General features: G+C 52.4%; 5 protein-coding genes across 7 annotated transcripts; 2 read left to right on the top strand and 3 right to left on the bottom strand.

The window, feature by feature from the left end:
• Positions 1 to 850: 850 nt before the first annotated feature.
• LARGE2 (LARGE xylosyl- and glucuronyltransferase 2) lies at positions 851 to 6,663 on the bottom strand. The gene is made up of 15 exons (XM_031941301.1): positions 6,290 to 6,663; positions 5,812 to 5,971; positions 5,512 to 5,690; positions 4,870 to 4,952; positions 4,618 to 4,741; positions 3,757 to 3,928; positions 3,423 to 3,527; positions 3,146 to 3,258; positions 2,900 to 3,025; positions 2,670 to 2,825; positions 2,427 to 2,584; positions 2,072 to 2,350; positions 1,503 to 1,649; positions 1,214 to 1,409; positions 851 to 1,067 (listed from the first exon to the last, which is right to left on the bottom strand). The coding sequence occupies exons 2-15, from the start codon at positions 5,915 to 5,917 to the stop codon at positions 870 to 872; spliced, it is 2,142 nt and encodes a 713-aa protein (XP_031797161.1). The 5' UTR covers positions 5,918 to 5,971; positions 6,290 to 6,663; the 3' UTR covers positions 851 to 869.
• Positions 6,664 to 11,922: 5,259 nt separating this feature from the next.
• Positions 11,923 to 25,808, top strand: PEX16 (peroxisomal biogenesis factor 16). Of its 2 annotated transcripts, none has more exons than XR_004230413.1 (11): positions 11,923 to 12,478; positions 13,116 to 13,151; positions 13,353 to 13,429; positions 13,504 to 13,637; positions 13,750 to 13,850; positions 15,269 to 15,349; positions 15,495 to 15,647; positions 15,785 to 15,857; positions 17,018 to 17,137; positions 17,413 to 18,874; positions 22,422 to 22,482. XR_004230413.1 is itself a non-coding variant. In XM_031943957.1 (11 exons), exons 1-11 carry the CDS (start codon positions 12,367 to 12,369, stop codon positions 22,800 to 22,802), a joined length of 1,011 nt encoding a protein of 336 aa, XP_031799817.1. In that variant the 5' UTR covers positions 11,923 to 12,366; the 3' UTR covers positions 22,803 to 25,808. The 2 variants fall into 2 exon arrangements, 1 of the variants encoding a protein (XP_031799817.1); XM_031943957.1 differs by lacking the exon at positions 17,413 to 18,874 and adding an exon at positions 22,744 to 25,808 and having other exon boundaries at positions 22,422 to 22,486.
• A 983-nt stretch (positions 25,809 to 26,791) lies between these two features.
• C6H11orf94 (chromosome 6 C11orf94 homolog) lies at positions 26,792 to 28,759 on the top strand. The gene is made up of 3 exons (XM_003773714.3): positions 26,792 to 28,109; positions 28,343 to 28,407; positions 28,608 to 28,759. The coding sequence occupies exons 1-3, from the start codon at positions 27,796 to 27,798 to the stop codon at positions 28,727 to 28,729; spliced, it is 501 nt and encodes a 166-aa protein (XP_003773762.2). The 5' UTR covers positions 26,792 to 27,795; the 3' UTR covers positions 28,730 to 28,759.
• A 23,700-nt stretch (positions 28,760 to 52,459) lies between these two features.
• On the bottom strand, positions 52,460 to 72,203 carry CRY2 (cryptochrome circadian regulator 2). Its single transcript, XM_031944003.1, has 12 exons — positions 71,907 to 72,203; positions 65,340 to 65,448; positions 64,164 to 64,306; positions 63,264 to 63,448; positions 62,951 to 63,039; positions 61,940 to 62,080; positions 60,819 to 61,130; positions 60,494 to 60,645; positions 60,107 to 60,309; positions 59,791 to 59,880; positions 59,425 to 59,610; positions 52,460 to 54,242 (listed from the first exon to the last, which is right to left on the bottom strand). The coding sequence occupies exons 1-11, from the start codon at positions 72,137 to 72,139 to the stop codon at positions 59,468 to 59,470; spliced, it is 1,800 nt and encodes a 599-aa protein (XP_031799863.1). The 5' UTR covers positions 72,140 to 72,203; the 3' UTR covers positions 52,460 to 54,242; positions 59,425 to 59,467.
• A 23,872-nt stretch (positions 72,204 to 96,075) lies between these two features.
• On the bottom strand, positions 96,076 to 102,257 carry SLC35C1 (solute carrier family 35 member C1). Of its 2 annotated transcripts, XM_031941380.1 has the most exons (3): positions 102,136 to 102,257; positions 100,421 to 100,947; positions 96,076 to 98,018 (listed from the first exon to the last, which is right to left on the bottom strand). In XM_031941380.1, exons 2-3 carry the CDS (start codon positions 100,914 to 100,916, stop codon positions 97,459 to 97,461), a joined length of 1,056 nt encoding a protein of 351 aa, XP_031797240.1. In that variant the 5' UTR covers positions 100,917 to 100,947; positions 102,136 to 102,257; the 3' UTR covers positions 96,076 to 97,458. The 2 variants fall into 2 exon arrangements, with proteins under 2 accessions (XP_031797240.1, XP_003773761.2); XM_003773713.4 differs by lacking the exon at positions 102,136 to 102,257 and having other exon boundaries at positions 100,421 to 101,813.
• Positions 102,258 to 121,896: the final 19,639 nt, after the last annotated feature.

Genomic DNA, 121,896 nt, shown 5'->3' with positions numbered 1-121,896 from the left:
GGACGTTCCGAATCGGACTTTGGGGCGGAGGCGGGGGCGTGACTCGGGGTCCGTTCCGCGGCCCCTTCTCTGACTTAGGAGCCCTTGTGATTTCAGTCTCTGTAGAGCCCCCGTGTAGGGTTTTAGGTTCAAAGTGTTTTGTTGGGGGTTGGGGTTTTTGTGGAGGGAGGGGGGAGGGCGGAAGGCAGCTGATAAATTTGTATTTATTTTTACACTTTACTAAATAAAACAAAATGAAGTCTGGTGTCGGCCTCCCTGTGTTGGGGTTTGGGGCTCAGAAGCCTCCGTCCTCCTCTGGCTCTTGCCTGGTCGGGGCCACTCGGCCCCTGTGGGCAGCAGGATGGGGGGAGGGGGGGCTGGGCCAGTCTGGCCTTGTATCCAAGGGCTGCAGAAGAAGGCCCTGGAGGAGCTTCAGGAGGACGGTGTTGGGGGGGGGGGGGGGGGCCAGGATTGGACCAGGCTTCATTTGGCCCCAGAGGGCAGAGTGAGGGTCCCAGCTTGGGCAACCTAAGAGGCCATGGGGTCCAAGTCCCCCATTTCACAGGAACCAGGAAACCAGAAGAGAAGGGGAAAAGAATAAAAAAGCTGCTTTAATTACAAAAGTCCAGGACGGAGTGGGGACGCCGGCCCCGTTGTGGCTGATGGCGATGAGGCCGGACACCATGGCGGCGAGAGCCGGCCCGGGCTCCTCCCCCTTTGTCCGAGGGCTACAACTCCCCCCTCGCCCCGGCCTCGGAGCCACCCAGAGCGTCATAAATAACTTAGAGACGCTGGGCCCCAGGGTCGCAGTCAGTGTCTGTGTGGAAGTGTCTTGGGGGTCTGACTCCCCCCCCCCGAGGGGAAGCCCCCCCCCCCCGGCCCGAGACCCCTCAGAGCTGCCGCTGGGCCGTGAGGTACTTGAGGGCAGCCGCACCGTAGCGGCGGGAGAGGTCCTGGTGGAATTCCTCCTTGAGGGCCTGGAGGCAACGCCGATAAGTGGGGCTGGATCGGAACCTGGAGATGTCGAGGCTGGGAGCGTGGGGTAAGTGGATGGCGAAGGCTTCGGGCAGAACCAAGAACTCATACTCCTGCAAGGAGGGGCCGAGACCCCGCGGGGAGTGAGCCGGGAGCCCCCCCTCCCTCTGCACCCACCCCTGGGGGCTCCTCTGTAACGGGGCCCTTGTTCCAAGGGGCCCGAGGCCTGGGGGGGGGGGGCGGCCCCCGGGGGACCCACCTGTGCGTCCAGCTCCATGATGTGCGCCACCTTGTTCCAGCCGAAGCCCACAAAGCGGGGGTCGTAGCGGGGGCAATCCCGGGGGACCACCACGTAGGGCTCGTAGTCGGCCGCCCACTCCACACGGTAGGGGGCCCGGGCCTCGCGCCAACGGGCGTAGTCGGTGGGCTCGTGCCCTCGGGGCCACACGTGGTACCTGCAGGCCCAGGAGATGCCTGAGTGGCCCTCGGGGGTCCGACACGGGGAGGGGAGGGGGACGGAGGAGAGAAGGGAGGGGGAGGGCTCTCACCTGAAGGTGTAGAGGGAGCCGTCATCCAGCAGGGACAGCAGCTCCGCCTTGGACGTGGGGAAGCTCAGGCGGTAGCGGAGGGTCTCGAAGGCCGGCACCACCAGGGCGGCCTTGCGGGCGGCCAGGCCCAGCTCCTCGATGGAGGTCCTGAGGGAGGGAGGGCGTGAGAGGGGCCCTCCTCCCAGGAGAGAGTGGCCCCGGCAGCGGCAAAGGGAGGGATGGGCCGGGGGGACACAGACGGGGACGGGGGCCCAAGGCCTCCACGGACGGGCCGGCCCGGGGGGACAGAGATGGGGACGGGGGCGCGAGCCCGCCACGGACGAGCCGGCCCAGGGGGACAGAGGCAGGAGCCCTCCACGGGCGGGCCGGCCCGGGGGGACAGAGATGGGGACGGGGGCGCGAGCCCGCCACGGACGGGCCGGCCCAGGATGAACGGCCGGGCCCGAAAGCAGGGTTCTGAGCGGCCGAGCGCTCGCTGGCTGTGACTGTGGCCCCCGGCCCCGGCCCGGCAGAAAACGGGCCTCGGGGTCGCGCCTGGAACGCTCTGGATGCCCCCCCCCCCGGCCCACCTGAGGTAGTGGTAGAGCGAGCGGGCCGGCAGAAAGTCGATGTCGCTGAGGAAGACGTAGGGGGTGCGGGCCTGGCCCAGGGCCACGTTCCGGAGCAGGTTGACGGGGTACAGGGGCCCCTCCCGGTACACGATGTGGAAGGCCACGTCCCGCCGGGCGGCCAGCACCGAGGAGGCCTGCGCGAAGCGCAGGAACTGCTGAGCCTCCGCGTCCGACAGGTACAGGGCCAGGCTCATGGGGCCGGCCCAGTGGCGGCAGAGCGCCTCCAGCATCTGCAGCCTTGGGAGAGGGGGGTGTGAGCCGCTGCCCCCGCCCCCAGCCTCGCCCCTCGCCCCCCGCCCCCCACCCCCCTTACCGGTCCATGGAGAGCTGGGCCACCAGGGTGACATCATGCGGATGGGGGGCGGGGGGCTCGTAGGGCAGGAAGGTCAGGTGCACCCGGTGCACGGCGAGCTGCTGCTGGCGGAATTCCTCGCAGCCGTCCTCCTCGGGCTCCCCCGGGGCTCGCCTTGGCTGGGGGCGGCGAGGGGTCAGTGCGGGGGGGAGAGGGGGAGGGTCCCTGCCTGCGCCCCTCCCCCAGCCCCGTGCCCCCGCTCACCTGCTCTGGCTCGCTCGGGGCGGTGCCGGTGCAGCCAAACAGCTCCCTGCGCAGCAGGTTCCCATCGTACTCCAAGAAGGTCAGGTAGAGGTTGCGGAAGAACTCCACATGCTTGTTCTTCACCCCAAGTTTCTTGGGTGAGTTCCAGTGAATCACCTGGGGGGGGGGGGGGTGTGAAACCCCAGCCCCCCCCTTCGCCATCCAGGGGCGCCCCCCCCCCCCGGTCCCACCTTGAGGTCGGACCCCTCCAAATAGCACTGCTCGGCCCGCGTATGGTCCGAGAGCTGCACGTTCCAGGAGCAGGGCAGCGGGTGCACCAGCCACGGGTGCTGCTTGATCACGGCATTGAAGACGTCCTGAAAGGAACAGCCGGGGACCCCTTTGCCCTCAGAGCCTGGCCCCCCATCCTTGCCCAAACTCTGGGCCCCCCCATCCCTACCTGGGCCCCGCCCCCCCGGCCGGGGGACCCTCCCCACCTGGTCCGCCAGGGAAGTGGCCAGCATGGTCAGCAGCTCCCGCTCGGCCGTCAGCCTCCACATCTGCTCCCAGCCTGCCTGCCTCAGGCGCTCCAGGTGCAGGAGAATCACCCCTGCGGAAGTCACGGCTGCTGGGGACTCCCGGGGTCTGAATCCCCCCGGCGGCCCCCGCAGCAAGGGCAGCTCCCATGGCACAGGAAGTGGGGAAGGGGAAGAACCATCAGACCCCATGAGGAGACTGAGGCTGGGAGAGAAGAGGGGCTTCTCACGGCCTCACCTGTGTTGAAGCCCCGGCCCAAGGCAGGCCAGGGACGGTGGTTCTTCCAGAGGTTCCCCAAGTACCAGTCACTCTGGTTCTCCACCAACCCAATCACCTGCTTGTCTGGGAGGGAACGAAGGGAGACAGGAAATGGGGGAGGGGGGACCGAACCCCAATGCTGCCAGGCCCGGCTGTGGGGACGCTCCCCCGCTTGAAGGCAGGTCCCCAACCCCCCCTTTAGAACTGGGTTCCCGGGGGTCCAGTGTTACATGGTGGGGGAGGAAGGGGGTGTCCGGGGCCCCTTGTCTGAGAGCCCGGACAGTTGGGGGGGCGCAGGGTCCCTGGCCCCCACCTGAGAACCGGGCAAAGACAGCCCACAGCTCGGCGATGTCCGAAGCAAAGGTGATATCGGTGTCCAGGACGATGACCCGGGGCAGGCTGGGGGGCAGGGCCCGGGGCAGGGTCAGCTTCAGGAGGCCATAGATGCCCGAGTAGTGCTTGTTGGGGATCCAGGCGACCTCGGGCTGCAGGGGAGAGGGTGCGTGAGCCAGGACCCCCCACCCGCCCGCAGGCCGGAGCTTGTTCCATCCGGAAGGGCCCAAAGGGCCGCCGTCTCCCAGCTGGGGACCGGAAGCTCAGGGAGGGGAATCACAGCGATGGAGCTGAGGAAGGTGGGGGCGGGGGGCAGCACCCGACAAGGAGCCGGGACCAGGCTTCCGGCCTGTGACTGGGGACCAGACGCTTTCCTGAGAACCCCCGAAGGTAAAGGACGTGGGGTCACCCGTGGGGTCTGAATTACGTCACTGCCCCATCACCAAGGCCGGCCCAAGGAAGAGGGCCTGGGGGCAGTGGCCTCCCTCCACCAGGGAGGTCGTCACCCTGTTCTGGCTTCTGTGCAAGGCAGTGGGTTTTAGGGACTGAAATGTCTGAGGCTGGATTTGAACTCGGGTCCTGCTGACTCTGGGGCCGGTGCCCCGCCACTGCCCCGTCCGGCCCCTCGGCGCTCCCTTCCCCAGCTGTGGTCAGAGGTCAGGCCTGGGAGTGCTCGTGGGGAGCCCGGCCGCGATGGGGAGGGAGCGGCCGCCAGAGGGAGGGTCTGACCCCCCCCCCCCCCAGGGCAGGAGCCTTTTCTGTTTCCTCCTCGCTCCCAGCAGGGGAAGGGGCAAACGGGGGAGGAGGGGGGCAGCTACTCCTGGGGGGTCGGCGCCCCCACCTGCAGCTCGTCCGCGTTGTAGAAGCTGACGGACACCGAGGGCACCATCCACGTGTGGAAGAGAGTCTCCAGGATGCCGCGAGCCACGGAGTCTGTCACCAGGTGGAAGTGCAGCGGGTTCTTCCTGGGGGGGAGGGGGGATCTGGGGAGGGGGCCTCGGCCACAGCCCCCGACTTCTGGGAGAAACACTGATTAGCGACCCCGGGCTGCTCCCGCCCCGGCCGGGACTTGGGGGGGAGGCGCGGGCGGTACCTGTGGAAGAGGATGGACTTGACCAGAGTGACCACGTCGCGGCTGGAGTTGTGCCCGGCGCACACAATGGCCACGTGCAGGAGCTGGGGGGCGGAGGGGGGAGGCAGTTGGGGGCCACACCTGGGCTCCCCTCCCACCCGGCGCTCGCAGGGCGGAGGGGCCGCAGGGAGCCCCGACTGGGGAGGAAGGTCGCACGGTCTGGGACTGAGATTCGGCGCCGCTTCTGGGCCCCGGCTGAGCGGGGAGGGGGCGTCGGCAGCTTGGCCGGGCAGAGCCGGGACCCCGGGGCCCAGGGAGTCGTCGGGGCGCCCGAGGGGCGGGATCTCGGAGTCCCAGAAGCCTCCGCTGCGGCGCCTTCCCCCCTCCCCGGGCGGGCTGGCCAAGCGGGGGACTCGGAAGGACGTTCTTAGATGCGGGAAATCGAGTCTGGGACCCCGAGCCCCAGAGAGAGCGAAAAGAGGGGGGGGCTTTTCCCCTCCAAGTCCCCAGACGCTCTGAGACCCCGATGGGGGCCGCCCCGATGGGGGGAGGGGAAGGGGCCCCCGGGCCAGGGATGGGGCGGAGCGAGGAGGAGGGAACGGCCGCGGGGTGGGGAGGGGCTGCGGGCCGCGCTCCCACCGGCCGGTCCGGGGCCCGGCTCACCTCGCACTTGTGGACCGCGGGCTGCTGCGGGCAGGCCGTCCGGCCCCGCGTCTCCCCGCGCCCCGCGCGCCGGAGCGCCTCCCGAAGCTGCCGATTCTCCTCCTCCACGGCCCGGACGTGAGCGTCCAGCCCCGACGGGGCCCCCCCGGAGCAGGGCGCCGGCAGCAGCAGGCGGGCATCTGCGCGGAGACCCGGGTCGGCGTGGGGGTCCCGGCGGGGGAGCCCCGCCCCCCCCCCGGCGCGGCCCCCCCCCCGGGCCCTCCCCCCGGCGCAGACCCCCCCCGCGCGCCCACCACTCACCCGCCAGGTCCCCGCCGAGCAGGTAGAGGCCGGACAGCAGCAGCAGCAGCAGCAGCAGCAGCCCGGCCCCCAGCGCCCGCAGCCGCCCCCTTCCCCGGGGCCGCATGGCCGGCTCAGGGCGGCGCGGCCCGGCCCGCGGCGGCGGGCGGCATCCTGGGCCCTGGGGAGGGAGGGAGGGAGGGAGGCGGGCAGCGGCGGGGCCGGGCCGGGGCCGCGCCGTCGGGGCAGCGCCCTCCCCGCTCACCTGCGCCGCCCGCGCGGAGTCCTCCCCCGGCTCCCGGCCCGTCCGGGCAGGATCCTGCCCCGCCGCCCGCCCGCCCGCCCGCCCCCGGGACTCACGTTTCACCCCGGCTCCGCCGGGCCCGGCAGGGAGGGGGCCCCGCGCCCGGCCCCCCGAGTGTAAGTGGGAAAGGTGCGGGGCCCGAACGCGCCCCTCCCCCGGGAGCCCACCCCGGAGGCCCCTCCCCCTCCCATTTACCTGGTTCCGACTCCGCGCACTTCCCGGCTAAACTTCCCCGCGGCCCCAGCCACGAGCTCCCGGCTCCCGGGCTTCGAGCGGGGCGGGCGGAGGGGCGGGAGGCGAGCGCGCCCAGCCCGGACTCGCGGGCACAAAAGGTCCCGGCCCGGCTCCCGGGCTGTTTCCCGATCCCCCCCAACAGGCGAGGGGGCGGGGCCCGCTGACCCCGGCCCGAGGGATCAAAGGAGGCGGCCTCCGGGGCCGAGGGACCGCCGGACCGGAGCGGAGTTTGCATGTGAAAGGGGGGCGGGGGAGGGCGCGGGGCGGGGGCCGCCGCCGGGCAGGAATGCGGCCTCCGCGGAGCTGGGGCTCCCGCCCGCCGGGGGAGGGGACTGGGGAGGAGGGAGGGACACCTGTTGGGCTGGGAAACCTGGCGGGCCGTGGGGGGAGGGGCGGGGGCGCGGCTGCGCTGGGGAGCGGCTCCTCCCCAGGCCCGCCCTTCGGCGCCCGCTCCGGCGGCGGCTGGGGCTGGGGACGAGGGAAGTGGGGCCGCCGGGGCAGGCTCGGGGGCCGCTCTCAGCTTCCCACTGGGCTCGCACTCGGGGCCTGACGGACTCGGGTCCCTCTGCCCGACGCTGTCTATCCAGGGGACTTCTGCTCTATTCCTGTTCCCCCCAAGCAGACGTGGGGTGAGGAACAGGACCAGAGAATGTGAGCAGGAGGGACTGGGGAGGGGCCCTCAGAACTGGGAATGTCCGAGCTGGGAGGGGCCTTGGACCCTGGAGGGTCAGAAGTGGCGGGGATTGCAGAAAGGAGCATGTCCGAGCTGGGAGGGCCCTTAGAACAGGGAATGTCCGAGCTGGGAGAGATCTTAGAACACAACATCTCCAAAACAGAAATGACTTTGGATCAAAGGAAGTGAACGAAGAACGTTGTACTGAAAGCGACCTTGGAATACAGATCCCTGTAGAGTCACCATTTGTGAACCTTGGAATACAAAAGGCCCGGGCCCCCCTGAGTGGGAGAGCTGGAAGGCCCTAGGAAGGCTTTGGTGCTCAGGTCTGGCCTCCAGGAGGGCTGGGTGCAGATCCCAGCACTGACTCTCCCTCCCTGGGACTCTGGCCCATCACTGGTGTCTCTGAGCCTCAGTTTTGTCTTTAGACCCAATCGGTCACCATCCTTATCTTACAGCTGTGCTGAGGTCAAAGACCAGAACGTAGGAACGGTGCTCCTTGCAGCATCGGGATGGGCTGTTTTTATTACAGCGGTGACAGGAAGCAGCTCAGAACACATGTCAGCTGGGAGAGATGTTTTGTATCTTCCAGGTCCCTTCCCTCCTTGCCCCCATTTTCATGGATAGGGAAACTGAGGTGATGAAGCACAGAAGGCCCCTGAAGCTGGTGAGTGGCCCACAGCTCTGCCTTTCCTACTCCAAGACTGTCTCTAGGGTGCTCCGGGGCTGGGGGAGGGAGATTGCGGAGGGAGAGGGGAAGTAGAAGTAATGGGGCAGGGGCTTCAGACAGACCAGAGCCGGGATTCCATCAGGGTGAGGGGCTCAAGTGTTGGCAACTTCCTCTACCCCCAGGTCGGCATCTCCCTGTTTCCAGGCTTAGAGTTTCCTGAGGCACCAAGGGCTCGGTCTCTTGGGAGGGACTTGAATGTTGGCAGTCTGCCCTGCTCTGCTGGGATTGGGGTGATCGTCCCCTTCTCCAGGTCCCAGAGCTTCAGACCAAAATGTCCCAGTGTGAGGTATTTGGATCTTGGGGAGGGGGAGAGAAAGAGAGAGAGAGAAAAGAGAGGGAGGAGGGAGAGATAGACAGGCAGACAGAGAGACAGAGAGAAACAAAGACAAAGTCAGAGAGACAAGGGGAACAAAGAGAGAAGAAAGTAAGAGAGGGGGAAATGAGAGAGAGAAAGAGAAACAGAGTGAGAGAGGGGGAAATGAGAGAGCGACAGAAAGAGAAACAGAGAGAGACAGAAAAACAGGGAGACTGAGACAGAAAGAGAAAGATAAACAGAGAGACAGAGACAGAGAGAAACAGCGTCAGAGAGACAAGGAGAACAAAGAGAGAAGAGAGACCCACAGAAAGAGAGAGAGAGAAGGAAATGAGAGAGAGACAGAAAGAAACAGAGAGAGACAGACAGACAGAAAAACTGGGAGACTGAGACAGAAATAGAGAGATAGAGAAACAGACAGAAAAGAGAGAGAAACAAAGAAAAAGAGTCAGAAAGAGAGAAACAAAGAAAAAGAGTCAGAAAGAGAAAAACAAAGACTGAGAGTCAGAGAGACAAGGAGAAGAACAAGAGAAGACACACACAGAAACAGAGAGGGAAATGAGACAGAGACAGAAAGAAAGAGAAATAGAGATAGAGAGACAGAAATAGAGAGATAGAGAAACAGAGAGATAGAAAAGAGAGAAACAAAGAAAGAAAAAGAGAGTCAGAGAGACAGAAACTGGGACCAGAGAGGAGAGAGACAGAAATAGAGCCAGAAAGAGAAGGAAATGAGAGAGAAAAACAGAAAGAGAAAGAGACAGAGGTAGGAAAAGAGACAGAGAGAGAAAGAAATAGAAACAAAAACAGAGACAGAGATAGAAAGACAGAGACAGAGTGAGCCCTGGGGGGCTCTTTAGCACTGACCTTACTAAGTTCCTCAGTTTCCTGAGCCATATGTTCCACATATAACTCCCTTCTCTCTAATTCTCACCTGTTGGGGAAACTGAGGCACAGACAGGAACACTAGCGCCTAAGGGAGCTGGCTGGCCCTCTTGTGTTCCTGTGCTGGGAGGGGTGGGGAAGGGCTTCAGCTTTAGGGAAGGAGGCCAGTTTAAGGCCAAAGGCTCAAGGCCAACCCCCTACTCCCCCTTAGCAGAGCTTCAGTGCCAGTTCGGGCCGGAGCCAAGAAGTCGTTGTGCCCGCTCTCTCCGGGCACACAGCTGCTCTTTGTCTCAGAGGCACTTATCTGGCCAGGATCAGGGAGGGGAAACCTGGAGCACCGGCTCCTGGGACTGACTTCCCTGAAAAGGCCTGAGGCTCTCCCTCTACCAGCCCGTGGTTTGCTGGCCCAGGTCCCTAGTACTTCCTGGGAAGGGCCCAGACAGAAGGAGGCCGTCCCTCTGAGCTCAGGCAGGCAGATCCACGTCCCCCTCCTGCCTCCAGGTCAGGAGTTAATTGAGGTCTTGGCTCCTCTGAGCCACCCCTTGGCCAACAGGACACAAAGTATGCTATTTTTTTACATATATGAATTCATATGGTGGAGGGGACTTTGATCTCTGACATTCTCATTAACTGGAAGGATCTTAGTCCAGTGCCTGGTATACAGTAGACACTTAATAAATGCTTTCTTTCTTTCTTTTTATAATACTAACTTTTAATTGACAGAACCCATGCCAGGGTAATTTTTCACAACATTATCCTTTGCACTCACTTCTGTTCCCACTTTTCCCCTCCCTCCCTCCGCCCCCTCCCCCAAATGGCAAGCAGTCTTATACATGTTAAATAGGTTACAGTGTATCCTAGATACAATGTATGTGTGCAGAACCAAACAGTTCTCTTGTTGCACAGGTTGAATTGGATTCAGAAGGTAGAAATAACCCGGGAAGAAAAACAAAAAATTTAACCCTTTTTTTTCTTTTTTGGGGTTTTCTTTTAATTTTAAAAAAAAATTTTTTTTTTTTTTTTTTTTTTGGTGGAAAAAAGGGTTTTTTTTTTGGTTTTTTAAATTTTTTTAAAATTTTGGAAAAAGGGGTTTTAAATTTTTTTTTAAAATTTTTTTTTTTTAAATTTAATTTGGGGTTTTTTTTTTTTTTTTTTTTGGAGAAAAAGGGGAAAAATTTTTTTTGAAATTTTGGCCCGGCTTTTTTTGGGAAAATTTTTTTGAAAAACCTTTTTTGGGGGAAAAACCCCCGGGGTTTTGGCCTTTCCTTTGGGGGAAAATTTTTTTCCCTTTTTCCCCCCCGCCAATTTTCCCCCCCCCCCCCCTTTTTCCCCCCCCCCCCCTTTCCCCCCCTTTTTTTTTTCTTTTTTTCTTCCCTTTCCTTCCCCCTTTTTCCTTTTTTTGCCCTTTTCCCCCTTTCTTTTTTTTTTTTTTCCCCCTTTTTTTCCCCCCTTTGCTTTCCCCACTTTCCCTTCCCCCCCACCCCCTGGCCTTTTTCCTTTCCCCCCTTTTTTTTTTGGGTCCCTTTTGGTTTGGTGGGGGGCCCCCCTTTTTTTTTCCCCCCCCCCCCCGGGGTTTTTTGGGGCCCGGGTTTTGGCCCTTTTTGGTTTCCCCCCCCTTTTTTTTTTGGCCCTTTTTTTTCCTTGGTTTTCCCCTTTTAAAAACCCTTGGCCCCTTGGGGTTTTTTTTTTTTTTTTTTTTTTTTTTTTTTTTTGGGGGCCCCCCCCCGGGGGGGGGGGGCCCCCCCCCCCCTTGGCTTTCCCCTTTTCCCGGGTTTTTTTTTTTTTCCCCTTGGGGTTTGGTTGCTTGGTTCCCCCCCCCCTGCTTTCCCCCCCCCCCCCCCCCCCCCCCCCCTCTTCTTTCCCCCCCCCCCTTTTTTTTTGGGGGGCCCGGGCCGGGTTTCCCCGGGGCCCCTTGGGGCCCCCCCTCCCCCCCGGGGGCCTGGGCCCCGGGGGGGGTTTCCCCCCCCCCCCGGGGGGCCCCCGGGCCCCCTTTGGGGGGTTTTTTATTTCCCCCGGCCCCCCCGGGGGCCCCGTTCCCGGGGGCCCTCCCCCCCGGGGGCCCTTTTTGGGGCCCCCCTTCCCCCCCCCCCCCCCCCCCCCCCCCCCCCCCCCCCGGGGCCTTCCCCCCTTTTTTTTTTTCCCCCCCCTTGGGGGGCCGGGCCCCCGCCCGGGGCCTCCCCCCCCTTTTGGTTTGGGTTCCCCCCCCCGGGGGTTTTCCCCCCGGGCCCCGGGGGGCCCCCCGGGCCCCTTTTCTTCCCCCCCCCTCCTTTTTTTTTCCCCCCCTTTTTTTTCCCCCCCCCCCCTTTGGGGGGCCCCCCCCCCACCCGGGGCCCCCCGGGCCCCCGGGGGCCCCCCTTTTCCCTCCTTCTCCCCCTTTCCCCCCCTTTTGGTTTCCCCCTTTTCCCCTTTCCCCCCCGGGGCCCCGCCCGGGCCCCCCCTTTTGGGGGGCCCCCCTTCCCAAACCTTTTTTCCCCCCCCCCTTTTTGGGTTTCCCCGGGCCTTTGGGCCCGGGTTTTGGGGGCCCCCCGCCCCCCTTTGGGGGTTTTTGTTTGGGGCCCCCCTTTGGTCCTTGGGGCCCCCTCCCCGCCCCGGGCCGGCCCCCCTTTTTCCCCGGTCCCTCCCCCCCAAAAGGGGGGCCCCCCCCCCCCCGGGTTTTTCCCCCCCCCCCCCCCCTTGGGGGGCCCCCCCCCCCCCCCTTTTCCTTTCCCCCCCCCCTTTTCCCGGGCCCGGGGGCCCCCCCCCTTGGGGGGGCCCCGGGCCCCCCCCCGGCCCCGGGGGCCCCCCCCCCCCCCTTTTTCCCCCCCCCCGGGGGCCCCCCCTGGGGTTTCCCCTTGCCCCCCCCCCCCCCCCCCCCTTTTTTTTCTCCCGGGGGTTTTTTGGGGCCCCCCCCCCCCCCCCTTTCCCGGGGGGCCCCCGGGGGTTTTTGGGTTCCCCCCTTTGGGGGGGGCCCGGGGCCCCCGGCCTTTTTTCTTTCCCTTTGGAAACCTGCCAGCCTGGACGCCTCCGGCTCGGCCACGTGGCCCCGGCCGCGGAGCCCTTTAAATCCCCTCCTTCTACTCGACCCTCTCGGCACTCGATTGGCTGAGTCCGCCTGTAAAAAGGGACGAGCTTCGACCTCCAGTCTCTGAAAGCAACTGCCCGGGCTGAACCCGGATCGACGCAGGCGCACGGCCAACTCTGCCAAAAGGCTAAGCTAGAGCAAGGTCTGGCAGCGTCCCGATTGGACGGCCCTGCGGAGCATCGGGGCCAATGAAAGGGCGGGATTGGGAGGGCGTAACCGGGAAGGCCGTTGCCAAGGACGACCTTAAGGGGCGGGAACTTGTTTGGGCGGAAATGGGGCGGGGTCAAGGCCGGATGCAGGAAGCAGACTGCGGGACGCAGGACGCGGCGGCGGCGGCTCCCTGTTCCCTGCCCTGGTCTCCCTCCAGTTCAGAGACGCGATGGAGAAGCTGCGGCTCCTGGGCCTGCGCTACCAGGAGTACGTGACCCGCCACCCGGCCGCCACGGCCCAGCTGGAGACGGCGGTGCGCGGCCTCAGTTACCTGCTGGCAGGTACCGCTCCGACCTCTGACCCCGAAGCGGGGCGTGTGGCCTCTGGGACCGGAGACGGAGACGCCCCTCCCGCTGGGGAGGAGACCGCCCGGGCAGAGGCGGAGGCTCCCCCCGCCCCAGAGGGGGCCTCCCTCCTTCCGCCGCCCGGAGAGACGTCCCAAAGACAGACCCTCGGCCGGCAGACACCCCAGACTGGGAGACTCTGGCCCTGAAACCGGCCCCCGCCTGAGGCCGCCCCAGACTGAGACCCCAAAAGACAGTCTCCCCCGGGGAGAGACAGATCCCTGAGAGAGACCCCCCAGACTAAGCCCCCCCAATATCTCCCGGGGACCGGCAGGCGCCCCCAGGCTGAGAGATGAGGCGTCGCCCCTGCTGAGAGGCAGACCCCCTCACTGAGGCATGGAGACCCCCAGAGCCTGAGCCGTTCCCTGTCAGACTGAGATCGGATCCTGAGGTTGAGGGACAGCCCCCCCCAGACTGACTGAGACCCCCAGAGGCAGAGCCCCCCCCCCCGGGATTCAGAGACCGCCAGGAGCCCTTCCCCTCCCGCGGGAGGCGCGTCCTGCCCCCCTGACTGTGCTGCGGGGGTGACCTCGTGGCCGGGCTCCCCCTCACCCTCCCCTTCTCTCTTTGCCAGGCCGATTCGCCGACTCCCACGAGCTGTCAGAACTGGGTGTGTACCCGGCGCGGGCGGGGGTGGGGGGTCCTGCGGGGGGGGGGGCGGGGGGGGCGCCCCCCGCCGGGCGTGTGGGGCGCAGGAGGTGGAGGAACAGGTTGGTTTCCACACAGATGCCGGGGGGCGGCGGCAGCGCTCGCGCTCTGGGGCGAAGGTGAGGAGAGGGGTTCCTCACTGGCTGCCTCTGGCGCTTCCCAGTGTACTCCGCCTCCAACCTGCTGGTGCTCCTGAACGACGGCATCCTGCGCAAGGAGCTAAGGCAGAGCCTGCCCGTGGTAAGGGCCGGGGGACCCTGGCGGGGGGCCCGCAGCCGGCCGGAGCCCCTCTGACGCCCCTCTCCTCCCGGCAGTCGCTGTCCCAGCAGAAGCTGCTGACATGGCTGAGTGTGCTCGAGTGCGTGGAGGTGTTCATGGAGATGGGGGCCGCCAAGGTGTGGGGGGAAGTGGGCCGCTGGCTCGTCATCGTCCTCATCCAGCTGGCCAAGTACGTTGGAGGGGGGGCGGGGGGGGCCCAGACGCTCCCAAGCCCACGCTCGGGGCCCCTGGGGTAGGTCCTCCGGCCCCCGGCGCGCCCCCCAAGGCTTCTGTCCCCGCAGGGCCGTGCTGCGCATCCTGCTGCTGCTCTGGTACAAGGCTGGCCTCCAGACCTCCCCCCCCATCGTGCCACTCGATCGGGAAGCGCAGCTGCAGCCCCAAGGTGAGCTCCCCGGGGGGGCCGTCCGGCATCATGGGCCCCGCCAGCATCTGGGTCGAGGCCGCCACGTGACGTGGGGCAGATCGCCCTCCCCCGGGGCTGCCGGGCTCGGCACTGCAGCCCAGTCACCGTCGCCTGCAGTCTGAGGCCGTGAACCTTGGCCAGCCGCGGGCGTCCGGGTCTGGCTGTAGCCGCGGCTCTCGGGGCCCGAGAGGGGGCGAGTCCCGGCCCGGCCCGAGCCTCGTTGCTGGAGCTGTGGGCCTGGAAGCTCTAGCTCGCGCGGCCCCGTCGGCCACAGCCGGGGAGAGCTTTTGTTCCCTGATGTTGTAGTTTCCTGCTTTGCTCCTCGGAGACCCCTGGGAGGCCTGGAGCAGCGGGAGTTACAGCATTAACATTTATCGGGCACTTCCTACGTGTTTGTCGTCTCAGTCAGTCTTCACTGTGACTCTGGGAGGGAGGTGCTGTTGTTACTCCCATTTTACAGTTGAGGGAACTGAGGCACGTCGAGGGGAAGGGACTGGCTTAGGCCACACAGCTGGGAAGTGTTTGAGCTCGGATTTGCACTTTCCTGACTGCGAAGCTCCTTCCCCTGCTGCCCTCGCCTCTTGGTGGAAGGTCCACGGGGTTTGTGGTCAGGAGGTGGTGGGACCTTGTCACACCTCCCCCAACCCTTAGCAGAAGAAAAGAGCAGCTCGATGGATGCCCCTGGGATAATTAGTCTGGCAGCGGCGTGGCGGAGCCCGGGGCCCAGCACGGAGCCAGGGTTTGGCACCAGTCAGACAGGGGACCCCGTGGACGGCAGGGGCAAAAGCTGAACCACGCAGCGCGAGCCCTGCTGGGGAGCCCGTGTGCTCAGGTGGCAGCCTTCGGCCTCTGCGGCCTCCTGCTCCGTCTGGAAACCCTTCAGCTTCTCTCTCTCCTTCCCCCGGGCGGTGCCTCCCCCTCCTCTGCCCCCATCCTTCTGAGCCCGCCCCCAGTCTGATCTGCATCAGCTCCCATCTCTCTTGCTTCTCCTTGGATTCCCTGGTTCTGGGAAGTTTGTACCAGGCTCATCTTCCTTGGAGAATTGTAGTCCCGGAGTCCTTAGTGTGGCTGCCCATGGCTGTAGGACAGTGGCAGAGCGGGCATTGGTGTTCCCTCTTGATCCTCACATGTTTGTTAAGGGTCTGCTCCAGACCAGGCCTGCCCTGGGGCAGTGCCCAGGGGGCAGAGGAGGTCAGGGGTCCTGTGGGAGGGCATGTCTGGAGCCTAGAGAAGGGAACCCAGCAGAAAGGGGCTGGAGAAGTAGGAACAGCTGGAAATGCCACAGACAGCTTAGCTGGGAGGTAACAAGGAGTCGCTTGAATAAAGGGGGAGGGGTCCTGATAAAGGCTCTGGGGGACACTAACCACCCTGCCCCCGTGGCCTCTTTCCCTCCCCAGGTGGTGAGCACAGTGTGGGCAGCCAGGACCGGCCCTACGTGGGGAAGCGGTCCAACCGTGTGGTGCGGTCCCTGCAGAGCAGTAAGCAGGGAAGGAGCAGGGCGGGGGGACGTGCCACTTGGGCTTTAGTGCCAGGGATCCCTGCCCAGCACCACCCACCCCAGGCACCCACTTCCCTCTACCCCACCTGGAAGTCCTCCCTTATGGGTGTGACTCTGCGTTCCAGCGCCATCCTTGCACTCGAGGCACTGGGGAGCCCCTCAGCAGCAGGAGGGGCAGCCACACCACCGAGCGGAGGAGCTGGAGGCCGGCCCCACGCCCCTGGGGTTGCAGGAGACCATTGCTGAGTCGGTGTACATTGCCCGGCCCTTGGTGCACCGTATCTGCCGGAACCCAAGCCATGGGCGGGGAGGACAGGCTGTGGTGGGGGTGGGAGGGTGTGCAGGGATGGGAGGGGGTGTGGAGGAGCTGGGGGGGCCACTTTGTCCAAGAGGACCTTGACCCTTTCACTGTCAGTGCTGAGCTTGGGCCTGTGGGGTCAGCGGTCGTGGAAGCCTTGGCTCCTCTCTGCCATCTTGGATGTGACCAGGTAAGTGTGTGCGGCAGGGGCGGCGGCTTCCACAGTGGTGGTACACTGGGTAGAAATCAGGAGGACCTGAATTCCAGTCCAACCTCAGAGACTTCCTCTGTCCCTCTTGGCAAGTTACTTCATCTGCCCGCTTCAGTTTCCTCATCTGCAAAATGGGAGTAGTCACTGTTGCTTCCCAGAGTTAGCGTGAAGATGAAAGGCGATAACAGTTGGCACAGTCTTGGCACACGGTGGCCACCTTTTAGGTGCTTGCTCTTTTCCCTTCCCCCCCCCGCCGTAAGTGCTGGTGGTATTGTAACCTCCGAAGCTGCAGGCTCCTTTCTCCTGTTCTCGATGAGGACCGAGACGTCGGGCAGTGATGCCGGGACACAGAAGTGCACTGGATTGGAAAGAGGGCTCCTGGAGCCAGAGATCAGCAGGGCTGGAGATGGCCCCGGGCAGTGGGAGATCCTGGTCCTTTTAAGCCAAGGTCCTAGTTTGGCCAAGGCCACACAAGCAGTAATAATACACCGGCTCTACCTTGGGACAGCTCTGGCTGTTGGGAAGATTTTCCCTCCTTCCAGCCCAAATCGGCCTCTTTGCAACTTCTTCCCATTGCTTTTTACTCAGCCCTTCGGGCCAGGCTGAACGAGCCCCAGACCCGTCTCGGGAGCCCAGGTGGGCAGGGCAGGCAGAGCCCCCGGGGTCAAGGCCCTAGGGAGTAGGCCACTGTGGCTGAGGTGGCAAAGGAGAGAAAAAGACCTGGGGTCAGAATCCCAGTCTGGGCACTTCCTGTATCCTGGGGCAAGACTCTCAGTGAGCCCTCTGGGACTCGGGTCCATAATCTCCAAGGTTTCTTCAAGCAAGTTCCCTCCTTGTGAATGGGAGTCTTCCAACCCAGGTTCTAGCTTAGGCCCTTAAGATTCTGGCAGTCCTGGGCAAGTCCCTGACGCTTCCTGAGCCTGTCTACTCATTCACAAAGTGGAGTTAATAATACACGCGTTCATTGTCTCGGCTGTGTCCTAGGGTCTGGATTTACTCGGTGCAGGGCCTGCCACACAGTAAGAGCTTAACAAAGGAAGGGAGGAGGGTTTTGACCCCGAGCACGGGGGTTGCCTTTCTGAATGCATGAGTGCCCAGTCTCGAGCATTTCGGCCTGACCCTGCCCCTTGATTCCACAGCCTAAGTCTGCTGAGTGACAAAAAAGGGCTGACTCGGCGGGAGCGACTGGAGCTCCGGCGGCGGACCATCCTGCTGCTCTACTACCTGCTGCGCTCCCCCTTCTACGACCGTTTCTCTGAGTAAGGGATTCCTGGGGTGGCACGGGGTGGGGCCTGGGTGATGGGACCCCCAGAGAGCTGACCCAGCAACCTGGCTTTGTGAAGGATGGAGATGGGGAGGCACACACCACAGTTGTGGAGGAAGGGTCAGGAAGAACCGAGGCGGCCGAGGACTTTGGTTTTTAAGTCCAGTTGGAAAAGAGAAGGGAGGAGGAAAGGGGGAGGGGGGGCTTACTGGGTGCATGAAGCTGATGCCAGAGCCGCTCTGGCCTCATTTCTCTTGCTTTCTCTGCAAGGACAATGACAGGACAAAATAGGGAGCCGACTCTACCTTGGGACAGCTCTGGCTGTTAGGAAGGTTGCTGATGGCAACGAGGAAGCAGCCTCTGGCAGCTCTGATGAAGCAGGTCCTCACCAGGATGGCTTGAGAGCGGTGCTTGTGGCAGCCGGGCTGGGGGGCAGGGGCTGCAGGCTGGAGGCCACGAGCTGGATTCGATAACATTTTAGAGAGACCGGGCAGGGACAAGCGGATCCGGAGAATGCCACCGCCGACCAAACTAAAAGGAGGGACTCTCCCTGCTGTCCTTGTGCCCGCACGGGAGGGATTGCAAGGCTGGGTCCTTAGGGCCGCTGGGTTCCCTTGGAACTGTTTCTTGGCTGCCTTAGACATAGTGGTTAAGGAGACGCTGTCAGCTCTTACCGTGGCCCAGCTGGAAAGGCTCAGGGGGCTTGGTTGCCAAACCTGGCAATGGCCGGGAGCGGGAGCAGCACTTCACCCTCTGGATCTAAAAGCATCTCTAGGCTAGGATGCTGAGGAAGCTAAAGGCCAAGTCTCACAAAGGCAAAATGGCCGGGCAGAGTGTCTCTCTGAAAAAGGTCTTGGGGTTTTCGTGGACTGCAGCCTCTGCGTGGTCCATAGACATCCCACAAAGCTCCCATGGGGCCTCACCAGAGACAGCTGACCTCCAGGCACGAGGCAGCAACAGGCCCACCATAGTCCCACCCAACGAATCCTGTCCCATCTGGGGAGTCATTCAGGTCTCCGCCTCATAGTTCATAGCAGCCGGTCCGGTGAAGGAGCCCATTGCACACGAGGACCAATCGGAGAGGAGACAGGCCTCGGGAAAACCTGCAGCGTCCTCGAGTATCTGGAGGGCCGTCGCCAGGAGGAATTGGCCCTGGAGCAGAAAACCAGGAGTGATGGGTAGAAAGGGCTCAGTGGAAGAAGTCACCTCCTACTCGGGAGAGCCGCCCCAGCGTGGGACGAGTGCCTGGGAGGCACTGGAGGTCTTCCAGGAGGGGATGCACAGCCACTTAGGACCCTTGTAGTGCTAATGCAGGCAAGGTGGCGAGCTCCCTCCTGAGATTCCTACCTTTCCCTCATTTCCTAGCGGCTAAAGCAGGCAGCACGTGGCCAGCTCGGGTTCGGCGAGTGTCCTGTAGAGAACTGTCCAGGGAACTTGGGCAACAGCACAGTGCTCCGGGAAGTCTCCTGGCCTGGGTTCAAGGCCTCGCTCTGAGCTGGGTGTAGCATGGGTGCTTTATTTCTTCTCCCGTTTTTATTGTTATTGCTGTGAGTCTCAGTTTCCTCATCAGCAAACAGAAGAATATTATTACCTGTGCTCCCCATGTTGCCGGGTAGTGGGAAGAATACTTTGCACAGCTCGAGTTCCTATAAGCGTTGCTATTGTCAGTCATTGGTCACACTCCAGTGAGTACGCAACCTAGCCTGGAGGCCCCCGCTGAACCCCGGCCCAGGTAATTCTTTTAATCACACCTGCATCCATTAAGCACAGGTTCTTCATAATGCTCTTGGGGCCGACCCATCTACAGTGGGAGGTGCTGTCTCCACTGGCTTTGGGGCCTTCCTCCCCCCAGTGACCTTGTCTGTGTTTTGTACCTATGTCTGGGTGTGCATGCCGTGTGCCCAGGTAACTTGTAGGATTTTTGAGGGCCGCAGCTGTTTGTATTTGTCCCTGTGCGTTCTCACCACTCAGCACAGTACTTGGCACGTGGTAAGGGCTTACTAAATACTTGTTGCTTGACTACAAATATAAAAGTGAGATAGTTCTTTCAGTTTACTGCAGGACACAAATAAATACAAAGGAGATGCAAAGTGATCTGCCAGGTTAGGAGAAGAGCACTAATGTCAGGGAATCAGGAAAAGCATTGGATAGGAAGCAGGAGAGTCTGGAAGGGAACTAGGAACTCTAACAGTGGAAATGAAGAAGAGGGCATTTCAGGCAGGAGAGACTCCCTGTGCAAAGGTGTGGAGATGGGACATGAACCAGCGAGTCAGAGGAACAGTAAGGGGGCCAGTTTGCCTGGAGGGAGAATAATGGGGAAATATAGACCGGTATGCCAGAACCAGATTGTGAAAGATTTTTCAATGCAAGACAGAAGAATTTGAATTGTATCTTAGAGGCAAGAGGGAGCCACTGAGTCTCCATAGGCAGTCTCAGCATGGTCAGACTTGGGCTTTAAGGAGATCAATTGGCAGCTGAATAGTGGATGCTTGGGAGGGGGCACCAGAGACCAATCAGGAAGCTATTGGCGGGGGTGGGGGGGGGTGTGAAAAAGGCCTGACTTTGGGTGCAGAGAAGGGGATGGATGCAAGAGATGCTGTGGCTGATGACAGAGACAGGTGAAGGAGAGGGAAGAGGCAGGAATGACTCAGAGGTTTAAAACCTACATAATGTCGCAGAAACAGGGAATCTCATGAGGAAAGATAATGAGTTCCATTTTGGACCCGTTGTTTGAGAGCTAGTGGGAGATGCCAGGTGGGCAACCTGCATAGAGATGATCATTGACCCCCTGATGGAGTCACCAAGTTAGAAAGAAAAGAGGGCCCGAAACGGGTCCCAGACATGAGATGTGTATGATGGTCCACCAAAGGAGAATGAGAAAGAAGTCAGATAGGTTGGAGAGCCAGGAAGACCAGAATCCTTGGTCTGCCCCCTCATTTCACAGAGGTTGCATCAGTAATTAATAGCATTTGAACTCAGAACCGCAGACTTTAAATCCAGCACTCATTCTGCTGGCCCACACTTCTCCCCAGAAGTTGGTCAGGAAGGTTGAAGACTGAGAAGAGTTCTTTGGTTTTAGCAATTAAGACATCCTTGGAAACTTTGGAATGAGCACTTTATGCTGAGCAGCACGAGACTTCACAGGGTTAAGGGATGAGTAGGAGTGAGGAAGTGGAAGTGATGAGCACAGGTCACTTCCTCCATTGGCTGTGAAGAGGAGGCGAGAATGCCCAGCCTGATGGCAGTAGTAGAGGAGTGCTTCGCCAATGAGGGAGCTTGGGGCTTATGAGAACGCAGCCGGGAAGAAGCCACCAGATGGAGATCAAGGGTTGTTCAGTAGGAAAATGATGCAGGACAGACTCCCATCTGAGGTGGCAGGGGAGGGGATCCCTGGGCCTTCTGTTCAAGGAACAGCCCTGCTAAATTTGGAGGAGCTTGTCACCTGACTGACCACAGAGCACTGAGTTTTTTGGCTACTGCTGTGATGCTCAAAGACCATCTGTCGGTTCATCAAGGGGGTGCCATCTGCAACAGTGGAGGGTACGCCCACACCAAAAATATCCACGGCTCTTCCGAACACTGGAATGGATTGTGATGAACAATGCTTCACTGTTATTGTTGGATCAGAATCAATTAGGCAGAAGAGGAACCCAGCAAGTTGAGAAGTAGAGGAAAGGACGTAGATAAAGTGGACAGTGCCCAGAGAAAGGCAGCAAGAATGGGCAGGGCCAGGGCCCTGGCAGGATCTGTTAAGAAACTGGGTTTGTCAAGTGTGGAGAAGAGAAGGCTCCCAGGAGGGCTGTTGGGTATAGGGGAGAACAGGTCTGCCCTGTTGGGCTCCAGAGGGCAGACCCAAGAGCTACTGATGGAAGTGACCAAGATGGGAACAAAGCTCAATTTCAGGAGATCGGCTGTCTCAGAGTGGAGTTGGCTGCTCCTCATTTGAGGCCTTGAGGCAGAAGCTGATGAACACTCACGTTTGGAGTAGGAATGACTATGGGGGTTGGGGCTGGGACTCGGAGCCACTTTCCAGAGCTCCTTTCCAGCTCCAAAGTTCTGGGATCCTAAGAGCAAACAAAGTCCAAGTGTCGAACTGCTCTGGCTTGTGGCCATAGTCAGTAGGGATTTCCTAAGTACCTACTGTGCTGTGCACTGTGCCATGATAGGTCAGGAAAAAGATAGGCTGGCCTGTGTCCCAAGGACGTAAGAGTGGAACTTCAGGATGGCTCATGAGCAAGTTTAGGATTGGCCGCCTGCACTGGCCTTCGCCAGCATCCTTCCTCTGGGCTCCCAAGCTTAGTGGTGCATGCTTAGAAACGAGCCCCAGGATACAACGAGAACGTGGTCAGTTGGAATCGCAGCCCTGCTGCTCACGGGCCTGGGGCTGCCGCACAGCTTCTTCATGCGCTGAAATTCACACCCCTTGTGTGCCTCCTTCATAGGGTTCCCTTCAGAGGCCCTTCACAACACTGGCAAGTGTTCTAGTAACCTTACTTCCCGTGTAGCTGGGATGCAAGAGTCCAAACCTCATGGACAATCCTCAATCCCACATTCCCCTCAGAGTTGTGATGGACTTTAGAGCTGCGGGGGGAGAGGCAAGGGGGCCAAAACGGAGCAAGAACAGGCTGGGGGAGGCCTTGGCCCAGGAAGGTGCCGCCTTGGCTGCTTAGTCCAAGCGCACCAAAGACACACCCTGATCCAACTCACCAAGCATTTGTCAATGGCCATTGTGCAGGGCACCATAGGATAGAGACGGCATCAAATGTGAAAATGAGTGTCTGCCTTCAAAGAGCTTATTTTCTACTGGGGAGACACTGAATGAAAAGAAAGAACTGTAGCTGTAGGTATATGGAAATACCCATATATATGTGCATATATATACAGATATACACACATGAGGAAAGAGGCAACTGATGATGGATGGATGTGAGGTGCTTTGAGGTGGAAGCGTCCACAGCCAAGGGGTGTCATCTGGTAGGAAAGCTGAAGGTTTCTAGGAGGTTTTTCCATGCAGAAGAGCATTATTAACTGAGTTTTCAATGGGATTCTATCTGTAACCTTTTACTCTGGCTCTTCTTGCCTGTGCAAGGACACGGCCAGTTTGGCTGGTGGGCTTGTATCCATGCTTTGTTTTGGTTTTTCCTCCCTTCCAAAAAGGAAGTGCCAGACCCGCGGTCCTATTTGGTCAGTTCCCAAAGCCGCGTCTCAGAGACAGGGGCCTCCTTGCATTCTCTCCCACAATCCCCTCCAGCTCCTTCCCTTACTGTCTTTCCAACCAGGGACAGGATCCTCTTCCTGCTGCGGCTGCTGGCCGATTACATTCCTGGTGTTGGTCTGGTCATCCGTAAGTACCAGGACGGCGGGTGGGCAAGGCAGAGGCTAGGACAGCCGGGCTCGGGATCCTTGGGCTCGGACCTGCCAGAGCCCCCCAGGGAGACCCGGAGTAGGTGGGCCCTCGTGTCCGGAGAGGGCAGGGTCACAGACCAGGCCCAGAGCTAGAGCCAGAATGGGGTGGCTGTGGAGGGCAGGGGGAGGAGCCTAGGATGATGTCAGCGCCCTTGAGGCCTTGATCTTCCTAACTCTTACCCTCTCCCCTTTCAGGGCCACTGATGGACTACTTGCCTGCATGGCAGAAAATTTACTTCTACAATTGGGGCTGACGGGCAATCCAGGGCTGAGGAGGAAGGTTGCTGAGAGGGTGGGGGATGTGGGGGGCAGGCTCTGATGCAGGATCAGGCAGCCCAGCCCTTCAGCCCTTCAGCGCCTCTGTCCTCTAATAAAACTGGCCCCGGTGATGCTCCTAAGCGTGTCCCCTCTGTGCCCCCTATTGGGGAGCCCTGAAACCCACACCCAGCCAGCCTTCTGGGGAGCTGGAGCCTCTAAAGTCGCTGCAGCTCCATAAGGACCACCAACTCTACTCAGCACACCCCCTGAGCCTGCCCTTCCACCCCGCAGTGCCGCCTCTTAATGAACCTCCTGGGAAGGAAGCTCCATCATGTGCAGTCGTCTCTGTTAAAAAAACAGGAAGCTTCTAATCCCTGGGAAGTAGAACTGGTCACCTTCCAGCCTTGGGACCAGCCACCTCTGGTCAGGGTTTGCCACTGAAGGTAAAAAGGGAGAACCTCGGTAGAGCTGGGATGTGGTCAGGGGGAGTCCTTAGGGGTCTCCCCTCGTCAGGTCTTTAATCTTTGCTCCCCAGCTCAGAAATAAGATTTCACTTTCATAATGAACACTTTGACTAAAATTGCTAATTGTTGTCAGTGGCTCGGATGGAAGCGTATATGGGAAGCTTACCTCATTTGCAGATGACAAAACTGGGGAGAATGGCTAACCTGCTTATGAGTCAGGATCTGGGGGGTCTCAGAAGCTTGCATGAACTCTAAGGTGACGACCTTAATGAGTTTAAGCAGTTCTGACCCTTGAGTCAGTGCCACAGATGCACTCACCTCAGATCATTTAGTAGGCTTTGGAGTCATGAGCCTGGAGTGGGAAAAGGCCATCTGGGCTAGCGGGAGGGCTTCCATTCTCCCAGGGCACTACCCTGATTAGGGGAAAGCTCCCCCGGCTGGAGCAGCCGCCAACGAGCAGCTGGGCCAAGGGCAAGCAGGGGATCCCTTCAGGTTCTGTCTCCTGTTGACATTGGTGGGGGAAATGGAAGGGTTTGGCATAAAGAGGGTGTGTTCAACCTTTGCCTTGGAGTTTGGCTTAGAAAGGGAAGAGATTGGGATGCGTGGAGATTCTTTGGGGTTTGTTAGGGTAGTCCAGACACGAGCTGGGGGGCCTAAACCCCCCCCTCTCCCAGCAGTGGTGTGTGAGGTGTGAGTATAAGGGCATCGCTGCACGATACGGAGATCAGATGGACAAGACCGAGCCCCTGATTGGAGTTGGGAAAGTAGAGCCCGCCTTTGAGGCTGTGAAGCCTGGAGACTGCAGGGTAGACCTCCCTCCATGGAAACGGGGAAGGAACCCAGGAGTTAAGAATGTTCTGTTTGGGATGTGATTGGAGATGTCTCTGTGTTACTCAGGATATGAATAATGGGCAGTTAAGAGCAGTATGGGGTTAAATTGAAAGGTTGGCTGTAGCATTGGGATATACTGTGGGATACCCAGGGAGTTGCTGAGATCTTTAAGGCTGAGAGTATAGTGAGGAAAGGGCCCAAGGCAGCCCTAGGGGCTAAAAGAGACCCAAGACCTATGATGTTGAAGCTAGACTGAAGCGTGATCAGATGTACAGAGCCAAGAGAGAGCGGCAGGACCGAGCAGAGAGTGCCTGGGAATACAGCAGCAGTGACCCAGAAAGGCCTGGAGATCTTGGGTAGCTTCAAGGAGCAGTTCTGGTATCTGGAAGCAGTCATCAAAGGGTTGGGGAATGAGTGGTTGCAAAGGTACAAGAGACTCTTAGTAGATTCTAGAATTAAATGATACTCTCAAGAAATCTGGCTATGAAAGGGAGGAGAGAAGTCACCTAGGATTTGTTCAGTGCCGAGTACTCTGCTAAGGAAAAGGGGGGGCTGACCGGTGAGACAGGCCCTAGAGGAGCAGGGAAAGGATCCCACTGAAGGAACAAAGCAATGGGACCTTGATTAGTCCCGGAGTGCCCTGTGGAGAGTGTAGCCAGAGGGGGGGGCAGGAGGCCTGGAGGCCTTTCTCCAACTTTTTGCCAGGTCCCACAGCATTGAGTATAGGGGACATGTTTTGTTCAGGTAAGTTCCAGAGAGGCAGCAGGGCACAGCTGGTCCTGCCCACTTGGGTCTCTTCTCCATGTGATAGGGGAAATCAGAAATAACTGAAGAAACGTGAGCTTTTGACCATATCGATATGTTAAGCAACGTGCCGATTGCATAACAAATCGGGATCGGGCCTTGACCCCAAATGAAGGAGGAGACATTTATTTTCATTAAAAGAAAAGAAGCTAGAAATCAGGATACAAGGTAAACATTTTTAATGGGAGGAATGATTAGGGGGTTTCCACGTTGGGAGGGGGTGAACAGGGTCCAATTCCCTGAAATCAGATAAAGCCATCCCACTTCCCTGCCTCCCAAGCATCCGCGAACAAAGGAGCCCGGAAACAGTGATGAACCAGCGCGAAGCTGGATTTCAGGGAAGACACGGGTTGCTCGAGATGTCCAGTTGTGAGAAAAGTCCTGGTGCGGATCTTTGGATCGATGGCAGGGGTCCTGAGCTGGGAGTGTGAGCAGGTGGAGGGGGTCCAGCTTTCTTGCCATGAAGGGCAGGCTCAAACAGTGCAATAAAGGTTTCTCGTCCAGCTTTCCCAAGGAGCGCCTGGTCAACCTCTGCTTGAACTCATCCAGTGCTGGGGAACTCGCTCCTCATCTCTGTGTGGAAGTCCTTTTCAAATAGAGTCTTATCAGGTCTGGAGTCAAGACCCGAGTTTAAATCCAGCCCAGCCGTGTGACCTCAGCTAAGCCACCTTCTTTCTGTCTGCCTCAGTTTCCTCATGTGTGAAAAGGAGATAATTATCCCCTGGTTCCCAGGGTGGTTGTTGGGACCAAAGGAGGTCATTGTGAATGGCTTAGCTCTGCCTGGCACATCCTGGGCCCTCTATTAATGTTGGCTGTTACGGGTTTCCTTTGAGTTCGCTAGGATAGGGCTGTTTGCACCGTCTGCCCTGAGTGTTTTTCACTTTGTCCCTTCACGCGAGTCCTCTGTTCTCTGTGACGCGGTGATTTTCCATTACGCTCACGAACAAGAGTTGTTCACAAAAGGCGCCTCCGCTTAAAACATTTGTCATCTGCCACGTGCCAGGCAGGCCCTGCTGGGCACTGAGGGAGTGAAGGCAGGAGACCGTTCAGCCTGATGGGAAGGAAACGGGCTCTCTCCAGAATGAACGAACAGGGAAGTCACCAGAATTCGGGGGGGGGGGGGAGCTGGAAAGGCTTCCTGTGGAAGGTGGGATCCTAACTGGGCCTGGAGGAAACCAGGAGGCAGGCTGAGGAGGGACAGTATGTCCAGCATGGGGCTGGCCAGTGGGGAATGTGGGTTCAAGGAGGCCAGAGTGGATGCAGTGGATGCTGGAGGACAGGGGAAAGGTTTGGGGGGATGAGGGTAGGTTATGAAGGGCCTTGAAGACCTAATGGGATTTTCCGTTTGATCCTAGAGGTCATGGGACCCACTGGAGCTTATTGGATGGGAGGGAAGAGTGGTGGGGGGCCCGCTGTGGCAGCCAGGGTGACTTGGTCAGACTTGTACTTCCCTGCTGTGGTCACTGGCTTGGTTAACTTGGGGCACAAGCATGCCGCTTCCTGGGATTTGTGGCTCCCGAGAGCTTTTCCTCAGATTGAGCTTGGCATCTGTGCCCGGTGTGAGCACATCATTTTCTCATGCGATCCTACAGTGTTTCCTAGAAAGGCTGAATCAGTGCACTACTCCACCACCAGTGCACCCCATGCTGCTGGGCCCCGCTCTCTCTATGGTTCCTTCCCCCTGGGCTAAGTTCTAGCCTTAGGAGCCTGTTAGGCTCAATAGGAGCCTATTCTGGCAAATATCAGAGAATCTTGGGTTCTCTGCTACTCATTGGCATGACACGTGCGGACTGTACCTTCTGCCAATGGGACAGTAGAGAGCACTTGGAAGATTCGCTTCTGATAAACTGGGGCTCAGAAGGGAAGTGCCCAAGACCATCTCCTGGCAGGGCGAGAGCTCTGGATTCAGTACCTAGTAACGAGCAGGGGGGGGTTCCTAACCTTGAATGGTGTGTATACACGGGGCCTGGGTCTTAAAAAGCTGATGAACACCCCCTGGGTGGATGTTTCGGGGCAAAGGTACCTCCTGGTAGAGATGTGACAAGGAGAGGAAGTTGGGGGATTGTCCAGAGGGATTATTCAGAGTTCCTGCTGAGCAATGACCATCTTTTCACCTGTCTCGGGCCCCTTTGGGCAGAGGAGACATGAGGGGAAGGTAGGATTGGGTTTAGGTCACAAGGTTGGCCCACTGTTGGCTACATTCGGCATCTGGGACTTTGCTGCCCTGGAGATTTCCAGAAGACAGCGCCTCACATCCTGTGCAGGGCAAACAGGCGCCCAAGTCCCTTCAGTAGCATTTGCCTGATTTTGCCACAGGACTTTGGATGAGTCACTATTATCCCAGGGGGATTTCCTTGGGTCCTTCTGCCTGGTGTGTTGGTACCAGCAAGCAATACAGAGCGGGATGCCCTCTTGTTCTTGGCTTAACGGGCAAGGCCTGCGCTCCCTAGGTTGGGGGAGAATCTCGTGTCCCTGGGGGATTTCTCTTTTCTCCAGGGGGGGAGCCTTTCCTCAGTTTCTCTGTAAAATGGATCCGCCATCAAGGTCCAAAGGCGGCAGAAGAAGCCTTCGGTTGCTCATCCTCCTTAGGCAATGACACGGGGTGTGACTTGCCTTGACCATCATACACCCGTTGGGGAAGAAGCTAGTTAATTCTTCAGGGAAGGCCCCGGAAGTTCATGGACAAGAAGGGGCGGAGACTTCCTACAGGCTTCTCCGGCATGGTTGGGACCCCTCTCTCTGCCCCCAGTCCTCCTGATGCTTGGTCCTAAAGCCTGGCCTCCCTCCCTCCGGCCATGGTGGCCAAGTCCTTCCCCGCCCAGCCCGACGTTTAGTTGTGTCCCAACTGCTGTGGCCACAAGGAGGCGCCACCTCCCCCGGACACCAGAGGATGGGCTTGGATGCCCGGCCCTGGGGTGTATTCCCAGGCTGGCATGCGGGCGGGCACACCCTAGTTATAGGCCCAGCCTTAGTGGAAGGGGCTGAGGACCCGAGGGAGCTGGGCCGGGGGCAGGGCCCTAGAACGCGCCCCCTTTGTGAGGCGGCCGAGGGCACGTTCCGTGACTCCTGGGAGGAGGGGCTGCAGGTCGGAGTCCTGGGGAGGCTCGCCGCCATGCTGGGGTCCCCACACCTTCGGACGGGGCTCGGGCTCTTCGCGCTCTCCTTTGTCCTGGTAGCTGCACACCCTCAGCCTGAGCTGCAGAGGTAACCCCGGGCAGGGCAAGGGCGCCCCCAGATCTGGGGTCCTCCGCCCGACAAGGCCCCTGGGATCCGGCCCAGGTCTGACGCCGGGCTGGAGCCTGGTCCTTCCCCCAGGGCCCTGCCTGCCGTGGACTGAAAGGGCAAGGCCGGAGCCCCCTGGGGTGGACCAGGCTCTCGGTTTCCCCGGGGGTTGGCTTTTCTCCAGGCCCGGGCCTTTCCTCCTTCCTCACCCACAGGTATCGGCACGCCTTCGTTCCCGAAGAGCCCGACATCATGGAGCTCCCCAACGGCCTAATGGATGGTAGGTCTCCTGTCTTCTCCCATCAGGCCTTGGGGTGGGGGGGGCCTTTCCAGGGAGAGAGAAGTGTCCCCCAGACTGGTGCAGGTGGCTTGCCTTCCCTGGGGACTCTGAGGGTCTGTCCTCCTTCCCCTAAAAGCCATGATTTCTGCCGAGCCCCCACCCGGTCTCCCCAGCTCCTTTATCTCCCGCTCTCCCTGCAGATTACGGGATCCTTCCCAAGCACCCGAGGCTTCGAGTTGCCCACCCCTTCCTCTCCAGAGCCCAGAAGCGCAAGCGCGACGGGCCAGATTTGTCCGAGTATTACTATGACGCCCACCCGTGATGAGACCCTATAAAGTTCTTGTCTGCACTGGCTCGGGCTCGGGTTTTCTGGCCGGGGGTATCCGCGCGCACGTCCCTGCAGCCGAGACATAACGCAGCCCTACAGGAAATGGCACTTTAATAGTGGTTGCCGGTTGGGAACGGGCTGGGTAGGCCGAAATGCAACTGCAGGAAGGCCCCGGGGGGCCTGGAGGAGACCCCCGTGCCCGCTTCTCCCTGCCCAGAGCCGGGGGCCGAGCTGCCATCCTCCTGCCACCTCGGGCCCCGGGCTCCCCATGCCCCCCAGAGCTTTGGGTGCCCTAACCCTGTCAAGGGACCTGCCTGCCAGGGAGTGGGAGAGGCCACCCCTCGTGCAGAGAGCCCCAGGGGCCTCAGGCAGGCGGCTCCCGCGCCACCTGCCGCTGTTTCTTAATGGAGAAAGTCCTCAATGGGCAAGCCCAGCAAGGCCCTGAGCAAAGGACGGGTACAGAGGTCAGTGGGCACAGGTGGTACTGGCTGAGTAAAGGCAGGGAACCATTAGCCAAGGCCCTGGCAGGGGAAGCGGGGAACCAGAGGTGGGCCAGCCGGTGCTCCCGGGGGAAGGCTGGAGGGTACGGAGGGCAGGGGGGGCCTAGCCCATCGGCCCTGGGCTCCTCCCTCTCCCGCCCCTCCCCCTTCTGAAGCAGCATCTCCTGTGCATTCATAGAATCATCTAATCCTGTATTTTACAATAAACGGCATTTCTCTCCCCGACCCCGCAGCCCGCCCTTCCCCGTGGTCCCCACCTCGGCCAGTCCTCCCCCCTCCCCAATCCTGCCCCAGAGGGCTTCCCCAAGGAGAGGGGGCCCGGGGGCCCCCGGGCCCCGGGATTTCCCCTCCCGGGCCCCAGGGCCGGAGGGGGGGGGGCCCGCCCCGGAGTGCCTCCTGGGGACCCCCTCACCGCGGGAAACCGGAAGCCCCGGGGCAGGGGAAGGCTAAGTGTGCCGGGGGCCTGCTCGGTAGAGGGGGGGGGGGCGGGGCCAAACAATGGCCAGGCCGGGGGGCTCTTTGCCAAAGCGGGGGCGAAGGGGGGGGGGGGAAACCGTTTGGGGGAGGGGGAAGTGGACCTCCCCTCCCCCCCCGGGGCCCACCTTGGTTCTTGGTGATAAGAAAAGAGTTTTAGTTGGAAAGGAAACCTCGGGGGAAAAAGTTTTGCCCCAATTTTGGGGGACAAGGGAGGACCCAAGGGGCTCCCCTAAACTTTCCCGGGGAAGAGGAATTTGGGCCCCCCCCCCAACCCCAAAAAACCCAAAAACCCCCCAAAAAAACCGGGGCAAAGCAACCAAAAGCCCCCCCCACCCTAAAAAGGGAAAGGAAAAAATTCTTCCCTTCCCCCCTCCAAGGCCCCCCAAAAAACCCACCAACGCCCAAAATACAAAACCCAAAAAACCAGGGGGCACCCCTTACCCCCCTTACACAATTTTCCCCCCAAAATTTAAAACAGCTACTTAAATCACCTGAGCGGGGGTTGGCTGTGGGGCGGGCCCATGAGAACGACCCCCCTTTTACCCCCCCCAAAAACCCCCATTTGGGGCCCCCCCCCAAAAAACCCAAAAAAAAAAAAAGGGGGGGGGGGGGGGGGGGCCCCCCCCGGGAAAAAAAAAGGGGTTTTTGGGTAAGATTTTGGGCCGGGGAAAAGGGAAAATTTTGGGAAAGAAAGGGTCCCCCCCTTTTTTTAAAATTGGGGGGGAAAAAAAAAGGGGGGGGGGAGGGGGGCCCCCTTCCCCCCAAAGGGAAAAGGGGGCCCGGGGTTTTTGGGGGGCCCCCCTTTGGGGGGGCCCCCCCCCCCCAAAAAGGGGCCCCTGGGGAATTTGGGCCCCCCGGGGCAAAAAATTTTTTTTTTAAATTTTGGTTTTTTTTGGGTTATTTTTTTTTGTTTTAAAGGGGGAAATTTTTAAATTTTTTTTTTTTTGGGTTTTTAAATTTTATTGTTTTGGGGGTTTTTTTTTTTGGTTTTTTTTTTTTTTCCCACGGAAATTTTTGGGGGGTTTTTTTTTTAGGGGGAAAAAAAAAGGGCAATAATTTCCCCAATTGGGGGAGGGGTTTTGGGTTTTTTGCGTTTGCCCTTTGGGTTTTTTTCCGTTTTTTTTCCAAGGGGAGGGCGTGATGGGGAAAAGGGGGTTAAATTTTGGGCGTAATTTAAATGGGGTTGGGGATGCAAAAAAAGAGTTGGGTTTTTAAAGGGGAAAGTTTGGGGAAAAAATTATTTTTTTCCCTAAGGGGGAAAGGGGAAAGGGGTTTTTTTTTTGGGTTTGGGGTTTATGAATTTTTTTCTAGGATTTCTCCGGGGGTTTGGGTTTTTTTGGGTTTTTTAAAAAATTTGGGGGGGGGGGCCTTTGGGGGTTTTTTTTTGGGAGCTGGTGAAGTGTTTGGGGGGGTTTGGGCTGGGGGGGGGGGTTTTGTAAGGGAGGTTGGGGGGGGGGGGGTTTGGAGGGGGGAGGGGTTGGGGGGTTTTTTGTGGGGGGGGGTTTTGGGGGGGTTGGCGCGGCGGGGGAGGGTTGCTGTTGGGGGGGGGGAAGGGGGGGGGTTTGGGTTTGGGGGATTGGTTGGGGGGTTTAATGCCCGGGGGGGTTTTTTTGGTGTTTTGGGGTTGGTTTTTTTGGTTTTGGGGTTGGATGGGGTTTTTGGTTTTGGGTAGGGGTTTTCCCCTTTTTTGGGGGAGGTGGGGGGATTTTTGGGGAAAGGGGGAAAAAGGAGGAAGGTTTAAGGGGGGTTTTTTGGGGGTGGGGGGGGGTTTTGTTTTGTTTTGGTTTTTGGGGTTGGGGAGGGGGTTTTGGGGTTTTTTGGGGGGGTGAGGGGCCCCCCGGGGGGGGGTGGGTTTTTTGTGGGGTTTGGGAAATTTTTGGGGTTTTTGGGGGGTTTTTTTTGGGCCCCAAAGGGGATTTTTGGGGGTTTTTTTGGGTTTTTTTTTGGGGGGGTTTTTTTTTCTGGGGTTGGGGGGGGTGTTTTTTTGGTTTTTTGGGGTTTTTTTTCTTGTTGGGGGGAAAAAAATTTATTTTCATTTTTGGTTTTTTTTTTTAAAAGGGTTTTTTACCATGCAAGGCTAAAGTTTGGTTTTCTTCCCTTTTTTTTATGGTTTTGGGGGGTTGGGGTTTTTTTTTTTTTGGGTTTTTGTTTTGGGTTTTTAAAGCTTTTTTCTTGTTTTTTTTGGGAAAATTTTTTTTTTTGGGGTTGAAGAGTTGGGTTTTTTTGCTTTTGGGGAGGGGAAGGGATTTTTTTTTGGTTAAAAATTTTATTTTCCCCAAAAAAGTTCAGTTTTCAAAATTTTTAAAAGAAAGGGAAGGGAAATTTTTGGGTTGGGTTTGTTTTGTTTTTTTGGTTTTTTTTTTTATTTTTTTTTTTTTTTAAATTTTTTTTTTTTTTTTTTTTTTTTTTTTTTTCCCTTTTTTAGGTAAAGGAAAGAGGGAATTGGAAAAAAATTTTTTTTTTTTTTTGGGTTTTTTTTGGGGTTTTTTTTGTTTTTGGGTTTTTTTTCTTTTGGGATTTTTCTTTTTTTTTTTTTTTTTTACTTTTTATTTTTCCCCGGGGGGGGGTTTTTTTAAAGGGGGGGGTGGGAAGAAAAGGGGGATTAAAGGGGAAAGATAGGGAAGGGGTTGGGGAGGATGGGCCTTTGGGGAAATTTCAATGGGGGGGGGGGGGGGGGGGGGGGGGGTTTGGGGAAGGGGGGGAAGGAGGGGGGGGGGGGGGAAAGGGGGGTGGGAGGGGGGGGGGTGAAGGGTTTGGGAGGGGGGAGGAACCCCCCGAGGCCCCCCCCCGGGGGGCCCCGGGGAAATTGGGGGGGGTTGGGGGGGTGGGGGGGGGGGGTGGGGGTTTGGGGGCCCGGGCCCGGGGGGGGGGGTGTTGGGGGGGGGGGGGGGGGGGGGGGGTGGCCCTGGGGCCCCGGCCCCCCCCTTTTTCTTTTTCCCTTTTCCTTCTCCCCCTTCCCGGTCCCTGCCCCGGCCGGCCCTTCCCCGACCTGGCCCGGGCTGCCCCGCCCCCCCCGCCGCCCCTCCGGCGCAGTCCGCCGCGCTGGGCTGGGCAGGCAGACAAAGGGCGGGGCGTCAGGGGCGGGGCCGGGCCGGGGGCGGGACCCTGGGCTAAGGGGCGGGGCCTGGGGGCTGCCTGGCCCGCCGCCTCCGGGCGGCCACCCGCCAGCGGCGGGGGTTTAAGAGTAGGGGAAGCAGCGGCCTAGTCCTGCTCCAGGGGCGCGGAGATTTCCCCGGGTGCCGGATTCGGCCCCGGGCCAATCGTGTTTTTATTTTCCATTTTTCCCCCTCCAGATTTTTTAGCCCGCGGTGGGAAAAACCGAATTTACCCGGGGGTGGAGGGGGAGTATTTGTTGGGGGTGGGGGCCCTGGGGGTGGGGAGGAGACGGTCCATGGGGGAGGGCGGTCCGGTTTCCAGTGAGAAGACCGGGAAGGGGGAGCGTTTTGGCGGGGGGTAGGTGCACCCGTGCCTGGGGCAATGGGGAGGGCCGGGGACCGGAGGTGGAAAGGGGGGGGAAGGGGGACGAAACAAGAAAGGCTAGGTTTGGGTGGTTTAGGGGAAAGTTTGGAGCTGGGGCCTAGGGGAATTTATTGTTCGGGGGGGGAAACTGAGGCGCAAGGGATGGAGCGCCTTGTCCAGAGTCAGGGACCTGATTCAGAATCAGAACTCGGACCCTCCGCCCCAAAGCCCCGCGCACTGCGTCACCTGAATAGATCGGGGGAGGGAGGAGCCGAGAAGGGGCTGTGAGGGGGAGGAAAGAGACTGGGCGGGGCTGAGCAGAAAGGGGGGGGGCAGACTATGGGCCGGAAGCTGGAGGTTCGGAGTGAGGAGGCCCTGGACCACCAGGGACAGGAAGTGGGCACGGGTCGCTGGGTGGCGCCAGACCCTTCCACGGGAAGGTTTCTGGCGCAGGAGGCCGAGCTTCGGGGCTCCCGAGGGCAGCCGCTTCCCAAGAATGGCCCCAGTATTGGGAGCCTTTCCCGGGGAGGGGGCCGTGACCACGTGACCACGGAGAGGGAGCTTTTCCTGCAGGAGGGACAGCTCCAGAGGGAACTCGGGACCCTCCGCCCTCCCGGAAGGACCGGGGTGAGATGGTCCCCACGGCATGGGGGCCCAGGAAGGAGGCCTTCCTTCCCTAGGGTGGAGCCTCTCAGCTGGGGGGGCGGGGCTTAAGGAAGGATTTAGGAATGAAATGAGCCCTTGCCTGAGAAGGGGTCCCTTGGCTTCCCCACCTGGGACCGGGCGTCTCTGCTGGGGTCTGGGCCCGGGCCAGCAGGGGGCGGCCCCTGAGCTGCACAGGCTGCATCCTCTCCAGCTTCCCCTCAGCCCGGCCCTCAGTGGGCGAGCCTCCCTGGCCTGCGCGGGTCTCCCGGAGCCGGCCCTGCCCCAGCCGGAGCATCCTGGCCGAAATCACCCCGGCCGTCCCGAGCAGGGTGGGCTCTGCCCTTGCCTCTGACCCGGTTCTTTGGGAGGGCGGCCGCCGGCCTTCCTCAGCCTCCAGGGGGCTAGGGATCTGCGGCCTCTTGGAGCCCCCGGGGGCCCCTGCCCCGCCCTCGGAGATTCCCCTCTGACCCCGGGACCCCGCACCTCCTGGTCCGTGCACACACACGCACACACACGCACACGCACACACAGGTGTCAGGAGGCTGCCACCTGCAGACCAGTCCCTGGGAGCTGACCCCCGGCGCCCCCTGCCCCCTCCCCGGGCTCACCCGTAGGGCCAGGGCGTCCTTGCAGTGCAGGCTGATGCCGCATTCATCCGTGATCTCCGAGAGGTCCTCATCCTCAAACTCCTCTAGGCTGATGTCGTGCGTGAGCCTGGCAGAGACAAGGACCGGCATGACTTGGGGAGGGGGCGGGGCGGCGGAGCCCTGCGCGTGGGGGTGGGGCTTGTCCCTTCGGAAGGAGGCTGGGCCTGGGCCTCTGCGGAGGCTGTGGGAGGCCTGCGGGCGGCTGCTCCCAGAAGAGAGCCGGCTTTCGGAGCCTGCCCGGCGGGAGGCGAGGGGGTCCCTCCAGCTCCTCCCTCCTTAGCCGGGCTCCCAAAGAGGGGTCCGGAGCCCGGAAGAGACCCCGGGAAGAGGCGCCTGCCGGGCTAAGGTGAGGAATCGGGGCCCAGCCCGAGGCCTCCTGTGGGCCGGATGGTGCCTGCGCCCCGTGGCGGGAGGGGTGGGGGTCACCGGGAAAGACTGCCTGGCTCACAGAACTCTGCCCCCCCCACATCACCCCCTGGCTGCCGGATGAAAATGACCAGACCCCTGCTGGCCAAGAAGGCGCCGCCTCTCCCCGACGTCAGGGTCCAGACTTTCCCCGGACCCTCCCGAGTCCCTGGGATGGAGGGGGAAGAGAAAGTCCGGACTGATCCCACGGCTTGAGGCAGTCTGGTCTTAGTGCCCCGTCCCCCGTCGGACCCTTCCCCTCACAAGTATGGAGAACAAAAGAGCAACTTCCGGGGGGCCAAGAAGCCTTCAGGAAGGAGCCCCCGAGGCCGCCCTTCTTCCCCAGAGGAACAGGGGACCAATTTATGGACTCTGGGGTGGCTCCAACGGGCGGAGGCGGGTGGAAGCCTCCCCTGGGCACCCGGGGCCCATCACATCCGCCCCCAAATGCAGGCGATTCTGTGGTGCCAGCCACGCCCGGCCCAGTCTGTGCCCGGACCCCCAAGCCCCTCAGACCGGCGGCTTTCAGCCTGGAAGCCTGCTGGGAGGGCAGGGCAGGAGCCAGGGCAAGGGGTTGGAGGGTCCTTTCGGACCTGCTCCAACTCTAACATCTAACCGGGGGGCCACGAAGTCGGGGAGACCCGCTCTGTCAAGGTCACGAAGGGGATCCTGGGAGATCCCGGACCGGGACCCTGAAGGTCATCCAGTCAGAGCTCACTTTATATTTGGGAAACCCAGGACCTAGAGGAGGGAGGGTGGCCAAGGTCACCCAAGGATTGCCAGCAGACCCCGGGCCGACCCCTCCCCTGCCCTCCCCTCCCCTTCCCCGGCTCCCTACCAGCGTTCCCACTGATCTTCCACCCAGCTGTTATTGTCTGGGCTCGACTCCATCTCCATCACCAGAGGCATGGGGAGGCCTCCCCGTCCCGGGGGCTTGGGGGGCACGGGACAGTGTCCTCATGCCCGGAGGGAGGGGGGCGCCGAGGGGCAGAGCTGGAGGTCGGAGCAGGGCCTGGGCCTCCCCCCTCCCCCCGCGGTCCGGCCAGCGCCGCTCACCGCTCTCCGCAGAGCTACGGGGAGCTCATGAAAAATGAATGGGCCCAGCGCGCGGCGGCGGCGGCTGTGTCTGCCTCGGCCCGGCTCCTGCCCTCTGAGGAGGCTGCGGATCCCTCCCCCTGGGCCTCCGCATCCTCGCCCTCCCCCCCCACCGGAGTCAGGTTACTTCGATCGATGCCACCGGCTCCACCTGTCCTTCCTCTGCCCCTCGGGGGCCGGGGCCCCGCCTTCCCCTCCCCACAGGGCAGAGACCGGCCCCCTCCCCCAGCCCCAACTTCTCTCTAAAGGACCGGAGCCGATGTCTCCGCGATGGTCCCCCCCTCTCCCTCCTCTCTCCCCGTCAGGGGCCTCCGGGCTGACGCAGTCACAAACGGCTCCCCAAGCTTTCCCGCGGAGCTCTCCTCTGCCGCTGTAGGAGAGCCCCCCGCCGCGCTCCCCCCGCAGGCGCCCAGCCGCTCCTCTCCTCCCGTAAGAGGCAGCATAGTGGGGAGCGAGGGCCGGGGTCGGAGGCCATGGCTCCAGGGAGCGGGGCAGCCGCCGGGGCTTCACAAATCCGTCCTCCCCGGCCGGCCCCACTCTCAGACTGGCACAAGCAAAGGGCAGGAGCCAGTGACCGAGCCTCAGCTTCCTCCCTCCGGAAAATGGGAGTGACCGTCCCTCCGGACCGCTCCCCAAGGGGATCGTGCGGAAAGTCCTTGGGAACATCGGTGCGCGGGGGGTGCTGGGATTGCATGCCCTCGCCCTGTGGGTCTGGGCGGACCCCGCAGCCCAGGGAGGGAGGGCAAATGCAAGCCCGGTGGGAGGAGAGCGGGACTTGGGGCAGTCGCGGGTCCGGGGGCTCCCGTTTCCTCATCTCCAAAGCAAGGGGACTGACTGGCTGCTGTCCGAGCTCTCTCTGGTTCTGAATTCTAGGATTAAGCAGCCCAAGATGGGTTCCCACCCTCCACAACGCAGCAGGTGGGACAAATCATCCTAGGGAGGAGGGACAAGGTGATGGAGTTTGGATTTAGACCCACTGAGGGGTTGGGGCAGCTGTTTCCACCATGTCTCCCAATGCCAGCGGAGCTCCCCAGCCAGCATCTCTTCCCCCTTTGCCTCTGCCCTGTATATATTTTGAAGAGTCACAGTTGTTTACATGTTCTCTCTCCTCCCAAACTCTGAGTATTTTGAGGGAGGGACTGTATTTTTTGTCTATTTCCAACACAGCACAGTGCTAGGCACAGAGCAAGCCTTTACTACATCATCACTCAATAACCATTGAGTTGCCCGGGGATCAAGCTGACATTTTGTAGTCCCAAAGTATCAAATGGCTCCTTTGCAAATAGGGAAAGAATGGCTTTCTAGCCCCTTGAAGGGCCTAGCTGTGGTAGCCCTGGGAGAAACAGGAGTGCTCTCTGATGCTTCCTTGACCTCCATTGTCACACTTTCCTCATATAATAGCTAGCATTTATATAGTGCTTTTAAAGTTTAAAGACCTTGTGAAAAGTCTACTATGATCTTCAATTTACAGATGAGGAAACTGAGGCAAAAGTTAAATGACTTGATCAGGGTCATTCTTCTAGTGTATGAAGCAGGATTTGAACTCAGCTCTTTCTAACTCTATCCATTGCTCCAGTTTGTTGCCATGTTAGACACATACTTGGAGAACATCAACAACAGATGTCACAACAAACTCAGCGAGTCATGCATGAGGGTTTAGCTGTAATTAGGGTTGTATGAAAACATGGAGTTGCCAGAGGCTCACAGAACCCCAGAATCTAAGGGACTTCCAACCTCCGAGTGATCGTGCTCAACCAGGAGCAGAAAAGAACCCTCTTTTTAGCATGAAAGACAAAGGGTCAGTGACCTCTGATGAGGAGAATCTCCATCCAAGGCAGCCCTTTCCATATCTGGAGGAAGTTTGGCTCTCCTACCATCTCGATTGGCCTTTGACCCATTGCTCCTTCAAGCTGAGCAGAACTAAGCTAATTTTGATTCAGCCTTTCAGATACCTAAAGACAGCACTCATATGCCCTTCACAACCAAACCTCTTCTCTAAATGGACTGTTCTCAATTCCTTCAATCAATTCCCATAATTGGGTTAGCCTTTTTCTGTCCTATCACCTTCCTCTGAATGATCTCCAGCCTCTGGTGACCATACCAGACCATACCATACCCCCATATTACTCCAGAAGTGATCTGAGCAGAACATAGTACAACAGGATTCTCATTCACTTCCCTTAATCTGAACTAACAAGAGATTAAAATCAAATTGGCTTCTTTGGCTGTATGGCAGATCTTACAGTTTAAAATTAAAAAACAACAGATCTTTATAGAGAAACTGTTACCTAGCACCATCTCCCTCATTTTTTTCTTGTGATGATTTTTTTTTTTGCATCCTCCCAAATATAATAATATAGAAGCGTATCCCTGTTACATCTCATCTTTTATTTGGCTCAATGTCCTATCGTGATTTTTTTTTTTTTTTTTTTGGATCCTGATTCTGTCATCAAGTGTTAGCTGCTTCTCCCAGCTTTGTGCTGTCTGCAGATTTCACGAGCACACCATCTTTAGTAATTACCCAAAATGTTAGACAGTTCAGCACTAAGGACAGCTCCCCAGGGCACTCCATCAGAGACCTTGCTAGTGGACATCAACCACTGGAGACGAAGCTCTGGGTCTGACCACTCAACTGGCTGCTAATTCACTTAGCCATATTGTTTACCCCACACCCCTCCATCTCTGCCACAAGAATAGCACAGGAGGCTGGCCAGTGCATTACTAAAAGCTAAGTCAACTCTCTGAATAACATTCCACTTTTCTACTAGTCTAGTAACCTTATCAAAAAGGAAAATTAGATTAGTCTGGCATAACCTGTTCTCTTTGCTTCTTAATGTTTAATGAATACTTTCTGCTTTCAATATCCCAGCCGCTTCACAAATAATTCCCTCCCCCAAAGAATCCTCACAATAAAGAGAAAGAATGAGTCACAATACAGCACCCACATCTGATAGCGTGCACAACATTCAGAGCAGTTGTAATTCCTGACCCCAAAAAGAAGGGACATGTAATTCATCCCCTGACCTCAGAAACAAGACTGGATGGCCACTGCCCTGAAACTGAAGTCTGACGGTTTTTAGATTTTGCTTCCAATTGAAGCCAGCAAACATTTTTAAGCACCAGATATGTTGTATCCATTGCATTGGATATAGGATGTGTCTGTCATGGACTTCTTTGTGACATATACTCAATAATGGGTTGCGGTATCAAAGGATATGAATAGTTAAATCACTTTTCTCCCATAGTTCCAAAATGTTTTTTCCAATGCAGTTTCATGCCTGTCTAGCCACAGTCCTTCCAACATTGACTTATTTCCATCTCTTATATTTGTCAATTTGAAGGATTTGAATTCTCATCTATATTTCTCTTCTTTTTAGTGACCTGGAACATGTTTTCATATAGCTGTGGAGAGCCACCCCCTTTTTTGTACTGTGCAATCATATCCTTTGACCACTTAATCATCAAAAAATAGCTTTTAGATATCGCATTTGATAAAGTTGGTCAAGACTGTATGAATAATCACCGCTCCCATTTCTAGAGTTCTGCTCTTTTTTATGTTATAGAATTTCCCCCAGAATCAAGGTCAAGCTCATTGGTCTATGGATTGCAAGTTCAATTATTTTCTTCTGCTTAAAAATCAATATCTTGTCCTTTTCCAATCTTAGAGTTCCTCTTCCCTTATCCATAAAATTAAAATGATCAGAGATAGTGGCTCAGTTGTATTAGCTATTTTTCATCTGCCCTTCCTTCGTTTTTGGATTCATCAAAGGCAGCTAGATGTTTCCTTGCCATTTTCTTATCTTGGGTATTAACTTCTTATCAGCTTTGTTCAATCCTTGTCAAGTCCAAACAAACACTCTGACCAAGAACAAAGAAATCAAATATGAGTTGAGTAGCTGTGACTATCTATTAGCATTGCCCCAATATGGTGCCGGTCTTATCTCTTCTTTGCTTTTCCACCTCTCTCCAAGCTGTCATCCTTGTCATCAGTTTATCTCAACAGCCTCAGCTCCTTCTGAGATTTTGCACTATTTTGACAAGACTAGTTCTCTTTTTGTAGTTTCTTTTGTTACTTGTTTTTGCTTTTTTCTTACATGTCTTTTAAAACCGTGTTTCCCAAGCAATTCTTTCTCCTCATTACAATTATTTTTCTTGGTGTCGTCAAGAATTTCATTATTTTAAAAAAAGTTTTATTTTATTATTTTTATTTCAGAATTTTATTTGTGAGAGCTTTTCTTCTTTTCCAAGTTGAATTCCAAAGATCCCCAGCTATTCTTTTTCTAACCTTTTGAAATCTGCTTTCCCCAAATCTAAACTTCATGTCAAATTCTTCCTGCCTTGGTTCTTCTTTATCAAATGCTAAGATGGATCAGTCAATTCTTCCCAATTGGCCACTTCTCATCACTGTTAATGCAGTAACTCTGCCTTGTTGATGAGAATCACATTCAGAATAGAACTTTCTCCGCTGTTGGTTCCAACTCCTTTTGAAGGATGAATTTATTAAAAGAAGCCAAAAAGTTAGCTGTGCCGCTTTGGGCAGAGGGAACTCTGTAGATGTCTGTTATTTGTAGTCATCCACTGCTACAGTTCCATGCTTCCATACCAGGCTTGTGACTTGATTTTCAAATGCATCATTTAATTTTCTTTCCATTCATGTGCTTCTCTTTCTATCTCTGTGGATGCTCTTTCAAATACTTGCCATCATACGTACACCCCCTAATCCCTAGATGTTCTCCTATGAGGATGTCATTAGATTCAATTTACAACAACTTCTTACACACACACACACACACCCTATTCAGCTTTTAAGTAAGGTGTATCCTTCCAGAAGCATAGCACATATACTTAGGTTATCAGAATGTGAACCACTTCTCTACTGAGCCTTGAGTGTTATTCTACCAAATCTCAATGATATCTTTGAGGTCAGATTTGCTTTCTAGCTCTAGGTTCTCCAGTTCAGTTTGCTTTTTATCCGTTCTTTGTACAAATGTACACAAACATCTGAGGTCGTTTTATTGATAGCTTTTTTCTTGGGTTTGATAGTCTAAGAATATCTGGCTGTCTTGATTCATTCTGTGGTATCTAGCATGGCAGCCACACATAGGTGATTAGCTCCTTTGTTTTCTCTTGCAATTTTGGATGAATGAAAAATGAAGCATTTATTAAGCATTTACTATGTGCCAGATAGTGTGCTGAACACTGGAAATCCAGATTTAAAAATGAGATAGTCCTACCCTTAAGAAGCTTACATTTTAATACAGGAAGACCATATATGTATATGGTTATGTGTATATATGGGTGTGTTTAAGTTGTGTGTGTGTGTATATATATGTATGTATGTATGTATGTATGACTGTTGGTCAGGGAAGGGAGTTTTGATCTGGTGAGTTACAAGAATTGATGAATAGAAAAATGCCCCTTTGGAGACATAACAGTAATAAAGTGCCTAGAACTTTAGGCCTAGAACAAGTGCCTAGACCAAGAAGAAGAAGGAGGGGTGGTACTATTGGCAGTGTGACTTAATGGGATAGTAAGCTTCATCTGGTCGAGGACCCACTGGATGGAATGAGCCAGGTAATCTTGTATTTTCCCAATCAATATGGCTTGGGCTCTGGGAGATGTGCAAAACTCCAGCAGATGTCTCTTCGTGAGGTCTTGTTAGATGAACTCCCTTCCCGGACCGAAATCTGCCATTCCTCTATTTTGAGCTGTCATCCAAAAATCCGATCCAATTCTCAGCTGCCATCTTAAACAGCTGTTCCTTTGCCATGCTGCCTTTCTCTTCGGGAGCTTTTTGCCTTCAATCACTGACGATAATGACAAAACATCATCTCCATTGCTAAGGTCTTCAGTTTCTTGCCCATCATTTTTTAGCAGTGTTTTCTAGATGCTTCCCGACAGTGTCATTTGTATCCTCATGAGCCACTAGCAGAGCATAGTGGGCATTGGTTTAACAAGTCCTGGGAGAGTCTGCTTAGATCTTCACTCCCTCAATTAGGAAGCAACAGGGTTGGACTCAGATCTGGACTCTGGTCAGTTCAAATCGGCTGTCCAGAGCTGATGGTTAAATTTCTGGTGGGAGTGGTTACCCCTCCAAAACAGCATCAGATGTTCCAAACCAGCATTTGATTTGTTGATTGTTGACTTAATTAGTGGAGAAAATGTTAATAATGCAGATTAAAAATGTGTCATGGGTATGTTGAGACTTCGTTGTTAAATATTTGTAAGCCAGCACCCTACGGATTGGATGAAGTACCTCCTGCAGCTTTTCCAAGGCTACATCTTATGGTGTGCTTACAGTCTGTATCATAATTGAGAAACAACTTATAAGCCTCTTTCTTATCCATGGATGAGCTATTTTCCCATATAAATGAGGTGGGGTTTTTTGTTTTTGTTTTTGCTGAAGCAATTGGGATTAAGTGACTTGAACAGGGTCACGCAGCTAGGAAGTATTAAGTGTCTGAGATCAGATTTGAACTCAGGTCCTTCTGACTTCAGGGCCGGTGCTCTATCCACTGCGCCACCAAGCTGCCCTATAATTGAGTTATTTTTTAAAATAATTGAAAATTAACCCCTTTGAATACCAGAATGTTTTGGATGACAATTTTTAAAATGCATTAGATATATTCTCTCCCTTCTTAAATAGAGCAGCATGAACACCACATTTTTTGCTTAATGCCTCAGGATCATCACTGTGCATATTAATTGTCTTGGGTTTTAACATCCAGATACTCTCAGGACCTCTAGGATACATGGGATTGTTTGTTCCTGAGCTGAAGAGGCCGAGATTACAGTGGGGTTTTTATATATAGAATCTCAGAACCAGAAAAGTCAAAAGCGCATCCAATCAAGTATTTCTTTTGTAATATCCAGCCTCCCACTTGAAACCCTCCACTGACGGGGAACTCACTTCTTCTAGAGGAAGCCCATCCTTTGGGGCAGCTCTCATTAGTCGACAATTTCCACATATTGCCCCTTTACCTGGCTTTAGATTTCTTGGATTCTTTCCTAAAACAAACAGCTTTTCCGAGAATTTGAAGCTAGCTATCCTATCCCCTTGCCCCCACTCCAGTTTTTCTTTCCTCAGACTAAAAACATTCCTGAATCCTTCATGGATTTGGCCTGATCTCGGTCATCCAGCATCCCTGCTGCCTTCTATATTTTCTCCAGCTCATATCTTTTTCTTTTCTTTTTTTAAATCATTATCTTTCTCAAATCTTGTCTCATTTTTTTTTTTTTTTTTGTGGGAACAAAAACAGAAAACAAAGCAGGTGGCCATCAATTGAGAAAGAGCTAATCAGGTCACGGTATGAGAATATTATGGAAAACTATTGTAATGTCAGAAATAACATGAGGGGCAGCTCTGTGCCGTGGAGGCAGTGAGGTAGGATAGAGCCCAGTCCTGGAGTCAGGAGGACTTGAGTTTGAATGTGGTCCAATCATTTGACACTTACTAGCTGTGTGACTTTGGGCAAGTCCCTTACCCAGATTGTCTTGGAGGGGAAAAGAAATAATGATTAGGAAGAATTCAGAGAACCCATGGGCAGATGGATCTGAATGGATCCCAAGCAAAGAAAGCAGCCCTCAGGAAGAGTGTGCAGTGAAAGCCTTGCTCAAAGACGGGAGGACGCAGATTCACTGCAGTGACCCGTCTTAGCTCCTGAAGAGGATGACATGCATTTCCCTTTCCTTAAGAGAGGTGGGGATCTCCAGGTGCTGAATGGTGCACACACAGTGGAAGATGGGCATTCTGTTTCCTTTCTAAGACAGATTTTGAGGGGTGCTGGGGGAGGTGTGAAAAATTGAGCAGTGACCTTTTTGTAGAGACCTATGATTTCATGGCTCCCTGAAACTCCAAGAGGAATCTCCCCTACCCCTTCCCCCCTGCTCCCCGCCCCACTTGCCCCTACAGGTGCAGGTCAGCCACTGTCTTGTGGTTTATGGCCTCAGACAGATTATGACATGCCCCAAGTAAGAGCATGGGGAGAATGAGCCAGCTCTTCCTGTCCCCAAGCTTGGTTCTCTGTCTGCTACACCATACCGCCTCACTGGTGGGGACCACGTGACCAGCAAAAGGCATCAGTTTAGCTTTTTTTTCCTTAATGAAAAAAAAAATAGAAAAAATGAGGTAAACTAGCACCCAGAACCGAACACAGTATTTCATATGTGGTCTGACTGGTACAGAGCATACTGGGACTATGGGCTCCTCAAATCCAACCTCAAGCAACTCCTATCTGTGTCATCCTGTGAAAGTCATTTAACTTTTTTCTGCCTCAGTTTCCTCATCTGTAAAATGGGGGTCATCATAGTATCCACCTCCTGGGATTGTTTTGAAGGAAAAAAATGAGACAATATCTCTAAAGAGCCTTAGTCCCCTTTATGAGTTACAGCTATTGTGCCTTCTCCTCCTCCTAAATGGCAGCTCTCTAGCATGCAGGGTAAGCTGCCGTAGCTCTTTGGGTTCCCGTGTTAGTTTTTGTGGGTTTTCCGAGTTTGTCTGCCTGCCTTCTCCCCCATTAGCAGTTGCTTCTCCTTGCTGCCAGGATGCCCGTCTCTCCTCGTTTCCCGCTTCCGAGTTGCTGAGGTTTGGGAAACCAAATGACTACCCTTGTCTACAATAATAGTCAAGGGGCCAGGTAGATGGTGCAGTGGATCGAGAGCCAGGCTTCGAGTCTAGATCTGCTTTCCTTCCCTTGATAGCAGGAGAAGTCTCAGGGATCCTCCAGCCCAAACCCAGGAAACTGGAATCTCCTAATCTCCTCCACAAGTGGTCATCCAGCCTCTTTTGGGGGCACCAGGTGGTGGGGAGCTCACCATCTCTTGAGGTGGTCCACTCCATTTCGGGGGAGATCCCCTGATTAAGAAGGTTTGTGGTATCCAGAGCCAAAGCTTGCCCCTCTCTAACTTCTGATCACTGTTCCTGCCCTTCCTTTCAGGGCCAGGCCCACCGAGGTCGAGGAGTTTTCCGAAGTCACATAAGGATGCTCTCCAGGCTTTAAAGAGCAGAATAGCTCCTCTGACTCTCCTGATGGCATTTATTCCGCTGGGAGGCTGCCTTCTATGGTGGTTGCTTCCCTCAGGAAGGAACCCAGGCTCCTTTGCTCCCAGAGGTGGAGACATGACAAAGTAGGGGAATGGAAAGAGGAGGGAAAGGAGCCAAGATAAGCTCTCACTGTTCCTGCAGCCTCAGTCATGAGTAGGAGCCCAGAGCTTGCCTGGCTTGGTCTCTAGGATACAGAGGGGAGACCATGTGGAAGAGAAAGACCTCAGCATCCTGGCCTTCAGGGTCTTCACAATTTGGTACCAACTTGCCTGCTCCGCCTCATCTCCCCGAGCTCTCCTGGAGATTTGCTCACACTGAAGCTTCCCCAAACCCTCCCAGCCTCTGCTTGCACCAGGCTAGCTCCCCCATTCCCAGCCTCTGTATGCACTAGGTTAGCTCCCACTTTTCCAGCCTCTGCTTGCACCAGGCTAGCTCCCCCATTCCCAGCCTCTGTATACAACAGGCTAGCTCCTACCTTCCCAGCCTCTGCTTGCACCAGGCTAGCTCCCACCTTCCCAGACTCTGTATGCATTGGGCTAGCTCCCACCTCATCATCTTTGCTCATCCTCTACCCCCTGCCAAGAACACCTTCTCTCCTCTCCAAAGTCTGCCCCTTCCTTGGGGGCCGACAGACCCTAGATCCTTCTGAAAGCCCCTCCCCCCATTATGATGAGCAGGAGGAACTCGTCCATGTTTTACCTACAAGTGTGCTTATAGTCCAGACCCCACGACCTCCTCAAAGGGAGGCAACGTGGCAATAGCAGAGAGCAGTGGCCCCTCGCCTCTGCCCCTGGGCAGGTGATTCCTTTCCCTGACCCCTGAGGGTTGTGGCCCTCAGTTTTTTAAATGAGCATTGGATTGAATCTTTTATTTTACTGCCTGGAAGGGACCTCAGAGAGCATCTTGTCAATGGTCTCTTCTTACAGATGAGTCAACTGAGGTATGGGAAGGTTAAGTCCCTTGTACAAAGACAGTCTAACATTCTGGGATTCAATTTATCATCCAATAAACTTATGTCCAACCAAAGCGATAGTCTGGGTACTTGGAAGTGGGGTATCGGTATCACTGGTTCTGGTTGGAGGCAGAGCAAGTCATTTTGCCCTTTGTATGGTTTGGAAATTGGGCCCCCAGGGTGGTCTTGTCCTTCTGGTGGCAAGGTATTTTGAGTGGGAAGATCTTAGTTCAAATCTCTCAATTTACCAAATGGGGAAACTGAGGTCCGGAGAAAAGAAATGATTTGTCTGTGTCATACAAATAGTAAAGTAGAGCAGTGAAGATTTGAACTCAGGACCTCTGGTTTCAAATCCAATAGTCTATTCTGTTTCCTTTGATCCTTACCTGGCAATCCAAACTTTAAAATGCCCTAAGACTTTTGGGACACCCTGTATTAACTAGAGTGGGGAGGGGTTAGAAGAGTGAACAGGCCTCTCGGTCACCACCTAAATTCAGACCTTCACCACCTTTTGCTTGCTCTATTGCAATGGCCTCTAATTGGCCGGCCTGCCTCCAATTCTAATTTTCTAATTCCTCCCCCTCCAACCCGTTCTTCCTTCAGCTTCTAAGGTGCCATTTTCCTGGGTCTGACCACGTTGCCCCTCCCACTTAATAACTTTTGAGGACAAAAAATCATCTGTGGCCCAGAATCTTTCCCAACTTGGTCCCACCCATCTCTGCAGCCTCCTTCTAGTCCTCGCACCCTCCCCACTCTCTCTGCCACTGACCTACTTGTAATTCCCCAACCCGTCCCTCCGTCAGACGTGCCCGTGCCTTTGCACCCAAAGATTTTCCCTGTTCGGTTCTGGGGAGCGTCCCTGGCTTCCTCCAGCACAGACCCCCCTCCTGTAGGAGTCCCATCCCACCCCCCAGCTCCCAATGCTTCCCGGTGACTCACAAGGACTCCCCCTCCCCCCCCCTCTGTTCCTCGGATTTTATCCCTGTCTGAGTCTCTAAATATAGACATCTATCTGTCGAGACTCTCCCCATCCTTCCATCTCCACCCTGGCCCTATCAAGTCATCTACAGATCAATTTTGTGGGGGAGGGGCCTGTTTTTGCCATTCTGTGGATCACCTGTGGTTAGCAAGCCGCCTGGAACACAGTGAGAGCATTATTGGTGCTCTGACTGGGAACCAGTGAGAGCTTTATCGGTGCTCTGACTGGGAACACAGTGAGAGCTTTATTGATATTCTGACTTCCCATTTTCCCTTTTTGAAGATCTTTTCAGCCCTTCTTTCTACTGGGTTCCAGTTCCCATCTCCCCTCTCCCCTAACTCCTCCAGGGGTTCAGTCGGACCTTTATAAAGGAAGGTCTCCCCAGTTCTGGACCTCTTGGGCTCTCCAGCTTTCATCTTTTTCCCCCGAGACAATTGGGGTTAAGTGATTTGCCCAGGGTCACATAGCTTGGAAGTGTTAAATGTCTGAGGTCAGATTTGAATTCAGAACTTGCTGACTTCAGGGCTGGTGCTCTATCCACTGCGCCCCCTAGCTGCCCCTCACTCTCCAGCTTTGAAAAGGGAAGCTCCTCTATATTGTCCCCTCCAGTGTTTTAAGAGGTGCTCTTAACTCCCTAAGTACGGGGAGTTTCTCCCCCTTGCTTCTCCCTCCTGACCCTTACACCCAGACCTTCCCACAATGATTTTCTCTCCTCTCCTCTCCCCTCCCCAATCCTGGCCATGCCATGGATGTGGAGCGAGCCCTACGCTGTAGCATCATGGGAAACTCTAGGCTCTTCCACTAACTTGCTGTTCGACGTTGGCAACTCAATGAGCCTTTGTTTCTCTATCTGTAAAATGGGAAGATTAAGTCAGATGACTGTTCTAGAGCCCTCCAATGCTCTGACATTCTCTAATACACTGGGCAGGAGACTGGGTTCCAAATCTAAATCTGCCACCCACCAGCAATATTGGGGCAACATCATTTAAAAGAGCAACCCAATTCAATATTTCTCTAAGTCTATTTCTAGGGAGCAAATGCAAGTGCTAGTCCCATTTTACAGATGAGGAAAGAGGCTCAGAAAGCCCACCGGTCCCGGGTCGGGCCGGTAGTTGGTGCAGCTGGAATCTGCCCCCAGATCTCCGGCACGAGGCCATGAAGTCTTAACTTGAGGCCCAAGTTCCTCGAAGGGAAACAGGGTGACACTATTTGCTCCCGCTGCCTCCCAGAGCTCAGGAGGAGCCTGGAGAGCCCGGGGTGAGGCGCTGGGATTAGCCGCTCTGCCCACGGGGATGAAGAAGGGGGAGGAGAAGAAGCTGAGAGGATTTGGGGAGGGAGGGAGGCCCAGGGCGGCTGGGGCTTTAAAGCCAGGAACTTCTTTCTGGGTCCCCGTGGGATGGGCGGCCTCCCTTCCAGCCCCCAGGCCGGCAGCTGCCTTGGGGGGGGGGGGCTCTCTGTGGGGATGACCTCAGGCTCATTAGTGAGCGCTCCTCCTCTCCGAGCGGCTCAGGTGCGGAGCCGCCCCCTTCAAGTCTCCAGGGCCCCAGTGGCTGGAAGGCGCCATTAGTGACCCTCGGGGGCCTCAGTCCCCGGCACGTGCTGGCGGGAGGAGGCGGAGGCAGACGCAGGAACCTTCGGCACCGGGCCCAGACTGCGGGGGGGGGGGGGGGGGGGGGGGGGGGGGGGGGGGGGGGGTGTCCTGGGAGAAGGGAGGGATTGTCAGCAGGAGAAAGAACAATGGTGTTTATCTGAACCTCCCTCTCCGAGGATCTCTAAGCACTTGGTAGACGCGCTGCTCGCCCTCACAACTCCTGGGGTTGGGAGCGGGGGAGCAATGACATAATTCGGTGCCTGGGATTCACACCTCCCGCTTCTCCGAACCCACGCACGTCTCCCAGCCCCGGGGGGGGGGGGGCGGCCAGAATCCGCTCCGGGGCAGGCGCAGGGGGAGGCGAGGTCCGGGTCCTTCCCAAAGCTGAGCCGCGAGATCTGGGAAAACGCGGCCCCTCGGATGTGGAGCGACCTCCCAGGGCTGCTTGGAGCCGCCCGCTGGGGACAAGGAAGGCGGCCTCTCCCCGCGTCCCTCGGCGGTCCCCCCGAGGCGGGAGAGGGCTCCGAGTCTGGCGCCAAGGCCACCCGGAAAGGGCAAAGGCCGCCTGCCGCCTTGCCGGGGCCGCCTCCCCGCCCGGCGCTCGGGCCCTCCCCTTCCTGGGAGCCTGTGACCCTTTGGGAGGTGGGGGCCTCCCGAGCGGGAGCGGGGAGTCGGCGAGGCCTGCCGGGGTCCGGGTGTCCCTTGGAGGAGGATGGGGGACGGGTTTTTGGGGGGAGGAAGGAGGGGGAAAGACTGTGGGGCCCTCCGGGGGGTGTTTCCCGAGGCCTCCTGTATTGTCAGGGGGTAATTCCCCCGGGGGGGAGAGCAGGAACGGGGGCCGGAGGTTTCGAGGGACAAGACCCCAAGTTTTGGCGTGGGGGGGGAGGGAGGTCCCGGGGCCCCGAGTCCCCGGCCCCGTTGGGGGCCCTGCCCCCGGCGAGACCTCCCCCGGGGGGAGGGGAGGGGCCCGGGCGGCCCGGGGGAGGGGGGCCCGCCCGCGCTCCGTCCGGCTTGGGGGAGGGGCCCGGCCCCGAGGGGAAAGGGCTGGGCGGGGGGAGGGGGGAGAAGGGGGGGGCCCGGTGGTTTACCTGAAATTGGGAGGCGCAGTTGGCCCCAGGAAGGGAGGGGGCGTGGAGGGGCCCGCCCCGGCGGTGCGTCCCCGCATTCCCTCCCGGCGCAGCCAGGCATCCGGCGGCGGAGCGAGTCAGGGAGGAGGAGGAGGAGGAGGAGGAGGAGGAGGAGGAGGAGGAGGAGGAGGAGGGGAACGAGGATGAGGAGGAGGAAGAAAAGGCGGAGGAGGAGGAAGAGGAGAAGGAGGAAGGGAAGAAGAGGGAGGAGGAGGAGGAGGGAGAGGAAGGGGAGGAGGGGAGGAGGAGGGCGAGAGGGAGGAAGAGGGGCAGGGGGAGGAGGGAGAGGAGAGGGGCGGAGATGTTGGGCCGGGCCCCAGACAGGGGGGAAGGGGGGGAGAGGGGGGGGCGCACCGGGGGGCGCGGCCCCACCCAGGCCCTTTCCCAGCGCCTGGGGCCGCGGGGACGGCGAGGCCGGGGGGGAAGGTCCCGCTGGGACACGGGGGAGGGACCGGGGAGGGGGGACAGGAACCGCCCCTCCCTCCCCTCCCTCCCCGGGGCCCAGCAGCGCCCCCTCCCGCCCCGCGCGCTCTCCAAGGTGCCGAAGCCGCCCGGTCACCGCCATCCTGCGCCCCGCCCCGGCGCACCCTCCCGGGGGTCCGGCCCCCCAGCTGCTTCCCCCCCGGCGGCCCCGGGGATGCGAGCCTGTTTTTGGGACCCCGCCCGGGCGGGTGGGAGAGCCCGGCGGCCCCCTGCCCGGCCTGGCTCGAGCCCGGGCGGAAGGGCATTTTCCGCGCTGGGGACAAAACTAGGGAGGGGGGAGAAGGTCGCGGGGAGTCCTGCCCCTCCACCACCTCCTCGGAAGCCTTGGAAAGGGCCTGGGGCACAAATCAGGCCCGCGGCCCCACCTCAAGAGATGGGGCCTGGGAGGGGAACGGGGAGGTCTCACAGTTGGGGGGGTCCGGGACACGATCCCAGTGCCTTCCACCCACGCCTGGGGCGCCCATCCCCGCCCGCATCAGCCCAGCCAGCCCCTTCGCTGCAGGGCACCCTTTTTTCCTTCCTGACTGTCCCTTTGGCCCAACAAGCCCCCTTTGGGGAGCCTGGGCTCTGCCTCCTGAACAGCCGCCCAATGATGTCCAGAGTTTTTCGGGCTCCAGGGCTCCCCTGCCTTTCAGCCACTCTTTGGAGCCCCCGCCCACACAGAGCCAAGGCTCCTTCCCGGCATCCCCACCTCTCCTCTCTCCAGGGACTGGCGCCTGATGTGGTTGGGGTCCCTGGAGCTCCTAAGCCCCTTGCGCTTGTAGGGGAACCACCAAAGGGTTTATGTGGATGCTGACACCTGTAACGGGCCGATAGGGTGTCCTGAGCCAGCATTACTTATCTGGGTCCCATCCCCCGCACACCTCAATTCCCCATGGCCCCAAAGTTTCTTGCTTTATTGGGGTGGAGTTGAAAGGTGCCCTAGAACTTCACCCCAAAGAGGTGCTGAATGCTGGGACCTGAACACTGGACTTGGTCGGATACGGGTTCAAATCTTTTGGGGCTCATTTCTATGGCCTCGGGCAAGCAGTGACATCTCAGGGGGTCTCGGTCTCCTCGCTTGTAAAGTGAGAGCTGGACCAAGAGGTCCCTTCCGTCCCCAGACCTAGGATTTCTGTAGGACTCGAACCTTGTCCTTCTTTCTCTCTTCCTCCTGACACCGAGAGATCATGGAGCGAGCACAGCCCTCTGGCAAACTTACTTAACGGCAAGCTCCTGATCCCAGCACCCCGAGTCCTCCCCGTTTCGGCCTTACCCCAACCCACCCCCTTCAATCCCGCCTCTGCGCTGTCCCTGCTTTTGCTCCCGGTCTCCCCCCCGGAATGAACCGTCTCAGGGCCGCCCTTTTCCTTGTCTCGTTGCCACTTGGTTCTCGTCCTTTCCGCTCTCCGTTATGAGCTCCTTAGGCAGAGTCTGTCTTCCATCTTAGCTTGTGGCCCTTGTACAGTAGGTGCTCAATAAGCGTTTGCTGTCAGTGGCTACAGGTCGCCAGACGCTGGCTCCATAGCTGGGGCGGACCAAGAGCGGTCCCACCGGAAGCATCTGCAGGTGATGTTTCCCACGGCCGGGCAGCCCACCCCACTTTAGGCTCAGGTGAGCCCGTGATCGCATCGCCACGAAGATCAGGTGCTCCCGGGCTCCTTCTCAGCCTATGTGGGAAACAGCCACCATGGGTAGGAGCACATGGGGCTCAGGGCTTCTGGGAGGAACCAGCAGGTGAGGACTTCAGACTTCCCTTCCCCCAGGCCATTTAAGCCCCAGGATCCAAAGGAGGTGAGGACAAAAGGGAAGCTGGCCCGGGTCCGGTTCAGAAAGAGCTGCTGCTCAAAAGCAGTTCCCAGGCCAAGGGGCGGGAGCCCCATTTCTAACTGGACTCTGCTTGGCCGAACCAATCACCCCGGTGACCAGGAGGTGAGGGCTGGGCGGGCGCAGTTCCTGGGGCCACGGGCCCACGGCCAGCAGCTGTCCCAAAGGTGGCCGGGAGCTCTCCAGATGGGGGCTGGGATCCCCTCCCTGACGCTCCCAGGGGGCAGATCACGGCTGTGGCAAGATACCTGCCAGCCCAAAGGCCAGTGTCTACACTGGCTCGCCCAAACCCTGCCCCTCCCTGTGCTGCTGCTGGGCTCTCTGGGCTTCCAGGGACCTCTTTTCTGCCCCTTAGGGTCCAACAGCTTGGCTAATGGATCCTCTCCTGGGCCCGGGGACCTTGCCTCTCCTTGAGCCCCCAAGTCCAGCAAGCACGGTCCTCCGTGGCAGGAGTGAGCGCCCAGCCCGAGCCCACCCCACAGCTGACGGCACAGAGGGCACGGCCAGGTGCAGGCGGTTAGAAAACAAGACTGTATTTTACAGGCAGCCCGTGGGCAACACAACAGACCTTCCCAACCGTCAGGAGCTTCTGCAGTCTCTCCATACAGCGGGCCCGGGGCTGCCCGCGCCTCCCTCGGGATGACTCCGGGCAGAGCCCTGTGCAGCGGGTCCCAGAGGCTGGGCCCCAGAGGCCAGACCAAGGCAGGGGGAGGGAGAACTCCGACCAGGCCCACAGAGGCCCCTCCAAGCCCGGCTCCTCCTGCTCCAACGGCAACTTAGGCCGGGACAGGCCACAGCCGCCAATAAAAGGGAAGGGATGGGGGTGGGGGGTGGTTTGGTATCTGGGGGGGGGGGAAGCCAGCCATTATCTGACAAGCTAAAAACCAAGTCTGGACCCCAATTCATGTCCCCCCCCCAGGCCAGTCTGCTCAGGGGCAGCAGCCCCAGCACCGAGCTGGAGCCAGCAGGAGCTCGGGGCTCTCCTCAGTCCCACTGCTCTTGGCTCCGGACCCCCTGGGACAAAGTGCATTTCAAGGTCACAGCCGAATGTTCAGGGTACTCTTGGGACAAGAAGCTGGGGACACATCAAGAAGAAGGTGCCGGAGCCCCCTGAAGCTGGGGAGGGGAGATGGGGAGGCTGGGGGGAAAGGGGGGGCAGGGGGCGGAGCCAGGGAGGTGTCCCAGCGTGGCAGGAAGTGACACGAGGCCCGGGGCCAGCCTGGTGTCCCAGAACCATACAGGTGCACGGGCAGCCACGGCACAGCACAGGCGCGCACACACATACATACATGTACACACATCACACAGCACAGGCATGCACACTAACGCACACATACACGTTAGACACATATACAGAGAGCACACATGTACACACACACGGCACAGCACAGGCGCGCACACACATGTACACACGTCACACAGCACAGGTGCGCACACACACACACGCAGTCTCTTTCTGCAGCCGCGCCACAGGCTGGAGCAGGAAGGAAGACTTCTCGGGGTCCCTCACACTCTGTCTGCACCACGGTTTATCTCCGCCAGCCTCAGGCAGACCTTCAGCCCTTTAGGGGAGGTAGGAGGCTGGGGGTGGGGGCGATGATGGAGGTGGGGGGCCCTTGGACACCCCCAGAATTCGAGGCCTGGCCTCCCCTCGGTTGGTTTCCCCAGCCATCCCAGCACACTGACCGGTTCCCAGAAGGCCTTGGGGACCACAGCAGGGAGCACAGTTGGCCGAGCTGGCAGCCCCTGTTCAGTGGGGGGAGGGGAGGAGTGCAGGGTGCCACTGGGAGGACTCCCTTAAGAACCCACCCTGTGACTGGCTGAAGACCCCCACCCCGTTCCCCTTTAAGCTTATCTGGGTCCTAGGGGGGCAGGGTAGGTGGGACAGCTGGGCCCAGGGAGGGGCTCAGGCCCATTCCCCTTAGGCCTCAGGAGCTTGGGTAGTTGAAGAAGGGAGGACCCATGGGGGGCCAGGCCGGTGTTGGGCCCCCTGCCCCGGCTACAGTATCACGGTCTTCATGGGAGCGGAAGCGCAGGCCTGGCACCTTGACAGCAGCGACGGGCAGCTGGGCAAGCTCACCAACTGAACCACAAGCTCCAGCCGGTGGGGGGCACAGAGCCACAGTCCGGGGTGCCTAGGGTGGTACATCCGGGGGGAGGCTCCCTCCTCCCCACTGCCCACCGCATCCTGCACACAGACACAGGCACACACACTCTCTCTTCCCGGGGCACCGGCTTTCCCCGCAGTTCGTGGTCACCGGCAGCACGGCCTCTCTCTGCGTCTGCTCCGCTCTGCGGCTGGAAGGGAAAAAACCAATGAGCCTACATCCTGAGGTGGAGGAGCAGCCCCTCCACCAGTCATCCCCAATGTCCGCTGGCCCTGGCGCTATGGAAAAAGGGCGGCCGGTGGGGGGGGGGGCCGGGTCTGGAACCATGGGAGCCACGGCAAAACTGGCGTTACTGAGGTGCCGAGGGGCCGGCGGCCGTGACTCCCAGGTGGAGACGGCCCTCGGGAGGTGAGCTCCGAGTCACTGGTCGGGGGGCAAGGCAGCTGAGCCAGGTGAGCCTGTGTCCTCTGCGGGAGCATGGCCCTCAGGATGTGAACAGAAGAGGAGGCAAGGGAGGAGCCCCGAGAAAATGGGGCGAGAGATCTCCCAGGCATCTGGTTCCTTTTAACACAAGGGAGGCAGAAGCCCGGACACTTCTCCAGCACGGAATGGGACAGGCTGCACCCCCTTGCCCACACAGCACTTCCGATGCCCTTCTCAGTGCTCCCCAGGGCCCCAGTGCTCGGCCTGCTGAGGCTGGGGGTGAGGGGCCTGGGGGTGGCCCACAGGGTGGGCTTCGGGGCCTAGCCCAGAGCCTTCTGTGGGAGGCGCCAGGCCCAGGCCCAGGCTGGGGAGACAGAAGACCAGGGTTCTGCCCCTGACCACCAAGGCAAATGAGTCTTTTCTCTTTGGGCCTCAGTTTCCTTCGCAAGGTCCTGATTTTAGAATCCTACAGTCAAAATTCCCAGAAATTCCCCGAGTTTCAGACATGCTGGGACCTTGCGATCAGCAGGTCCCAAAGAGGCCATGAAAGGTCAATGCAGTTACCCCCAAGGGGGGAGAGAGAAGGGATGGGGGTGAGGCTTCTGGCTATCCTCAAAGGGGCTGCTCTGCAGAGAGAGGGAGGCAAACACTCAGTCCTCTTCTCCCCCCAAATGGTGAATAATGAGACAAATAATGAGAAAAATCTGCAAAAAGCCCGGGTATAATGGAATCAGGACAGTAAGCAGCTTTAGGGATTACAGGGAGCCAGCTGGAAGGAGGGCCTGTTCTTTTGGTTCACTGGGCAGAGCGCACTGAAAGCTCCCCCAGGGAAGAGGAAGTTAGGAACATCCATGCTGGAGAAGGTTCTGACCCAGAGTCTCAGGACACATCTTCTGCTAAGACTCATTTATAATGACCCCCATCAGTCCTTCCCACGGATGGCCACAGTCGTGACCTAGAAATAGCAGGCTCCCCAACGGGGAGCCGAGGGGACTCTCAAGGACTGGCTGCTTCACACCCGAATTATCTCAAGGGGAGTGCTGGTCAAGGTGAGGTCAGAGACACAAAGTGACTCCCTCAGAACGCCATAGCAGCTAAGTGGGAGAAGGGGGAGAGTTCAGGGGACCGGCACCCCCGTCTGCCCCTTCTGATGCATCAGTCCCCCTGTCTGCGGATCCAGCCACAGGGTGGGCTCTGACCGAGGGGCCAGTGATGCTTTAATTGGCACAAGACATGGTTTCGGGAGTCTATCTGCACAAGCCTCCTGGGAAGGACAGAGGCAGGCAGGCCGGCAGCTTATGGGTTGTCCCCATTTCACAAAGTGCTGAGAAGGTGGCGAGTGACTGTGCAGCCACAGGATCTAGTAAAGAAACATTAGACTTGGGGCAGGGAGAGACAAGTTGGCAAGTCTTTCTTGAAGGCAAGTCTCATGGAGCATTATGAGATGTAAAATGGATAATTTTATAGTACATCAAAAAGGGTTTGCACAAACAAAATCAATGCAGCCAAGATTCGAAGGAAAAGAGAAAGCTGGGAGAATTGTTTAATAGCAACAGTGTCTGTGATAAAGGCCTCGTTTCTCAAAGATATGGAGAATCGAGTCAAATTTATAGGAATACAAAGTATTCCCTAAGTGATACCCAGTCAAAGGATATGAACCAGCATAAATTAAAGCTACCAATAATCATACAAAAGTGCTCTAAATCACTACTAATTCAAGAAATGCTAATTAAACTCGGAGGCACCACCTCACACCTATCAGACTGGCTAATATGATAGAAAAAGAAACAAAAGTTGGAGAAGATGTGAAGAATTGGGACACTTGTACATTGTTGGTAGAGTTATGAACTGATTCAACTATTCTAGAGGGCAATTGATCCTATGCCCAAAGGGTAATCAAACTGTGTACAGACCCAGCAAATACCACTACTAGATCGGTATCCCAAAGAGATCATAAAAAAGGAAAAAATATTTTTCGACCATTTTCATCTGCAACCATTTTCACAGTGGCTAAGAACTGAAAACTGAGGGAATGCCCATCAATGAGGGAATGGCTGCACAAAATGTGATGGAACGTTATTGTGTCATAAGAAATGATGAAGAGGCAGGTTTCAGAAAAACCTGGAAAGGGTTATATGAGTTGAAATAAAGTAAAATGAGCAGAACCAAAAGAACACTGTGCACAATAACAGCAACACTGTTAGTTAGTCAATGACAGCTCTTTTCAGCAATACAACCCCAAAGGACTCGTGATGAAAAATGCTATGTTTCCAGAGAAAGAACTGATTCTGTCTTAAATCAGACCAAATCGTACTATTTCCCCCTATATTAGATATAATTTTTGTGTTTCTTCCTTTTTGGCCTGTTTTTTCCACATGTGGAACAATGTGTTTTCCATGACAGCACAAGTGTAACCTGTATCAATTTGGAACTTAAAAATTTTAAGTGAATGTTAACAATTGGAAAAAAAAATTATTTAAAAAAAAGACAACTCTTCACTCCAGGAGTTACTATCTGAGGTTGGGTTGCCTGGAAAGCAACAAGAACATTCCTCCTGCAGATCAAACTTGTACACAATACCGAGCAATCTTTCTATCCCTTCTTGGAGGGAATCACTCTCCCAGCTTAAAAGACATTCTCAGTGGCTCTGCAGGGCATTCAAGGCTGTCTCCCACATAGTTAGATATATCTCCTACACAAACCTTCCACTTACATCAGACCCATCCTGTCACTGTCCTCGAATGTGTCACAGTCATTCCCACCTCCGTACATTTTTCAGGCTACTTCCTTTCCTTATAACCAAATCTTGGATCAATTGTCAGAGAATCTGAGTTCAAACCCCAGCTTGCCTGCTTGTGTGAGAGAAGGCATCTCTGAGACTCTGGATCCTCATCTGGAAAAAAGCAATGTTGGGCCAGGTGCCCTCCAAGTTCCCCTGCAAGACTAAACCTGAGAGTCTCCTGTGTTGCAAAGTAAAACCCAGCCTGCGCGCGCTTTCTACTCTCAGGGCCCTGCCTGCTCGGCCTGTTTCCTGTTCTGGACCAGACACAGCAGCTTGTCTCAGAAGCTCTTCAGCATCCTCCTCCCCATCTCCTCCTCTTTCTCCTAGGTCTTCAATGACCACAGGAGGCTCCCCTTTCACAGAGGCTCAAAGTTGGAAGGGATGGGCAAGAGGCCATCTTACGGTTTGGACAAGAATCCCCCTCTACTACGTGCCCAGCAAGTGCTGACTTCTTTGCTTGAAGACCTCCTGAGGGCAAACTGCCATCTTCTCAGATCACCCATTCTAAGACTGGATAGAGCTGAGGAAGTTTGGACATGGAGCCCAAACGGGCCTCTTGACGTCCTCTATGACTCCTGGCTGTCTCCTCGGGGGCCCAGCAGAGCAAAGACTCTCCTTCCTCTTCCAGACAGCCCTTCGGCTACCTAACAGCTCCCACTAAGCCTCCAAGTCTCTTCTCCAGGCTACGCAGCTAAACAGGTAAAAGGCTAGAAAAATCCTGTCTCCAGACTCCTCTCATCCGTCTGTTCCTGTGGCATTTGGCCCACTCTGTCTCGTAGCATTTATTCTTTCCTGGGCACGTCCGGCACCATCCCAGCAGGATGTGCCCCTCCTAGCATGACACGGGACCCCGAGTCACAGCTCAGCAACTGGCTGCTGGCTCAGGGCATCGCTCAGTCGTGTCCAAAGCACCTGCTTGCCTCCCCCAGCTAGGGCAGCTCCCTGTCTCCCAACCAGGACAAGTTTCACCAGGCCTTCAATGCTCCCAGGACAATGCAGGACGACTCAAAACAATAAAGGATTTAGGAAAAGAACGGAGGGCAGGGAGCCCTGGGTGCCAAGCTGATGCTACCTCATGGGAAGGAAAGAAAAGAAAGAAGGAGTCGGCCGAGGAAAAAGAGGCTCTGAATGATATGGACGATGGCATCCTCAATTCAAGAATCGGAGAGAGACTAAGATGAGGAGACGGGTTTTGATGGGGCCTTTTTGGGGTGGGAAGCCCAAGGTGAAGAGGGAATTTTCTCCAAAAAAGGAGTCCAAAGAAAGGAGTTCCTGGTCCCTCTGAGATGGGTAAAAAATAATGCCAGGGAAATGGTATGACGCAAGTGTGCTACAAGCCCAGGGGGAATAACCTGATTCCCTGGGGTAACCCATCTGGGGGAAAAGAAAGCATGTTGGCAAAAATTCCAATGGGCACCCAGTTTTAAGGTTAGTTGTTTCCCATGGCTTAAGGAACAACAGAGGGGGGAAAAAAAGGGGAGAAGGGAGAAGGGGAGGAGGAGAAAGAGAAGGAGGAAGAGGAGAGGGGGAGGAGGACAGAAGGGGAGGAGGGAAGGGAGAAACAGGAGGAAGAAGAGAGGGGGAGGGGGCAAAGAGAAGGGAGAAGGGGAGGGAGAGAGAAGGGGAAGAGGAGGAGAAAGAAGAGAGGGGAAGGAGGACCAAGGGAAAGGGAGGAAGGAAGGAAAGAAGGGGAAGAGGGGGGAGAGGAGTGGAGGAGGGGACAAAGAAAAGGGGAGGAAGGAGAAAAGGAGAGGGGGACAAAGAGAAGGGGGAAGAGGAGAGGGGGAGAAAGGGAAAGGAGGAAAAGGGAAGGGGGAGGAGTGTTGCCTCAGGGAGCCTGTTTTATGCCATGAAGTCAGTCTCTCCTTCTGGTCTGCAAAGGCAGCACCCCCAGGCCCTGTGTGTGGTGCTCCCTCTCTTGGTCTTCCCTCCCCCTTTTACAGATTCAGCTCACTTTGAGGTGAGGAGGGATTAGGAAACTTTGCAGGCAAAGGGAGGAAGGGTTCTGATGTTTTTTCCTATTAGAAGCTCTGAAAATATCCAAAGTTAAAGGGATCTTAAATAACCCCCTGCAACTTGTGGAGGGTGGGGGTACAAGGAGGGTGGGGGCTCAGAGTCGTCCCCTGCCCGGCCCTCCCGGAGAAGGCCAAGGGTGCCCGGCACTCACCGTGTCCCTTCTTCTGCCGCCCTCCAGCTGGTGCCCCTCACTCTCACACATCTCTGCCCACCAGCTCTGGTCCGGGCACTGCCACCATCACACGGGCCCGTTTGCCGTGCTCCCCTCCACAAGCCTCGTCCGGGGTCTCGTGTTTGCGTTTAGGGGACGCTGGGGGGCAGGGTGGGACCTTTGGGCCTGCAATGAAAGGAGAGCTGAGCTCTGTGGGCAGTGGAGAGACCGAGGCGGAAAAGGACAAGCAAGAGAAGGGGGAAGTAAAGGCCTCTCCGGGCACCAGCACAGCCAGGCCCCAGCTGTGCCCCCGGGAGGAGCCGCCACAGTGGCTTTGCCAGGCTGACTCGGGGTGCCGCGGCTCACCTGCGCTGCTAAGGCCCGGCTGGCCCACGCTTGCTTCCACCATGGGGCTGCTGAGGTCTTCCATGCAGGACGGGACAGAGGCCAGTAAACCTGAGGAGGGTTTGGCACAGGGAAGGGTGAGATGGGGGGAGGAAGACCAGATGGAACTCTGAAGCTGCACCCCCACCAAAGTGGGGCTTGGGAAGGCTCAGCGTCAGGGTGGCCCCTCTGCCCCCCGGAGCCCAGCTCTCCTCACCCTCCCTGGGGCTCAGAGAGAGGCTGCGGCTGGCCCCTCCGGCCAGGGACAGGCTCGGCCCACCACGGGACCCGCACTCACAGAGGCCTCGGTAACGCGACAGCTGCTGGTAGATCTGCTTCATGCGCTCAATGTTGAGCCGGCTGGTCTCTGCGTGGTTGACCATGGGCTTGGGGTAGTCCACCCCGATGATGCACTTGGCCGCCTTCTGCACAGACTCGGGGGCGTTCCAGGGCTCGTAGATGTAGCGCGAGGGGAAGCCCTTCAGCTGGGGGAGGTATCGCCTACAATGCACACAGGGCCCGGCTCGCTCACACTCCACAACCCCCCCCCCCCCCCCCCCCCCCCCCCCCCCCCCCCCCCAGCTCCCTCAAAATCCCCATGGCCCTCCACCCTCGCTCACACTCCCCATGCCCCCACCCACCCGCTCGTGTTCTACAAGAATCCCCAGCACTTTCTCTCCCCCACCTGACGTAGTCTCCACTGGGGTCTGTGCGGCGACCAAAGCCCACCGGGCAGTAGCAGTGGAAGAACTGCTGGAAGAAGGCGCTGCAGGACAGCCACATCCAGCTCCCTGCATTCACACTGAAGTCTGCATCCAGGAGCAGCTCATCAAACACCTAAGGGAGGAGGAGACTGAGGAAATCAGGGTGAGTGGGGGAGGCGTCTTCCCGAAGCTCAAGGACTAGCAGAGCTAGAGCTGGAACCCAGGTCCCCTGCGGGGGCTTCTGGGAAGTGCCTCCCCTGCCCCGCTGGGTCCACCTGCCCGGTCCTGGCTGTGGGAGACACTCACCCGGACGCCGCTCTCCCAGCTGACCCAGAGGTCTCCGCGGGTCAGGAAGCAGGCCACCGCGTGCCGCGCCAGGTGGTGGATCCAGCCCTCCTGCCGAAGCTGGGTCATGATGGCGTCGATCCAGGGGAAGCCGGTTTTGCCCTCGGCCCACTTGGCCAGGGCTTCCGGGTTGCGGTCCCAGGGGATCTGGATGCAGATGGGGTTTCCCTCCATCCGGTCAAACTTGGGGTTGTTGGTTGCCGCGGTGTAGAAAAACTCGCGCCAAAGGAGCTGGCCGTACAGAGACAGGGGCGGTGTGTTATTCCTCTTGACCTGAAGGGAGAAGGGAAAGCCCCGGTCGTTGGCCCTCTGTCCAACCCTTGGCTTAAGGCCCTGCTGTGGGGGGAGTTTGGGGGCCGCTGCCAGTCTGAACACAGGGAGAGGGCCTGTACTGCGCCCGGCTCTCAGCTCTGCTCCTCCTGACCTGGGATGAGCCAGATCAGATGACGTCCTTCCCTGGGTCTTGGTTTTCCTTCTCTTAGAGGAGGGTGGGCTCGATTCTTAGCCCGAAGTCCTGGGGCCTTACGCAGCCCTGGAGGCCCCCCTGGAGCAATGGCCCAATGCCAAGGGCCACAGCTCCAGGCCCCGCCAGAGGGGACAGGGCAGCAGCTGGAACGGGCAGGGGGTCAGGAGGTCCCTGCTCGCAAGGTCAGACTCAGGCCCCCTGTCTCTCTTCCTTTCTACATACGAACAAGACTCAACCTCTGAAACTTGGTGAAGGAAGCCCACGAGGCTTCTGGGTCTGGGAAGCAGGCAGCCCACAGTTAAATAAGTACACTGCTGCCCAAAATGACTGGTCACTGGCTGTAAAGTCAGCAAGGACCTGCAGACCCCAACCCCTCATCTACAGCCAAGGAAGCTGAGGCACCCGAAGGGCAGAGTGGGACACCTGTGGGGGCGGCTGCATCACGCTGCCCATCGATCTGCTTCCGAGGCTGGGACGGCTCCCGATAGTCCCAACCCAAGGGAACTGAGGCCAAATCCTGCTGACCGGCCGCCACTGCCTCTGAGCCCTTCTCCTTAGGGCCAGGGGGCTGGGAGCTAGGCCGGGTTCCATAGGGGGCTGGGGCAGGGGCCTTCACCTTCTTGTACAGCTCCCAGAGGCGGTAGTAGAAGAGGCGGCAGGAGAGGCACCCGAAGCGCAGGTAGGGGCTGAGGCCCGTGGGGCTGGCCAGCAGTGAGGTGGCGTTCATCCGCGGCCTCTCATAGTTGGCGACCCAGGCCTGAAAGAGAAGAAGGAAGACAAGGAGCCTCCCCCCTCCTCCGCGGCAGCAATGCCAGCCAGACCCTCCAGCCTCAACCCTTCAAGGAGCCCCCTGGCCAGAGCCTGGCCTTCCTTGTGAGCGGGCTGTAGTCTGGGCTGGAGAACCTCTAGGAGGCGGGGGCCGAGCCACTGACAGGACGCTCTCAAGTCCCCCCCAAAGAGCATGAGGGCCCTGTGCCCCAGGGGCAGCTGACAGGCAGCCAAGCCACCTTTTTCACCTCTGATGAGACTCATGGCCTTGAACAGGCCAGAGGCTGACCTTGGGCTCCTCCTCGCTTGTGCGAAGAGATCCCAGAGGTCCCGGGGTAAGGGAGGCTCAGCCCCTGAAGTGTGACATTTGCGCCTCTCTCATCTTTCTGGGTCTCGCTCATCCCACCAGTCTGGAACCAGTGCTCCTCCTGCCTGTCTCAGGTCGGCCCAGCCCAACCTGACTGGAGTCAGAAGGTCCCGTGGCTGCCCAGGGGCTGGGCCCCGGCGGGGAGGACTGAGCGACATCACTAGGGCAAGGGCAGCCCTCAGCAAGTTGGAGCAGAGGCGGAAGGCGGGGGGGGGGGGGGGGGGGGCCAGGGCCACAGGCTCCCCCAGGGACACGCCCCCTCCTGTGCCGGAGGACTCGGGGGCAGCTGGGCGCTGCCCCTAGTGCTCATGTGGCTCCCGCTCACAAAGCCCTGTTGTCACAGCCATGGCTCAGCACGTCCCCCATTTCACTGAGAAGACCGAGGCAGAGACCGAGGGCGAGGCGAACCAGAATCTGGGGGCCATGTTGTCCCTGGGACGTCCCAAAGCTCCTGCAGGGGCAACCCACCTTTCCCCGAGAGGGGCTTCCTACCTTCCTTTCCAGGTGTTTGTCCAGTCGGGCCAGAGCTTCCGTCTCCCCTCCTTGCCAAACAGCCGGGCCCAGTCCGTCGGTGGGGAACCCTGGCAGAGGAGAGCCGAGTCAAAGGGACGCAGGTGGGTCTCCCCAAGGAGGAGGGCGCCACCCCCGGGCTGCCCCTCTCCGGGCTGTGGCTCTCCCTGGGCCCAGCTTCCCTCCTCCTGCCCCTGCGGCCCCGTCCCCAGACCCACGGCTCCAGCTTGGCGAGGTCCCCATCTTAGGGCCAGCAACCCCGGCAAGGAGCCTGGGCCCTGAGAGAGAGGCCTACCGAGCTCCTCGAGGGAAGGGACGCCGTAGGCCTCGTCATGGTCCTCCCGGATCTCAGCCTGGCACCGCTCCATCTGCTGGCGCGTCACGCCGCTCACGGGCTTTCTAGGCAGCTCCATGCGGCTGATGATGGCCTGGAAGCGCTTGTAGGTGAGGGGCGGTTTCTGCCCATTCAGCTCAATGATCCTGCGGATCCCAAAGGACACCCGGCATCACTCATGCAGCAGGGCCAGCCTGCTCGCCCCAACGACAACCCCCCACAGGCCCGAAGGCTCCTGTCCCTCAGTGGCTGCCGCGGCACCCTTTTACAGGGGGGGAAACTGAGGCACCGACGGGCAGCCTGCCAAAGCGGGCACCGAGCCAGTTCCGGGCGCCCAGCCTGAGCTGCCGAGAGAACAGAAGGCCGGCCAGAGGAGGTCCGCCCTCCCGGGCAGGCCCCCCCCCCCCCCCCCCCCCCCCCCCCCCCCCCCCCACCGCGCCCCTGGGAGCCCCGGCCCCAGCCGGCAGGGAGATCCTTAGGAGCGCTTCTCCCCCCGCGCTCCCGGGGGGCGGCCGTAGCCTCGGGGTGCCAGGGATGCCTCCTTCCGTCCGGAAGCCTCATGTTTGGGAGCTCCGAGGGGGGGGCCGCCCCTGCCCAGAGCCAGACTCCCTGCCCTGCAGATGCTGCAAGCCCGGACTGGGAAAGCCTGTGGGCGGGGGCTCGGGCCCCACCCCCTCACGTGGCAGGGGGAGGGGCGCCACGCTCGCGGCTCCAGCGGCCCCTGCTCACGCGCGGAGCTGCGTGAGGCGGCTTCCCGGCAGCCGCCACCAGGGGGGGTCCTGGGCTAAGTCCGCGGCCGGCCCGAGCCGGGGCCCCCCCCTCCCCAGCCCCCCCTCCCAGCGCCCCCCGCGCGGCCCGCACCTGTCCAGGTCATAGAGCGTATGGGAGTTCTCCGTCACCACCTCCACGCCGGCCTCCTTGGCCATCTTCACGATGGCCGCGTCCCGCTCTCTCCCGAAGGGCTCCGAGTCGTATTCGAAGGTCAGCCGGGTCACGGCCCATTCCTGGGGAGAAGTGTCCGCTAGGCCGGGCTGGGGGCCCCGCCCCAAGCAGGGGCGGCTCTGGGGGGGGCCCAGTCAGCGCGCTGACCCCCCCCCCCCAGCTCGGCAGACCCCCTCCCCGGGGGCACACCCGTTTCCCTGGCAGGCTTAAGCAGGGCCATGGTTCCCGGTTTCCACAGCAACCTCCCGAGGCCACTGGCAAGCTAACCCATCCCGCCAGGCGCGAATTTAGGCCTGGCGGGCCGGAGCCCCAGCAGCGGCCGCTGGTCAGTGAGCCTGATGGCCGCCCCTCCGACTCTCCGGGCAGCTCGGCGGGGCGGGTGCCGAGGGCCCCAGAGCCCGCCCCTGCGCAGGCAGCCACCCCCTAAAATCAGGGTCCTCCATGTCTTCCCTCCCGCCAGGCCAGAGGCGGTTCAGCTCCGAGCAAGGCCGCAAGCCTCCACCTAGAGCTGGAGTGTGAACCGGCCAGGAGGCCTTGGGACACGACCCGGGGGGCCATGGCCAGGGAAAGCCCCGGAACCCCGGCCCAGGCTTGGGCTGCTCAGGGGGGGCAGAGCGCGCTATCCCAGAATGCCCTGCTTTGAGGGCTGGCTCCCTCCTCCAAGCAGGGGAAAGCAGTGGGCCTGGCCCCTTAGCAAAGAGCTGGATGCAGCAGGAGTCGCGGCCGCCGCTGTGCACGAGGCAGGCCCTCGCTCAGGAGGGCAGAGGTTCCTCTCACCCCAATAATCTGGCCGGGCCCGTCCTTCATCCAGCCTGGCTGGCTTGGAAAGGAAGCCACAGCCCACTAGCTGGGCTGTGTCTGGGCTGGATGAAAAGCCTTTCTAAGGAGAACCCGTCTCCTGGGACTTCTCAGCGCTCTCCCCAACCTGCCGGAGCTCCCCTCACTCGGCCTTCATCCTGCCAGCCCAGGTCAGGTCTCCCACTCCCTGAGCACCCCGGGGAGTCTGGGGGAGCCCCCAGAAAGCTGGAAAGGGGGGACGAGCTGCCCAGGGCAGAATCTCAAGTTGGATTTCTCTCACCACCTACAAACCCTTACCTTGAAGAGTCTTGGGAACACATCAGTCGGTTGTCCTCGCACTACAAAGAGGCGAGAGTTCAGTTTCCTTAAGCTGATGTCCAGGTCTTCCAGGGACTGGAGGAGGAACCTGCAGGATTGAAGCAAGATTAGTGACATGAGACAAACAAAAGCAGTTCTCTGCATGAACAAAAGTTTGTGGTTAGGTTTTTTTTTTTTTTTTAACATCACCTTAACTTCCCTCCTCTCCCTTGCCCAGAAAACCATCTCTTGTACCAAAAAGAGAAAAAGAAAATACAAGAAAGCAGCAGAGCACGAGCTGGGCCCCCAGGGCCAGGAAAAGGAGGGAGCTTCATTTCTGGAGCACCGGTGGTCCCGGAGGTCACACAGCACCTCTGGGGGACTGCTTCCTTCTCGTCCCGGTCGGTGCCGTTATTTTTCTGACTTCATCTAAGTCTCCCAGGCTTCTTGGAACCCCTCAGAGTCACCACTTCTCCTGTTGCAATCAGTCCATCACGTACCACAGCTTGTTTAGCCACTCCCCAACCGACAGGCATCCATCTCATTTCCAACCCTGAGATCTTTGAGTCAAAAGGTTTGGAGAAATTAGTGATTTTTCTCTCTCCAGATGAGAAGGCCTGGGCCTGCGGACCACAGAGCCCACAATGACAGCGGCCTTCTGCTGGGTAGTACGCACAGAGGGCCGGACAGCTGGACTTCACCACATCCTGGTCATGTGACCCTGGCCAAGTCCTTCATCTCCTTTATTGAACAGCTTCATGCTGGGAGTCTGGAAGACCTAAATTTGAATCTTTTCTCAGATGGTAACTGTGAGATCCTGGGCAGCAAGTTGCTTAACTTCTCAGCCTCAGTTTCTTCATCTATAAAATGGGGATAACTTATCTTACAGAATATTTTGAGGATCTGAAGAGATGATGCATGTGAAGCACCTTGCAAACTTGCAAGCTTCGGAGCATCACAGAAACACTGGTTATTTGTCATCAAACTGTCAGGGTAATTTTTTAGAAATTGGTTCCACCCGTTTCCCGTTGTTGGCTCAGCAATGACCCCTGCATACTGACAAGCCCAGCAGGTCAAACTGAGCCCTTTTCTCCGGCCTTCCGTGGAGGCTGCTCTGTGTACAGAGAGCCTCAGAGTAGAGGAAGAAGCCTTTGCTGCTGTCCTTAAGCTGGCAGCTTCTGTCTCGTCCAGGGGACTTGCAGAGGCTGCCGTCACTTCTGTACTTGTCCTTTTGCTGTGCTGCCAGGTGGTTTCTGTAAACCAGAACGCTTTCACTCTATTTCTCAGAAAAACCTAAATCTGGCTGTGGTGAAACCATTAGCTCTCAGGCACTCTGACTCTAAAGCCCATTCCTGATGTCTGTCTGTCCTGGAAACCCCATCATGGCTCCATCAGGAAGACTTTGGGGACTTTTATTCACTTGTAGGCGACCGCCCCCTAGTTTGTGTCCCTACGGTTCCAACATTCTAACGGGCACCAAGACAGGGAGGGCAGCAGTGTCTTCTCCACATGTGGACACTTCCACGCTGCCCACGATGGGACCCGGCCTATCGTTGCATGGGGCGGGAGGGAGGAGTGTCCCCAGCTGACACCCTCCAAGGCTGCAGCTGACGTCCACTGCCGGGCGGCTGCACGGTCCCAAACATCGTGTCAGGGACTGTCCTGGGAAGAGCGGAAGGGCAGGGATCAGCCTGACAGAAATGAAAGCTTGTGTGAGTCTGGAAAAGCCGATGCCTTCAGCAATGGAAAGCCGAAGCAAGAATGAGCCACTTTTGTGCCATCACTGTGCCCTGAGGAAGTGAGGATGGCCCCTGGTGATGACCTGTGGGGCCCTGGTGGGAATTTACATTCTAGGCCATGAGGCAATGTCTCGGGGGTAGAGGGAGGCTAAGCTGCCCCCAGAAGACAACCCCATACATAAACAGAGAACTAGACCCTTCAGAGGCCAGCGGTGCCTCCTGAGGACTCCCTTGTGCCCAGTGTGGTCCATTCCCCTGTGGGCAGCTGGGTAGCTGCCAGCAAGTTTACCCCTTACAGCCTTCTCCAAACCAGGTCCTTCCAGCTCCTTCTAGGAATCCCTCCCTATGTTGCTTGTCCTTTTCTGGCCACTCTGGTTTATCAGCAGTCTGCTAAATGTGGCCTTCTGGGCTTTCCACAGCCACCAGAGGCTGCTCTGGCTGCTTGTGGGCTTAAGGCTGCAAGCTATCACTGCCACAGAACCTTCGATTCCCAGTCCGCCGCTCCATTTTACAGATGAGGAAAGTTAAGTGACTAACCTAAAGGCATATAGAAGTCAACGGCTGAGTTCTCTGCCTCCCGATCCTGCAACGTCTCCCCCCTGCTTCTCCTGCTCATCCTACTTACTTTAATGTTTAAGGCTATGATGCCTTCTCCGCCCCCCCCCCCCCCCCCCCCCACAGGTGGCCCTCTGTGGCAGTTATGAGTTTGGTGGCTAAATTAATTTATTGCCCAGTGTCTGGCCAGTCTGTCTCTGAACTGAGAAGGGTCAAGGCTGGAAAGCAGACCCACTTTCTGTTGCTTGGTCCCTAAGTGAAAGTGACCCTGCTAGGACTTGCTGCACCCCTAAAATCCAAGAATTATATTCCTATTGGGATGAGGCAATAAAGAATGTCTTGGGGGAGAACACCTAGAAAATGGGTCCTTTTCTTGGGATGACTTGGTATGGAGGGCAGCCTTACGTGGGTGAGGGTCTAAGACAAGTGTAATGGGATGGTGACGGGTCAGAGGGCTGGCTGGAAAAAGCAAGGCTCTCGAGAAGAGCCTGGCCTAGGCAGGAAGACCATGGGAAAGGTGGTGGGGCCCATGTTGGGCCTCCTCTGGCAGGACAAGGAGCCAGCCTGAAGCCGGGCCTGAGGGAAACTGGTTAACAAAGAGAGCTCTTCACTCCTGGAAGTCTTTAACTGCAGATTGAAGGCCTGTGTGATTTGGGGGGGGGGGGGGGGGGGGGGGGGGGGGGGGGGGGGGGGGAGAGAGAATTATTATTGACCAGGGGCAGGATCAAATACTCTCAGATCCTTCTACCCGGAGGCTCTGGGACCTTTGATTTAAGCTCCAGAAAACAGAGCTGGAAGCGGGCTCCTCCAAAACATTCCAGCCCCCAAACCCACATTCACCTCTTTAGTGTCTGGGCAGAGCCAGGGACTCTTGGGATGAGCATCGGGCCTGCTCCCTGAGTTATCCCCTGCTGCTCTCCAGGGGAGCCAGCCTCCAAGAACCTTACCTGGGCAGGAGGGTTTTTTATCAGAAAATGTCACCGCTTTGCTCAGTGCCCACAGAGCACCTGTCCTGCAGCCATTTTTAATCTGCAGCATACATTTTGCCTGCCTGATTTGTTTCATTCTGATTCTCATCATTAACATCAAGCTTCCTCTCCACCTACTTTCCCTGGTTTCCTTTTTTACTGAAACCTTTCCAAGCTCTCTTAATTCTAGAGGATGACCTCTGTTAATTATTTCCTATTTATCTCGTATCTCTCTCACTTTGTACATATTTGTCTGCATTTGTCTCCCTCATTAGCCTGGTGCTTCCCAATGCTCTTTTTTGCATCTTTTGTAGCCCCAGAGCGTAGCACAATATTCAGTATACAGCAGGTGCCTGATAAATGTTCAGAATGATTCATCTTTTAGGGAGACACGGCGCCCTTTGTCTGTCCTTCTGAGAGGGGGCGCCCCCTCGCCAGGCTCCATGTGCTGTGCTAGTGTTACAGAGGAAGTCCAGGCAGAGGCCCAGCTGAATTTCTTTGTTCTCCGGGTCCCCCTGAAGGCAGAGGCCTTGGGCTGGTCAGCCTGGCTGTGGGCACAGGACCCCCCGCCTGGGGGAGGCAGCAGCCCCGACCCTAGCTGAGAGCAGAAGCCCTGCCTCCAGAGCAGTCGGCTCTGCATAACATCAGGCTGAGCTGGAGCCCAGCCAGCCCTGGCAGACAAGGACCTTCTTGCATCAGATATAAACAGAGGCCTTTCCTGCAGTCCCACCCAGCTCTCATTCTCTCTCAGTGGGAGGAGGAAGAAAATAAAAGGCCCCGGCCTGCCTTTCCTGGCCTTCTGAGCGAATCTCCCCAAAGCAAAGCTTTAATTCAGAGTTCCCTGACTAGCTGGGAATCCCAGCACAGCCGGCTGGGTCTGTGGAACAGACCGCAGGAGAGCCACCATCCCGGCCACAGGTACACACACAAGCAGGGGCCGGGTGGTGGGAGGGTCAGGGATGCCAGAGGTCCATGGCCAAACTGAAGACCGACCCCTCCTTTATGGACAAGGATGCAAGGGACGAATGAGACCTTGCCAGGTCCAGTCACTTCTAGCCCAAGTCCTTGGCAAAGAGGACTCCCCTTATAAAATGACTGGAAGTCCGTACTTGCTCTTTGTAAGAGGGTGTAGAGTCTGCTTTTGTGCAGTGGAGGCTTTTTAGGGTCCGGTCCTTGCCCTTGGCCAGCCTTCCATCATCACACGGGCCTCAGCTGGCTGCTTATGTGGGGCACAAAGACACTGGAAAGCAGCACTTTTCCAGTAGGATCAGGTTTCTGGTCTGTGTTGTATGTGTTATTACCCCAATAGGAAGGGTATCTAGGGCCTAGGGGCTGAATCTTTTGCACTTATAAAAAGCTTTCCTTGCTTCTAATTTAGAAAGGTGAGGATGGAGATTGCCCCCCCCCCCCCCATGGACAAATGGAAAAACAGAACCTTGAAAGCAGAAGGATCAAGTGACTTTCTGGGGCATTTGTTAGAAAAAACAGGGCATCCCTCACGAATGTGCTCAGCTCTGCCCTGTGCTACATAACATCCCAGGCAACACCCATCAATTGCCAGGCAGCTGCACGGGTGCTGGAGTCTGACTGCGCAAGTGGGTGCATTCTGGCTGGTGCGTGCCAGGCCATCTGCAAGTGGCCAAGTGGCTTGGGGGGGGGAGGGGAATGCCTCCTTGTGGTCCTGCCCTGCTGCCTCCACGGGGGAGGAGTCCTTTAGCTCCCCAGCCTTAGGCTAGCCTATTCCCCCGTTTTAGGCTGCTGCACCTTCGGTTCTGTCCTCCTGGGCCACTCCCTACCAGGCCTGGAAAAGCTGCCCCTGGGCAGGGCATGAGGGCTCAGAACTAGTCCCACAACATACAAGCCTGATGCCCGTGGCTCGCTGTGGCACACGAACATTCATGGCCAGTGCCCAAATCCTGCCACTCAGTGCTCCTGCCAAGTTCAAATGCAATTAGGAACCGGCACTTTTCAGGGAACAGCACGGTCCTGTCCAATCTCCATTAAATACCGCGGCCGGGGAGGCTGTGGCTCTGGCCTCTGGACCTCTGGGCCCTGTTCCGAGCGATGAGAGGAGTCCATCCCCATGAGTCAGGAAGTGCCCCATAAAATGGTAAGGAGAGGAGCAGCTGCAAGACAGGCTCTCGGCTTGGCCCAGCGGGAGTGCTGCCCCCGGAGGACGCACAGAGACAGGCCCGGCTCCGATTCGGTTTCTAATTAAAACAGATGCTGGGGGGAGGGGCAGTGATGCTGATCCCGATGCCGGGCGCGTCATCTGCTCTCTGAGGTCATGAGTTTAACATCCCGGGCACTATTTATGGAAAGTGGGACACAAGCGCGGGGAGCGCCGCCGGGGCACCCAGCTTCGAGGGGCACGGCTCCCCACCAAGGGGGCACACGGGGCCATTAAGCGGCCCCAGGGTCAGAAGCTGCAGCCAGACACGGGGGGAGGGAGCCACTAATGGAGCCACCGGGGCAAGTGCAAACAGCACGTCCTGCCGCAGTTCCGAGAGCCCCGGGGACACGGTGTCTCAAACCTGGCTAGTAAACACGAGCTATCATGTGTCCGGCCCTTGGAGGGCCTGTCCCGTCCTCTCTGGAATATCAGCCAACTCCCGACTGACTCGGCGTGGGGGTGGCCGCTCCCTACATGAGAAAGGGAGAAGCCAGCCCAGTGACAGACCGGGCAACAACGGGGAGGGGGAGAAGGAGGGTAACTCAGGAAGCCGGGGATCTAGCAAGGGCCTGCCCAGGCAAGTGCCGCAAGGATGGGGGGCTACGCTTGGAAGCCCAGCCCCCACTGATCCCAGCTCCAGCTCACACCGGCGGGCCGCGGTCTGTGAGGCTCGGCCAGCCCTTTCTTCCCAGAGACCCCAACTCACCTTCCACCCCCACCTCCCTAACACCCCTCAGACCCTTCTCAGGCCAGCTCGGCCCGGGCGGAAGGGTTTGGCCAGATGCCCGCTCTGAACCCTGTCCCTAAATCCCCCTCCCCCGCGCTGACACCTCCCTCCTTTCCCTCTCCTCCGGGAAGCCTCGCCCCCCGCCCAGTCCTTGCCCTGTCCCTCCCACTCCTCCCTCTTCCAATAGATCAATGTCCGTAAAGGGCCTGGCGCGGTATCTGGCACACAGGAGGCGCCTAAAAGCGCCCCCCCCCCGTTCTCCCCTCCCCCCCCCGTCCCCTCCCGCCTCGCTCCAGGGGGTTCCCGCGCTAGCTCCCGTCCCTCCGGCGTCTCCCCTCGCAGCCTCTCTCGCCCCCTCCCCGCCGCGGGCCTCTCCCCTGCGCCGCCCGACAGCCCCGGCCTCACCTCCAGCGGTTGATGCCCACCGAGGACGAGGCCGCGAACCACGGGTCGAGGATGTAGACGCATCGCACGCAGCGCGCCCCGCGCAGGGCCGCCTGCAGCGCCGGGTTGTCGTGCAGCCGCAGCCCCTTGCGGAACCAGTGCACCGAAGAAGCGCCTTCCGCCGGGGCCGGGGCCGGGGCCGGGGCCGGGGCCGGGGCCGCGGCCGTCACCGTCACCACAGCAGTCGCCGCCATCACCGCCCGGACTGCGGCCGGCGCCGCCGCTCCGCCCAGCTTGGGCCCTTAGGCCACGCCCCCTCTCGGAACCTCCACCAGTAATCTCTTTTCTATGTTTTTCTGCCCGCTCCGCGGCTCTCAGAGCGCCCGTTCTACTGGCTCGGAGCTTTCCGTGAGTTGATTGGCCCAGAGGCCCGGGGCAAGTCCCGCCCACTCACGTTCCCACCATGTGTGTCGGTCCAGGCAGGGGGAGGGGCACGCGGGTGGGGCGGCGGTGACGCACTGCGCCTGCGTGAGCCGGCTTTCCGGGGCTTTCGGGCTGCGTATGCTTTCCGTTTTCCACTCTGACTAGCCAGGGAAGCATCCGGCCCCGGGCTAGCCTGGGCTGCGCGGACACGCGTGCTCCTGCCTTCGCGAGAATGCGCCACCTGTCGCTTTTGTCCGCCCTTGATGCTGTTGGCTCCCGCCCTCCGGGCCCCGCCTCTCGCTCAAAATGCAGTTCTGGGATGGGAGAGGAGGGGGCGGAGCCTGGGCGGCGGGGGGCGGGGCTAGGAGGGTCCGAGCCCAGAGAAAACCCGACGCCCAGTCCCTGCAGAGCAGGCTGCACCAGGCAGGCAGCGAGCATTTATTGAGCACCTAGGGTATGCGAGGCTACTTATATACCGCCGATGCCCCAGGTACACACACACGGACCGTTTCTCTAACCCCAGGACTCAGCCTTTTGGGGTCATAGATCCCTTTAGCAGCTGTTAAACTCTATGAATCCTCAGAAAACTGTTTTTAAAATAATACGCACAGAATTACAACGGGCCAATTATTACTAAAGTTCACGTATCTAAATACCTTTAAAAATGAGTTCATAGCCCCATCCCCTTTCCTTCTTCCTCTTTCTTGAAAGGGGGCTAATATGGAAACATTTTGTGTGATTTCACGCGTATAATTGATACCCTATTGCTTGCCTTCTCAATGGGTAGGGGAAGGATCGGGAGAGGGAGAAAATCGAAAACTCAATCTTTTTAAAAAATGCATTAAAATGCCTTTTTTTGGCTGAGGCATTTGGGGCTCAGTGACTTGCCCAGGGTCACACAGCTAGGAAGAGCATAATCATTAAAGTAAATTAATTTTTAAAAAATCTGAAGACTCCTTGAGCTAATAGAATGAAAGCTCATTGAAGGCAGGGACCGTTTCATTTTGTCCCCTAGTCCCTAGCCTAGCTCAGTGCTTGGCGGACGCCAAGTCCTCAACGCCTGTCAACTGAGCGAGCGATCCACTTTTCTAGCCCTTCCGGAGTTAATATTCCGTCGTCTCTTGCAGCTCCGTTACTCCATGATGCTTCCTTACAGCAGTTTAGAACCGGAAGTAGCATTGACCCTTAGGCTAGAATCCTGACTCCACTGTGGGCTCTAAACTTAAAAAGGGACGGAAGGATCGGAGCCAGTCCCAGGAAGTGGAGCAAGGATATTGGGTTCCCACATCTGGTGACGTAATCCTGAACCCGCTAGAATCACTGCAGGTACATTTTGTGAAAAATGTCACTTTATGTTCCACTGAGAAACTGGTCCAAATGGACCATTGGGTAAATTGCCTTGAAAATGAGTTTGATTTTTTTTTTTTTTTTTTTTTTTTTTTTTTAGTGGACTCAATGCGGCGTGGACCTGGCTAGAACTAACTCCAGATTTAGAGTCAATGGAAATGGATGAGGATGGAGTAGGGTCAGGTACGCTTTGTGAGCTCAAATCTGGCCTCAGATGCTTTCTAGCTGTGTGACCCTGAGCAAGTCATCTCCCCCTGCTTGCCTCAGTTTCCCGAGCTGTCAAATGAGCCGGACAAGGAAATGGCCAGTCATTTCAGTATCTTTGCCAAGAAAGTCTCAAACAGGGTTGGGAGGAATCAGAAATAACAATAACAACAATGCAAAGTGATTTGCAGATTTCAAAGCTCTTGTTGATATCAGTTATTATTATAATATATTTGAGGATGTCAGTGGTTAATGATATTGATCAGGACCATCTTATAGAGAGTTTGCTCCTCTACGTCTCCATCAACTGGACTAAATCAGTCTCTAGTCTGTTATTGGGCAGAGTAGAGCAGACGGGGGAAAGGAGAGTCAGGAATCAAACAGAAATTTAATTTCAAAATGGGAGAAGTAACTAGCCAAGAAGGAGGCAAACTAGACACCTGTCAGGGCCTTGATTTATGTTCTTGCCAAACAATATAGTGTGTCAGCAGGAGTATCAAGGCAAGGTGTCTTGTGACAAAAACCATTCATGGCAGGGCTTCATATCTGGGCCCGGTGGAGCTTGCCTGAGCTCAGGGGCCGTCAGGTCCGGAGGTTGAACGCAAAGGATTACTGTTACGTCAAGCCCAGGGCACAGCTTGTGCTTGCTGGGCCTTCGCTCTGGAAAACGGGATGTCTCCTGACAGGCTAGTGATACCTCTTATTTATAGTTATTGTAAGGAATGTGGTAGTCGTCTCCAAGAATGGACAGATTAAGAGAAAACTGGCTTAGCCTGAAATAAGAGAGATTTAATGGAAAGACTCATGACCTGATATAAAGTGAAGTGAGCAGAACCAGGAGAACGTTGTACACAGTAGCAGTGAAAAACTGTGAATGACTTAGCTACTCCTGGCAAGAAAATGATCTAAGATAATTCCAAAGGATTCATGATGAAGTCTATCTGCCTCCAGACAAAGAACTGATATTGTCTTTTAAAAAGAGACAGTTTGGGGCAGCGAGGCGGCACAGTGGATAGAACACTTGCCCTGGAATCGGGAGGATTCAAATCCAGCTTCAGAAACTTAATATTTCCAAGCTGTGTGACTCTGGGCAATTCACTTAACCTCAGCTGCCTCCAACAAAAAAGTAAAAAGAGAATTTTAGATTAGGTTTGAGAAATATCTTTTTATCAACAAGTTTTGTTTAGCACTGGAGGAAGCAACTAATAGATGGATTGGAATTTTCTTCCCTGATGATTGATAAGAATATAATCAGAATTTAGACACTGAACTTAATAAACATAAAGAAAATCAACCTTGGAAAAACTTTTTCAGGGATATACTGCAGTTGTCTTAAAGATTATTAAATTTACCTCTAGGAAATCTGCAAATGCTACAAATTGGGATTGATTTATTGTTTTCTTGATTATGGAGCAAATGTTAATGATATAGATTAAAGGTAAAAGCATGTTGTATGTACATCTTTTTTTTTTTTTTCAGACAGCCATACCATCTGAACTCTTATTGCTGCCATAACTAGTCAGAATTTTAGAGAACTCATTGTGACTCCCACCTCTCACCTCTTGGTAGAGAGGTGGTGGACTACAGGTGTGGAATGGAGTATACCTCATTAGGTATACCATTGTGAATATCTGTATTGTTTCAATCGTACTTCTTAGTGGGAAGGAAAATTAAGGAGGAGTATGGGAAATCATTGAGAAGTGACAGCAATGTAAAAAAGTTTTTAAAAATTAGTTAAAATGGACATAATCAGCCTTTTTTATTATATGTTTGAAGTATAGTCAGTTAGCAAGTATTTATTAACAGCTTATCATTTTTTAGGGACAGAGAAACTGCTATAGATACAAAGACGACAATAAACAATTCTTTTAAAATTTTTTATCATTTTTATTATATTTGCATTGCCCAGCCCTATACATTCCAAAACAAGCAATATTTAAGGACTTTACATTCTTTTTTCCCCTATTATTTAATTTAGCATTTTATTTCCCCCAGTTACATGGAAAAACAATTTTTGACATTTGTTTTTAAAACTTTGAGTTCCAGATTCTCTGGAAAGGCCCCATGAAGGGGACTGAGGTGAATGCGCTGTTCAAGGTCCTCCCTGGACGGACTCATGGCAGAAAGAGGAGGTGGTAGCAAAGTCCTGTCTCAGGAAGGGGTGGTCTGGGCTGACGGGAGCTCCCCATGGAACTGGGAGATGACTGCAAAGGCCTTTCCCAAATACTTCTGATTGCCAGACAAGCTTCTTTCTTTATTGGGAAGGGACTTTCTGGTTCCACAGTCCAGGAGCTCAGATCAGATCTCATCTCCGTGAGGTTGTGGGTAAACAATTGCAGGTGTCTGGGCCTCTGTTGGCTCTTTCTAAAATGGGGCAGTTGGATCTGGGGGCTCTGGAGCCCTTGCAGCAGATCCCTGCTGGGAGCCCCCCAGAGCATCCATCATACCTGAGATGATCGCACCCCCTTGTGGCAGAATCACTGGCTGCAGCGTGGTCCCCAAGGGCAGGGCCAGGCAGGTCCTCAAGCCCCAGACTCCTTAGCAGACGTTGTGGGAGCTGTCCTGGTGCTTTCCTAAGCAAGAGCCCCTCCCACGTGATTTCTGAACTTGGCCGCAGAAAATAGGTGCTAGCTGGGGCCTTGAACCTGCTACTAATTTGGAGTGCGGGCTCCAAAAGTCAGCTTCCATCTTCCTTGTCTGTAAATCTGCTAGTAATCCCTGCTCTTCAGACATCATGGGTTTGTGGTGAGATGATAATAAATAAACAACTATTTATATATATAATATACATAATATTGTATTATATATTATCATACATAATATATATTATATTATACATCATCGTATATAATATATAAATGTATATTTCTATATGATACATAACAACTTATATATTATATAATAGATGATATGTAATATCATATTATTATATATAATACATATAATATATATTATATAAAACTTTTAAACTTAATATAATCAAAATTTTCTGTATTATGATCAATAATGATCTCTAGTTCTTCTTTGGTCCCAAATTCCTTTCCCTTCCACAGGTCTGAGAGGTAAACTATGCTATGTTCTTCTAATTTATTTATAATCTCATTATAATAATATAATATATAATGCTATATATATATATATATATAAAAGAAATAATAAATTAAGACGAAGGGTTTGGGAATGCTTTGGTTGCCTGGAAAGTGCTTAATGGGGTGGCTGGGTTGTGTCACGCCTGGCCTGGAGAGAGCAAAACCTTAATTCAAATTAGATCTCAGATATTTCCTATCTGTAGGAGCCTGGACTAGTTTGGCTTGCTTCAGTTTCCTCACGAACCAGAGAAGATAATGGCTTCTCTGCCAAGAAAAACCCAAATGGGGTCACAAAGAGTAAGTCTTCAGAGCTGGAGGGTTTCATAGGGATTCACCTTCTTTCCCATTTTACAAATGAAGAAGTTATCTATTATGTGTGTCTGTTTTAGACACATGATTGTGGGCTGAATAATAACTCAGGCTTTGTAATTCATAATAATATAAATAATGAATAAACAATAACTGACGATTTATAGTAATAATTAAAATATGAATAAAATGTTCCCATTTCTATAGAAATATTTTCAGTTTGCAGAATTTTCTTACAACGATTCTGGGAGACTGTTGTCCAATTGAGCCTTAGGAAGGGCAGGAGATGAGATGATATTTGTTTATTTTTTTCCAATGATCTCTTTTATTTTATTTTTTATTAAAGCTTTTTCATTTTCAAAAGCTATGCATGGATAATTTTTCAACATTAACCCTCGCAAAACCTCCCTCTGGGGCCGGCTCTTCATCGGCCATCCCACGCTGTCTTTCCACAATAATAGATATCCCAATAAACTTTGCATGGAAAACGCCATCTGCATCCAGAGAGAGAACTATGGAGCACAAATGTACATCAAAGCACACATGATAATAATCCTAATAATAACAAAAGCCAACGTGGCAGAAGCTTAGTTACCCACAATTCTTTATACAAACATTCAGTCCTTATACAAACATTCGTTCCGTCTTCATTCTTAGTGACGGCGATATTTACTGAGAGAACACTCTCAGTGTGGGGAAATCTTGGATTCAGATTCTGCTTCTGTTAATGACCAGTTGTGCAACTACTGACAAGCACTAAATGGTCTCTGGGTATAGCTTTCCTCATCTGTAAAATGGGGTTAATAATGCCTACAATAACCACTTTCTTCCCCAATTGATAAGTAATTAAAGAAGATGACAGGCAGTTTTCAGACAGATCAAAGCTATAGATTATAGCAGGAGTCCTCAAACTATGGCCCGCGGGCCAGATGCAACAGCTAAGGACGTTTATCCCCCTCTATGAAGGGCTATGAAGTTTATTTAAAGGCCCACAAAACAAAATTTTTGTTTTTACTATAGTCTGGCCCTCAACAGTCTGAGGGACAGTGAACTGGCCCCCTATTTAAAAAGTTTGAGGACCCCTGCTATAGATAGTCATTAAAATGCTCTCCATTACTATTGATTAGAGAAATACAAATTAAAACAATTTTCAAGTAGCTTGTACCTATCAGATAGGCTAATATGACAAAAAAGGAAAATGAACCTGGGACCTTTGATGCAAATTCCATCCTGCTTAGGTCAGTTTCCTAAGCCCATCTAGTTAGCATTGTTAGTGGAGTTGTAAACCGATCTGGCCATTCTGGAGGGCAATTTGGAGCTCTCCCAAAGGGCTATAAAACTTCATTTCCTTTGCTGCAGCAAGACCATTGCTAGGTCTGTATCCCAAGTAGATTTAAAAAAAAGGGAAAAGAACCCACAGGTGCAAAAATATTTATAGCAGCTCTTTTTGTGATGGCAAAGAATTGGAAATTGAAGGGATGCTCATCAGTTGGGGAATGGCTGAATAAGCTGTGTTATATAAGCAAGACATGTGGCAATTCTCTTTATGTCTCATCGACTCTCCCCCTGGCAAATGTTCCCAGTTTTCTCCTCCTTCCTCAAGCTCTATCCATCCTCCTCCTCCAGAGATGTCTTCATCTCCTACTTGCTGAGGAAGCTAAGGTCATCTCCCTGATCTTCCTCCTCTCCTTCTTTTCTCTCTCCCCCCATCATACCCTCAGCTCCAACTCTGAGGGAGTCTTTGACCCCATCCCCTCCAGGATCAATCATCTTCAGCCTCAGGACCTCCAGGTCTTCCTGCTCCCTTTGACCTTTCAACTCCCGTCTTCCTTCCCCTTCACTTCTGCCATGGTTAGAGCATTCCCTCCAACTTGGGGCACAGTCAGGAGCCAGTCATGAGTTTTATAGTCACATTACCAAAGACCGAATTACTAGGAATGGAAACATTTAAATTGGTTCATCAGCCACTGTAGTGGAGTGACTTCTCATGGTACATGGAAGGGTTTTGCCAAAATCTTTGTCCTTATCCCTCTTGGCTTTGCATTATACATTTTTGAGTGTGCATCCCATCCCTGTATTAAATGAGAAGTTCCTTGAGAGTAAAGATTATGCCATTTTTTTATCACACGTCTCATTTCTTTGGGACTTTCCAGGTGTGGAAGCTTCTTTCTCCGCAGTTGTAGCTCAGTGGAGCTCCCCAATAGGCAGGGCCAGGATCGATGATACCCATTTTACAGATGAGCAAACTAAAGGCTGTGGTACAGCCTGGCACTGGCACTAGGTTTCAGAATGCCAAGCTCAGAGTTTACAATAACAAATCTCCCGTCCTCCTCAGAGGACATCAAACAAGAAAAAAATATTTAAAAAATCAAAACAAACATCCCAGAAACTAGACTTTGGAACAAGAGAGAGAAGGTAAATATTATTAATCAATTCATTAAGCTCAGCAAACACATTTTCTAATGCTAATATATCCAAATTTGAAGAGGGGAGCCATTAGCTAAATTAAGAAACTGTTAACTCGGACAGGTGGTGTCAATAGAAATCTGACTAGGAGATTAGAGAATGACAACTCTGGAAGGGACCTTAATGCTATTGGTTCTCAGCCCTATTTTCCAGAGAAAAAACGGAACACCTAAGCTGGGGGTGCCCCTCTTCCTTTCCAAGATGGCAGGTGGGACTGCTTGGTTATTTGAAAATTCTGAGGTTCAACAAGGACAGGAGACTTGGCCAACATTTAGGGTTGCAATTGGGGAGAGACAGTCAGGCCTCTTGACTTGCCATTTAAAGTTCTTAAAAAAAAGTTTTATTTCTACTTTTTCTATTTCTGATCTCTTAGTTATTGTCTGATTTATTGCCCTTTGTGGATGGAGAACAAATCCCAAACTGAGAAAAGCTTCAGAAGGAGGTTTGTGAGGTGCTCCATCACAGGGGAGAGCCCAACGGGCCCCAGTCCCACAATCACTCTGAGTTTTACACGATACCAAGCTCAGACAAAAGGAAGAAGAGGATGGGCTAGCAGGAGGAAGTTTCCAAAGAACAGCATAGATTGTTTGAGATGTACAATGGGAGAAAGCTGCTCATGTTCCTGGCCCCCAGCTTCCCTCCGCTGGAAGATTCGGGGGTAAGTATAACCTGATGTCCTGAGGTAAGCATTAAGCAAATCTGGTCTGGCAGCCACACCGGACTAAGTTCAAACAATGCAATAGTTTCCCCACACCCTGAGGTTTAACCCTCTCTGTTACAGAGGAAAACTGCTTTTAAATAAAACACAGCCACCAAATTTTCTTATCCCACAACGTATACAACATTCTGCTCCTGGAGGTCTCCGCCTTTTCTCTAACAAGAAAAACTAAGTTTAGGGCAGCTAGGTGGAGCAGTGGATAGATCCCCAGCTCTGAAGTCAAGAGGACCTGAGTTCAAATCTGAATTTAGATATTTAACACTTACTGGCTGTGTGACCCTGGGCAAGTCATTTAACCCCAATTGTCAAAGCAAAACAAATAAAAAGCTATTTTATATAAATTACATAAATATAAAATATATATAAATAATTAAAAATATATGATAAAAACGAAGTGTGTTTCATCTTTTGCTTTTAATTTTGGTCCAAGAAACTAATCTGAGCTTCATGGCTTTCTAGTGTCATTTTCATTTGAATTATTGTCTTGCATACATTTTTTTCTTACAAAGCGATGATTCTCTATTGTTCTGGTACACACAATGCTGGTATTCATTTAATTCAGATCTTCTGGAAGTGTTGGACGAATACTTTGCTTTCAATTTTTTGTTACCATAAAAATTCTGCTGTTAATATATGGGGTCTTTCTTTTCATTTTGTATGAACAGGCTAGTCATCTTTTAAATAAGTTCAACTCTTTTTCCATAGTGCTTGGACCAACTCATAGCTCCACCAACTAGGGACAGAGTGCTGGCCCTGGAGTCAGAAGGACTGGAGTTCAAATTCTGCCTCAGACACTTATGAGCTGTGTGACCTTAGACAAGTCACTTATTTTTATTTTTTTAAACCAATAATGGACATTTAACAAAAAGTTGGACAAGTCATTTAATCTTCAGATGGCTGTCTTAGTTTCCCCACCTGTGAAATGGGAATAATCACCACACTTATTTCCCAGGGTTGTTGTAAGGAGCACATACAGAGTGCTTTGGAAACCTTCAAGTGTTATATAAATGCTATTGTTACTGTTTTTAATTTTGTTGGTATATATATTATCCCATAATTCATCTAGGTAGCCTATTTCTGTCTTTAATCATCTTTGCAAAATTGATGGATGGGAAGTAGGCGAAACCTCAGAAGTTGTTTTAATTTTGGGCTTTTGGTTTTCTTCTTATTATTCATTTCAATTCAGTTCAACAAGCATTTATTAAATGCCTACTATATTCCGAGATACTGCTAAGCACCAATATACAAAGGCAAAAATGAAAATAGCTTCTGGTCTCAAGGAGCTTAGCACAATCTGACACAGATAAAGCAAATCTACATTATACCCAGAGGACCTCAGAGTGACTTCTGGATGTGTGGGGAGGAAGCACTAATAACCGGAGGGAAGGGCCAGACCAAGCATCCCTCATTTTCTGCACTTAGTCACTCTCTCCCTCTCCCTTTCCTTTCCAACTCCCTTTTAACTGTCATCTGTAAAGTAGCCCCATGAGAACAAGAACTGCCTGTCTTTTTGCATATATTTGTACATCCTCTATTTTGCACAATGTTCCACCACATAATAAGTGCTTAATAAAGGCTGGTTAATGTGACTTGTCAACTTAGCTTGACTCAGACACTGACAATGTGCTCTAATAAATCAATACCTTTATAATTTGTCAGTGCCGGATGTTCTGGCTGGGGAGAGATGGAAAGTAGCTTAAGTTTTAACTGGTTGGGAGAGATAACAATCACTCTTACTTAATGGAAATCAGCAGCTACAGAAAACTTTCCAAACCAACCGTCTCCAAGGAGAATGAGAAAATGTATTTTTTGGGGGGAGGGGCAAGAAGATGAAATTCAGCAATCGTGTTTGGAGAACTTTCCACTGAAAAGGGAACTAGGTCCCATGGGCAACAGCTGTTTGGCAACCTAGATTCGTTTGGCCAACACAGCTGTCCAGCCCTGTATCACCCATAAACTGGTAACATGTCATGGAACTGACGACATATGTAAAGCCCTTTTGCAAAACTTTAAAACGAGATATAAATGCTAATAATAAAATGTTGTTATTATTATCTTGGATAGGTTGATAAGTTAACATGATATCGTAATAATTAATAATTTGACAATTATTGTAGTCAATATATTATATATATATATATTAATATATGTGACTAATTATATATTATAATTAATATAATTACTACTCATATATATAATATAGTTACTAATCATAAGGGCAACCAGGCAGTACAGTGGGCAGAGTGCTGGGCCTGGCGTTAGGAAGACCTGATTCACATGTGGCCTTAGATCTGAGTAACTGTATGACCCTGGGGAAATCATTTAATCCTGTTTGCCTCGGTTTCCCCATCTGTAAAATAAGCTGGAGAAGGAAATGGCAAAGTTCTCCAGTTTCTTCGCCAAGAAAAACCCAAAATGGGATCACAAAGACTGGATGTGACTGAAATGACTCAACAACAATAATAATGATTAACTTTCTTCTGTTGGTCAGCTCATCCTTTTAGTTATTATACAATAGACTGGGCAGTTGGGATCTTTCCACGTTTTCTTCCAATAAAGCTATAATTCATCCAGACAATGTTCTTGCTATTATTTATTCCATCCAATAGGTCTCAGCAAGAACAGCAACTGCAGCCTCATCTCAGGTTTATGTGTACACTGCAACTGGATAATTATAAAAATCAGAAAGTTAATTTATTCCCTTTTCCAGATCAAAGAGCTGACATTGTTCCAGTACTTGCCACTCAAACCCCGAGGATTTGAGCTCCCACTCAGCCCCACATCCGTCCTTCCCAGAGTCCTTGGGTCAGAGGCATGGGAGATATACTGCTAGGACAGGTTGCCCTGTACTCCCAACCTGAGAACTTCCAGACATAACTCCACGGCTGGAGGTCAGATTGATTCTTTGAATTATCTGGGCAATCCATTGGCGAGGTCGTGATGTTTGGCCCACAGCTGGGTCTGCAAGAATCTCTGGACCTTAGATCATAGCTCTGTCCCACCGGAGTCTCCCAGTCTCATATAAAATCTCATTATTGAAGAGAATCAGTCAATAAATGTTGATTAAGTGCCTACTTTGTGCCATGCATCACGCTAAGCATTAGGAATACAAAGAAAGACAAAAATGATCTCTGCTCAGTAGGAGCTCACAGTCTCTGTGGATACCTTGTGAAGAAATTACCAGGAGCTCTCCCAAACCCACCTGGAACTGACTCAATAGGCTCCTGTCTTAGGATAGTGGCTTTTTAAATTGTACTAACTATATATTATATCCTAATCCTCTCTCTCTCTCTATTCTGTATATATTATAGAATACTATATATATTTTATACATATACACTATATACTAATATACCAATTAGGGGTCTCTTTTTAAGTCTTTATATAGGTTCTATATAAGAAAATATACAAGAAAACCTTGCTTGCCTCTCCCAGGTAGTAAATGTACTCTAGTGCTTATTAAGTCCACTCAGGTTGTGTCAAATTCGATAGCTGTGATCTTAGCGCAATAAGCATGTTGGGAAACCATAGATTATTAAAAAGAACATTTTAAAATCCCTAGCATAGCATTTGCAGGTATCTCCTTTCTTCCCAATTTTAGATTCTGTAATAAAATGGCATTATGGTTTTATCATAAATCAGCAGAATCAGGAACGCGGGTTAAGCAAATCTACTACCCCATAAAGCAACATCATTGTAAAGAGAGTAGGGTCATCACTGGCAGCAGTGGGCACAATAAATCATTACGGATGTTCTGTAACCAGCTTAGCAAATAATTTTTGAAAGATCACATGTCTGGCTACCGTGGTAGGAAGCAGCAGGTAAAGAGACATAACAATAAATGTCTCTCGCTGCTCCAATATTTAATTACCAAATGGGTTGTTATTGAGGCACCTCACATTTCCAATTAGACCTTTCACAGTTCTTCCCAGAAGTCTCTTTCTCATCAGGGATTAACCTACAATCTTTTGCCCTGGACACGTAGCCGCCACAAGACACAGCCTCATTGCCCTGGAGCTGGATATCCTGTTTTCTGGACAGGGCAGAGATTATTGGCACCGTCACTAAGTCCTTTTAACTCTAAATCTTTCGGTTCCAAAGTTCTTTTACACTTTAATGTCCATGAATTCCTGGATTCTGGCACTTACTCTACTGCTTAAAAGAGTAAGCCATCTGATCGTGAAAGTTTTTTAATTGTTTAACTTGAAACTGCCTTGAAGTTTTCTATGTTAGCTGTGGGGTAAACTCCAATTTATCCTAAAAACATATATCCTTTTAAACCAGAGCACATTTATCATTATTAGTCCTTTGAATAAAATTGATTTATATAGACAACCTTTCTGCCATGTATGGAGATCTCTGTCGTAATGGCGAACATTTTAACATTTCTAAAACACTTTTAAGTTTGTAAGATGCCATATGGATTTAATCTTCCTACCAACATTGGAAAATAGATATTATCATCCACTTGTCACCAACAGAATAACTGAGTCTGAGAGAGGTTAGTTTTCTTGGCCAGTGTCACCTTGCTAGCAATCCTCTTGGATTGGATTTGAACTCGGGGCTTGCTGATCTCAAGTTTAGCATCCCATCTACTTAACTGCTTAGAGTATTTTCCCAGGCAAAGCCAATGAACACCAATAACACAAATTTTCCCCTCCTCCTCCCTTCACTAAAGTATATTATATCAACCAGTCAGCTAGTAAACAAGCATTTATTAAGCACCAACCAAGTGCCAGGTGTTGTGCTAAACACTGAGAATCTAAGAGAAAGGAGATAATCTCCTCCTCTAAGTTAATGGCAAAGATAAGGAATAACAAAAATAAACTTCACAGAAAAACACAGTCTTCTAGAATGGCCAATTGAAACTGGGGGGAAAAATCAAATTAAATCATAATTATTCTTCCCGACATGCGAGAAAGGCTGCAATGTTTGGCTAAGCTGTCAACCTGAATCTTCATTTACCCAGTTGGTCCCAAGATGGCCTAAGATTGGGAAAAACCCTTCCTTGAAAGCTTCGGGCGGTCTGCCAAACAAAGGGGCCTGAATTTTCACTTAACTTTGGATTTTCCAGACATCAGTTGACATTCACTCCAGAAGGGGCTTTCATGGTTCTCCAATAATGGCACATCACTTCACCTTGATGAGAAGGGTTCTTGGGACATTTGTCTGGGGTTACGCTCTAGGGTTTCCCAAACATCCTCAGATAATCGTCCCAAAGTTAGTGTCTTCTGATCCCTGAGGTTTCATAGCATGTCTGCTTTCAAAGTCTGCTGTACTATTTACTGATTCCAAATACATTAGTTTGGTTTTGTTTTTTAAACAACCAGAGCATATATAATTGAATACATAAGATAATAATTAATCAAAACAATTTATTTTACAGACGAAAATCTCTAATAAATAATCACAGCATTCAGACCTCAAGATCCATCCTATTACACTGTCATTTCAAAATTAAAATCACTTGTGATCTATTTTCTTTTCCAAAATCACGATGCAAAAAAGCTTAATAAAACCCTCAACATAAAACAATTTCCTGGACTTAAAATATGAACACAAATCCTATCATCAGTCTAAATGTGGTAGAATGAATCTTTGAGTCAGGCACATGAAAAAATCATTCTATTCATCTACCAGTTTGGGTATTCTACAGCAACTACCCAAACTGGTAAATCCAGAAACTAGACGAGTAATTATTCTTTTTCCCTCACACCTACAAAGATATGGCAGCAGTAGTTACTTTTTGGAGCACAGGTCAATTACATTGTGAATAATAGTAATATAATACATTTTATGTATTTTATATTAATCATAATGATTTTTCCCAATTATTTAATCAAATCCTTATGACCCAAATTTAAAATAATTCAATTTTAAAGATCGCCATGTGATTTCACCTACTTTTTCACATTTACAATTTTTATGGTTGCTCAGTCAAGTCCAATTCTTTGTGGCCCCATTTAGGGTTTTCTTGGAGTGTTTTTGACATTTCCTTAAAGCTCATTTTATAGATGAAGAACTGAGGCAAACGGCATTCAGTGACTTGCCTAGGGTCACACAGCTACTAAGTGTGTGGTGCCAGAAGACGAGTTATACTTAAAAGTAAACTTGGAAATTATTAACAATCCCCAACCTCCAATTTCCTAAGGAAGAAATTATTATTTCTCTAAGGGGAGTTTATAGCTTAATGGCAATATTGCTATATTTCTTTTATCTCAGTGTGGTTTAAAGAACTTTCTTACTCTTCCTGCAATACTTTCTGAAATCTTGGCTTTTTTTTCATCCTGTGCCTTTTTTCCCCCTTCTTTTAAGTTGGTCATTAATGGAGAATCTGATGGCTGGCAAAAACGAGTGCTTTATATGGTTCCCATTTAGGTGGACTTTTCACAAGTTCCATTTTCATGTTGGTGGGGAATCTGGAATTGAAATGGCTTCCCTCGGCTCTAGATGATGCAGCCCTACATACACCCCTCATTCCTACTAATTGAGCTTCCATTCTACATGGTTCATGTAAATTATCTTTAATTTCTTTTTTTTTTCCTATACCGAACCCCATTAACCCAAATTTATCTTAATTGTACTTTATGTTGATTCAGTATTTCTTTTTAATATCTAATCACATATTAAATAATACTGATAATCTAATTATATAATTTCTATCTAATATCTAAAATCTAATTAGATTTCTTTGATTAAGAGCTCATGTTTCAAAATGGAAAAAATCAATACAAACTTATTTTAAAAAGAAAGACAGAAGGAAAGAAGAAAGTTCACATTTCAAATTGGTTCCAGTTCTAGTTTCCTCCACTGAATTTTTTTCAAATTAGCTCAATTAGAGCTGAAACTTTCAGGTCACAGGCAGTACCTCATTTTACTATGTAAAACCTTCAAGTTTTGTTTCTAACTTAAGAACCTGAAAATGCATGATACAGTCCAGTTCCTTTTTAGGAAACTGTTTCGAAATTAGCTGGGCAGTTAAATTCTGCCAAATAATTCAGAAAAACTTACTGTGGTCTGGTAGCCAAACACTTAGAAACAAATTTTGCTTATTTTCTTAATTTCTTGACTCTTGATATTAACAAGACTTTTTTTCCCCATTTGGAGAGAGAAAAGGTAAGCTAATATATGCAACAGCCGTTTTTTTAAACATTGGAACCACTTTTAATTTAAACAGGCATTGATATTTTTGCGTGAATAAGAAAATAATATTAAAATTCATCTTATGGTGGGTTATTTAAAAACCAGTATTAAGTGATGATCATATTTTAGAGCTACTTTGAAGGAATATGTACACACACACACACACACACACACACGCAAAGATCTTTCATATACAGTACCTTGGGAGTAATAATGCTGTGTATTTCCAAGTTTAATAGATATGAAAATGTCAATTCTTCTCTGATTTTAGTAGAAACGCCACAGTCAATAGTAAAATGAATTATATACAGAATGTAAATATGTTATACATGCAGAAATATCCATGCACATACATAATAGCAGCTATTAAAGTATACATATATCTCTTGATAACACCTAATGCATTTTTAATCATTGAATGAAAATTCTCTGGATAATAATAAAATTCATAATTTTTTTTTTTTTTATGAATCAAGGCCATTTTTAAGCACAAGACAGAGCTTAACTTTGAAATTTCAAGTTGTAAACCCACATTTTTTTCCTATGTTCTTCATGTCACAATTTTTTTTTCTTCCTGAGACAAAACTTTAAAACCAGCTTCATTTCTGTTTAAGGACTAAACATCTATTTACTGAACAGACAGAAGGCAGAATCACAGAAAAGACAAGAAACATTTCCATGAAATATGTTAACCTATATCAAATCTCCTGTTGTCTTGGGAAAGGGGAATTAAGGGAGAGAGAGTGAAAAAAAATGTGAAACTCAAAAACTTACAAAAATGAATGTTGAAAACTATCCTTACATATAGTTGTAAAAATAAAATATAATTTTAAAAAAGGAAAAAAAAAGAGGGGGAAAAAAAGGCATTTCCATGGAAGGGAACATTTTTTAAACAACCTAAACTCCACATTCTTAACTGAGATTAAACATGGGTCTTTTGAAAAAAGTTTGGACAAAAATTTGTATATTTCATTTCTCTACTGAGAAAGATTGCAATGTTTGTTTTTTTTTTCAGGGAGGGAAGAATTTTACATGCTCTCTTCCCCAGCTTGAGGTTCCCCCAATTTCTCCCAAGGTGACCATTGAGTTCTGCCTTTATAACCATGGATCTGGTCTTTTTTTCCCCCCCAGGTACAAAAGTTGGAGCATCTGTACGTCTTGAAGTCGATTATTCTCAGACTAGACTGTCTGTTGACCAGTTTTGGTCAAATGCTCCTAAAGGACCAAGGGAATCTCCTGAGCAAATGGTCAAGAGCTTCCGGGGATCCCCCGAGTCATCTTCCGATCCCCCTTTATTGTGAAGGAGTTCCTGCTTTTAAAAGCAACCCTACTCTTTTGGCCTTTCTATCTTAAAGTACGGAGCTGGGTGATAGGTCCACATCCAAACGAGCCAGAACAAAACCTGAATAAAGTATGGCAGATTTATGACTTCTCACCAGCTAAATTGGCCAGAGGGCCACGGGGCTGTGGAATTACCAGTCAGCTTCTGCTCCCGGCCAGGGCCACCTAGTCCCCGGCGATGGGCTTGCCAGGATTTGACGGTTCACGTTGCCTGACTCACAAGTGGTTTGGAGGGGCTAAAATTGGCTTTAAAAAGTGGCTTCAAGTCACTAAGGAAGGAAGGGTTTATTCTGGCATCACATAGGGCTTCCCATAATCAACACACAAGAGGCCATCAAACAGTCATGAACGGACATGAGCAAATGGCTCTTCCTAAATTTGGAAATTTGGCCTTTTTTTCAGTCTGATTCCAGGAACCTGTTCAGAAGTCAGCTGGGCTGGCCAGCTCGGGTTCGAAACACTTGCTATGGGTTTTTAAAAAATTCTTTAACCTCTCTCAGGGTGGTCGTGGAAACCCTTCAAGAGGAATTAGGTCCAATCTGGCTTTCTCTTTGCTTTTTGTGTTGGCTTGATGGGAAGCCATGATTTCTTTCCTCTCTCAGCCAGGACCTCCTCTCTATCCCTGGGTGGATGCTCTCCTAAATGGCCTCATCCCATCTCCCCCTCACTCCCCTCCTGGTACAATTTCCCTTTTTTGACAACTCTTCTCCCTTGGCCAAATCTGCTTCTTCAAGTCTGCACTTGCTGGGTAAGCCTGGGGCAAGCGGCAGGCAGCTGCCCATGTCAGCTGCCCAAGACAATTTTAGTTGGGCAAGGATGGGGGAAAGAGGGAAGATTGGGGAAGAGAACTTGAACCTAGGGATGCAAGCCCGGTGGGTAAGAGGCTTGGGTTGCTGCCCTAGGGGGAGGAGACCGAGGGAAGGGTGGGGAGAAAGTGGGGCAGGGCCAGGCCAGGGAGAAGTGGGTTGGAGGAAGTAGGTCATGGGGTAGCTTCTTCATGAATTATTCTTGCTAACTAGGTCATAGATTATAGATCTGGAACTGGAAGATCCCTCAGCGTCCCAATGACCCAACCCCCGCTTTTACAGATCAGGGAACTCTCTGGATGTGGACGGCTCTCTCCATCACTTCATCTCCTTTGGAACTGGCCTGAATCATCTCACTGTTGAAAAGACTGGCACGAGGTCTTGCCGAGCTCTTTTCAGGGCTGCTCACCCACCTCTCCCCTGGGGTTCCAAGAAGAAGTGCTCCCTGGTAAAACTCTCTTGGCAGATGGGCTAGACCAGGCTGAGGGGAACTGATAGACCTCAAACCTGTTGGTGAGTTAGGACACATGAAGACTTCTTTCTGCAGAATGGGCAGAAGAAAAATTTATTCCAATGGCCACTAAGGCAGAGCGTCCTGTGGAGGGCTTAGAGCTCGGTCAGACATTAAAGACAAGAAAGTGAAACATCCAGTGCATCCTGGACCATCACCAAGCATCCTTGACTTTGTCCTCCCGCTGCTCCTTGATCACTCAGGAAGGAACTTTTGAAATTTTGTACAATTCTGCCTCACTTAAATTCAATTTAAGTGCAAATCAAGATGTGATCCCATATCATCACTGGTCCTCTTTGAAAATGAAGGAACAACAACAATGATAACAATTGCATATTATTAATGGGAAGCACACTAGTGGGGGCTCATAAACAGCAATGTTAGAGGTATTGCACTGCAGAATGACTTCTTCAAGCTAAAATCCCACCTTCTACAAGTGGAAAGTCTTTCTTACTCCCTCTTAATTCCAGTTCCTCCTCTTGAATTATTATTTCCTGTTTGTCCTATGTATGGTTTGTTTGTACAATTTTATTTACCTGTTTTTCCCCCCTCATTCTACTGTGAATTTCTTGGGGGCAGGGATTGTCTCTTACCTTTCTTTGCATCCCCAGCATTCAGCACTGTACCTGGAACATAGCAAACACTTAAGAAATGCTTATTGACTAACAGATTTGACCGCCAACCTTCTAGAATAGTTGTGGGGAACACTCTTTACACACCTGAAAGTACTACAGAAATGATTTGCTATTATGACAATGATAAATTCCAGTGCTTTCTGACCCTGAGGATGGCATCTCTCTTTCCTGGACTACAGTTACTTCCTCTGAAAAAGGAAGGTATTGACCTAGAAGGCCTTTGAGGTCTTCCTCCAGCTGCAGATCTAAGATCTTACAATCCTAAATGGCTTTTGAAAGCTCTTGGCTATGCTTTCTCTTAAAATATAGCCTGTATCCTTCTTTGAAATGAAAGCTTTCTTTGTTATCCTATGACCATGGCCATCTATGAAGGAGATGGGTAGGTGGACAAGCCATACTAAAAGAAATCACAGGGGCTGTGAGAATTTTCTGCTTCTCTGTCATAGGGAAAGTGGATTTTCTTTCTCCTTAGGATTAAGCATTACTAACAGTCAGTCAATCAACATTAATTAATTAATTTTTAATTTTTTTATTAAAGCTTTTTATTTTCAAAACATGTGTATGGATAATTTTCCAACATTGACCCTTACAAAACCTTGCGTTCCAAATTTTCCCCTTCTTCCCTCCACCTTCTCCCCTAGATGGCAAGTAATCCAATATATGTTAAAATATATGTTAAATGCAATATATGAACATTAATTTATTAAGGGCCTACGAGGTGTCAAGCACTGTGCTAGAGTTAATCAAAAGGCTGCTTTAAGCTAAGTATGGTACAAAGACAAACTTTTTTTTGAGGAATTCAATTTATTTATTTTTAATACCCATTGCTTTATGAATAATGTTGGGAGAGAAAAATCAGAGCAAAAGGGAAAAACCATGAGAGAGGAAAATAAAACAGAAAAAAGAAGTGAACATAGTGTGTGCTGATTTACATTCAGTCTCCTCAGTTCTTTTTCTGGATGCAGATGGCATTGTCTGGCCAAAGTCTATTGAGATTGCTTTGGATCACTGAACCGCTGAGAAGAACTGAGTCTTTCATAGCTGATCATTGTACCTTCTGGCTGTTATTATGTGCAATGTGTTCCTGGTTCTGCTTGTTTTGCTCCGTGTCAGTTTGTGGGAAAAAGACAAACTTTAATATCCAGCAGCACACATGGTTCCTAGCTTTTCCTGCCCTGCCCATTCTGGGGGGGGGGGGGGGAGAGGGTAGAAGGGGAAAGGTAGAAGCAAAGTTATCTTGGACCTTTTTTAAACACAATAAAAAATTCAACCAACCTGTGTTTAAATCGGATGGTTATGTTGATTACTACTCACAATACTTTTCTTTCTTTTGACTGTCCTTTAGAAGAAAGGAAAACATCCAAATCTATCAAGATCTTATAATATCTAACGTTTTGATGCTTTATGAATAGTGGAAAAGCTCGGATCATTGATGGAGAGCAAGAAAAAAACCTTAGAGATAACACTGCACAACAGTCCCACTTCCACCTCCATCCCCCCTCTTACAGATGTGGAAGTTGAAGCTCAGAGAGTCGGAAATGGCTCATTATCCAGCTAGTAAGTAGCAGAATCAAGATTTGAACCCAGGATCTTTAACTTCATATTCTGTATTCTTTCCACTGTACAATATTCTCTTCCACAAACAAAAACCAAAAAACTGAAGGAGTTAGAACATTAACTGGTTAATTGTGAGCATCAAGTGGACCACACTGACTTCTATCTTGTGACTCAATGGTGGCTTTGGCTCAGTTCCCTTCTTATTCAATTGGGAATCTGGTCCAACTTCTGTCTTGTGGGGAAAAAAACTTTATTCAATTGTGGGAATTGGGAGAAGACCTTATTGCATTGTTTGAACCTAGCCCTGAACGTCTGGGAGCGGGACCACCTGCTGCTTCCAGATCCCTAAATAAAAATCTAGGTTATGTTGATCAGATATCCAGTCAGGTTGAAAAACTGATGCAAGGAAATTTCTAACAATTGCCCATTTCAAACAACCCATATGTCTTACCTGGAAACTGGTCCCATATTAATCAATCAGTTACTGTTTCCCACTTTCTTTGATTGTTCATAGATACATGGGGATGGGGGAGTGGGACACTTCCATTTCTGTTTTCAGGGAATTATATCTATTCACTCTCCCCTTCTTGATTTGGAAAGTCCCTAATAATCTTTCCTCTAATTAGAAATTAGACTTGTAGTATTATCATTTCCTTTTAACTAATTGGCCTTATTTGATTAATTATTTTTAGTGTATAAAAGTCTATCGTGTTTGGGGTCCAGCCCTAAGCTGAGGAGACTTAGTCCTGCTTTGTTAGGCAATTGTTGCTTAATAAATCCATATTCTCAGAAGATTGAACCTTTGTTTTTCCTCAGTCATTTCATTTTTTCCCACTACTAAGCTAAAACCAAAACCAAACACCCAGATTAAAGGAAGGAATGGCACTCCGCTTATACAAATTGCCACTAAAGTCCTGATTGAGGTCTTCTAGTTTTCTGAGAGCAACTAAAAGTGAAAAAATAAATGTGAATACAATTTGGAAAAGAAAGTTCTTGGCGGGAATTATAGAACGGGTTTATTTTGCTCAACTATGCTTATCTGTTATGTGAGGGTTTTATTTGGAGGGCTTTTAGTGGGAAGTAATAGAGATGTAAAAACAAAGAAAAAGAAAGGAAGGGTAGAAGGAGGTATAGAAGGAAGGAAGGAAGGAGAGAAAGAAGGAGGAAAGGAACAAGAGAGGGAGAAAGGAGAGAGGAAGGAAGAAAGGAATGAAAGAATGAAGGAGGAAAGAAAGGAAGGAGAAAGGAAGTAAAGAAGGAGGGAAGAAAGAAGGAAGAAAGAAAAGAAAGAAGGAAGAGAAGGAGGAAGAGAGGGAGGGAGGAAGGAAGGAACTTTAAGAAAAATACAGAGAAGAAAACAAAACATTATAAAGATATGCTAACAGGGTAATGCTATATTAAATTTAATGTTCATATTTTAAAAGAAAATGTATGTTACAGATGCTCATGATTGCATTAATGATCTTTGTTGTTCTTTGCATTTTCCTGTTTATTCACTAAATTCATATTAAGAAAGAACATTTTTGAAAAGTGTGAGTCATATAATTGATAAAATATTATATAATTGACATAATATTTCCTGCCCTCTCACTGGGTGGGAGAATTGTGAGAGGGAGAGATTTTGAAACTTGAAATTGAAAAAGAAAAAATTTACTAAAAAAAATAGCAAATTTAAAAAAAAGCCCAAGTGAAAAGGATCTTGACACTTGGGATCCTATTGCTGTTTAGTCATGTTCCACTTTTTGTGGCCCCATTCGGGATTTTCTTGGCAAAGCGACCGGCGTGGTTTGCCATTTCTTTCCACACCACATTTTATTGATGAAGAAACTGAGGCACTTGTCTTTCACTTGTCTGGGAATTCTTGTGGGGCTTGTGTCCAATTACCATTTTTTCTTTTGAGACTTTGGTTGTAGTTTTCACAGTATTGTCTTTTGAGTTTATGTCTTGGTAGCAGCTTTTTATGGTCAAGTTTTTTGTTTATTCATTTTCTCAGCCCATTTCTTTTTATTATCGAACTTCATATTAAAGTTCATTGTTGCTCACCTTCTTGAGCTTCTGACTTTCGGGGGTTGCTGTTTTCAGAGCTAGTTCTGGGGGGCTGTTTCTAAGGCTGAGTGATCTGGAGAGGAGTGCTCACTGCCCTCCTCATGTTTACACTGGAGGGTCATTCCCTGGATCTTGGGCAGCTTCAAGCCCTCGTGCTCCCTTGGCTCTGGAACGTGACCAGGCCCTGCTCTCCTGAAGCCCCAGGAGCCAGTGCTCCTCTCTAAAACTCTGTTCCCTTGTGACCGACCATAAGTGCTCCTCTCTACCCTAGAATTGCAACCCGGGACCGTTTATGGGCAAGAGTGGACAATCAGCCCCAGCTGCACCCATCCCAGAAATCCCTCGAAATCTTTTTTCTGAGTAATTGTCCAACTCCCTAACCATCTCTGAGCTGAGAGCTGCTGCTGCTGCTGCTGGGTCACTTCCAAGGCCCCACTTGGAATGCTGAGTGTGTCCCAGGCCAGGTCCCCCTAAGCTGTCTTAGGCTGAAAAAAGTCTCATGCTGACCTTTTCTGTTTTGTTGCTCCAAAATTCCATCTGAGGAGTTATTTTATTTATTTATTTTTGCTGAGGCAATTGGGATTAAGTGACTTGCCCAGGGTCACACAGAGGAGTTATTTTAAGTTGTTTGAGGGGAATGTCGGGAGAGCTCTTCTGGCTTACTGCCTTTATTCTCCCAGTCTTGGGGTGTTTTTAAGTTAAACATTTTAAAATTTAATAACGCATGGAGACTTTTCAGACACTATAATGTGTGGGATGCTGGTAGGTTGGCTGTGTTCACTTCTGGGATCCTACCTAGTTTCTCCCACTGCTGTTTTTCTCTTCTTGAATGATTTATGCCTCATGAAATGGATAATACCCTGTCCCCTTCACTCCTATTTTTCCTTCTTTTTGGGGGTTGCTGTTCTAGATCTTCAATTTCTACAAATGAATTTTGTTGTTTTTCCTAGTTCTATAAAGTAACTCACTAGCAGTATGATTGGTATAGAACCAAAATGGTAAGTCAGTTTAGGTAGTATCATTAGGGTGTTGCTGAGGGAAAAGTACCTGATGTAGAACCACTGGGCTTGGGTGCAGATTTTGGATTTGCCATTCACTTCCTGTGCAGATTTGGGTAAGGTCTATGGACCTTTCTTCACACATATAATCAGGGAGGTTGGATTAGTTACCCTCTAAAATCTTTTTTAGCTCTAAAAATATAACTATTATGTGGGTACGGCCCAACCATGAACAATGAATACCTTTCCATATTTTATTCTTTGTTCCTGTTGCCTCCAGAAAAACTATACTACACTGCACCTCCTCCCGCTAAACCTCAACAAAAGATACGAAGCAGTGGAGAGAACCTAGATTCTTTTTTCCCTTCTGCACAAAATGAAGATAGGCTAGCACCAAGTGAATTGAACTTGAAGTCAGAAGAGTTGGATTCTCAGCCCAGCCTCTTATTAGCTGTATGATCTCCGGTCTTCAGGACTTGGGTCAGCTACCTCAGATAACCCTTTCATGATTCACGGTGCATTTATTAAGCACCTATTGTATACAAAGCATTGTGATGATCACTAATGTAGGTGAAGAAAGTGCTTTGCAAACTGTAATGTAATCAATCAACAAGTATTTATTAAGCACCTATACATGGCAGATCTTTTACCCTTTTCCAACATTGTTTCCAAGATTGAGAAGACTATGCCCCTTACATATGGCCTTTTATAAATCACAACATCAGTCTACCCAATATTTAGCATGTGGAGGAAGAGGATGGGCTGACAGAAAACTCTGCAGTGACCTCCAAGGCCTCTTCACTCCCAGGGGACAGATGGGAATAAGATGCCCTATAGCCCCCATTTGGGAATAGGGCATAAGCAGCAGTAAGAAAGAAGTCACATTTTTCCTGGCCTGCTAGGAACACTGAAGGCATCATTTGAATCTCCCAATTTTAGGGTGGAGTGAGGATGAGAATGGTCGTGTAAGGTCAAACACTTTTTTCACATGGAGAGCCTCCCCCATCAAAGCCCAGTCCAGAAAATAAGTGAACCACCGACCAAGGTGAAAGGTTTGTGGGGCAGCGGGCTGCCCCCGGGTCACAGTAACAGGAGGCCCCATCACCTCAGAGACAGATCATTGGGGGCTGTGGCTGGGAGCAGAGGGAGCAGCTGGAGGGCTTTCATCTGGGCTGGAGTGCTTGTCCCCTGCTAGGGACAGATTGTCCATTTTTCTCCATTTGGGCCAAGGTCACGCTTTTCTTGGAGATACGGCAACAGCAACTTTAGTACCTGCTTTCAAAGAGGTGGGTAGATGGGGGGGGGGGGGGGGGGAAGAAGGCTGTTTCTGGCACATTCACACTTGCCTCCCACTCCTGACTTTAGTGGCTCCCAGGGATCAATAAGGACCTTTACAACAGCCATAATAGCTTCTGATAGAGCATCCTCCATGGGAGAAGAGAGCACAAGGGAGGGGCCCATCCTTCTGGCTTGGGTAATATAGCAAGGACAATTCATTTCTTCTGTCCTCTCATAGGAGACCCCTCCTCCAAGGTCTCCCGTCTCTCCAGAGATGGGAGAGGGGCCAGAAGACACTCACACAGCAGTCTTTGGCTAAATCTTACAGAGACTGATGCCTCTTTTCAGGCAGTAGTGAGAAAAATTCTGGGAAAACCTGGGCTTGGATGCCAGTTTTACTATTTATTGGCTATCGCCGCTCCTGAATCTCAGTTTCTTTGTCTGTAAAATGGAAATAATAATACAAGTACAACTGTACAAGCAGTTGTGAGGAGAGGATGCTGTAAACTGTAAAACACTAGAGAAACGAGGATGATGAGACAGGAGCTCCTGGGCCCAGGAGGCCACCGACCGCCTCCCAGCTTCCTTCCCCGTGGCCCCTGCTCTCCGGGACTCCAGCTCCCACCTAGGCTCCGCCCCCCACCATATCCTGTGCTCTCCACCCCTGGGTAGGACTCTTCCTGCCCTCTGCCCAGGGCAGGCTCACACGCCCATCTCGCCCTTCTCGCCCTCCCTGGGGGCCAGCTCCTCCTGGGCCTTCTTCATCTCCAGCCCCTTCACCCAGGTGTAGGCCGAGGAGCCACCCAGCACCATCAGGTTGCTGGTCCACCAGAGGAAGCTTTTGGTCTCCTCGAAGTACAGGACAGCCAGGACCGTCTGAGCGCAGGCTTTGGCTGTGCCGGACACGTTGTGGGTCAGGGGACTGGTGAACTTGATCTGCAGGCCCGTCACATAGCCGATGGCAAAGCCAAAGAGCCCGCCCAGGGTCATCATGCCCCAGAAGTAGGCGCTGTCCAGCTTGTCGAAGACGGCCACGGTCTGCAGCTCCCCAAACAGCAGCAGCAGGGGGAGGAAGAGGATGCAAGCATTGACGTTGTTATAGAAGGTCAGCCGCCAGATGCTGCCATCCACCGCCGGCAGCACCTTCTTGGTGTAGATGGCATTGAGGGAGACGCAGAGGCTGGCCAGCACCCCGAACAGGGTGCCCACCCACGACAGGGTGCCCTCTTCTCCCTCCTGGTCCACGCCCAGCCAGAAACCACCTGCAGCCAGAGGAGAGGGAGAGAAAAGAAGTGGAAATGAATGTTAGACCACGGGAACATCATCCCCTGCAGGAATCAAGAAGAAAGCATCTGGAAGGGCAGAGTTCAAATCCCACCACCGCTTGTCTCTACCTGCCTCAGTTTATTCATCTGTAAAATGGGAATAAGAAGAGCACCTATCAAAGGAGAAAAATCTATGTGATGCACTTTCCAAACTTTAAAATGGTGTATATCTACCCTTGTCATTATTCTTAGAAAGAACACTCCAGAAGATCCAGGTTCAAGCCTCTTTTACCGAATACACCTATGACCTTAACCTTCATTATCTGTGGAATTACAGTGTTGGGATAGATGATTTAAAAGATGATTTCCTGCTCTAAACTCTATGATTCTATAAAAGCCCAATCACTTCCCTCATTTTGCAGCTAGGAAAACAAAAACAGGGACAGGCCCACGCAAGCATCTATTAAGCATCAACTGTGTGCCAGGTCCCGGACATACAGAAGCAAGTGGGACATAGTCCCTGACCTCGAGAAGCTGCATTTTATCAGTAGAGACGGCACGGACATAACTAAGTCAACTCTGCAGCTGCAGGATCTTTTCTCGTTTGGATTTATTTTTATGATGATTTATTACTGACAGTAACAATCACAATAATCCCAGCTAGCATTTCCATAGAGCTTGAAGGTCTAAAAAATGCTTTACAAATATCTCATTTCATCCTCACAACAATCTTGGAAAGTAGATGCTGTCCCCATTTTACAGAGGAGTAAAGTGAGGTTGTGTAATGCTGGAGAAACTGAGCAAGACAGGATTAGAGATCAATTCAATAGTTTATTAAATGGAGAGAGATACTGGGACCAATGGATCTTGGTCCCAGGCCTGGATGAGACTATCCTCTCAAAGAGTCCAGCCATTAAGTATCAGAGGGAAGCTTTTTATACGATAACAAGAACAATGACATAATGGGGGGGTACCTGGATGGGGGTAACCTAATGTGGGGGGAGGCCCCCAGGATGACCCAATGGAGGGAGGTTACTGATATTCTAATGACATCTAAAATGCGCAAACCTTTACCCTGTCAAACCTTCCCAAGGAAAGTCTATAACCCAAAGATATAAAACCTTTATCTTCTCAACCATTTAAGAGGGAATGATTATAGCCTGGGGTTTTGGGGCAGAGAAACTGAGGCAGACCTTTCTCTCATCAAACATTAAGAGGGAAAGGTTATAACCTGAGGCAGAGTAAATAGGACAATGGGGAAACTGGGTCAGGACATCAAAAGGGAACTTTGGCCCAACGGTCAGAAAAGCTGAGTGTCTAGAGTCACACAGCCAGGAAGTGTGAGGCCAGATCTGGACCCCCCTTTTCCGGGCCCGGGGCATTAACGCTCACAAAGCTGAGTCACTGAGGGGAGGCCTCAAACACTGATCTATGCCCTGCTTCCTTCCCCACGAAGCTCCCGCAGAATCGGCTCCTTTCCTCGAGTCTCGGCCTCCGGGCCGCCCTTGGGCCACAGTAATTATTTGATATCGCCTCGGAGCAGGAAGCTAAAAAGTTATCCCCATTTTTTGGATTCAAAGGGAGGCCCAGAGATTAAGCAAAGTAAGAATCCAGGCACAGAATCTGAACCTGGGTTTGCTGACCATAATAGAGTCCAGCCTCTTCCACCGCATGAGTGCTGGGGCCGAATGGGCCAAGAAACGCCATGAAGGTCCCCGGAGCCGTCTGCTACACAAGGCCTGACTCTGGCGGTTATAGCCTCTTTCTCCCCAACGGTCCGGGTGTCTATCGTGTGTCCGCCGTGCAGACGCTAACATAGAAAGATGCATCTCCATCTCTCTGTGCATACACAGGGATACATATGTGAACAGCAGCTGGCATTTACGTGGCACTTCAGAGTCTGCGCAGGTGGGGCCGGATGCCTCCGAGGCCTTTGCTGGCCCTGCGCCCGAGTGTTTCCTGGGGCTGAAGGCAGGACCACCCTTATTTTTTTAACTGCCAAGTCACAGGAAGCCCGCGCTGTCCTTGTGATAGGTACAAAGATGACTACGAGGGCGTGAGCGGCGACGTCGCGTTATAAGTCCCATCATCAGCATCGCGCCCCGGGGTTGGCCAAGTTCTGCTGGGACAAGGAGGCTCAGGGCGGTTCCAATTATGCCCATGAGACCACCGAGCTGGGAGGAACCTTGGCTTCGGGCCATTTTACAGACGGGTAAACCGAGGGAAGCAGTTTTGTTTTCTATTTTTCCCCAAACCCCGTCTTCGACGTCCTAGGCACGTGGCGCTGATTCTGAGAAAGCAAGGGACCGTCCATGCCCGGGCGGTAAAGGTCAGAGGTCAGAGGTCAGACTGCCGCCCCCCCCCCCCCCCCCCCCCCCCCCCCCCCGCCCCCCACTCACCGATGATGACGCCGCACGAGAGCAGGGCCGAGAAGGAGGTGGTCTGCTTGAGCAGCAGGTAGGAGAGCAGCACGTTGAAGACGGTGGTGAGGGAGCGGCCCACGTGGTAGAAGGCCACGCCCACGTACTTGAGGCAGAGGTTGTTGAAGGTGATCATGCCGATGAAGACCAGCGACAGCGGCAGGACGCTGCGGGAGGCCTTCAGGTCGGCGCGCACGGCCGGGAAGCGCACGGCGCCGGGCCGGCAGGCGGCCAGCAGGCTGAGGGCCTTGCACAGCAGGGCCGTGACCAGGCACTGGTAGAAGGTGACGAAGAGCGGCGCGTCCAGGCGCAGCGAGGGGCTGTCCAGCAGGTACTTGTTCAGGAAGACCATGGAGATGGAGATCACCCAGTAGAGCGTCACCACCAGGGCGATGCGCGCCGCCCTCAGCAAGAACGGCTTCTCCGGCCCCGGCGCCCCCTCGGCGGGCGCCCCCGAGGCCCCGGACAGCGCCATGCTCAGGATCCGGGAGCGCTTCAGGGGGGTCCTGTTCATGGTAAAGGGGGGAGGGGAGGTCACCGAGGGAGCTCGCCGGGAAGGCGAGCCCTGGGTCCGGGAGCGCGGGACCCGGAGGTTCCGGGCAAAGAGCGCTCCGACGGCAGAACGTCAGAACGGGGGCCTAAGAACGGAGGGCGCGGCCCTGGCGCCGCCGGGACCTGCACAAGGCCTCGGCGTGAAGGGGCCTCGGCGTGAAGGGGCCTCGGCGTGAAGGGGCCTCGGCGTGAAGGGGCCTCGGCGTGAAGGGGCCTCGGCGTGAAGGGGCCTCGCGACACCCAACCGGGGTCCTCCCACGGCCCTCGAGACGCTGACCCGTGAGGGGCCGCCGTGGCGCTTCCGGCGGTCGGAGCCGACGGGAGCCCGGACCGTGGCGCGTCAGCACGGGCAGGGGCGAAGCCGACGCAGCGCTGGCAACCCCGAGCCGCCCAACGTCTGCAGGCCCAAGGGGAACGTTCCGGGCCGGAAGCAACGGCCCCCGCCGCTACAACCGGAGGACCGGCAGCGGGGAGGGGCAGCGCCGGCCGCCACAAAGGGAGCGGAGCGGGAACAGCGCCGCTCCGCGGGCCCCGAGAGCGTCAGGAGCCCGCCGCCCGCCGCCCGCCGCGGGCTTCCGGCCCTTTCATTTCCCAGGGCCCGGGGTCGGGGGTGGGGGCGGGGCGGGGACCCGCCCGGGGTCACCAGGGGGTCGCCGGCGAGGCTGGCCGGGGGAGGGAGGGGGTCCGGGAGAGCTCCGCCTGCTGGGAAGTCCGGGGCTGGGCCGGGAGAGCGGGGGCAGCCCCGGCCGGCTCGGCGTCCGCCTCGTGCCGGTTCCAGCCCGACCGCCGCTCCGGGACATACTTCCTGCTCGCCCCTCCCCCTCCCGCTCCCGCTTTAAAGGGCCAGCGCGCTGGAGCTTCTTAAAGAGACCCGGCGCGGGGGCGTCCCGCCGCGTGCGTCCCCGCGCGTTCCCCATCGCCCCGTGGGCCGGGCCCGGAGCTGCCCTCATCCCTTCCCCGTGTCCCCGAGCTGAGCCCTCGCTCTCCCGCTAGCCCGAGCGGTGGCTGGGTTCTCCGGGGGGCGGGGGCGCTCGGGCCCCCCTCCCCCCCTCTCGCTCCCCCCCTCCGGCCGCCCCCCGAGTCCCCTCCCCCGCCTTTGCCGCCCCCTGCGGCCCGGCCCGCCGCTGCCCCGAGGCCCTCACCTGCCGGGTCCGGCTGCCAGCCCGCGCGCCCCGCACCGACCTGTACCTGCCGCCGCCCCGCCCTGGGGCCGCGCCAAGGGGAGGCCGCGCCGAGGGGAGGCCGCTTCCTGCTCCGGGCCCGGGGGAGCCAGCCTGCGGCAGCTCCCCCCTCCCCCACGCCCTGCCCCTCCCTCGCGCTCCCCGCGCCCACAGCCCCCGGGGCCTTCAGCCCGGTGTCTGAGCAGACGGGGAAAAGCCAGCGTTCTCCCCTCCCCCCTCCCAGGTCCGGAGCATGCACGGCGGGGAAGGGACCCCGCGGCCCGCGGCCCGGGAAGGGCTCTCAAGGACGCTGGGGAGGCAGGCGCGCCTGGGGGGCTCCTAGGAAGGGGCCGGGGCTTGGGAAACTGACCCAAAAGCCCAGCGCCGTTCTTAGCAAACTCGGGAGATCGAGGAAGATCCCATCTCACAACTCTCGGTACAGTTAGAGAGTATTTATATTCTGGAACATTCTAGAAGAAAGCATCGCCAGAAGACAGTGGAGGATTCGAATTCAGAGCTCGACTTTAGCGATACCCCTGCTGCTTTTCTTAATTCACTGTGTCTCGTGCTTTAGAAGCAGATCTCCCTCCAAGTCCTCACATCCAGGGCCAACGGCCCTTCTAAAAATGGAAAATGTCTGGGTTTTAGGGGGGATCATATTTCTACTCCAAAACATCCCCCCTACAGCCTGGGAGTTGTAATTTTTCAATCACTAACGATTTGGGCAAAGAAGGAGGTGGGATGTGCCCTAGTACAGGGGTTCTTAACCTGGGGTGTTGTGAAAAAAATCTTTATTTTTACTAATCTTGAACCAAAAGTTAGGGTTTTCTTCTATTTATTTAATGCATTTAAAATAAATTATTCCGGGAAGAGGTCGGTGCGCTTCCCCAGACTGGTAAAGGGATCCAAAAGTGCTTAAAAATCTTACCCTGCCTTAGAAAGTCCCTTAGTCACTCCATAAGCATTTATTAAGTCCCTACTGTGTGCCAGATGCAGGGCTGAGCCCTGGAGACGCAAAGAAAGGCAAGAAACCCGCCTCCCTGCAAGGAGTTAATGAGGGAAATACTATTCAAACAATCACATGCATATTAGAGATGGACAGGATAAATTAGAAAGAATCTCAGAGGGAAGATGCTAACATTCGGGAGAACTGAGAAAGGCTTCTTGTAGAAGAATGATTTTAGCTGGGATTTGTAGGGAAGCAAGGGAAACCTGGAGTCAAATCCGGCCTCAGACACTCCCTAGTCGTGTGATCCTGGGCAAGTCACTTAATCCTGTTTGCCTCAGTTTTCTCATCTGTAAAATGAGCTGGAGAAAGAATTAACAAAACAACCCCAAATGAGGTCACAAAGAGGCAGAAATGATTGAACTACAAAAGTAAATCTGGATGCAGAGGTGAAGAGGGAGAGTCCCAGGCTGGGGAGCAGACAGCCCTAGAAAATGCCTGGGTTTGGGGACAGTTTTGTTCTGATGAGTAAAGAGACCATTGTTACTGACCTGTAGCCTCCCTGGTGGAGAAGGAGGAAGGAAAGTTTAAGAAGCCTGTGAAGAAAAGGAGGAAGGAAAGTTTAAGAAACCTGTGGAGAACGGAAGAAGGCAGGTCAAGAAGGGCTTTAAAAGCCGAATGGACGATTTGTTATTTGATTTTGGGGACAATATAGGAGTCACGGGAGTTTGCTGAGTAGAGAGAGACCGGGGTTGGGTCAGGCTGCACTTTAGGAAGATTGTTTTGATAGCTGAGTGGAAGAGAGATTGGATGGAGTAAGAGAGAGAGCCTTGAGGCAATCAGGCTTGGAGGGGATGGATGACTTGACTGATTTTAAGTAGGGAAGGGAATATAGACAAGAGATATCTCCGTAGGATCAGTAGGACTTGGCAATTAGACATGGGGGGTGAGTGAGGAGTTGAGGAAAATACATTTGGATTATTTGGGTCATTTGTGCCTTTGCTGGTACGTTAGTAAAAATTAATTGATCTAATGAGCTTTGTTGACAGCGTGGATCTGGATCGATGACCTAGGAATATTCTCAAGTCTCTAAGGAGAGAGGTAAAAGTGGCTGAAAGTGCTGGGTCGTCAGAAACAATTTCTGGGAGTCTTATCTTCATAGGATCATGGAATCCCAGCTATGCTACAACTTCAAAGGACGCTGGTCTGACCTTTCCCTTTTTTTTGTTTTTTTTTGTTTTTGTTTTTGTTTCTTTAAAGCAAGGTGGAAACCAGTGGGCTTACACTTTAGTCTTTTTAAGATTTACAAAGCATATTTATGTCAAACCTAGAAGCAGCCTTCAGACGCTGTCACAGCTGAAATGGACCTGAGAACATAGTTTCAGTGCTGGAAGGGATCAGAGAATGCCTAAGCTGGGAGGGACTTGAGAACCCAGAATGTCAGAGCTGGGAGAGTCCTTAGAACCTGGAATATCAGAGCTGGGAGGGACATTAGAACCTGGAATATCAGAGCTGGGAGGGACATTAGAACCTGGAATGTCAGAGCTGGGAGAGTCCTTAGAACCTGGAATATCAGAGCTGGGAGGGACATTAGAACCTGGAATGTCAGAGCTGGGAGGGTCCTTAGAACCCAGAATGTCAGAGCTGGGAGGGTCCTTAGAACCCAGAATGTCAGAGCTGGGAGGGTCCTTAGAACCTGGAATATCACAGCTGGGAGGGACATTAGAACCTGGAATGTCAGAGTCGGGAGGGTCCTTAGAACCGGGAATGTCAGAATTGGGAGAGACCTTAGAATATTTAATGTCTGAGCTGAGAACAGGGAAATTCAGCCATGGGAGGGACAGAGGGGGCAACCTTAATGCACAGAAAGCTGGCTGAGTAATATATCAGTAAAGGGGACATTCTATTTTCTTGCTACAGTGCATGGAATTTCCATTATTGAAGCCATTTCATTCTTTTTTCCCCATTCATTTATTGAATAACGATGAATGTTTTTGACCATTTTATGGATTTGTTTTGATTCGATTTGAAGGCTTCCAAAAATTTATTCATTATTACTGGTGGAAAATTTGAAGGCAATTATAAATAGCAAAACTAGGCTAAGACTCATTTGACCTTCATCTACAAATACGTAGTAAACTAATGATGTTTTGGGATTTTTTTAGTAGTTAGGTCAAAAAGTTAGTAGTTAATAGTTAGGTCCAAAGTTAGGTCACATAGCAACGTTTCCTACATTGTGATCAGTAAAACCTTATTTAATCTGGATGATAAGAAAACATGATATTCTTTATAAGTGAAATATTTCTTAATATTTCTCAATAAAAAGCTCTTTAAAAAGTATGAGATTCTTTCTCCGACTTTAAATAAAATTATATAAATTCGCAAAATCTTGTTACTTTATAGTCATATCTCCAATATTGGAGGACTGATCTCTTTGATGACTTATCACAAAAATCAATTTAGAATGCTGCTGCTGGGCCACTAGCTTTTTAAGTGGAAGGAAAGAAAAAGCACCTACTATGTGCTAGGCGAATTATATCTATTCCCATAACAACCCTGGTGCTACAAATACCCTCACTTTGCAGGTGAGACAGAGTCAAGGCACATGTCCGGGGTTCCACAACTAGGAAGGGGAGGCTAGGTTTTAATTTGGGTGCTCTGGACACTAGGTCTGACGCTCTTGCCCTTGTCTAGGTGGTTAAAACTCAGTTTTCCCCCCTTTCGGGGGTTTAGCATCTAATTAGGGGTAGACAGAGGTATACCCAGATAGCCAGAACACAGGGCAAGGGGAGATAAGCTGGTACTCTGGCAGAGCCCCAAACCACCCTAAACGGTCTCTACTTTCTGCCAGCAGAGTCAGGCAGGGATGGGCCTGGTTTTGCAGGGAGGGTTATTTTAATGGATTCTTTATCAAAAAATGGAAAACACCATGCAAAGGGAGGGGGGAGGGGGGCTGGACTGGGGCCCTGCCAACCCCGGCTCTAAGCTAAAAGTACTTGGTTAGGATTAATGAGACATTAGAAAAACTGCCCACTCGGAGCTTTTTACAACATTTTGGTTTTTTCCTTCTTTGACACTGATCTTCATCTTTCATGACGGAGCCAGGGCTTGAAGGGGAGGGCATTTCAAGCAGCACAGGAAATGTGGGAGAGCAAAGGACTGGAGGCTGGAGAACACAACAAATTTTCCTAGAGTAGCTAATAGGCTTGTGAGTAGCCAGATGTCGCTGTGGATCTGGAGGCGGGAAGAGCTGAGTTCAAATCCAGCCCAAGACATTGGCCAGTGAGGTGACTCTGGTCAAGTTACTTTCTCAGCCTCAGTTTCCCGAGAATGGGAATCCCAGGAGCATCTTCCTGCCACAGTTGCTGTGAAGATTAAACGAGTTGGTCCCTGTAAAGTGCTTGTGCTCTGCAAACCTGAAGACGATACAGGAACGCCAGCTTTTATTCTTGGCTATTATTATTCAGCTCTTGTTCCATATTAATCATCCGTCGTTTATTAGAACTCTATGTGTTAATGAGATGAACCTGCCAATTAATTTTGCACTCGCTTCTAACGTGATCTGTTGTCTGTGTCATTTCAGTCTTTAATTTTCATTTAAAACATTGGATTGATATAGTGGCAAGAGTCCTAGTTCCGGAGTGGGAGGATCTGAGTTCAAAAATCAGCCCCTGTGACAGAGGAAAGTCCTTGGTCCTCTCTGACCCTCTGTGTGCTCCTCTGTAAAATAAGGGGGCTCCAAGCTAACCAGAAGTCATGCTGTCTCTCTCAGTAGCTCCTCAATGACAGAGATGGTTTTTGCCTTTTGTTTGGATCCTCAGTGCCTGGCATACAGTAGGCATTTAATAAATGCTAATTGATTACTATCATCAGATGCCTTTAGTACTTTCAACAGGATGCCAGTGGGCGCGGCTACACCATCTGTAGCCGCCCGGTATCATTGAACACTTTTTAAAATTACAATTCTATTTCAATAGGCGTTTGTTGTTGTGAAATTGTGTGGGACCCTGTCAGCTGCGGTATACCAACGCTACCCATAGGCCTTTGGGGGCAAAGATAAAAGAAGTTTGCCATTTCCTTCTCTGGGGAATTAATGAAGTAATGAAGAGGGTAAGTGACTTGGCCAGGATCACAGAGCAAGGAAGAATCCGAGGCAGATTTCTACTCAAGGAAGAAGAAATGAAGGAAAGAATGAGGAAGGAAGGAAAAGGAAGGATGGAGGAAAGGAGAGAAAAGGAGGAAAAAAGAGAGGGAAGGAAAGGAGGGAGGAGAGAAGAAAGGGATGGAAGGAAGGAAGGAAAGGAGGGAGGGAAGGGATGAAAAAAGGATGGAAGAAATGAATAAAGAAAGATGCATTTATTAGTAAATATAAACAAGATTATTAATAAACAACCTGATAAAGAGCTTTCTAGGTACTGTACTAAGTTCTGTTTAAATATTGGGATTTTTGCTTAGGAAAAGTAGGCCATTCAAGGGTGAGTTGGAATGTGCGCTCTCTCTGCAGCTTGCTCTCATCTGCTCTCTCTCTGCAGCTTGCTCCATCTGCTCTCCTGCAGCTTGCTCTCTTGTGCTCTCTGCAGCTTGCTTTCTTGTGCTCTCTGCAGCTTGCTCTCTTGTGCTCTCTGCAGCTTGCTCTCTTGTGCTCTCTGCAGCTTGCTCTCACCCGCTCTCTACAGCTTGCTCTCTTGTGCTCTCTGCAACTTGCTCCCATCTGCTCTCCTGCAGCTTGCTCCCATCCATGCTCTCTCTGCAGCTTGCTCTCTTGTGCTCTCTGCAGCTTGCTCTCTTGTGCTCTCTGCAGCTTGCTCTCTTGTGCTCTCTGCAGCTTGCTCTCTTGCTCTCTGCAGCGCTCCCCATCTTCTCTGGCTTCTCCCCAACCCCTCTCTTGTCTCTCTGCAGCTTGCTCTCTTTGTCTCTGCGCTTCTCCCCCCGCTCTCTGCAGCGCTCTCGTTCCCTCTGCAACTTGCTCCCATCTGTCTCCTGGCTTGCCCATCCATGCCTCTCGACGCTCTCGTGTTCTGCGCCTCTCTTTGCTCTCTGGCTTGTCTTTTGGCTCTCTGCCTTGCTTATCCCTTTTCTGAGCTTCTCTTTTTGCTCTCTGACTTTTCTCTTGTGCTCTCTGGCTTGCTCTCTTTGCTCCTCAGCTTGCTCTCTTGTGCCTCTGCAGCTTGCTCCCCCCCTCTCTCAGCTTGCTCTCTTTGCTCTCTGCGCTCCCCCATCTCCCTCCTGCAAAGCCTCCCTCCTACTCCCTCTCTGGCGCTCTCTTTGCTCTCTGCAGCTTGCTCTCTTTCTCTCCAGCTTTCCTTTCTCTCGCCTTCCCCATCTGCTCTCCTGCAGCTTGCTCCCATCCATGCTCTCTCTGCAGCTTGCTCTCTTGTGCTCTCTGCAGCTTGCTCCCACCTGCTCTCTGTGGCTTGCTCTCTTGTGCTCTCTTTGGAGCTGCTGCTGGGGCACAGGCAGCCTCTCCCTTCGCTGTCCCAGAGGATGGGCAGGGCTTCTCCCCCCTCCCTGCCGGCAGCTGTGGGGGGGGGGGGGGGAGAGAGAACATGCTCTCCTCAGATAATTCAGAGCCAGGACTTCCCGCCTAGGGCGACCTCACCTTTCTTTCCCGGTGCTCAGGACTCCTGGGACACTGGTTTCTATCCTCTTCCCAGATGGGGTCTGGGGGAAGGCTCTGACTGTTAAGGGGCAGTGACCCTTGGCCTGCCCCACAGCACTCTGGGAGAAGACTGCTCCCTCCCGTCCCCAGGAGAGTTCTGTGCTCCTGGCCCAAGTTCAGGCCGGCCCTGGCTGGCCTTGCTGTTTAGTGCTTTGGGGCCAATGAAATCCTGTTCCTCAGTCTAGCAAAAGGCTTCCCATTCGGAGTGTAAATGAGAACATCCTCACAGGCTGTTTGTGTGTTTGGGGCAAAACTGAAATGAATGGCTGTCTCCCCCCCCCCCACCCCTACCCCCCGCGGTCATTCCCAGTGAGGCTGAAGGGCAGGCCCGATGGAGCACTTATTTAGCAGGGGCTTTTTTTGGCTCTGGGCGGTGGTTAGAAATATAAGCAAGACCATCGGGGGGGGGGGGGGGGGGGGGGTGGGGTGGGGGGTGGGTTCCATTCTAACGGAGCCGAGAGCTCAGGGCTCCCCAGGGGGTGCACGGGCTCATTCTAGGTGGACTCACATTTTGGTTTTACTCTTTTCCCAGGATGCAGCATCTTTTTTTTAAAGTTTTTTTCCTTTTTTTTTTCTTTTTTCTTTTTCTTTTTTGCTGCTTGTTTGTTTCCGCCATTCTTAGCCCTCCAAGGAGTGAGAAGCTTTGTGGGGAATGGAAAGACCCACGACTTTGGGGTTGGAGGGCCTGGAGGAGAATGCCCCCCGCTGTGGCTCTGGGCCCCTAAGTCACTCCTTGGGGAGGACTCGGTTTTAGCTGGACTTGATGACCCCCAAATACCTCTCTGCATCCCCCCAAACCCTTTGACACTGGATTTCAGGGTTAAGTTGGGTCAGCCTCAGAGGTGAAGAAAGGAGACCTTTCTAGCCTCTGAAGGAGACCAGGCCCACGATGGCGGCCCCGGCCCCTCGGCCCCTCTGGGGGCACTTTGGGCTGCCTGAACTTCCTTAGTAGAGACTCACCAATGAAAGCCAGCGGGCAGTATGAGCATCTCACCACCAGAAGGCAGCACCAGCCCGTAACCCAGGGCAGCCGCCTAGCCCGGCACCTGGGGAGGAGGGGCCTGTGGGCAGGGAGCACTGCCAGGTTTGTCTGACCGGGCCCCGCCCCTGCCCTCCCACCAGTGGGTGGCAGAGTCAGGGAAAGGCCCCCTCCTTTCCCTCAGCTCCCGCCCTTTCTGTCCCCTGCCCCTTCCCCTGCTCTGGTGTAAAACTATCTGGCACTTGTAGCTGGAAAGAACTTCAGAACTTAGAATGCAGAAGGTCAGAATGAGGAGGGACTTTGGAATACAGGATGTCAGAGCTGGGGGGGGCTTAGAACCTACAATATCAGAACTGGGAAGGGCCTTAGAACCTAGAATGTGAGAACTAGGAGGGCTCTTAGAACCTAGAACATCAGAGATAGCAGGAATCTTAGAACCCAGGATGTCAATCAGAAGGGCTGTTAGAACCCAGAGTGTCAGAGCTGGAAAGGACTTGGAGATGACCTTTTAGGAAAATGAGGCCCAGTGTGAGGGGGAATGAGGTGCAAGGAAGCCCAGGGCCCATTGTCAGCATCAGCCAAGAAAAAGCTTCCCAAAGAGAAACGTTTGCAATGAGGGAGTCACTTGACCGGAAGCCGTTTTCTGCGCCCCTCTGGGGGGCCAAATAGAAGCAGACATTGCCGGGAGGGATCAGGGAGCGCCCTGGCTGCCCCATCCCGGCCAGCGGGTGCTCAGGTGTGGTTGGCAGAGGTACGCGAGCCCCCCGGCCGTCTCCGCAGGCCTTACTCTGGCGGGTGACTCAGGGGCCCCCTCCCAGGCCCGCACTTCCCACAGTGGTGGGAGGTGGCTGAGCCCCTTACAGCTCCCGAAGAAGGGAAGGAGCCTGTGCCCGTGCAGCTGGTTAGAGGAATCAGTGCTACAGCCCAGAAATCCCGCCTTCCAGCCCAGCTCTCTCTGCTTTTAAAAATTCCCATTGACCTTTTGTTTTACATTCCTCTCATTTCTGACTTTCTCTCTCCTCCTTTTACTGAATAAGCCGTCCTGTCCCTCTCAATAAAAACCTCTGATTTCCACTTACACTTCCCAAGGTTGCTCCGTCCTCTCACTCATCATGGGTTATAAATTGCGTTTACAAGCTGTCTCCTTCCAGTAGAATTCAAGTCCTTTGAGTCCAGAGACTATTTTTGTTTTGTTTTTATATCACTGGGAGATCAGCACAATGTCTCGAATATAACAGGTGCTCAATAAGTGGGCTTTGGATTGGAAGAGGGCCTTTTCTTGGATTGTGACTTTTCTGCAGCCTGCCATGTTGTCCATCACTCTCTTCTGAATACCCTCCCTTCTCTCTCCCTTCGGGAGACACTTCTTCTCTCTGTCTCCCCGTACCTCCGTCTCCTCTGCCGGCTTTTCCACCGTATTACACCCATTAATTGTGGGTGTCCTGTTCTAAGCCCGCTTCTTCCTCTCGTTAGTGATGTTAAACACTTCGAGGGCCGTGCTCAGAACCAGAGCAAAATGAAGTATTTAACAAACTAAACACAAAGATAGAGAACATGGCATTTCAGAACTAAGTTTATATGCAGCCCTTCGGGATCTTTATATGTGGGTAAGTGGCCCCTTTCTGTTTTAGGATGAAATGACTGCTCTGTTCTACCTTGTTTGATCTCAGTGGCTCCCATGAGTACCAGGATCATCTCTACACTGTTAATTCCTAGAAATATACACATATACTTGAATCTATGCTTGTATATAAAATCCAGGTTTTTTTACTTCTATAATTTCTACATTGTGGAGAGAGACACACACAGAAACACATAGAGACAAAGGAGGAGAAAGAGACAAAAAAAGACACAGAAAGACAGACAGAGAGACAAAGAGAGACAGAGACAAAAAAAGACACACAGAGACAAAGAAAGAGAGACAGAGACCAAAAAAGACACACACAGAGAGTGACAGACAGAGAGACAAAGAGAGAGACAGAGACAAAAAAAGACACAGAGAGAGAGAGACAGACACAGACAGACAGAGACAAAGAAAGAGAGACAGAGACAAAAAAAGACAGACAGACAGAGACAAAAAAAGAGAGACAGAGACAAAAAAAGACAGAGAGAGAGAGAGAGACAGACACAGACAGACAGAGACAAAGAAAGAGAGACAGAGACAAAGAAAGAGAGACAGAGACAAAAAAAGACAGAGACAGACAGACAGAGACAAAGAAAGAGAGACAGAGACAAAAAAAGACACAGAGACAGACAGAGACAAAGAGAGACAGAGACAAAAAAAGACAGAGAGAGAGAGAGAGACAGACAGAGACAAAGAAAGAGAGACAGAGACAAAAAAAGACAGAGAGACAGACAGAGACAAAGAGAGAGACAAAAAAAGACAGAGAGACAGACAGAGACAAAGAAAGAGAGATAAACAAAAAAAGACACACAGACAGACAAACAGAGAGAGACAGAGAGACAGACAAAAAAAAAGACACAGAGAGACAGAGACAAAAAAAGACACAGAGAGAGACAGACAGACAGAGACAAAGAAACAGACAGACACAGATAGACAGACACATTCACAGGGCCCTCGCCTCTCTTTTACGCTGGTCAGACATCTTTAGCTTCCTCTAAGAAATCTCAAACTGAACATCTGCAGCCCGTTAAACTCAATATGTTCAAAACAGAACACGTGATCTTTTCTCCCAATGTCTCTCTTTCTGTCCCTCTTCCCAATGTTTCTATGATTGTTGAAGGTATCACAGCCCTCCCAGGCACCCAACTTGGGAGTCTGGTTCTCACCCCAGCCTCCTCACCTGCACTTTCCCCACGTATCCAATCAGTTCTCAAGTCACGTTGTTTCTGCTATTATGGGAGAAATATCTCCTTTCTGTGTTCCTGGAGTACATAACCGCTGCCTAAATTGATCTACCACAATGTAGAAATTATAGAGGTAAAAACCTGGACTTTTTTATGCGTAAGCATCAGTTCATATCTCAGACATACAAATAAACCAGAATAAAGATTAAGACTCTAACAAGGCCGCTTATGGAAAAAATTACATCAAAGTTATAGAGAAATAATTCTTTTATATATTGCAATCTTAGGCTATAAAAGTTAAGGAAAAGATTCATAATCCCATGCTTCTTTCAATGGCACAAAAATTAAATTTAGTTAAGGAAAGTAATAATCTCATATGTCCCCTAAGGAAACAAATTTAGTCAAACAGACTTTATGGGCGCACTAAGTCAAATTGGAGATTAAACTCCATTTAGAGGGTTCACAGTAGGCTGATCGAGGGGGCAGATTTACATGTTACCAAAATAATGGAGAAAATTGGTGTCACGGAAATCTTTCTCTGCACAATTAAACTAGGAGAGTTAATGAATAACTAAATCACTTTGGGGAGTTCAAACTCTGGTTTGAGAAATGTTAAATGGTTTACCCTAATGCTGTTATTCCAAGAGAAAAGTTTTGGCCAGGGGAAGTTAATATTAACAGAAGACAGGCTTGGAGTTAACTAAAAGTTGTAGGAAGAACGACCATGAACCCTAAATAATAAAAAACGAATACAAAATTCCCATAAAACTACCTATATCTTTCCTATTTGTCTCCTTCCAGACATTTACACAGCCACCAATTTATTTCAGGCAGTCTATCGTTTCTCTCTTGGATTATTTCATTGACCTTCTCATTGTTGTCCCTGCCTCAAGTCTCTCAGCTCAGTAATCCATTCTGAACTCCAACTGCCAAAGTATTGTCTGAAAGAGCAGGTCACTTCCCTTTCTCCGGCAAGTCCGATGGCTCCCTAATATCTCCCGAATCACTTGTAAAATCTTTGTTAAATGTTAATGTCACATGTTAAAGCCCTTGATAAATACATCCCTTTTTCTCTCTCCAGTTGTCTTATACTTTGTTCCCCTTCTAAGATCTAGCCACAATGTACGTGAAAACTTGCTGTTCCCCCCACGTGACAATCCATCTTCAGACTTGATGCTTCTTTTCTGTCTCTTATACCTAGAATGTTCTTTCTTCTCATCTCCAGCACCCAGATTTTCATGTTTCCCTCAAGATTTAACTCAGATTTAACCTTTTGCAAAAGACCTTTTCCTGTCCCACAATTCCCAGTTCCTTCTCTTTAAAATTATCTTCTTTCTAAAATATCTTGAGTATACGTAATTATTTGTGTGATAGTCTCCTGCTTTAGAATGAGTTCCTTGAGACCAAAAACCCTATTTTTGCTTTGGGCCTCGTTAGAGTTGCTTCATAAATGCTTGTTGATTCATCGGATTAAAAGGCACTGAACTGGTCTAAGTGGCAACCAGGGGCAGTAATCTTGTTATCTTATTTCCACCACTCTTGTGCTGAAAGGGTACAGATTTAGGGCTGTAATGATTGAGGAGTGAAGGGAATTTTATAACCCCAAATCAGAGCGCTGGCAGGGATGGGAGCCCAGCAAGACAACACCAAGGTGAAAGAACTTGCTTTATTTTAGCTGGAAGGCTTCTCCCAGGTTTTGCTAGCTTCCCGGCCTGGTGGAGCACCATTCCCCTGGCCAATAGTCTGGGATCATGACCAAAAATGCTGAGCAGCTCTGTGAAACAGGGAGATCTCTTGGAACCTTCATTTCCACATGTAGTAGCAAAGAGGAACTGAAAGGCTGTGCAGACACAAGAGTCACATTTCCTAGGGTCTTAGAGACCCCTTAATCTTTTTTTAAATTTCTTTTTTTTTTTTACATAGCTTTTTATTTACAAGTCATATGCATGGGTAATTTTACAGCACTGACAATTGCCAAGCCTTTTGTTCCAATTTTTCCTCCTCCTTCCCCCCACCCCTTCCCCGAGATGGCAGGTTGACCAATACATGTTAAATATGTTAAAGTATAAATTAAATACAATATTAAGACTCCTTAGTCTTTCAGAATTTTCTAATAAATTCAGACTCTTTAGGAAAGTAGGTTTTAGAGGGGATCAGGTTATATGAACTTGCCCTTAAATCTGGCACATAGTCAAGACCTCCAAAAAAAAAAAAAAAAAAAAAAAGACATTTAAGATTTAGCCTAGATTGTGTGTTTTGGGGAGGACTGCTGGGCAATCTACTTAATGGTGTAAAATTTGGGTTTTGGATTACAGGGTCATTTCATTCTCTTTCAGATCTAAATCTCAGGATTCTATCTTTTGGGCCAAAGTAGGGATGGGGGTAGAGTAGTTTCAGAAGGACAAGAATCACAAATAAGAGATTTTGCAAATGAAGTGGCCTAAATCCAAAAAAAGTAGGGACTCCAGGTTAAAAGGGAGTGGGTGGTAAATTCAAGATTTGTATTCTACCTTTAGATCACAGTCAGTTAATAAGTATTTATTAAGTAAATTGATTAATTATATTAATTTATGAATTAAGTATTAATTAAATTAAGTATATAATTAAATTTATTAAGCATTTATTAAGTGAATTTATTAGTAAATTAATATTTTTGTTATTATTATATTATATAATACAAGACATATTATCTATATGCCTGTCACTGTGTTAAAGTATTGGGGATACCCCAAAAAAGACAAAAGACAGTTCCTCTCTGTAAGGAGTTTGCAATCTAAGAGGAAGATAATATTCAAATAAAATGTATAAAAAATCTTATATAGGTTAAATAAGAAATAATTAACAGAGGGAAGACGCTAGAATTGAGAGACTGAGAGAGGCTTCCTGTAGAAGGTGAGATTTCATTTGATTATTTAAACCAGGGAAGCCAGTGAGTGGATATAAAGAGATCTGGGGTTTGCAATATCATACCACGGAATTTCTTTGTTGGATCTAGATTCAAACAATCAGCAAGCATTTATAAAGCAACTACTGTGTTCCTTCCAGACGCTCTTAGATTCTGGGTTTATAAAGTGTGTACTTACCCTTCCCGCTGCCTCTGTATATTTTGCAAAAGAGGATGCCTGGGTTTATGGGGGGAAGCGTTTTATTATTGTTGTTCACTCCATGCCATTTTTATAAATGCCTTTGGGTTGGCTTAAAAATCAACTGACTGTTTAAGGACTGTGTGAACTTAGTTTAGAAGGGCAGACTCAGAGAGTACCTTGACCCCAGAGTAACATCCAAGTAAAATTTTAGGGTAGGAAATCTCAGGGGGACACCAAAATACACACCAAATATGGCACAAGATACACAAACACAGCAAAATATAAATCCATACAAGGTGACTTTGGGGGCGAGGGCCATAACACGAGGGGTTCTGAAAAACACCACACGTCAAAGCACTTCGGCTCCGTCTGAGAGGAAACCAAGGAGTGGGACAAGTGGATATTGGGACTGTGTTCCAGGCAGGGGGGACGGCCAGAACCAAAAGTTGGGAGGGGAAATTGAGAAACAGTAAGAACAGAAAGACCTGAGTGTAAGATGGAGAGTTATTCTGAGCCATTTTCCTGGAAATTTAGGGTCAGTGATGGAATAAAATGAAATGCTTGTAGCTCTTGCCACAGCAGACAAAAGGAAGTGACTTAGCTGTAGCAGGAGGAGGTTATTCCACAAGGAGAAGCACTGAGAATACCTGAGCAAAATGCCCATTGTGGTCTACCGGCCAAATGTGTGGGGATCACTTTAGGTCCAAGGAGCTTCTTCTTCCTCCTTAGGAAATGAGAAAATCTCAGCAGTTTCCATTGAGCCAGAAGAGTCTGTTTTAAGGAAAAATTAACCCAAGCTACCTGGGGCAGCGTGGATTAGAGTATTACTCTCCTTGTAGGAATTCTATGGGAAAAGGATGGCAGGCTGAGTTTGGACTTTATTGTAAAGCACTTTGAGGGTCTAAATGTTGCTCTCCTTATAGGAATTTTATGTAAAAAATATGACATTCTCACTCTTTTTGATGTTGTTCACTTGCATTTTGTTTTTTTATTCATTTTCTTTCCTTTTTGACCTGATTTTCTTTGTGCAGCAAGAGAATTGCATAACTACGTTTACAATTATTGGATTTAACATATATTTTAACATGTTTAACATATATTGGATGGCTTGCCATCTGGGGGAGGAGGTGGGGGGAAGGAAAATCTGATATACAAGGATCAGTATTGAAAAAATAATCCATGTATATGTTTTGAAAATAAAAAAGTAAAAAGTATGGCAGGGTAAGTTTGGACTTTATTGTAAAGAACTTTGGGGGTCCTAGTAGTTTGCAGAGTTAATAGGGAGCCATTTCATTTTCTTGGGGAGAAGGATTGGAAAGGGGAGAGATTTGAGGCAAACAAAGCAGACCCTTAGGAGGTTTGAACTAGGATGGCGGCTGTGTGAGCAGGGAGAAGGACACCTACTTAACAGAGAATGTTAAGGCACAAACAAGATTTCCCCATAAATTGGGGTGAGGGAGATCAGGAGTCAAGGGTGAAATCAAAGTTGCAGACGCGGTGATGGGAAGGAGGTGGTACCCTCCTTGGAAGTTCAAGAGAGGGATGGCTTTGGATTCAAGTCCCAAGAACTAACCCTGGGCAAGTCCTGTCATCCCTGTCTCAGTTTCTTCACCTGTAAAATGGGGATAATGATCACTCCAACCTCTCAGGATTGTCATGAAAACTGAAGAGATGTTTGTAAAGAGCTCAGCAGGTGCCTGGTACAGAGTAAGAGCTCTGAATGCTTGCTCCCTTCCCCCATCCAGAAGAGGTCTCCCATGGTAGCCTCTGAGTTGGAGAAAGGGCTGGGGGACGCGTTTAGAGCCAGACACAGGTTCCAAAGTGCTGTGTGGGCCCCCTGCCCTTCCATGTAGATAGGAGTCCACAGACCAGCAGCCTCCCCATCATCCTAACACTCCCCCGGTACTGTGATCCTTCTCCAGGAGGACCCCTCTCTTGTTGCAGGCATCGTGGCCAGGAGGAGGAGGAGGTGCTGCTGGCCAGTGCCAGGCCCCAGAAGGTCCGGGGGAACAGGACCCAGAGGGCGATCTGAGACAGGAGCAGGCAGACCTTGTGCAGGAAGGAGAACTGACAGATTTAGCCCTGATGGAGGAAGCCCCCGGGAATGGACCAGAGCTTGGGCTCTTCGGCTTGGTTCTCCAGGTTCCGCAGCCAGCTCCTGCTTTTGGACCCCTAGAGCTGAGCATGGCGAATGGCACACAGAAGGCCCTGACTCCTGGTGGGTCCTCCTGAGCTGTGTGCTTTGGGGTAGCCTCAGTTTCCCTACCTGTAAAGTGAAGGGATTGAACTGGAGGCCTTCAGGTCCCCTGACCCTCTAGGAGTCCAAGCAATGGTCTGATCTCCGTAGTCAAGGTCTCTTTCTGGAGTCTGGGCTTCCGCTCCTGCTCTCCCCTCCTCCTGCTCTATCCTCTCCTTTCCCTCCCCCTCCAAACCTGTTCTATCCAGAAATCTTTCACCTTCAGCTTTCAAAGGGATCTCAGCCCCTCATCTACCAATCTCACTTTAAAGATGGGGAAGTGAACACTTAAAGAAATTGTTAGGAACTAGATTATCTCTGTGCTCTAAGCCCAGCTTATCTTCAAAAAAAGAGGTTTTTTCTATTGATCTTTTTTATTGATCCATTTTCTCTTCCCCCTTCTAGTCAATCACACCTTATAACATATTTATAAAGGAGAAAAGCAATTCACCATGACAGTATATACAGTATTCCACTGCCACAGCCCCCACCTCTAGTGCATTTTCCTTAGAGCCAAACTTCATCCTTGAATTACCCAGAAATCTGTTTTGTCTTTTTTTGTTGTTTCTGTTTACATTGCTGTATGCATCTTGGCTATTATTTTCCTTCTTTTCCTCAGCTTCCTCATGTGTAAAATGGGAGCAGGAGAATTAGAATATTTGCTTTTTCTAAGTTCAGTTCAATAAACCTTTATTAAGCACCTGCTGTTTGTGCCATGTATTCCCAGTATCCTCTCTGTGGCCTCTGGGACATCTTCCTCTATAAAGTCTTCCCTGGAGAGTTCCTAGAGCCTTACCTTGGCTCTGCCCCAGCTACCTGTGTGACTGCAGGTAGGCTCCTTGCCTTCTCTCAGCCTCATTTTTTCTGTATTTCTCTGACCTCCACACCTCCTGCCTCCCCTTGTTACTGGCCTGCTCCCTGTCTGATCTTAGCGAGAGGGGATGTTCCAAGAGGAAGAGGGAGCCCAGAGGGAGGGGTCCCTCTGTCTTAGAGCACCCTGCCCCCCAGCCTCCGGCCTCCAGCCTCCCCCTCCCCAACCCTGCCCTTTTCCTTTCCCAGCCCCAGAGCAGTCAGTGTTTGGGGCAGATTATGCAGTGTTGACATTGGCATATGAATGAGGGGAGAGATGCAGCCAAATATTGGAATTAGGGAGAGCAGGAGCCCAGGCTGGGATCCAGGAAAGCGGGACAGCTGGGATATCTGGCTGTTCCAGCTGCCTGACCCCTCCGCCCACCACAGTCCCAGGGAAGCGCAACTGTCTCCAGGGGATGCTCCCCATCCCCATGGAGGGAGGATACTCCTAGGGGTAAGGGAAGGAGGCAGCCCCCAGCCTGCCCGCCTGCTGGGATTCGAGGGGCACAGGGAAGGGCCCCCACTATTAAATCATTCTGAGGTGCAGTGGGAAAAGCATGAGACATGGATTTGAAGGTTCCAGGTTCAAATCTTGCCATTGCTACCTATTTCTTGCCCTTGATTCTTCAGCCATGAGTTTCCTCAGGGAGTTGTGGTAGATGACCTCTAAGGCGTCTTTTAGCTCTGAATATATAATCTTTGATCCCTGAGCTTTTACAGTTCATGATTAATTCCTTTGGACCAAAAAATGTTGTATTTTTATGTCCACTTTTTCAAAATGTAAATCTTCTTGGGAGGGGGTTGGCCTGAGTAGCGATGGGAACTATTTCTATCTGTCAGGTGGTATTACATAAGGACCCCAGGTACTAAGGCCGGTGGCCAATTAATTTTATTATTATTTTTCAAGGCAATTTCCCAGAGCCATACAGCTAGTAAAGTGTTAAGTATTTGAGGCAAATTTTGAACTCAAGGCCTTATGACTCTGCTCTATCCATTGAGCCCTCCAGCTGCCCCAAGACCAATTAATTTTATATTCCACTTGGAGGGGGGTTAGACTCACAAGGGCATTTCGTTTCCCCTTTGGCTTCTAATTGGATACAAGTCCAGTACTGGATATTCCTTGTATAGAAACACATTTAAAAATCTTCCTTTTCATACTAAGAAATATTATTTTTCTCTTGCCAGATTCCTGGGAAAAGCTCCTGGGGAAAGCGGTATTGAGTCAAAGACACAAAGACTTTTTCAGGGAAAATAAATTGAGGGCAAAACTCAAGGATGTGCAGATAAATGTGTAACAACTGGCTCTCTGGGTGAGGGTGGGAGGAGCATCTATGACAGACGTTTAAGTTTAAATTACATCATTACCATTTTCTATATCATTTTCTTAAATACAGAGACAATCAAACAAAAAGTCAGGTCCTGCTTTGTGGGATTTGCTGATTTCCGAGGTATAAATTCCCTCCCAGAAAATTTAACAACTGGGTTCCTCTGAGTCCATCAGTCAATCAGCCCTTTTTTTTCACTTAAAAGTATTACATTCTCCCCAAGCACATGTAAAGATAGTTTCCAACATTTGTTTTTGTAAGATTTTTTGAGTTCTCCTTGCCTCCCTTCCCTCCTCCTTCCCCAAGCCAGCCTTTGAACAAAGAGTAAGTCTTGTCTTGCTCACCTCATTACCTCCCCTGCTCCAGAATTAATGTTAAATTAGAGTGTTTCTGGCAGATGAACCTAAAAACGCTGAGTTGTTGTTTGGTCATTTTTTACTTGTGTCTCCTCTCCATGACTCTGGGGATTTCTTGGAAAAGACACTGAAGCACTTGGCCATTTCCTTCTCCAGTTCATTTTATAGATAAGGAAACTGAGGCAAATAGAGTCAAATGACTTGCCCAGGATCGCATAGGTAGGAGGTATCTGAGACTGGATTTGAACTCAGGAAGGGGAGTTCGGGTCCAGCATTCTATCCCCTGCAGCGCTCCCTAGCTGTCCTTGTGTCTAGAAAGGTGACAGGCAATTCATAGGTGATTAGAATAGACTTCGAGCATCTCTCTCCAATACACAAACAGAAATACATGTGTATGATACCCATTTATATCTATACAAAATACCTAGACATATACACATATACATATATATACAATACACATTTATATATATATACACGAACTACTTACATGCATACACATACACACAGATACAGTACACATTTATGTGCATACAAAATAAATACACAGACATACACACACGTATATATACAACACATTGACACAGACACATACACATACACAGCAATACATAAACAGGTACACACACACACGCCCCCTCAACGTTAGTATTGTGCACATTTAATCTGGGTAGCGTTCGCGCTCCCTTCTCAGGCCTGCTCTTCCCATCTCCACGCTGCATCTCTTCACTATATGACGAATATAGGCGAGCTGCTTGCCAGAGGGGCCGCTGGGACTATTGGACAGCCAAGTGTCCTTTTGTTCCAGGAATGACCCGGGATCTCATCCTGAAGGGGACCCCCACCCCATCCCAGACCCCAGCTGTCTGTGACTGAGGAGGTCAGCTGAGCGGGACGGAGAAGCAGCAGACCTCAGACTCAGAGAACCTGGGGTTAAGGCTTGCCAGGGATGGCGACTGCCTCGGTGACCTCTCTAGGTCTCAGTTTCCTCATCTGTAAAAATGAGTGGATTGTTCCACATGGGTTCTGAGATCCTTTCCAGCTGTAGATCTATGATCCTAGGTACCGAGCGACCTAAAACACAGAAGTTTGTTTTTCCTTTTTCTGAAACTTATAGCTTTATTTTTGTTAATAATAGTTTTTTATTTTCAAAATATAAGCAAAGGTGGATTTCAAGATTCACCCCTGAAAAACCGTGGGTTCCAATTTTCCCCTCCTTTCCCTCATCCCCTTTCCTAGGGAAATCCAATATAAAACACAGAAATGTTAAAAGACTTGCTAAGAATTATGCAGATTTTAAGGTCAGACACAGAGTTTGAATCCAGACCTTCCTGTCACCGAGAACACCTCCCCGCTTCTTGGGCCCTAAATAAGGGGAATTGTCGGGCCGAGGCTTAGGGGCCTCCCCAGGGCCACCCCCACCTGGGACAGGGAACCGCGCACGTGTACGTGGGAGGCGCTGGGAGGGGACCTGGGGCCGGGGCTGTGACGTGGAG

The sequence above is a fragment of the Sarcophilus harrisii genome, chromosome 6 (assembly GCF_902635505.1).
Source record: "Sarcophilus harrisii chromosome 6, mSarHar1.11, whole genome shotgun sequence".
NCBI classification, from domain to species: domain Eukaryota; kingdom Metazoa; phylum Chordata; class Mammalia; order Dasyuromorphia; family Dasyuridae; genus Sarcophilus; species Sarcophilus harrisii.
Note: the sequence above shows the minus strand (reverse complement) of the source record. Positions and strands in the feature narration are given on the sequence as shown.

Coding starts and splice junctions, on each gene's coding strand:
- LARGE2 (XM_031941301.1), bottom strand. CDS start 5,917: ATGCGGCCCCGGGGAAGGGGGCGGCTGCGGGCGCTGGGGGCCGGGCTG. Junction 3,929..4,617: donor ACAACGCGGACGAGCTGCAG/GTGGGGGCGCCG, acceptor TCTCCCCTGCAG/CCCGAGGTCGCCTGGATCCC. Junction 1,068..1,213: donor TCATGGAGCTGGACGCACAG/GTGGGTCCCCCG, acceptor CCCTCCTTGCAG/GAGTATGAGTTCTTGGTTCT.
- PEX16 (XM_031943957.1), top strand. CDS start 12,367: ATGGAGAAGCTGCGGCTCCTGGGCCTGCGCTACCAGGAGTACGTGACC. Junction 12,479..13,115: donor CCTCAGTTACCTGCTGGCAG/GTACCGCTCCGA, acceptor TCTCTTTGCCAG/GCCGATTCGCCGACTCCCAC. Junction 15,648..15,784: donor TGCCCGGCCCTTGGTGCACC/GTATCTGCCGGA, acceptor TTTCACTGTCAG/TGCTGAGCTTGGGCCTGTGG.
- C6H11orf94 (XM_003773714.3), top strand. CDS start 27,796: ATGGGCTTGGATGCCCGGCCCTGGGGTGTATTCCCAGGCTGGCATGCG. Junction 28,110..28,342: donor CCTCAGCCTGAGCTGCAGAG/GTAACCCCGGGC, acceptor CCTCACCCACAG/GTATCGGCACGCCTTCGTTC. Junction 28,408..28,607: donor CCCCAACGGCCTAATGGATG/GTAGGTCTCCTG, acceptor CTCTCCCTGCAG/ATTACGGGATCCTTCCCAAG.
- CRY2 (XM_031944003.1), bottom strand. CDS start 72,139: ATGGCGGCGACTGCTGTGGTGACGGTGACGGCCGCGGCCCCGGCCCCG. Junction 65,449..71,906: donor GTGGGCATCAACCGCTGGAG/GTGAGGCCGGGG, acceptor TCAATCCTGCAG/GTTCCTCCTCCAGTCCCTGG. Junction 63,040..63,263: donor CCCTTCCCTCGAGGAGCTCG/GTAGGCCTCTCT, acceptor CTCCTCTGCCAG/GGTTCCCCACCGACGGACTG.
- SLC35C1 (XM_003773713.4), bottom strand. CDS start 100,955: ATGAACAGGACCCCCCTGAAGCGCTCCCGGATCCTGAGCATGGCGCTG. Junction 98,019..100,420: donor CTCGTGCGGCGTCATCATCG/GTGAGTGGGGGG, acceptor CTCTGGCTGCAG/GTGGTTTCTGGCTGGGCGTG.